Source organism: Notechis scutatus, chromosome 3 (genome assembly GCF_049901735.1).
Source record: "Notechis scutatus isolate UNSWTSFEM ecotype Mainland chromosome 3, rNotScu1.2, whole genome shotgun sequence".
Classification (NCBI taxonomy): domain Eukaryota; kingdom Metazoa; phylum Chordata; class Lepidosauria; order Squamata; family Elapidae; genus Notechis; species Notechis scutatus.
Window position 1 is genome coordinate 121,047,816 of NC_142011.1, and position 144,179 is coordinate 121,191,994.

Below are 144,179 nucleotides of genomic sequence, written 5' to 3' on the forward strand. Positions count from 1 at the left end.
CTGGGATCCTGCTAATGATGATGATAAAGAAAAGTTACAAGACTTTAAACTGAAGAATGAGCAGGCTTTATGCATCATAGGACTGACTCTCTGTGATCAGCAGCTTGTCCATATTCGTGGAGAAGAAAATGCTGCAAACTGCTGGGAGAACCTCAGGAAGATTTATGTTCGGGACAGTGTAGGAGCACATATAAATCTTACACGGAAGCTTTTCGAACGCATATTCAGAGGAATGGAGATATGTTAGTTCATTTAAACTGTATGAAGAGCATTTTTCAAGATTTGCAAGAAAAAGAGCTTATATTTAATGAACTGCAACAAGTCTACATAATATTATCTTCATTAGATCAAAGCTATGATGACTATGTGACTTCGTTAGAGGTATTGCCAAAAGAAAGCCTCTCATTAACCGAATTACAGGCAGGCTACTAGAAGAAGCCAGAAGAAGGCGTGAGCGTGACGAGCTGAGAGAAGATAAGAAAGAAGAGAAATTATCTTCAAAGCTTGAAAGAAACCAGCAAAGCAAAGTAAAGCACCTGGAAGAAGAGAATTTATCTTCAACGGCATACACAATTAAAAAGTGTTTTAATTGTGGAGGCAGAGGACATCTGGCAAAGTTCTGCAAAAAGAAAAAGCCAGAATGTAAAAAAGCCAAAGAAAGCATTTGAACTAGCCACGTTTAGCAACTCTGATGTGAAGAATAATTTATGGGTGGTTGACAGTGGCGCATCCCACTGCATCACAAGAGATAAGACAAAATTTATAAAAATGTCTACAAGCTCTCAACATATATCTCTTGCTAATGGCTGGAACCTGAAAGCGAAAGGTCAAGGTTTTGCACGTTGTCCGTACATAAACCAGGATATAAAAATGTTGTATGTACCGCAACTAAAGTTTAATTTGCTTTCAGTAAGGGTATTAGATAAATTAGGTTATGTAATTACTTTTAAGGATAATAATTGCATAATTGAAAAAGATAACAAAAGGGTAACTGCAGCTTTAAATGGAACATTATATGTCTTAGATAATAGTAAGAAAGGGGAGGCTCAAACTGTATTTAATAATATAAAGCCTCATGAAGAATGTATCCATTTATTGCATAGGCGTTTGGGGCATGTAAATTTTAAAATGCTAAAACGTACAGTTGAGTTATCTGAAGGAATAAGGTTAAAACCTTGTGATAAATATTTGCGTTGTAATGTTTGCTGTGAAGATAAGAGCAAGGTATTGCCTGCAAATAGGCTAAATGGTTTCAAAACAAAAGAACCTTTAGAAGTAGTATTTGCAGACATAATAGGTCCAAAGAAACCCAGTATGGGGGTGCTAGATATATACTGAGCATTATGGACCATTATTCTAGATATGGGTTTTGCTATTTAATGAAAAGCAAAACTGAAACATATCAACATTTTTTCAATTGGCTTAGGTTTGCTGAAAGAAAGTCTAAACGACAACTGATAACCCTGGTGACAGATAATGGTACGGAATTTATTAATAACAAATTCCAGAACAGACTTAAGGTAGCTGGAATAGAGCATAAGAAGTCTGCTCCATACAGGCCAGAACATAATGCTTTTATTGAAAGAAGAGGCCAAACACTACAGGCAATGGTTAGAACAATGTTAAATGATTCTGGGTTACCTGATTCTTTGTGGGGGAGGCTACAATGTGTGCTAATAACATATTGAACAACGTTGTTAATACAACAACAGGTGAAATTCCATTCACCAGATGGCATGGCAGGAAACCTGACCTAAGTTACCTGCACACATTTGGTGCACCAGCATGGGTGCATATTCCTGCACAACTCAGAAAAAAAGGGCAACATAGAGCTAAAAGATTTTTCTTCGTTGGTTATCAGGCAAACCATAGGGCATATAGATTTTGGGAGAAAGGCACATCTAAAGTGTTATGTAGTGCTAGTGCCCAATTTCTAGAACATGAAGGATGGGAGAAATTAGAACAGGATGCCAATAAAGATGTAATTATTGAATCCTATAGAAATCCCATTAGTTATCCCTGTAACTTTAAAAATAAAGTAAAGAGACAAATACAGGATGAAATAGTGCCCATAAAGGAAGAAACAGATTCAATAGCTGAACAGGATGAAGAAGATGAACAGGTAGTAGTTCAACAAAGTCCTCCTGTAAGCCCTGTAATTCCCAGAAGAACTACACGTGTATCTAGACCGCCTGATAGGTACCAGGCTAACACAGTGTGCCAGATTAATCAAGTTCCTAATTCTGTTGAAGAAATTAAAAAGTATCCTAATAAGGAAAAAGAAAAATGGTATGCAGCAATGAATAAGGAACTGAATTCATTAAGAGATATGAAGGTGTATGAAAATGCAAAATTACCTGTAGGAAAGAAATCCATTGGCTGCAAATGGATATTTAAGGTAAAAACAGATAAAGATGGTAATTTAATCCATAAGGCAAGGTTAGTAGCCCAAGGTTTTAGGCAGAATGCTAATGACTATGATGAGGTGTTTGCACCTAGTCTTAAGGCAGCAACCTTGAGAGCAGCTTTAGTGTGGGCAGCTAGTAAAAACTATATAGTTAACCATCTAGATGTGGAAACTGCTTACTTGCACGCCCCATTAAAACATATTATTTATATGAAAAAACCTGTTGGTATTAAAAGTGAAAATAAGGATAATAATGATTGTTGGTTGTTAAAGAAAAGTCTCTATGGTCTAAAACAATCAGGCTATGAATGGAACCAGTATATTGTAAAGGAACTAGACAATATAGGATTTAAAGCTGGTTTAGCCGATCCATGTCTGTTTAAGAGGGAGACAAATGGGAAAGTATCATTATTATTACTATTCACAGATGACATTGCATTGATAACTGAAACTAATGATGAAGCAAATAAAATAATAGCATCATTAGGAAAGAGAATAAAGATCAAGCAATTAGGGGAGATAAAGAAGTATCTCGGTTTGAATATAAAGAAAACACGGAAAGGTTTTAAGATATCTCAGGAAGATAAGATAAGCAAATTGCTAAAAGATTACAAGATGGAGCTTTGTAAGCCAGCTAAGACTCCAATGAGTCAGGAGTTTAGCAACACTGATGTACAAAGCCCTGAGTTTGATAAGGTGATTTATCAATCTTTAATTGGTAGTTTGAGTTATATTAGTAATTGGTCTAGACCAGATATATCGTACTGCGTGAATCAGTTGGCTAGATTCAATTCTGCACCATGTGAAAGACACTGGATTGCAGCTAAGAGGATATTAAGATATCTTAAAAAGACAATGAATTATTCATTGTATTTAGAACCAAAGGGTGATTTAATTCTGTGTGCTTATGCAGATGCTAGCTTTGCATCAGAAAGAGACACTAGAAAGTCGACTTCAGGAACAGCCATAATGCTGGGTAATACATTAATAGGCTGGAAGTCAATAAGACAACAGCATATAAGTTTGTCTACTATGGAGGCAGAATTCTCCTGTTTATCATTGTTATGTACAGAATTAATAATGTATAAACAAATGTTAATTGATATAGGTATAACTGTAGATTATCCTATAATTATACATGAAGATAATCAGGCAGCAATTCAAATGGCCACAAATATTGGAGTAAAAACAAGGAGCAAGCATACAGATCTAAGATACCTAAACGTGAGACAATCTGTAAGAAGTAAGATGATTCAGCTAGAGTACTGTATGTCGGAGGACAATTTAGCTGATAATTTTACTAAAGCCCAAGGTGCCAGTAAGCACCAGGAGAGTTGTGAAAAATATGGGATAAGATTGTAAAGGTATTATATATTTATTTCACCCAAAAGGGGAGTATGTTAGGTATAACATTGATACCAAATATGGTTTGGGTGAATAAATATATAAAACTTAGATATCATGGTTTAAGTGCTTATCACTTTAAGCACAATGCAGCAGGCAATTAGCCGATTAAGGGTGCGGTTAGAAGTTACAATATAAGGAAGCATTAGAAGCTGGAAAGCTTACTGTATCTGTGAGCTGTCTGTAACTGTGTGCTGCTGTGACTGTTACTGTGTGCTGCTGCGACTAACTGTGATTACTGACTGTGAGTGCTGTGACTAACTGTTATTGTTTGCTACTGTTTGCTGATTTACTGCGTAAGTCTACTGAATATCCAGCGTTTGTTTCTCTGGAGAGTGAAACCGGAGGAGGAGAAGATATCTTTATCGGCTGATAAAGATATTGCAAGGACTCTTAACTTGAACTATACTAGTGAGTCTTACTGGATGGAAATACTGTGAATGACTTAATGGACTGAATGACAATGCTTAAACTCTAACTGGATTAAAAACTATTTAAACTACAAACAGTGTTTGTGTTCAGTGTGTGTATACTCTGGGGCCCTTCCGCTCTCCTTTGGTTGCCTGGCTTGACTACTGCTGCAATACTCTTCTAGGGGTTAATTCCCAATCCCTAACAGTTCTCACTGTCAGAAAGTTTCTCCTTGTTTCCAGGTTAAATCTCTCCTTGTTCAGTTTCCATCCATTATTCCTTGTCTGGCCTACAGGAGCTTTAGAAAATAGCTTGTCCCCTTCCTTCCTGTGGCAGCCCCTCAAATATTGGAAGACCACTATCATGTCTCCCCTGGTCCTTCTCTTTACTAGACTAGCCAAGCCCAGTTCCTGCAACCATTCGTTGTATGTTTTAGCCTCCAGTCCCCTAATCATCCTGGTTGCTCTTCTCTGTACTTTTTCTAGAGTCTCAACATCTTTTTAATAATGTGGTGACCAAAACTGGATGCAGTACTCTAGGTGTGGTCGTACTAAGGCTTTATAGAGTGGTATTAGTACTTCCCTTGATCTTGATTGTATCCCTCTGTTAATACAATTTAGGATTGCATTAGCTTTTTTTGGCTGCTGCTGCACACTGCTGGCTCATATTTAGCTGGTTGTCCATTAGGACTCCAAGATCCCTCTCACAGTTACTGCTATTGAGCCTGATTTCACCCAGTCTATATGTGTACTTTTGGTTTTTCTTGCCTAACTGTAGGACTTTACTTTTCTGTATATTGAATTTCATTTTATTAGATATGGCCCAGTGTTCTAGTCTGTCAAGATCCATCTGGATCTTGAACCTATCTTCTTGGGTGTTAGCTATTCCTGCCAGCTTAGTATCATCTGCAAATTTGGTAAGTTCCCCTTCTATTCCCTCATCTAAGTCGTTAAAGAAGATATTGAAGAGTACTGGGCCTAAGACGGAACCTTGTGGCACCCCACTGCTTACTTCCCTCCATGTAGACTTAGACCCACTAAGGACTACTTGTCGAGTACGGTTTGCCAGCCAGTTGCGAATCCATCTACTGGTGGTGCTATCTATTCCGCTAATCAATAGCTATTTGTCATTTTTCATCATGATATCTTGCAATGATAAAAAGCGTTAAGAATATTTGACATCTTATAGTTTTTGCAAAAAATTAAAAAGAAATCTTTACCATGCACAATTACTAGAGATTCCTCTATTCCCCACCAAAAAAAATCTACTTTTATCTATTGCCATGATATCTTCTCATTCACAACGGAATTCCTAACTAGTTGAGATCTCAGCTGTAACAAATCTAGGAATGAGAAATAAACATAGGAATGAAGCAGTTCTACCCAATCCTTCCTTGCAGCCATCACCAATTGAAAAAGGTGGAATAACAGGATTGAAGAGAGGTGACTCTTCTTTAAGAATAATTTTGAAAGGGAAAACGCACACAAAATCCCCATAAAATGATCTTTATGCCTCAAATTTGAAAACCATTCTCCAAAATTAGTGAAATGATTTTTTTTCAGTAAATCTTTCAAGGAATGGTGTGTTAATATGCTAAGATGTTGTTTATTTAAGTTACGTGCTGAATACTGTAAGCAGTGCAAGTATAATTTTATCTTCTCTGAAGAAATCTTGCTGAATTCAAACGGGGCAAAGGGGAAAACCTATGCATAGTTACATGAGTTAAGGAACTCAATAAAAGTTGTTCATGAGTAGCCATGCATGGAATTGCATTGGACATTTCTTTCAATCTTTGTGATTACCTATTTCAGTATTCATATTTATTGATATCTTATCACATATATTAATATTATGCCAGTAAAAATTAAAGTAATGTTTTGTCACTGAACAAGAGGAATTAAGCAAGATAAATGATTAACAGAATGATGATCCTTTGTTTTATTGATGTATTTATGATGCTTTAATTTGTGAGATCGTATTTTTTAAAAACCTGAGCCTTTATATGGCTAATATTTTACGAGCTCTTCAGTTAAAATTACAATCACCAGCAGGGGTCGCTGTGAGCTCAGTTTTGGAACTATTGAAGAAAAAGGTCTCTGGTTTTCAATAACATGTGCAAGATAAAGTCTGACCTAAATAATAATAAACACTAACTGTATGCATTTTTACTGTTGTCCCCTCCCTCCAAAAGGTAAAGTTATGCAGTAAGAAACTCAGTTTGGATAAATTGAATGCTATTTATGTTCACAAGCTGATTTTGGGAATAGAAATTATTCAGATTATTTTGAAAGGAATGCTTAGAAACTTAAATGAAGCTTATGGTTATAGATCTGTAAATCAGTTTTGTATAATCTAAAACCTGGCCAAGTGTTGTGGTCCCTCTGAGTGCTGAGGGTGATGCTATGATTTATGGAAGACAATGCAGAGGGGTAGCATAGCATTATTATGATCTGGAATGAATGAATTCTCTAGGAGGAGTACTAGAGATCAGTGGCACCCAATCTTTCACAAGCCCCCCTCCCTGGAAGAGTTACAAGATGGTTCGCATTCAGTGGGCCGTTCTGAGCCTCCACTCTTCTTCAACTGTCCTTGGTTCTTCAGAGACAAACTTTTAATTGTCTCTATCAACCTATTTCCCCTTGAACTTGTTGGGAGATTTACTGAATTTACTGAATTCCCAACCATAATTGAACAACCAGTATCTACACATTTGAAAATCAGACTGGCACTAGATACATCGAGTGATTAAAATATATATATTTCCACTTGCATGTAATTCTTTGGAAGTTTATTTTCAGGGCAGAAAACAAGAGATTGCGCCTCTCTCATCTCAGAAATGGAAATGTCACTGTCACCATCCACTGTATAGTACAACAGTATATGTATTTAATCAAAAACATTAAATTCAGTAGAGACTCTTGGACATTTAATTCTGCTTATGTGTTAGAGTGAGGTAAGACACACAGTTTGTATTTGTTTTTGCAGTGCTTACCTTAATCTTGTGTGCTTGGGCTAGCCCACCTCAATGAATTAATCCAGATGTCAACATCAGAGCTCATCTTACTGAATAACATCAGAGTATTATGGAACAATTTGTAAGCATCTTACATTCTTGTAACCACGGGAATAAAGTTAATGTTTATCAATGTCTGTTCTGCACTTAATCTCCAAGTTAATTAGAATTCTGTTATCCATTGCACATAACTGCCACTTTAGTGTAGGTGTTAAGATCCTTGACTAGAAACCAGGAGTTGGTGAGTTCTAGTTTTCCCTTAGGCATGAAAGATGGCTGGGTGACTTTGGGTCAATCACGTTCTCTCAGCCCAACCCACCTCATAGGGTAGTTAGTATAGGGAAAGTAGGAGACAGGACTACTGTGTGTGTTGCCTTGTTATAGAAATACAAATTTAATAATGAACAAAAATAAAAATATGCCTGAATGATCAGAACTGTCTTGCCAGCAAATGGGAGTACAGACAATAAAGTACAGATGGGAAGAATCTTGTCTTACTTTTTCTATTCTTCACAAGTGGGCAATAAAGATGCCAAAGGATAGCTAAAAGACAACATAATCCCAAATGAAGTTATGTGAAGGTTATATAAACATTAGGTGTGGATCTTTGGTTATTCGGGTTTTCTCCCGCGTAAAATTGGAAGTATCTAGGCGACGTTTCGATGAAGTCTCATTCATCATCTTCAGGCTTGTGTCTTCGGCTTTGTGCTTCTTGGAATAATGTGAGCTTGCAGCTGCTTCTTCCTTTTAACTGCTAGTGGGGGTGTGACTTGATTGGGTGGGGGCTTGGCTGTGTTCTCATGAGAACACCCCCCCAATCAGAACACAGCCAAGCCCCCACCCATCGAAATGTCACCTAGATACTTCCAATTTTACGTGGGAGAAAACCCGAATAACCAAAGATCCACATACAAATACCCGCAAAACCCCCAGAAAACAAACATAGGTGTCTATACACATCATTTTGCCAAGATACAATTTTGAGTTTTCTCAGGTTTACAACAATGGTTTCCTGTGCTATGACAGATCATTCATGCTGTCTGGGGAATTCTGGGAGCTGAAGTCCACTGGGCTTAGAGTTGCCAAAGTTGAGAAACCACTGTTCTGGAAGGCCATCTATCTTGCTTAGGAAAAGATTCACCTTATAGTTCACCTAATTTGGACTCAGAACCTAGTGGTTTGTGTTGCCTGCGAATCATATCTTCTTTTCATTTCTCCTAGGCCATCAGTAACTGGAAATAAACAAATGGAAAGATAAAAAAAAGATGTTTGAGATATTAATCCTGTGTTTGAACTAATAATAGGTGAATTATGATGACCCGTTTACAAATACCAGTTGTAAGCTGATGTTGCAGTCAGCTAACTTATAGATTGTGGATGTCCATAATTTTACTGTCAAAATATCTGGCAATGACACTGTTGGTGCCATTTCATAGTTGCTCCAAACTTCTCATAGTCAAATACAGCTTTCAATCAAAAGCCCGAGGTGAGATGCTATGATTTTCCTTCCCACTGAGATAACATCTAATGTGTTAGACTTCATTATAAGGATATGAAACTATTTGACTTTAAACTTATTTGAAAGGATAACAAGGGTACGCTGCTAGATGTGATGCAGAATCTTCAGATAGTAGCTATTACATATATATTACATTTATAAATGGTACATTTATTGATGCTACATACAACTTGCGTGTTGAATGTCAAGGAAATTCCCACTCCACAATCATTGTTCAAATGCCAGGAAAGACTATCCATCCTCCGAGGGAAAAAGAGAATACCATGCCAGCCAAACAGGCAACCTTGCCAGGTGATTTCCAGCATTAGGCAGAAACGTTTGTGTATAGTGAAAGAATAGGTATAATAGGACAGCTTTGATGATAGCCTTGGGCATTGCTCCAAAGAGGTGTATGAATTTCACCTTAGTTCTATAAATCATTAATGCTTTGCATTGGTCTTTTTTTAATGAGGCAAAGTGAAAAGCTTGTAAACTAATTTGAACAAATACTGGGTATTATTTGCAGCAGGAGATCTCAAACATCAGTTAACATGTGGAACTGTGGTTGTGAGATATCCTTCCCTTGAAAAACAAGGTACCAAAACCTGAATAATAGCACTTGACAAGATTCTCTCACGGGTGAATTCTCTAAAAGAAATATGCTTTCTTTCAATGAGTAGATTATAAAAATATTCAACGTCTATAGCTAAGAGTAAAAGGTACTGTGTCTACCTGCTTATTACAGAATAATGAGCTGATTGTTTTACATAATGTTTGGAAATTAAACTGTGGCGTGGATGCTTTTATGTTCAAGTTTTGTTGGAAGCCCCAGAGATACACCCGTTTGGGTCTGAAAAATGCAGCATTTCACCAGGTTCCATGAGACAGAAAGTCTTTCTCAGATCTACTCTATGATAGGAAGATCCCAAGCTATCTCTCTTTCTCTTTCTGCTTTATGTTAAATGTGCCTGGAGCCATGGAGAAGGTCTCGGCACAGTGCTCTGTAACTGTGAAAAGACATACAAATCAGAACTGGCATTTCCTTCCCTCCAAAGGAGGCTTTGAAGAATAGCTGTCCACTTGGAGTGAATGAGCTGCCTTCAAATGTAAGAGGACGGCAGTGTTAGGCTACCTTCAAGGTTCTGAATCCCCTCAAGCACTTTGGGGGCATATGTGTAGAGGGGGAGGGTATTCAATAGCCTTAAACCATAGAGAGTAAATGCCCTTTTAAAATCCAAAAGAATCTACACTAGAGAAAAAGACAATGGATGGGGGTGGTAGAGAGTGAAGACAATGCTCGGAGCAAAATTATCATTTTTTGGCAAGAGAAAGCCTAACATATTGGGGATGTTATGCAGTGCTTGTGATGTTAGATCGTTTGTTGGCTAGATTCACATGCCCTTTATCCAGACTGTGACTTTTAGTGGATTGGGCCAGATCCAGCCAAAAGCCATTATGAACTGATTTATTTCAGTTGGAAAGAATGTTTATTAATGGGTTTAATTCTTTCCCTGTAAAAGGAGCCAAGTAAGCTTAGATTGCACAAACTGGAAAGATAGTCTGTATTGTTATATCAAGTTTAAAGTACAATTAAGTATATGCATACAAGGAAAAATCCATACTACTTTCAAGAATATTTGTGTCTTTCTGAAAAATGTCACTGTTTACAAAGGGATTATATGATGCCCCATTCTTATGGATGGTCTTTTTGGTTATATCACTCAAACTGTAGAAGAGAGAAGTTCCTATAAACTTCTTTTAAAAATCCCTTTTATAACAACAAACTGTTCAGCAATTTCTATGAAATAATTTTTTCACTATTGTTTGTTTTTTACAATTTTACAAAACTCAGAGTTCAATGAACATTCCTTGTAAAATACAAGTTGGATTTTATGCTAAACTATGATCTATTTTTATTATAGCTTGTTGACTGGGTCACAGTGCCAGGGTTCTTATATAGCACATATGTATTAACAAGTAGCTGGGTTCACAGAATGTGCTAAATGAAAAACAAACAACATATATTTCGACTTATCACTGTCTGTGAACTCAGTCATGGAGCTAATTGTGCATCTGGTTTTGCAACTACTCATCATCGCTTCCAATAACTTTTCACATTCCAGGACATGACCCTATAATTATGCAATATGATAGGCAACATGTCATCACCCCTCTTTCTTCCTAACAATTATTTTACTTGTAAGATTTTGGTTCAAATAAACAAAAATTAGTCCAATATTCCATCAAACATATGGCCTGAATCACTCAAAAAAACAGCTCTGTGGCATTGAATGTGGTAAACAGAAAGGAACAAATTACATCAGAGGGAACTTTTGTCAGTGAGGGAGGTGTCGATAATACAGCATTCAAGATATCAAAACATGTATTTTGAATTTCTTTTGGCTCCATGGAATGAACCAAAAAGATTTGAAAACTCATAGACTTTCTAGCTTAATGAATGTTGCTTAGAAGTTAAAAATTTAACAATGAAGTTTCCATGATTCAGATCCTGACATGATCCTGGCTCATTATGAAAGACTTCTTTATTCAGACATAGTAGGACATTCTAGTTTAAAAAGAGCTTGTAGCAATTATACTCCAAAACAATGAGTGAGAAGCAGAAGAGAACAATTAGGGAACAACATTTAGCCCAATGCAAAACCACAATTTCATTGACAAATTTTGCAACTGAAATTTCAAACTATCCTCTTATTCAGGCATCAGGATGTCTTTCATATAACATCAGCTGTTTGACATGGCATCAATTATGTTGATAAGCATGACATATAAATTACACACACACATACACACCTGCCAGTTTTCAGTGTTTATATCAGATATATTAAGTTATTTGATGGGACATCATAATCAAGGAGAAAGACTTGGAGATGAGAGGACAAAAAACAACAACAACCCTGTTCATTCATTGAGGAATTTGGGAGTGTACAGTGCATTCCTAACTCAAATCCATTTTCTACACACTAAGATTAGATGAAATCTTCAGTTCATAAAATAATATATTCAAATATTGTTGCTTTTTGACTACTAGCATGGGGTTACAGGAAAGTAATAGTGCACTTGTTTCTATCTCTAATAAAAATAGTGCTATTAATAAGTTGCTTGAAGAAATTAAATCTATAATGCACATATTCTCAAAAGAGTTTGGAATAAATTTATATAATATGATAAAAAAAGGAATTATTTCCCATATGCATAGGAATTCTAGTTTCATGTGGAAGTGACTGACGTGTCTGAATTGGTCATCCTTGAACTAAAATAGTGTGTTTTAGAGCAAAGAAAGAATCATCTTTCCCAATATTATATTGTTCTTATAAGAGTATAAAACAATTTTTTTAAAGGAAGCAGTGAGTCAAGGTATTAAATTAAAGCAGAAAAAAATTCTACCAAGTCACTTAAGCACACTCATTATTATGGCCCTTGCTACCTCAGGCCACTGGAGAACTTATAATTTAGTCTGCATTATGCAGTTTGAAGTGTTTTATGTTCTGCATGGGAGCAGGCTGCAATTCAAATATCATTGGCCATGAAAAATATGCACATACATTTAGCATGGAAAATCTCCAAGGGCATGACAGAAGAGACGGGCACATGTTGCCACAGCGTGATGGAGAATTTCTTGAATTAATCATTTGGACATAGTTTATCACCATTTTAGAGTTTTGCCAGAGACATTTTCTCCCCATTTGTTGGGGAAGCTGATTATACATGCACATCTCCAGAAGATAATAAGGCCAAAGCCTTTGATGCTTAAAGGCAAGTGGCTCTGTTAGATTCTGTTGTGACACAGAAAACTTCTCCACTGACAGAGCCGTTCAGATAACAGGAGTAATTGCTTATTTTATTGGGTTTAGGGAATTGTGTTCCATTCTCCCTCCTTGCCTATTACATCAGTTATTATGATCTGTCTCCTGTCATAATTTAGGGGGAGTGGGGTGTCAAATAAGCATTTTGAAGGTATTTGTGGAAAGAAAAGAGTATTCCACATTTAAATATTTCCTCCATATTCCCCAAATGATGCAGTATTATTTTTATAGGGCCGAAATGGTATTCAGAACCATTTTTAGCAGGGTTGGAGAAAATAACCCACCAACAATGGCTTCCTTTTGCAATTATAATTTTGTTTTTTGTAGCAGAAAATTGTGGGTTAAGGAGGCAAACACCATTTTAAGATATATGGGGTGAAAAGCCGTCCAAAGTCAATTTAGATTTGTTAGTGTGTAAGCATGTGTACACATCGGCTCCCATTTTATACCCCCTCCACTGGAATATTCTGTTAACCGGAATATTCTATTAAGTTCCTCAGTGACTTAATCACAGATAAATTAATATTACAATGGAGCTTTGTAGGGGCATCTTATGACTGATATATTCAAGGAGAAGAAACAAAGAATTCCCAAGAAAAATAGGCACTTTGTCCTGAATTGATACCTTCTATCCCCTACCTCATAATAGAATATGAGAACATTCAGTGTGGTCTTGCTTTTTCATGACCTGTCAATTTATATAGTATTGGTGCAAGATCTGTATCCCTGTTTTGTAAGTTATTAGGAGAAAATATTTCATATTTAATTAAGTATCTTACTTCTGTGCTGATTAATAAACAGCCATGTTTTTACAAGGCTTCCAAATGAGCATGAAAAAAGATGCCACTTCTTAAAGAAATCAGTTTTACATTAAAGTTTTACTTTCTTTGAGCAGATCTAAAGATCAGTTTTATATCCCCCCTTTCTTTCTTTTTTTTCATTCAAGTTATTTTTGATCCTAGTGGATGGCTTCCTAGACTTTTCTTGGCAAGATTTCAGCAGCGGTTTGCCATTGTTTGCTTCCTTGGACTGAGAGAGTGTGACTGGCCAAAGATCACCGAGTTGGCTTTGTGCCTAAGACAGGTCTAGAACTCAAGATCTCCCAGTTACTGGTGCCTGAATGACTACACCAAACTGGCTATCTTATACATGTTTACAGGTGAAAATCAAAAAATTAGAATATCGTGCAAAAGTTCATTTATTTCAGTAATGCAACTTAAAAGGTGAACCTAATATATGAGATAGACTCATTACATGCAAAGCAAGATAGTTCAAGCCATGATTTGTCATAATTGTGATGATTATGGATTACAGCTCATGAAAACCCCAAATCCACAATCTCAGAAAATTAGAATATTACATGCAATCAATAAAACAAGGATTGTACATAGAACAATATCGACCTCTGAAAAGTATAAGCATGCAGATGTACACAGTACTTGGTTTGGGCCCCTTTTGCAGCAATTACTGCCTCAATGCTGCGTGGCATGGAAGCTATCAGCCTGTGGCACTGCTGAGGTGTTATGGAAGACCAGGATGCTTCAATAGCGGCCTTCAGCTCTTCTGCATTGTTTGAACCAGGTTTTGGTGCTTTTGGCAGTGTGGGCAGGTGCCAAATCCTTCTGGAAAATAAAGTCAGCATCCCCATAAAGCTTGTCTGCGGAAGGAAGTATGAAGCGCTCCAAAATCTCCAGGTAGACGGCTGCATTGACCCTGGACTTAATGAAGCACAGTGGACCAACACCAGCAGATGACATGGCTCCCCAAATCAACACAGACTGTGGAAACTTCACACTAGACTTCAAGCATCTTGCAGTGTGCTTCTCCATTCTTCCTCCAGACTCTGGGTCCTTGGTTTCCAAATGAGATGCAAAAGTTGCTCTCATCAGAAAAGAGGACTTTGGACCACTGAGCAACAGACCAGTTCTTTTTTTCTTTAGCCCAGGTAAGACGCTTCTGACATTGTTTGTTGTTCAGGAGCAGCTTGACAAGAGGAATACGACATTTGAAGCCCATGTCCAGGATCCGTCTGTGTGGTGGCTCTTTTTTTTTTTTTAAACAAATTTTATTAATTTTTAAAATCAATACACAAACAAACAAAACGTAGAATATAATAACATAAGAGATCTTTTCTGAAAAACAAAAAACAAATAAGGCATCTTATTTAAAAACAGGATAATTCCAAATTATCATATTTCCATACAAGCACAATTTAATATGTATATTTATCTTATCTATTCAACTTCATATCTTTTCCCAGCTTCTCTTTATTTCTCCCTTTCCTTCTGTTCAATTATATTTCTTTTACCCTGGATTGTATATATTCATTGTATCCATCTGCCTTATTTACAATTTCATTATTCTCTTCCAACGTTCTTCTAGGTTTTAATTCAAACATAGACAGACATAACACAAAACATAAATACATAAAACTTCTTTTTGGAAAGCGGCTTACCCCGGGTTACATCTTTTTGTACAGACATAAATCAAATTCATGCTCACAAATATACTATTTCATATCTTATTTAACATTCTATATTTTTATATATTTTCTCTCTTCTATTCACTCTCCCAATTTCATTTTATTTATTTCACCTCAGTTTAGATAATTACACTTACATCTTTTGTCCGTTCACTTTCAATTATCTATTTATCTTTTCTTTCTAATACAATATTTCTCCTGTAATCACTGGTTGAAGTATGACAACTTTTTATCTTTCCCCTAAATTAAACACTTAAAATAATACATACTTTCCATACTGATTCTGCTTAGTACATTCTAAATACTACATTTTGAAATAATCAAACAAAAAAAGAGTATTGAAGTTTATAATATAGTAAAAACAATATTTCATAGGAAGTTCAACTCTATTGTTAAATCTTAAACATTTTCATAAATTCCCTTTATTGCATTATTAACTCATGTAGTATTTCAATTTTCTAACTCAGTTTCAAATACTAATATCTACAACACAGTCTTATGTACTTTTGCAGAATCATTTTTTAAGTTATATTTTACCCTTTATCTCTGAAAAAAACCTGTTTTTTAACATCTTGTTTTAAACCTTTATAACTTCTCTTTCCTTTTTCCCTTCCTTTCTTATCAATTCTAGCCTTTTTGCCCCCCCATCTCTCAAACTCCACTCTCTTAATCTTCCCTCTCTGTTGTATTTCTCTTTTCTGTTGCTTTCTGACATTATCTCGATTTTTCTTATTTTTCCCTTTCTTGGTTGCTTTTTTAAGTTCTGAATTCTCCATTCTCCTCCCCCTTCTCTTTTCTTCTTCTACTAAGATTGTTTGTCCATTAAAGATGGCTTCTTCCCAGCCTTCTTCTTCATCCTGTTGTTGTATTTCTTGGTAGGTAGAAATCACCATTTCTAGAAAGTGGAAAATAGATCCAGAAGAGCCCTTGCCTTCTTGTTCTTCTTCTTTCAGCTTTTGAAATTCCATTTGTAATTCTTCAACCGTTAATGCCATTTAAAACAAAAACAAAAACAACCCAAATGTTTTTAATCTTTCAAGAAATAGATCCCAAGAATTCCAAAGTCACAAAGCAATCCAAATCAGAGCAAATTGTTTCATTTGGCACTTTCTTCTTTTTGTATTTTCTCTTCCTGGGGTAGAATTCAATTACACAGATCCAAAATAATTTTCTAGAAGTTTTATCACCATTTATTTCTGGTCTTATACACTCCAAGCAGTCTCCTTCAATGCAATCTTAAAGTAAGTTCTTTACCTCTTCCCTCCCACTTATAGCAAAAAAAAGTTAAATTTTTTTCTAGTTTTTAATTTCAATGTTCAGAAATCTTTTACCTCCTTGGCTTTAAGTTTCAAATTTAATTACCTTCTGTGCCCAAGCAGGTTTTCCAGATTCCCTCTGCTATTTCTGTGGGGAAGGAGAGTGAGAGAAAATAACTTTCCCTTTTAATTTTCTTCCACCGCTTTTACAGCCTTCTTTGGGAAACAATGTATCATTCAAACAGTTTAATTTCCAGGGTATTTAAAAGTTCCTTGTTGTCCCGGTTCAGCCAAAAAAAAAAACCTTTCACTTTCTCCAGCTTCCTCCTGCACATATCTTACCCGGCTGCAGGCTTCTTTGTGGTGGCCATTGCTGACCGCCGCTCCACCGCCTTGGGAAAAATGAGTTTTGCCGGCTGAGGAGGGGGTTTGCGATATCCCCAAGCCCCTACCCAGATCTCCTCTCTCTTCGGATGCCTCTACGGGGCAACCATATCCTCCAGATCCAAATAGATCGGAGGAACTTCGGCGGCGAGCGCAGCAGGAACCGCGCACGATCGCGGATTCCTGCCGCCGCCGAAGCCTTGCAAAACCAGAAGCCTGTGTGGTGGCTTTTGATGCACTGACTCCAGCCTTAGTCCACTCCTTGTAAAAGTCCCCAACATTTTTGAATGGCCTTTTTCTGACAATCCTCTCCAGGCTGCAGTCATCCCTGCTGCTTGTGCACCTTTTTCTTCCACACTTTTCCCTTCCACATAACTTTCTAGAAATATGCTTTGATATAGCACTTTGGGAACATCCAACTTCTTTTGCAATTACTTTTTGAGGCTTTCCCTCCTTATGGAGGGTGTCAATGATGGTTTTCTGCACAACTGTCAGGTCAGCAGTCTTTCCCACGATTGTGATTCCTACTGAACCAGACTGAGAGACTATTTAAAGGCTCAGGAACCCTTTTCAGGTGTTATGGCTTAATTAACTGATTAGAGTGGGACACTGAGCCTAGAATATTGAACCTTTTCACAATATTCTAATTTTCTGAGATTGTGGATTTGGGGTTTTCATGAGCTGTAAGCCATAATCATCTCAATTATGACAAATCATAGCTTGAACTATCCTGCTTTGCATGTAATGAGTCTATCTCATAGATTAGTTTCACCTTTTAAGTTGCATTACTGAAATAAATGAACTTTTGCACGATATTCTAATTTTTTTGAGTTTCAAAGTAACTCCTAATGAATTCAGTGAATCTTACTTTCAGGAAAACAGATATAGAACTGCATTTTCAATACCTCATTATTCCAGTGTCCTTAATATTTCAGTATGACAATCTTTGTAATAAAAAATGTGCTATTGAGTTTGAAACCAATAACATATCATGTGCTCTTTTGAATTCCTTTGGGAACATTGGGAAAAAAAGTATTTGAATTTCCAAAAGTAAGTTTATTTGCTTCTTCTTTGCTACAGCATTCTACGTCAATATCTCTCCTGATGAAAATAGTCTCCTTTATCTCTATTTTCAGACCAATACATGAATTATTGTGAAGCAGATACATAATTTTGTATTTAATTTATGCCCTACTGCAATTAATCACTGCTCAGCATCTCGCAAGGTAAGAAATACAATGATGATTAAATCCTCCATGGTAAAGATATCAAAACAAATGACAAGAACAATAAAAGTAAGTAAAACTAATAAAATGTTCCAATGCAATAAATTAAGAATATGTCATCAGAAATAAATAGGATTTTAATAACTTTCCAAAAATCAGAAGAGAAAGTGAGTGATTCTGATCTCCAAAGAGAGGCCAATCCAGAGCGATCACAGAAAAGTGGTGCCAAGACTTGGCTTCCCTCAACTCCAGGAAATGTGAGACCATTAGCAGCAATTCCCTACACATTCTAATAGGTCAGCTAATTCTGCTTGGAGAAGAACATATCAATAGTATGGCCTCATCTACTCTGCCAGAGCAAATTTATTTATTACTAGAGATACTGAGGAATTAAAACTCACTGTAGCTGAAATTGAGTTGTTGTGATGGCTGTTTTGTTTCATATGACATTTAAAGTGGCATATAGAAGGAACAGTTCAAAAAGTCTGACCAATCTTGGCAGCGTAAGACAAGGATTTTGCATCTTTTGTTAGGTACTCCTTGTAATTCTCTAGTGTGAAATACTTATTTTGATTTAATGGGAAGATACTTTTGTAAGGTGTAGTCTATTACCCATAGTCTATAATGTTGATATTGAAGGAAGTGGGCATTACACGGAAAGCTTCAACATTAGAATAACTGGGATTCACTTGTTAATGGAAACAATGTGGGAACATCTAGAACTGCAAGGACAGAGAAAGATAGGATATTGCGACTAAACAATGCAGTTTGCAATAACTGTGTGCAATGTGCAAAGTTGTGAGGGGTGAGACACTAAATACAAGCCAGCAATTCTGTTTTATGGGGATCATAATCTCTGGCAATTGCTTAGCAGATAGAAATAGATTACCTTGTGGATTTCAACAAATAAGGACCTAATTTAAACATTTCATCCTGAAATTGACAATTTAATGGAAAATAAGTTTTGGGAGAATTATATGCTTTGTACTCCAGGGTAAAAAAATATTCATTTTCCAAGATCATTTCTTGATATGTTATATATCATTAGAACCTACACATCCGATCTCAAATATTTAAAAAAATTGTTAGTGCATTGTACTACTTGATATGCTTCATAATTTCCTGCTACTGAAAAGCTGGTTGCTCTTCCAGGTACTGGGATAAGTTGAGTCCATACCTGTTAGATGTTTTTGGAACATATACATCTGTCTTTGGGATATTTATGAAGTTTTCTCCCTTCTACGATATTGTCATTAGAAGTCAAGTAGCCTGTAAATTGTTTGGAAAAACCTCTTGATGTATGGGCTTCCATATGATATAGCACGATTGGAGATCCTTGTCCCTTTGGAAATCTTATTTTCTTATAAATTTGTCCACTCTCATCATAGAAATATCTGAGGCTGGAATGGAATATTATGTTGGAGCAGGGCTAGTAACCTTTTACCCTGTCTGTTAAAACATACAGCCCCCTTTATTTGTATGACACAGGGAGGGGACTTCAAAAGTCATTCTAAACTGACAGTTTTATTGTAGCATAAACCTTTGAGGGCCAGAGTCCATTACATCAGTTACATGATGTATTCACCTAAGTAGGTAAGATATACTTGGAGTAGTGAGTGAAAACGATCACATTGTTTTATTTCCTACTAAGGCAAAAAGGTCAAACAATGCAAGAGATAAAAAGCATGTCACAATATGATGCAGAACACAAATGAATACAAGATTCAATAAGCATGAATAGGAGCCTTCCCTTTCAACGGTTACAGCAGTGATGAAGGTGTATAACATTCAAAACGAAGTAGTCCTTTTCAATAATAAACAAACCAATCAAGAGATGCTTTCAGTAACTTTTGCTAATAGATTCCAGTTCTAGTTCCAGTGGACAGATTTTGCACTTTTATAATAATTATTAAAGGGGCAAAACGGAGCAAAATTGTATGAGACAATGCTGGCAAAGATCACGTTGAGACTTCCTAAACCATTAAATGTTGAAGTAGCAGTATTTCAGTTTTACCACCCAATTCACCACCTCTAAGTTTTCATTGTTAAAATAATTTTTATCAAAAGGTTTTAAAAACTATGGAAACATCAAAGAAGAAATAGAAAAAGAAAACAAGTACAGTATAAAAGGGTGTAGTTTCGATGGCCAGATTATGATAGCTCATGATTTTCTCCAGTTCTTTTTCTTCAACTCTGGCATCTCCTGGTACAGCAATATCAATAAATTATACATTTTGGTTTTCAACAACTGTAATATCTGGCGTGCTGTGTTCCAAATGATGATCCATCTATATTCAAAAGTCCCACAATATCATCACCTTCTCATTTTTGACAACTTTTTCCACTTTATGTTCCCATGACTTTTCGGGTACAGGTAAGCTGTATTTTTTACATAATGACCAGTGGATTAATTTGGCAACTCGATCATGTCTAGCTTTGTAGTCAAGTTTGTGTGCTTTTGCTTCACTCACATATTAAATGTGAAACAGTTTCAACTTGCAAAGTCGGCAATTTGGATTGTCAGTGGATTTTTGTATCTTCGCTTTCATGGCATTAGTTTGTAGTGCTTGTTCTTGAGCAGCAAGTATTAAACCTTCTGTTTCTTTCTTGATAGTTCCCATCTTATAACAGCCTCCTCCTTCTCCTCTTCCTCTTTGTATTCATATTATTAATCATACAATCAGCCAGATGTTCAGACTGTGTTGGCATTTTTTTCCTACCTATAGAGTCTTTACCAAGAAACTTAGATCGGCAGATCTGAATGTTTCATATTATTATTTTTATTTTTATTGGTATTGCTATTGCTGTTGCTATTGCTGTTGTTAATCTTTGGTGAGATTCACAGCCTTTGGGGCTGGTTGGTAGCTCAACAGCTTGAGTCCTAACCAAGGACCTAGGAACTGTTAAGGTAGCGTTGGAGGATATAAGCTGTCCCAAGTAGGATTATTATTATTATTATTATTATTATTATTATTATTATTATTATTATTATTATTATTATTGTTATTATTATTATTATTATTGTTATTAGCTTTATTATTATTATTATTAACTTTATTATTAACTTTATTAACTTTATTATTAACTTTATTATTAACTTTATTATTAACTTTATTCATTAAACATCAAACTCAGTCAACTGAACATTCAAAAAATGCATCACAAATACCATTGACTGGTGCTAATGGTTGATATGGGTTGCTACCAGCATCCTACGTACCAACCAAGTACCTTTTTAAGATGATGATGATAATGATGATTATTATCCTCAAGCTCTATGTAAGCAATTCCTTGAGATGCTGAATGACTTCACAGGGGGAAAATTCTTTTTAAGTTTGTTTCTTAATTTAAATGAGCTCTGATTTTGAGAAAAATGGTTGTGCAATGAATTGGAGAGGGCTTCCACCCTAACCCTTTAGACTATTTGCTAAATTAAAATCAGCACTCCAAGCTGTTATTTGCATTTTAAAGGAAATAGCAGCTTCAAATAATGTAGAATTTTTTATTTATTTATTTTATTGAGGTGGTGGGAAAGAAAGACTTACACATCCTTGCTGTAGCATACAATAGTCAATTTAGGCTTCTTTGTGGCAGCTACTCTCAGGGAACCCATACCTTCCCCACAAGAGCCCTTTGCTTGTATTATTTGACAGGGACAAAGAACAAGAACACCTTCAGCCACAAAAGAGAACTGTCAACAAGGATGAAACTATATGAATTTCCCCAAAGAAGCACTTTGGAGATCCCCATCTCAGTGGAGCAGCCCTTATGAAATATTCTTACCAATTGAACATCCATTGATGGATCTTCTTTTATTACACCCATAAACCCATTAAGTTATTTTGTTTTCATTTCTTCATGATATTCTCCTTATTCCCTGCCGATTATTTCTAGACTTTTTTCAATCTGTTGATTTCTTTCTTTCTTTCTTTCTTTCTTTCTTTCTTTCTTTCTTTCTTTCTTTCTTTCTTTCTTTCTTTCTTTCTTTCTTTCTTTCTTTCTTTTCTATTTATCTATCTATCTATCTACCTACCTATCTTCCTATCATCTGTTTGTCTGTCTATTTCTTTTTATTTATTTTTAGTTAAGTACAACTGCTTATAAGAAAATTGTTGAGGTTTCCGGTTTGTCGGCTTCGCGAGCGGTAGGGATTCGCGAGCTGCGCGATCCCCTGCCGCGCTAGCCGTTTTGGGGCTCCGACCGGACGGGTGCGGAGCAAGGCTGCCCTGCAGGGTAGCTGAAGGTAAGGGGGATCCGGAGGAAGGGTTTGGGGGTGTTGCAGACCCCTCCCTGGCCGGCAGAACCCCCTGTTACCAGGACGGTGCAGCGGCGGTCCGTAATGGCCGCCACAAAGAAGTTGACAGCCGGGCAAGTATGCGCAGGAGGAAGAAGAGAAAGTTATTGAAAGTAAAAGTTCTTCTTGGTTGACCCAGGGCTTTGAGATTTATCTAATTTAATTCCTGGAAAAGATGGTTTTCTGATGATTTCTTCCACAAGAGAAAAAAAAGCGGCTATTTTGAGGTGCTGAAGGGAAAGTTTACTCTCCCTCCCGACGGAATTAAGCCGGAAGGGAGAGGATAAAGAAAATATATTAATTTGGATCTTGTTGGAGGAGATGCCTTGAAGACTTGAGGACAGAAATACAATCTTAATAAGGCTTTAAAATATAGACTTGGATTCTTTTTTTTTATTTGTTTGATACCACCCTGGAAGAGGAAGGGGGAATTTTGGCTTGCTTGGATTTATTGAGGATTGTGGATTTTGGGATTGTTTTGCCTTTCTCTCGGAATATTTGGTTGGTGTAAGAAGAAAGAGGAATAAAGAAAAGAAAAGATTTATTTATAATGGCTTTCCTTTTGAAGACCTGAGGGATGAATATGAGCAAACAAAAGCAGCCTGCAAAGATGGCATGGAAAAAGCTTTTCTATTTCTAGAAATGGCGCTGGTCAATTACCAACAGACAATGGAACAGATGGAAACGGAAGAAGAACAACAAGGAAGAGACGAAGACGCCATCTTCATTGAATCCCAAAACTTATCTAAGGAAGAAGGAAGGAAGAGAGCAAGGAAAATGAAGGACTTAAGATCTAAAAAAACATTTGAGAAAGAGAAAAATATGATGCAAAGTAAATATAATGATAACAAACAAGAGAAAAAGGGAACACAACAGAGAAGGGATCCCAGCAAGGTAGAGGGTAGAAGAAGAAGGGGGGTAGGAAGATTTGGTGGGGGAAGAAAGAAAGGGGAAAGGCGGAGAAAAGCCTCAAAGCTTTAAAATTGGATGGGAGAAGAGGATTTTTTTAGAGACAAAGGATGAAATATAATTTTCTGTAAGAAAGATTCTGCTAAGGTACAGAAGATGGTATTGTAACATTTATATTTGAAATAGTAAATTAGAATGGTTTAAGATTTAATAAGAAATTAAAATGTTGAAGTTTTTAATAATGATTGATTTTTAAAATGTAATAAAATATCGAAGGAAAGGAGGATACAATGTATTTAAACATTTTTGGTGGATAGAATGTACCAAGCAGAACCAAATTGGGTATTTGTTATGCTGAATGTTAATTTTACTAACTTAGGGGAGGATAGAAAGGCATCATACTCTGATTAGTGATTTCAGGAGAAATTTTTTTTTTATTATAAGAAGAGATAGAGGGATAATTGAATGGGCAAAAGATACAAATTTAATGATTTAATTAAGATGGATTAAATAAGATAGAAATGTGAAGAGTGATATGTGCTATTATTTTAGCCCATGCAAAGAGAGGTAACTGGGGCCAAGGTACTTTACTAAAAGATTTTTTTTATGTTTGTTTGTGTTTGTTTGTGTTTTATGAGAATATTGGGGAAATTATGGTATTTATCTATCTATCTATCTATCTATCTATCTATCTTCCTATCATCTGTTTGTCTATTTCTTTTTATTTGTTTTTAGTTAACTACAACTGCTTATAAGAAAAGCCTCAAAGCTTTAAAATTGATGGGAGAAGAGGGATTTTTTGCAAAAGGAAGAAAGAGAGAACAACAAGAAAAAACACAAAGGGCCCGCAAGGAAAAAGGGGAGGATAGAGACAAAGGATGAAATATAATTTTCTGTAAGAAAGATTCTGCTAAGGTACAGAAGATGGTATTGTAACATTTATATTTGAAATAGTAAATTAGAATGGTTTAAGATTTAATAAGAAATTAAAATGTTGAAGTTTTTAATAATGATTGATTTTTAAAATGTAATAAAATATCGAAGGAAAGGAGGATACAATGTATTTAAACATTTTTGGTGGATAGAATGTACCAAGCAGAACCAAATTGGGTATTTGTTATGCTGAATGTTAATTTTACTAACTTAGGGGAGGATAGAAAGGCATCATACTCTGATTAGTGATTTCAGGAGAAATTTTTTTTTATTATAAGAAGAGATAGAGGGATAATTGAATGGGCAAAAGATACAAATTTAATGATTTAATTAAGATGGATTAAATAAGATAGAAATGTGAAGAGTGATATGTGCTATTATTTTAGCCCATGCAAAGAGAGGTAACTGGGGCCAAGGTACTTTACTAAAAGATTTTTTTTATGTTTGTTTGTGTTTGTTTGTGTTTTATGAGAATATTGGGGAAATTATGGTAGAAAGACAGGGAAAGATTCAATATGTAATGATTTGTTTGTTGTTGAAACTTTTAATAAAACTTGTTTTAAAAAAAAAAAAAAAAGAAAATTGTTGATCTCCAGGTTCCTTCATTTTCCTATTAAAAATATCTATACACTTTCAGATGGAAAATTACATTTTCGAGATGTCAAGATAAAGCTTGATTTAGGATTGCAATATTTCACTTTTGAAAAAAGAGATGGGATTACTGTTTGTAATCTGGAATGGAAAATTTACTTATTTGCTTATTTGTGTTTTTCTACTATAATGCAACTGAATGCCTCATTATGTTGGATATGGTCCCTTTGGTTTCTTCAATTAGTGCTAACTAGTTTTTCAAGTTGTAAAGTCTTCATTACTTATAAACCATTATTAGTTATGAAATCCCAGCTTTGATGTTTAAATCAGTGCCACTGGGAAAAAAAATCAATAATTTCTCTTTCTCTATGGAAAAAACAAGAATAGCAGCAGTAACTACCCTGACTGCCACTGGTGATGCAGCATCTCTACTGCTCAATCCTGAATATTGTCATGTCCCCCCACCCTTTCATGGCCTGATGGAGCAGAACACCAATGGAAATGAGACACATCTAGAAAAAAATGGAACATAGTAATTCTATTTGATCCAGAAAGAACATTAATTTCTCTTAGGTTGCTGGTTAATAAGTTGTGAAACCATCAAAAAATGTCCAAGCTCTGAACTGAACTTGGAAGTATAGTTAGTCCTCATTTAGTGACCACAATCTGGCATCCCACCCAATGCAATAATTTTTATGCAGGGATTCCCTAAGATCTGGTTATTATATTATATTATTTCACAGTTCCTTCAGGCTAAAACAGTTGAGAAAGATTGCTCTACAGATTAGAGGCTATTTTTAAAAATTTCTTATCAGGAGGTTGGCTAGCTGGTAGGTTCTTTGAAATGGAATTCTAGGGCCAGTAATGCCCTTAACACATTGGTTAATCTGGGTTTGAATTTACGTGTGTGTGTTTGTGTGTGTGTGTGTGTGTGTGTGTGTGTGTAAATGAGAGAGAGAGAGAGAGAGAGAGATATGGGTTGGTTTAACCAACCTTGCAAATTCCATGTGATCAGGGGGAATTTGATTAAAAGGAATATTTATTTTTCCTAATCAGGTATTGATGAAGCAGAAACTTTGTTTCTTCTGGTTTAACTGCTTAGCTGAATCTAAATACTGCAGATGCCTGTTGCACTGATTTTAAAGGCTTTCCCAGAGCAAACCTAATCCCATTTTGTAAAGATGGTAGCCAATAGGTTAGCTATAAAGAGAAAAACTTGTCAATTTTGTGTATTTTGAGGTCACTTTCACATGAAGAACTGAGTCTTTTAATGAAGATGTGTTATCTGCCATTCTGAAATCAATGCTGCTACAGCAACTGGTATTGTTGAGAAATTAGAAAACATTGGCTTTTTAAAACTCTTTAGATGCATAGTCTCCTGTTTATCTTCAGCAAAAAGTTCATGAAAAAGTAATTTTAAAGGGATTTTTGTACAGTCTAATTCCATTTCTGAGAAAGCGTTAATACATCCCTTCAATTTTTGTCCATCTGAATATGCCCTTCTATGTTGATAGTTTTTTGTATAATAAATACAATAGTAATTATACATTTTTTGTATGATAAAAATAAGATTTTTTCTATTGATAAGAATTTGACAAGGGTGGGGGGTGATTAGGGTGCTGGCTTACAAACCAGGCAAATATGAATTGTAATGAAAACTGGTTAGTTGACTTTGGGCCAATCACTTTCTGTTAGCCCAACCTACCGCACAATATTGTTGGGGGAAAAAATAGAAGGAGGAAGGAATACAGGATATTCCTCAATTTACAACAGTTCACTTAGTGAGGATGAATATGATTTAATTTGGGGAAATGTCTTTATCAGTTTCATTTATATAAATCTTAAAGTTTTGTTTCCATACAAGAAATAATCCGTTTTTATTATTGTTATGGCTATAGAAGGCTTGGGAGAAAAAACTACTTAGGAAAACTGATAGGAGTGCAATTATTAATAATAACTACAGCAGCAACAACAACAACAACAAGAGAAATGATTGATTTAATCCAGAATTATCTAAATTACATAAAGATAAAATTCTTCACCTATTGACTAATGTCAGACAAAAACTAATTTGACTTGCCCAATGTGGGAGAACAGGTCCTAAGCTCTGTGAGTTAGTGTTGTTTTGTTGTCCAAAGAGACAACAAAAAACCAAGAATATTGTTATTGCCATCATAATTTATAATTGAAAGTATGTTTGTTGGGCTGATACAGAAAGTTGAACTATCCAAATAAAAATTTCATGTAGCTGTGATGGCTCTAATATATGTTTCAGAAAGACTCAATATATGTTTCAAAAAGATTCAAAATAATGTTTGGGTTGGAAGAAAGATAATTAGTGAATCTGCCTGCATACTGCAAAATAATAAGGATGTGGTAGAACATATGAAAGAAGGGGCAAAAATTCAAGATAGATAGTTCCAGATCTTTGTGCTTAATGAAGAATTCTGCCTTGGGTGAGATGTACCACTAACAGTGAAGAGCAAAACGAAAGCTTTATGTACAACCAATCAAATTGCTGAGAAGATGTAAAATGGAACATTTTTCAGGGTGAGGGAGGTGGGGGGCTGGGCAGGAGAAGGAGCTGTACTTTGAATAGCTTAGTATCTTCTTTCAACATTTAAGGAAAACAGAAGGATGATTGCATACTTCTACCATTTGCTGTGAAGACAGTGCTCTGCCTTGCACATTTCCAGAAGGTCATCTTTGAGATGTACAAGTGAACCCCTTTCATTTAAGTCTCCTCCTAACATTCATATTTAACTTTCCTTTCATTCGGTGGCCTTTATTAGCTGAGCTCCTGGAGCTTGTAGCACATTTTAAACAGCAACAGTGGGAGGATGTAAATGCAGAATAATGGATCAGGACTCAAATTTGCATGGTCAAATGTCAAAAAAATTAGGCCTTCCCCAGAACCATGTCAAGAGAAATAACATAAGTGGCCAGCTCAACAGCAGGCCTGCCATTATCAGTTAGTTCAAGCTGTCATCTCTACCTACGATGGGAAGCAGTGGTCATTAGTTTTAACTCTGCAGAGGGAGGTGCAATTCTTTTTCATTGTATAATATATATAGGTCCTATTTTTAACACCACATGACAGTTTTTCACAATGTTATGGTGCCTCTTTGACATGGAGGTGGTATTCAGGGCAGCAAGAAAAAGCAGAGGCAGAGGGAGAAATTTCCCATCAACAACTGTTAGCTGGAACATGCAGGGACTCAATTGCTGATTGGATAAATGCTCATTTAAGGTAATCACTTTATTTCAGGCCTATAATGACATTAACTAGCTTAGAATACAGGGAATTACATGAGCCAGAGCAAATAATTGAATATTCCGCTACCCGAGAACATGAAGTGAAGTCTGACTTAATGTCATGCCATTTCAGAAGCTAGCACAACCATGCAATTAGATAATAAGCTTAAAAAGCATAAAATTGACAGAGAAAGAAAGAGAGAGAGAGAGAGAGAGAGAGAGAGAGAGAGAGAGAGAGAGAACTGTTAATACCAAAAATGATAAATTTTATAGACTGTGAAACAAACAAAATCCACATGTAGTGCTTTATAATGATGATTTGCTGAACTGTCACTGAAAAAAGCTAACATGGGCCTGATGATTCATAATCAATAATTTAAGGCGCCAGAACGAAAGAAGAAACATTCTTTTATATACATTTGCTTTCCCAAGTCCCACTGAAAAAAAACCTGAAACTATTCAATTAACACTGTGCCAAATGGACATGATTTGAGATAATCTGTCTACCTATCTGAGTATTTAGACATTACTGGTGGATCCATTTATTTGCAGAAATATAATGAGGGTTAGGAAGGGATCTGTGAAATATTTTTATTCTGCTTCCAGTCAAGACAATTATTGTGCCTTGTCTCTTTCTCGGCATTTAACAGCCAGTCTAAATGACAAAGTTTCTTATCTCCAATATCTTCCCATTTTTCTTTTTATTAAAAAAGAAAAAGGAAGATAGACTAGCTCCATGTTTCTTTTAGCATTAAAAGGGTTTTGGAAGCCTCTGTGGTATGAATCTATTTGCAGACTTCAAAGTGTTTTCTGTGTTTTTGAATACATTATTTGGAATGTCTGCATATAGCTTAGGACATCCTGAGTACTAACAATGCCTGAAGAGGGTCATCCAATATGATCTCACATTAAACAGGAAATATAAGAAGACCGTCAATGGAATGTAAGACTACAGATCTTGCTTTCCGTGTTCAAATACTGCCAGAATTATTGAATTGCATAATGATGTAATTTTCAGTTGCACATAGGAATCTAAACTGATAAATTAGAAAAGCCTCTTGTGAAAGAATGATATCACTAATACATAATTTGATGTCTGCAAATTAGGAGTTGATTATTGTCAAGAAGCAGCCAGATAACTGCCTGTCCTTGTAGATTCTATTCTTCATTTACTTAAATCCTGCAGCTATTAATAATGCCTTTAAATACCATCTAAGAAATATATCAGTCTTCAGTTTTGAAGTGTGATTGATTATGTGCCATCAAGCCAGTGTCAGCTCTTAGACACCACATAGATATATTTTCTTCAGGAGGATCTGTACCTGTTTTGAAATGTACATGACTTGAAATTGACAGCAGTTGAACTGCACATAAACTCATGAAAGAAAGTAATATGATGGCATCTTCACTTTTGTAAAATCTTAATTTTCATAGAAGTATTACACTGAGAATGTAAACTCATGTGTGAGTTCATGTGCATCTGTGCTCTTCATGTTAGAGGATCTCTTGTACTCTTGTCAGAACTTTGTGAGATCTCCCTTTTCATGATGGGTTTCCATACACAGTAGTGCATATATGCATACCTCTGAAACCTGGAGCTGATAAATCTATTGTCTTTCCCTCTGGTGAAATAGGAATGGAAGCGTATAGACTCACATAATTAGTTTCATCTTTTGTGGATGTAATCTTCAGCACATACTGCAGCATGGGGGCCAGTGATATGTGTATGATGATGTAATCATCGCAAGTTAGGGTGGATGGGAGCTGCCAAGTTGTTTGCTCCTTCCCATGATAATTATGTGTGGGGAGAAGTACTATATCAAAAGAGATAACAACCTAAGAAGAAACCTAGAACACATCCTCTCCAGCAGCAAACACCCAGATAAGCAAAGATTAACACCAGACAAATAATGAAACAGAAAACAATATCCTAATCAAGGAATTGACAAGGAGAAAACCACACCTGTACCAACACTGACAGGGCAAGCTACTGTATATAAACAAAGAACAAACCCCACACTCACTAGTACTGCTAAAGTTACCTAGTTGAGTAATGAAATGTCTGAATGCAAGCAACCAAGTCCAGAGAGCACCAAAGACTCCACAGTTACTAATGTGTACTCTTCCCACAAGACTTCTTACATTATGTAGAAATTGCCCCTCCTCACATTTCTAGTAGCATTCCCTTCCAATTCTGTTATATAAGGCCATCAATTTTGACTGATTAAAACTCTAATCCTCATAGCAGTTAGCTTAATCACTGAATATTGGCAGGCTCTGTTTGTAATTACAATGAATCGGTTTTAGTATGATCTCCTTAAACTTATTTGTTTGCAAAACTGTTTGCATTCATCCATTCCTTTTAGCCATTCATTTTTTATGCTATATGATTGGCCACCTAAATTGTATACTATTGTCTCTGCTTCATGACTGGAACTTTTGAAACACCGTAACAGAGCACACTTGATGAATAATGAATAACATATCATCCAATTCACCCATGAGTAGTTTGGCTTGCATGAAAAACTGAATATTCACCTCATTTTTTTTTTATTTTTTTTTTGCAAGAAGCAGCTTTTAGAAATTCATTCCAGAAGAAATTGAGAATAAGGGACTTTTTGGGTACGGACTTTTCAGTATTCATACTGCTGCTTGCTTAAATCCCTTTCCTTTACTAATTCTGCTTGCTATCTTGGAAATGTTAATAGACTCAATTTTTAAAAGATGTTTGCTTGGTGTCCATTATATCATTCATGCACTGTTTATTTATCATTTAGTGTTGGATCCTTTCTTATGCTAAGAGCTCTAAAAATATAATAGCAAGGAGATAACTTGACTATTCATTGAATGTTTAGGATTTTATATTGTGCTTTGTGTTTACACTTCAGTCTCGAGAGTGCTGTGTGTTATATTTGCAGCATGTATTTTTCCAAGAATCTTGGCTGACATAAAGGACAATTAGGGAAAAGCAGGGAATAAAGGACAGCCTAGAGCCCTGGCAGGCGGTGGGCCAGTTCAGTGTCAACTGCTCTTCACAGATACAGGTTCTATAGAACTGGGCCGAACCGGTAGCATCCCACCCCTAGCAGTAGATCATTTTTATGGAGGAGTGTCCAAATCTAATGCAATTTTGAATTGTGCCAAACTTCTGAGGAAGGATGATTGAATTTGGAATAAACTTTGTGTAGGTATGAAAAGTCCTGTTTAACTCCTCACTCCAATCTGAACCAACTGCGGGCACTAATAGGAGCAAGAAGAAAAGAATAGAAAGTATAGTAAACAGATCTCCTAATGGCCATCCAATGATATCCAGGTTCAGGGTTCCAAGCCAGATGACTGAAATAACAACCACGGGAGGCTTGTCTTTGAAAGCTCTAAAGCTTTTAAACTGCTAGCAAATTGAAGCTGGGCCAAGCCTTCAAGACCAACATTCCTAAAATAATTTAAAAATAGTATAAAAACTCAATCTCCTCTCAAGCCAATATATGGTGTTATTTTTTGAGCAACATAAAGTTTATTTATAATTTCAATGTCTTTGGAAGGAGACACAAGGGGATATTTAAAATGTTTGAAATGTCTCTGTAATAGTTGTAAATCTAATCTTACAAAGCTTCTCCTTTGGAAATATTTAATTGTTAACTAGGTCATACAAAACCTTTGCTAGACCAATACTCGAATACAGCTCATCTGTCTGGAATCTGCACTGTATATCAGACATTAATACAATTGAGCGAGTCCAGAAGTATTTCACGAGAAGAGTACTACACTCCTCTGCTCACAACAGAATACCCTATATCATCAGACTTGAAATGTTGGGCTTGGACAATCTTGAACTACACCGCCTACAATTGAACTTAAGCGTAGTACACAAAATTATCTCCTACAATGTCCTAACAGTCAATGACTACTTCAGCTTCAACTGCAACAATACAAGAGCACACAACAGATACAAACTGAATGTTAACAGCTCCAAACTTGATTGCAGAAAGTACGACTTCAGCAATAGAGTGGTGAATGCCTGGAATGCACTACCTGACTCTGTTGTTACATCCTCAAATCCCCACTCCTTTAACCTCAAACTATCCACTATTGACCTCACCCCATTCCTAAGAGGTCTGTAAGGGGCATGCATAAGTGCACCATTTAAGTGCACCCTGTCCTATTGTCCCCATTTAATCGTACCTATTCTCTGTATCATGTTTATACTTATACCCATTATTTTGTAAGTGATTGACAAATCAAATAAATAAAAATAAATAAAAATGTGATTCTGTTTACAAACACATAAGCTAAAAATACACCTTAAAGTGGAACACACACCTTAATGGTCTTACTAAAAACCTCTTGGTTTGTCAGAAAGACTTTCATTCACATTCAATATTGGTTTTTTCCCCTTTTATTGCTCCTTTTTGAGGAGGTAATGATATAAGAGTTTGACTCAAGTCTGGCCTGGTACTTAACAGATTGCAAGGAACAGACTATTACTAATATGAGTAGCTTCAACTTTTGAATAAATACCAACTTCTGGCATTTGTCTTTGTCTTATCTATTAAGATTCAGATACCATCCTTGTTCACAATGATGCAGAAGAGAGGATTGTTTTGCCATAAAGCTAACTTGTCACATGGGCTACATTTCATGAAATTCCTTTTTCTACACAACCCTTACTGGTGTCTAAACCTTGTCGTAGCTACTTTATTCAATCCCTAATTATTGATTTCCTTAATTCCTTGACATACAAATCTCTGGGCTCTTAGTTTATTTGGATGGATAGGGAGGAATGCCTTCTTCCAAGTGGCTCTTCCCTTATTCAAACCATTGCGGATATTTACTGCAACAACAGCTATTTCTTATATAGATTGGCCCTTCTCTGTCCCAATTGGGCTTCTAAATTAGTATCAAGTACATTCTAATAAAAGTGGAATAACAGCAATGAAGGTTTATAATCTACAGGGTAGATTGATGCTGTAATAGGGGCAAACCATTATTATGGGATGAATCCAGACTGAATTTTGGCAATTGGTTTTTTTCAAAGATTCCTTGAAAAAAACTGTTTTTCATTTCTCCTGCACCTGGGGAATTTGACCACCAGGGAAGGGTATTCATTTGATGTTTAACATTATATATATTGTTCTATTGATATGGCTAAATAAGGTTTATAATTGTATCAACACAAGTGGATCTAGCAGGTATCAAACATCAAGAGATTCATATGAATTTTTCTCTTTAAATATCTGTCAAATTGTGGGCTGTTTCTCACTTTGCTAAGTATAGTGTATCTATATTTCATATGCAAATTCTCCTATGAGTGATTTGCCTATTTGGTAAGCTAGACTGCACCTGTAACATGTGGGATTGAGTTAAAAATGACAAGCAGACAAGCACAAAGCACATTATCTTGACAAAACCAGCCTCTGAAAATTAGCTTGTGCCTGAATTATTAAAATAGCAAGGAATATTTCACTCAGCTATGCAGAAATGTTCCTAATTGTCCACTTTAGCTAACTTCCTTTGACTTCACAATTGGTCAATTTGCAGCAGGGGCTTGCAAATTCCTGCTCCCCCGTTAGAGGAAAGCACAACAACAGTTCAGCCACCCTCATTTATTTTAATAACCTGCCAAGCAGACATGAAAACGGGGAAGCGGAAGGTGACAAAGTGACAGGAACCTGGCTTGTCAGGGCTACATTATAATCTAGTTAAACTACTTTCTGCCTTTCATTTCTTTTGGGGTAACTGGCAAACTAATTGTCAAATTACTAATTTTGTTGGCATTAATATCAATACTAAGCAAAGAAAACACTGATAGCCCTTCTCCTGTTATTTTGAGAGCAGCTGAGGGGGGAAAAGTATTCAAACGAGAATGGAATCTGTAAAACTTGATAGGTTTCAGGTTGTGATTAAACTTGTATCTTCATACTCTAAGATGAAACTTTGAAACTGACCACCAGATTATACTTCATCAGCTGAATTTTATGAAAAGAAAAATTAAAAATAGTTTTTCAAACCACTGTAATCCTATCAATGTTATGGAAGGTGGTTACCATTTTTAAAAGCCAATGTTGTATCTTCTAAGGGGAATAAAATACCACCCAGTTCTGCTTCTGTTTAGACCAGGGGTATCAAACTCACATTGTTATGGTGGCATCATGTGATGTATCAGGACTTCCCCCCCCCCCACCTTTGTTAAACCAGGAATGGGCATGGCCAGCACGTGACGTATCTGGCCCATGGGCTGGGAGTTTGACAACCCTGGTTTAGACCTATTTTTCAGCTCAGCATAGAGTTGTTCTAAATGTTATTGCTATATGTATATTTTAAATATACAGTACACATAAGAGCTTCTCATCAAACCTCTTATCCTCTTATTGTTTGAGATTAAATTTCTCAAGATAGCTTAAGCAGATGGCTGAATCATTTGTTCTCAGGCTGCATCCTTTAATATTATCCTAAACTGTAGGAATGCCAATGAAAGTAAGGTATACTTTCCTTCTTCAGTATACTTCATGAAGGCTAAGCCTCACCCATTTGAGCATCCAATGTTACAGCACTGGTTAGGAAAGATTGCACAAAAATCACCATGTTTTGGCAGAAAGAATCCTGAAAATGGGATGCCAAGAGTAAGTTAGGTAGAAATCTGCACAGAAAGAAACAGAAAATTCCCTTTCAATTCCTTGCTGGGTCAAGTTTTACGACTTGCCTTCTAAAACAGCAGAAAGCCTCCCCCTTGGCATGGAAACAGGGAAAAAGCCTCATCCATTAAATAATATCTCAATTTTAGCAAAGAAGGTGGAAAAGACAGCGGTGGATATTTAGCTCGCCATTAGCATGTCTGCTTCCCATTCCCAACATTTAAAAGCTTCTCTTTTAAACCCAGATAAACATGTCCCCCAAAAGCTGAGCAGTGCATGCCACAGAACAATTGAGGAAGGATCAAAGTGCCTGACAGATAAAACTCTGCTGGATGTGGTAAAATAAACAGGGCTTAATCCCTTTATAACTTGAGTAAATAAATACAGCTTTAATTCTGATGCAGTTTTGCCTCCAGGTTACTGGGTTCTGTTAACACCTCTCTGTCAGGAGTAATACCATGTAAATGAGCCACTTGGAGCTCTTCCCCTTGCTTCTTGCCTAATCCTTTTCCATTCTTCTAATCATCCGACACACAGAGGCCAGTATCTATTTTCATCTGGCAAGATAAGATCTCCTAAGGAATTAAAGAGGGCTTCCACTTAGCTTGGCAGCAGCCCAGGCCTGGCTGTGATCTAGGGCTTTAGGGATTTCTCATTATGCGCTGGTGCATGCTGGATCGAAGACTTGCATTCCTGGCTACTGGATTTTTAATCCTCTTGTGACCAGTGTTAGGAGCTCCACTTATTTGAGATCTTTGATTACTTAGAGCTGGGCCTCTTTGATTGAGTGAACTTCAGAAGACAGCATGTGACTGCTGATTTCAAGTTAGGTGTTTTAAGTAACTACTTGGAAAAAAAAACACACTGGGAAAATCTAAGCTTTTCAATTTCTGTCCCCCTTCCTTCCTCCTCCTTAAATGACTTTCAGAAGATAACTGTATGTACTCAAATGCAAAAAAACAGCCCATACAGAGAAAGGAATCATTTCAATAGAATGGTGGCTTGGGCTGGCATTCAAATATACAATGTAAATCTGCAAATAAATTAAAAACAAAACAAAATTATGTATGCACAGAAGGCAATTGAGACCACAACAACACTGTATATGTAATTTTCTTACATTTTCCTACATAACACAAGGGTCAAATCTCAATGTAAAAAGATTTAATCACAACCAAACCAGCTCTTAGTAATCCTTAAAATATTATTTTCAACAATTGCCAATAAGCTTGTGTGTGAATTGCAGCACCATTTGAAAAGAAGAATTGATAGACATGGAAAAGTTATAATAATTTTTGTCTGAGTGTGTGATGTGTGAACCAAGATGCAGTTTAAGCTTACCTGAGTTTAAAACCAAACCTGCATAACTTACTACTCATTACACGACAACTGCAAACTGCCTAATCTTTCATCTGTGGACATTCTCAGTCATCCTCAGTCATCCAGGTCATGGTTGTCCCAAAGGTGCTTTTCAAAAGGCAACTGGACTTTCTTTGTTTTTTCTTGAAGATGTTGAACTGAAAGAAGAACTGAAGAAGCTTCTTGGATGAAAGGTGAAATATCTTCAAGAAAAAACAAAGGAAGGCCAGTTGCCTTTTGAAAAAGCACCTTTGGGTTTTTCTTCCATGGTCCCAGATAAGCAGAAGCTACAAGTACACCAATGTAGAGTGTTAAAGTCAGTTTGTATTGGCTCACAAGCAGGGGTGGGATTCAATCGGTGTTACTACTGGTTCGGTGACTACGTTTTGCGCGTATAAAAAAACCTTAAGCTATGTCACCTGGACAGCTGAAAGGCTCCTTTTCCCTGCTTTTTCAAACCCAGCTGTGCCGGGGTTTACACTTTGTAAATAGTTGAACAGTGTTGAGGGAATTATTTGTTTAGCAGAGTGATGGCTTTCGGGAAAAAACTGTTCTTGTGTCTAGTTGTTCTGATTTGCAGTGCACTATAGCGTCATTTTGAGGGAAGGAGTTGAAACAGTTTATGTCTGGGATGTGAGGGGTCTGTAAATATTTTCACAGCCCTCTTTTTGACTTGTGCAATATACAGGTCCTCAACTGAAGGCAGGTTGATAGTAATTGTTTTCTCTGCAGTCCTAATTATCCTCTGAAGTCTGTATCTGTCCTGTTGGGTTGCAGAACCAAACCAGACAGTTATAGAGGTGCAGATGACAGACTCAATAATTCCTCTGTAGAACTGTATCAGCAGCTCCTTGGGCAGTCTGAGCTTTCTGAGTTGGCGCAGAAAGAAGTCATGATCAAAGAGCAGTGGTGGCAATGTGTAACTGACAACATTTTATCCCCCTTTCTCAGTCTCTCCCTCTCTTTCTTGTCCTTTAGGGCAGGAGTCCCCAACTCCTGCTCTGTGGACCGGTACTGCTTCTTATCCAAGAAGAGCTACCAGTCTGTGGCCTGTTGGGGACTGGGCTGCGCAAGTGGCAGGTGAGCATGCGAGGTTTCATTTACGAATGCATGGGATTTAGATTGCACATGTGAAACCATCCCCCACCTCCACTGACACTGGTTCATGGAGCCAGAAAGTTTGGGGACCACTGCTTTAGGGCAACCACCTGGGGATTTTCATGACAGCTATGTTTTGCAAACACACAGGACCAATTGCACCATTTAGTTGTCTAGCTATCTAAAGCAGGGATCCCCAACCTTTTCGACGCCAGCCCGGTTCGGCGTCAGCTGGGCGCCGCGGCCCGGTTCCGGCGTCAGCTGAGCGCCGCCATCTTTTTGACGAAAAATCACTTCGGTGACGTCACGAAGTGATTTTTCAAAAAATGGAGCGGCGCCAGCGCTTCTGGTGAGCTTTTTCGGGTAGAAATGGCTTTCACCCGGAAAAGCTCACCGGCGCTGGCGCCGCCATCTTTTTGACGAAAAATTGTTTTTTACCAAAAAGATGGCGGCGCCCATCAACCAGCGGCCGGTAAGGCTTGTTCGTTCTGCCGGTACCGTCCGCGGACCGGCGGTTGGGGACCCCTGATCTAAAGCACATATTTATTTATTTATTTATTTTATTTATTTGATTTGTCAATTGTTTACAAGATAATAAGTACAAGTGTATACATAGTTGTGAATATATGAAATGGGTACATATAAGAAAAATAAAAAGAATAAGAGAAACAATAGGACAGGGACGGTAGGCACGTTGGTGCGCTTATGCACGCCCCCTACAGACCTCTTAGGAAAGGGGTGATAGAGTATGATGAAATGGCTAGTTGCAATTGGTACACTTTAAGATCTAAAATATTTTTGCCTTATGACGGAGCCAGGGACTACAAAGGAGGAAGCCCATAACTAACCCCCCAAGTTTTGGGGAGCACATGGAGAATTGGCAGGTTCCTTGTTTGGGCCATACCCTTTAACCAGACAAAAATTAAAGTGTGTGGAGGCAGAAAGCAATTTAGTACAGCCTTCTAATTACTGGCCTAGTTATATATGTAACAATACTGGCAAGTATATTTTTATGTTAATGGATTCTCTTCTATTCTGCTGGTTCAGCAAGACTTCTACCAAATCTATTACCCTTCCACTAAAAAGCCTGAACTCTTAATATTACTATATCAATATGATGTTTTTCCACTTTACTGGAAATCTTATTTTGCCCGTCAGAAATCTTAATGAGAATGTATACATGTATACCAGTTTGAAATTTACATTTGATGAAATTTCAAGACTCACTGAAATCTTTTATTCTTTTAAAAAAGTAATATATTGGCACTCATTCTAGGGTGCTCTCATTCCAATAATTATTGGTTTTAATTTCCCCCCTAAACTGCATATGTTGCAACCCTATAGCTGGCAGTATCTTGTATTTATGGCCTTATGGTTAAAGGTCTTCCTCAGATCTCACAGATTTGCATTTGCCATACAGAATTTCAAGAGATTAAAAAACACACATATCTCTTAAACACATAATCTGAATAATTTGCTTTTGGGGAGGAGTGTCCCTGTTTTTCTTTGATGGGCTACTCAGAGTTGAATGACAAGGTGGTTTGGGAGAGAGGGATCACTGCTATGATGTTTTCCAGAAAATTATTTTGGTGTATAGCTGGCAACGCAAACTACTAAAATCCCACCTCATATTTTGTGGTCTGTGTGGGCTGGGGAAGGGATCCTGGACCATCTGCTTCGACTGAAGGATTCTAGTTTTGCACAACAGTATTGCTATCTCAAGTTCCAGCTGGAGCAAAACTTCTACTTTTCCAGAATGGTTCCATTTGACAGAATATGATAGAGATCTGGCATCAGGAGCATATCAACTCAATGAATGAGTAACATCCTTTCCTTGCAGAATGTCTATGGAGATTCTCAGTCATCCAGGTCATGGTTGTCCCTAAGGTGTTTTTCAAAAGGCAACTGGACTTGTGCTGGTGAATTCTTGTGAATTGTTGATGTGATGGGTAGAGTTGCCAACTAGGGGAGCTAATAAGGTGATTAGATGTTTTGCAATATTGTAGGTGACAGAGTTGATGCTGCTGACAATTGGTCTCAGTGGAGTTCCCTCTTGGAGGGAGTCCATATATGCATAGGGAGGCTTCCCAGAGTAAAGATGGTAATTTGCAGACAGTAAGGACCAGAAAGTCCAGTTGCCTCTTGAAAAAGCACCTTTGGGACTTTCCTTGAAGCATCTTTTTGATTGGTGTAGCAAGGAAGCACCATCTATGTACATGATGCTTGACAAAGAACTGGTTTGACAAGCCCCTATTCTAATGGGATTACAAACTCAATGAAGTCACAAGGGATACCAGGATAAATGGGTGAAACAATGTGCGATTATTTCAGAAACATTCACTTGAATGAATGAGAAATGGTTAAGCCTTCATCAGAAGGGATGCCTAAGGATCCTTGGGATGTGAAAGGAAAAGCACCAGATAGTGTCTGTGCATTGAGAAATGCATTGAGAAGTGAAAGGAATTATCATTGTTTTCCTTTTTAAAACAAATTAAAAAAAAATCTCCAGGTTTGGTCTGAGTCCTAACCAATGGAAGCCAAGCATGCAAATTATATTAGATAGGGATGGAAGAAGGGAATTGCTTCAGCTGATGGCAGGCTCATGCCATTAGAATAAACACAGCCTTTTGTAGGCAGCAGGTGTATGAAGCAGATAAATGTGGCTGGGCAGAAGGGGGTAGTGGTAAAACACGCATGCATAGTGAAGCATCATTTGCATAATAAGTACCCATCAGAGCTCATCGACTTGCTTGCCAAGTTATGGACCACCGAACAAAGGAAGAGTATTAAATAAGACGTGGATTAATTAAGCTACTGTACAACAACTGGAAATAAGTTGGTCATTTGTTTCTTCCTACCAAGACAAAAATTGATGTATTGAGGCTTGTATTCATAATGGGCATTGCCCAAAACACAAAAAGGATTCCTATTAAGATCTGTAAGAAAAGAACATATGGAAATATAGTGGGATTGGCAGCACAATATTGTAAAGTTGTTGCCTTTTTGAAACAAAACACCTTTAATCATGCTCACTGCTAGGACGGTATAAATCTTTCAAAAGAAGTACTTTGAAATGCAGACAAGCATGTATGAAACATCTGTTTTTCAATCAGAAATAGCTGGAGAAAGATGTGATGGCTTTTAAAAAAGTGCTTAGCAGGCACCTCCACATATCTCAAAGCCCTTCTCGTTTTTGAGGGGTTTTTTGGTCAAACTACTAAGGATGTCCTGTCTTAATGGGTTTGTGGTTTTCATCTCCATTTTTTAAAAAAGTATTTAACTTACTAAATATTCAGGGACCTGTTTACCTAAAGGGAAATGAGACTACACATAAGCAATCTGAAACCCCGCTTTTCCGTAGTTATTTTACAAAACTGATTAATTATAAGCCATGCAATCGTATTGCTACTTAGCAATCTGTCCCCAATGTGGCCCAGGTTTTCCAGTTGTGCACCCACTGCTTTTGTGATTGAGTTTATCCCTCCTTGCTGCTGGTTGTCTTCTTTCTTCTGGCATTCCCAGCATTATCAAGAAAGAGCTTGCATGATGCACGATGCATCCAGAATACAAAAACTTCAATACTAATTCTGCCCTATTTCTCCAAAGCCCCACTTTTGCTTTCATAGAGTGTCACGGGGAAAAATATGGTTTGCAGTATCACCATACTTTGGAGGTGTAGAGATCATAGCATCTGCATATGCAAATCTCTCAAATCTTCCAAATATGGGCCTAAATTACAAGTTTAGTTTGAAAAACTACCTACTATAATCCAAGACCTGCAACCTAACAACATAGAGAAAGAGAAAGAGAGAAAGAGAGAGAGAGAGAAAGAGAAAGAGAGAGAGAGAGAGAGAGAGAGAGAGAGAGAGAGACCTTTGCTTCTCATAGGACAAGGTTAGCAACTATGTAAAACGATTCAATACTTGATATCACTCTACAAACTACCAGTAGCCAGTAAAGATTACATGGGAGCCAAGACCAATATTGCTTAAACTACCACCCTCCTTGAATTCACTGGAACAGCTTTATTCATAGGTGTCAGTTGTTTTTGAATGTAAAGGATAGTGCTAATTTTCAAACTGTTTTAAGATCCTTCTTTACAGCCAGTTCCAAAGCAAATTAATTATCTTCATTTTTCCCACCTTGCCCGAAAATTATTTAATATGAGATTTTGGTATCTGTTTGATAACTCCAAAGAGAGGGAATAATTAATCAGTTCTGATGCCTTAGGATCTCTAATATATTTTTTCTATATTTAAGTTTTCAGGTGGTATCCTGATTTTTATTTTCTTATACTTCTAGAAAATTATGAATTCAAATTTATTTTCTGCTTTGGCACAAATGAAACAGGAGCTACATAGACATCTAGAATTCCTTTCAGCATCTAAAGAAGAATAATTGTGACTAAAATAAATTTAATCCTAAAATGTATATTTTAAATCTTCACAGTATTTTAAATACAAATCTAAGCTATTAAGCAATTTTCATTAATGGAGTTATTCTATTCCATTCAAATTTTATTTTGGTCAAAAACCAGTACAGATAGTCCTTGACCTACAATTGAGCTCAAAATTTATGTTACTAAGTGAGACATTGTTAAGTGAATTTTGTCCCATTTTACAAACTTTCTTGCCACATTGGTTAAGTGAATCATTGTAGTTGTTAAGTTAGTAACATGGTTATTAAGTGATTCTGACTTCCCCATTTTGCTTGTCAGAAGGTCACAAAAAATGATCACATAACCCTGGGAAACTGAAACTGTCATAAATATGAGTCAGTTGCCAAACATCTGAATTTTGATCATGTGACCATGGGGATGTAGCAATAGTTGTAAGTATGAAAAATGGTCATAAATCATTTTTTTGGTGCCATTATAACTTTCAACAGTCACTAACAAACTGTTGTACGCCAAGGATTATCTTTATAATTTGCTTATTGGGAAACAGGGCTTTTTATACTTTCAAATTTACCAACAGCTTTAATTGTAAGATAGAATGATGAATTTCAGAATTCAGCTCCTTATTTTTGATACAATGACAAATAATGATGATATTAAGTTTTATAGAGAATTTTAGATATTTCTTAAGATAATAACATTAATTTAGTTCTATACATTTAATTAATTAACGATATATGAATTTTATAATACTTGTTAAATACTTTCTTTAGCTATTGAGATTTTATTCTTTAACTACTATGACTTTTTCACATTTCTTATGTACCTATTTACTCTGTTCTTTAGTTGTTTTAAAGAAATAAACTGCTTTTAAAAAAATAAAATCTTGCTGGAAAGTTCCAGAATAACAGTAATTTTTTTTTCATGCTTGGAAGAAAAAAGAGAATTTGTGTCTTTTAAGGCTCAGCTTGAGTTTTATGGCATGACCTTATTAATTGGGGTATTGATTTAAATTGTTCCTCTCAGTATTGCAAGAAATATAGGTAGGTATATGTATGCATATATTTCTTTCTCAATCTCTATAATCACCCTTCTCATGCAAGTCAATCTGGGCAGTGAACAATGATTAAAAAATTAAAAACAATTATCATATAATACAAATTAAATATATATGGCAATTGAGGAAAAAAACGACCATAAATATCAATATAGCCATGATACAGGGCCCTTCACACCTTCATACCCAGAAAGCCAGCAGGCTCAGGATTATCCTCAACTCTGAGGGGAGAATGTTCCAGAAAGCAGGTGCTGCGGAAGAGAAGGCATGCCTCCTAGTGCCTGCCTGCTGACATTCATCGGCTGATGGGACTCATAGCATACTCAACCTGCCACATCAAATTAGATGGGAAGAGAAGTGAGAGAAGATAGTCCCTTAGGTAACCCAGTCCCAAGAGATGAAGGGCTTTATAGGTGACAACCAGTGCCTTGAATTGCGTCCAGAAACACACAGGCAACCAATGCAGCTCACATAGCAGTGGTGTAAACTTGTGTCAAATATCCAACAGCATTTATTACCTGCACAATTGCATTTTACCTCAGTTGAAGTTTCCAAATGCTTTTTAAGAGCAGCCCCATGCGTAGCAGTAATTTAAATGACTGGTAATAAGGACATTAGCGACTGTGAGCAGAGTTTCCTGATCCAGGAAGAGGCATTACTAACACACAGCCCAAAGGTGTGCAATGTTCATCCTAGACATGGCTCCCAGCTGTTTTTCTAGCAAGAGCCATGAGTCCAGGAGGACCCGCAGATTGCTCAGTGGGTCTGCCTGGAGTCCTTGCCACTCCATTCAAGACCAAAGATGGAAGATCTTGTTGCTGGAGGAGCCAAATACTGAGAGCCACCCAGTCTTGCTTGGGTTGAATCAAAGCCCATTTTGTGTATTTACTACATTTACAGACCACTCATCTCATATACACAACTCATATAATTCCCAGAACTTGGAAAGTGTGCAGTCAAAATTCCTATGAAGCTGTTCCAAGTAACAAAATGTATGCCTTATACTGCCCTGCACTGGAACTGGACTTACAGAAGTTGAAATTCAAGCATTGTTATGAGTGTTGAAATATTCCCTTAAGGTTTATTTTTAATCTCAAGGTCTGATGCAGTTGACATTAATCAATAAATATGATTCTTCCTGGAAACTTCAAATAGCAAAAAAAGTAGATCTAAAATGAGCTTTCCAAGCGAGATACCATGGGGCAAGATCAAGCAATGATGGTGCTTAAGCAAAGAATCCTTAATAGAGAATTACAGTCAGACTCAGAACATAGTAAAGTCTCACCTAGGACACAGTTCAAAGCAGCACTGTACCTAGGCCAATTTACAGACATAAATTTCAGTGGGCGGTTACACTACTATAGATCTATAGTTCAATCTATTGAACTGTTGCTAAAACTCTCGCTGCCATGACCTTTAATTGGGAAAAACTTCACAGGTCAACAGTTTTTGAACCAAGGTATTTTAAATGGGTAACTTTCAGAATTATCCTGAAGAGATGAAATTTGAGAAAATTGTAGCTACTTCAGTGCTACTGCTGCTGCTGTGCTGCTAGGTTGCTGCTGTGATCATGTGATGTTCCTTTTCAAAATTCTGTCCCCAGACCTCTCAGAAACCCTCCCTCCCTCTCTTCCTTTCCATCCATCAAATAACCACTTACCTTATAAACCCTGTTGCTCTCTTCCCCACTTGGTGTGCCAACTTACCTGACTGTTGGCCCTGGACTAGCAAATTCCTTCTAGTTTCCTCACTGACATTCTCTCTGCAAGCTTCCTATGAGCAAATGGAGAAGCACAAATTCAAGGGAGGGAGGGAGGGAAGGAAGGAAGGAAAGAAGGAGGCGGGAGGAAGGGAGGAGGGAAGAAAGGAAGGAAGAAATGGTGGGAGGGAGGGAGGAAAGAAGGGGAGGAACAATTAGTAAGGAAGAGTAGGAAAGAGGGACGGAGACAGGGAAGAATGGAGGGAGGAAGGAAGGAAGGTAGGAAGGAAGGAAAATTTCTCATGCTCCCTGCCAGCTTTTCATAAGGACACTCGGTGGGGAAACTGGCAGGAAGTTGAAAGTCACTCCCACGCTTACTGCTTTTTGCCCACCTGTATTCATTCTATTTCTCTGTTTAGGAAATATCTCTGAAACGGTGATCCAACTGGGCACAGGTTGTCTAGTATTATAATATCAGCAGGAGGGAAAATTTAATAAAATTCTATACATGTAGAAAAGTACTACTCTTGTAAAGCTGGTAATATTAAAACACAAACTCATTCTGTTTTATTGTAATTTTTATTGAGACATACACGAAGAGCTCTTAATACTTCTGCTAACTTCATTTTTGGGATTGAACTAAAGAATTTTATGTGAAATTTTTACTAGCAGATAAGAACCCCAAGGGAACTGTTGCAGTCGCAAAAGGCTTTATTATTATTTTACAACTTATAAAACTTAAATATTGCTGATAGCAAAATAGGACAAGTATGATTGCATATCTTTTATCTTGTATGTTTTACTTTATTTTGTATGATCTATTTTGTAGCTCCTCTCTACTATTTAGTAAGTTTTATTTTTATTTTATTCAACTCAAAAAGTTAAATGTATATTTGATTTGTAGCACTGGATTTTATTCATCAGAGTTTGAATTAAACTTGTATTGACAAATGGACAAGAACTTTGGCATTCAAGCAATCTTGTCAAATATCCTTGAGTTTCATGTCTGCAATATAAATTTCCAGGTTTTTTTTTTCATTTTCATTTTTTAAATTGTATATGCTGTTGAGTGCAGGGTTTTGACTGTTGATAAATCAGATGGATTTGACACCATAGAAAAGCACCTCATTACAACTGTGTAATTTATTTTCTTGTTAACAATACAATATACTCAGGATTATGTTACAGCTATACTTTGGGGAGTGATTTGGTTGGAAAGGCTATCATATTATAAAGTGTGTGAGGCAATACTCCTTCTTTTGTAAATCTGGATTCAAACCATATGCAGAACAGATGACCAAGACCTCATGCCAATTTGCTTGATTGGTTGCCATAAGGTAATGAAGATCTCATATATTTAGATCTGTGCACAACAGGATGCTTGGCAAAGTCTTCTATGGCTCATACCAGTAGAATTTGGCACTGTATGTGATATAAATTGGATTATTTGGACGACTGCCTGTTTTTACTCTGATGAAAAGCTATCATATACTTACCATGTGGGCTCATTATCCTTTTGCATGCCAACTTCACGTTGCTTGCCAAATGTTGCTTCACTTGTGTATCCTTGCAATTGTTTTCTCTATCCTGGATTATTGTTTATTTGGTGACTAGCAACTGAATATATGAACTAAACTTACAACATGTCATCGTATGTGTCATAATTTAAGTGCACATTCAGGCCATTGTTTTATGCTGTAAGAGGTTTTTTTTTTTGGTATGACTCAAAGTAGACCTAAATCTGTTGGAAATAAACATTCCTTTACATAAATGAATAATACTGCCTGTCTGGTAACAATCACATTTCTTCATCATCCTCTTTTATGACTGCCTGTGAAGATACTGGGAATCAGCAACCAGTTCATTCTTTATATGGCATTGAGCTAGAGATGGGTGTAGCTGATGATGGAAATGGATGTGGCCAAAATAACATTGTATTAAAACAGAAGATGGAGCAATAGATGGTCTATATGGCTAGATTTACTACAAGTAGTCCTTGGTTAACAAATATTTGTCCATTGACTGTTTGAAGTTACATTGGTGGTAAAAGAGGAGACTTATAGACAGTCACAATCGTGCGATATTGTACATAATTAGCATGTGGGATTCACCTAATCACCACAACTGGAACTTCCAGAACTAATTTAAGTAGACATGATCGTGTGTCATTGTACTTTATAATTTATAATACTTTATAATTATTGCTTAGTGATGGAGTTCCCATTCCCAATTACTGTCATTAACTGAGGAGTTCCTGTAATATGTTAAAAGATTCAGCACCATTTCTGACAGGTGGCAGTCCAGTCTCTTCTTGAAAGCTTCCAGTGATGAAGCTCCCACAACTTCTGAAGGCAAGCTTTTCCATTGGTTAATTGCTCTCACTGTCAGAAAAATTCTCTTTAATTCCAGGTTGAATATCTCCTTGTTCAGTTTCCATCCATTATTCCTTGTCTGGCCTTCAGGTGCTTTGGAAAATAGCTTGACTCCCTCCTCTCTGTGGCAGCCCCTCAAATATTGAAACACTGCTATCATGTCTCCCCTGGTCCTTCTCTTCATAAGCCTCCAGTCCCCTAATCATCTTGGTTGCTCTTCTCTGCACTCTTTTTAGAGTCTCAATATCCTTTTTATAGCATAGTGACCAAAATTAGATGCAGTATTCTAGATTTTCTAGTTCTATATTAAGCCTTTATTTCATATATTTTTAGTTTTTGAAAAAGTTGGGTTAGTTCATAAGCACTCCAGACAATAGCTGCACATGAGGAGACCATAAGACAACAATCTTGTGGTTAGCAGGTTTAAGTTTCTGGGAGCCAAGGGATCACCATCTTTGCCTTTATGATTGGTGCATTTGTGGACTCACATCCTGATAGGGGGAAAATGTTACACTGGATTTACTAATGAAATAGGCTAATAACTTAATAATTAAAAGGGATATACAAATAAACCAGAAGAGTAACTTGGATAACCTTCTTATTTTGGACTTACAAAATGAACATATTAAAGGTTTGAAAAAGTTCAAAGAAGAGACAAAAAAAAAAAAGGAAGGAAATCAAGTTCTAGGATACTAAAGGATTAATGTTCAAGACTGTTCAAGGCAAAGGCAAGGAATATTAATACACATATTATCCTTGATCAGACAAACCTGTTTTATACAGATGCATACATTTACACACTGTGTATGTGTATGTGCGTGTGTGTGAGCACACTGTATGTATGTGTGTGTATATGTTGCTGTTGTTTTTGGCAACTCTTAATGGACTTTTGCAGATTAGAATCTAATGATAAGGCACTAAGAATTTGTTTATGGTTAAGAGATGATATATGAGAAGAAGTTTTCTTAACATCAGAGAAGGAGAAAGAGATAAGCTACTAAAATTGTTCTTGTGATGAAGACAGAAACAATTTATGTCTTTTCTTTTTTCTTTATTGTGCTATAATTTAAAAAAAATGTGTGCACTTTTTATTTTTCCTTTATTATAGTTTCTTAATTTATATTTGCTTTATATCTTTGTATTTTTTAATATTAATAAAACTATTATATAAAAAGGAAACAACCATACTTTATTGATTAGTCAATAGGCAACATCAGAGTACAAAATACAGAATGATACATACGTTGCAAAGTAGAATAAAAAGAACAATTAAAAGAAAATATAGTCCATATTTTTTGTGACCTCAATCATTTCACCTCACATATGTAGCTTTCAATTACACTTGTATGTAGTTGAAATGACAATTGTACAGATAAAGGGCCATGTTACCCATGTTAAAGGGCTGTATTTGGGTTTTGACTGCACATGTTATTTTAGTGTATGTATCGCAACAACTTTTCATCTAACATGTAATTCCTGGTATTAATCTCTCTTTATTCTACAGTTGCATTCCAATAATATATGAGGCATGCCCTTTATCTCTAGAGCTCCACAGATACATTTGTGATAAGGAATTTGGTTATATTCTCCATATTTAATCATTATGTCAGCTGTTCATATAACTCGCTAAGATACTTGGGCATTTCTGTATTTAAATATTTTGCAGTTTGGAAGGTGCATTTATTGTGCTTTGGTGCACCAGCCTTACTTATCTCTCTGAACTTCTACATCAGGGGTGAGTCAAACTTGTTTCGTCAAGGTGTCATCATGTGACATATCAGGACTTTCCCCCCCTTGGCTCAACTGGGCAGGGGCCAGCACATGACACATCTGGCCCATGGGACACAGGACGCATCCGGCCCACGGACCTCCCCTGTTCTACATGGAAAAGTCTTTGTGCAGCAATCTTTAAACTTGTTTTCCAGAGACAGTTGGAGAAGAAACAGGGAGACCATAACTTCTAATATAGTTTGTGAACTGTGCAATCCAAGAAGTCTCTAACTGAGATTTTGTCTGTTCTATCAGACACAATTTTGGGAATCTATCAATTTCCACAGTATTGATTTTTCACCAATGACTATATGCCTTGATTGTAGACAAGGAACAAAGTATATAAATTCTAAATACAGTTGAGGTCATTTTGTCTACATCCAAAATACTTGTTATATGCTGTAATTGTGTTTCTCTAGGGTACCCATTTTAAGCCCCAAATATCAGCTCCATATAAGAGCATAGGAATAACTTTGCTTTGTATATCTTACTAATTAATACAAATAAGATTAATAATCATTAATCTTAATAAAAGGAATCTGGATAACAGCAGTTTATTAATTTTAACAATGAATTCATGTATGACCTCATTTTGAATGAGCTCCTTTGATGGTGAGGAAGCCAAAATCCAAGAAACAATATCTTTTCTTCAGGCTGAAAAGCACTAATGATTAAAAAAATGCTAATTATGTTTGCCTCTCTTTTGTATTAATATGCTGAGTTGAGTCTCAGGATTTATTTAAAAAACCAAAAGACTTATCTTTGAAAATGAGAACCCCAAAGGCATTCCTGATAATAAATTCTAAACAAACTGTAGTGAATGTAAAGGTAAGGTACTGGGCTAGGACTGGGGAGACCCATTAAGATTAAAAACATTAACATTAAAAACATTAAAAACATTAACATTAAAACATTAATTAATTAATTAAAAACATTAAGATTAAAAACAAATTACCCATAACAATAAGGAAGCTGCAATCCAAAAAGAGATCACTTTGGCAGAGAAACAAATCTGGTCACGTTGCCAACTTCAAAAGCCAATACAAAATTGTTTCTTTTTATTTTTCTTATATGTATCAATTTCATGTATTCATAGCTATGTTTATACCTATTATCTTGTAAGTGATTGACAACCCAACTAAATAAATAAATAAGAGTTTTTTTTCATTGTTTGCTTTAATTTCTCTTATTAGTGGTTAGTGTCATTTGCTTAAATAATTCCAAAGTGTTTGCTTTTTAGTGCATGGCATGGCAGGCTCAGCATTGTATAGGCTTATCTCTTTCCTGCACTAATGGACAATGTCCATTTGATGAGGTGACCTCTGCCTATGATAGCTTGTCACAACACCTCTGTTTGCAAAATGGTATAAAACTATGTATATAATAAAAATAAGGCTAACCATATTAGTCCATGAGAGAAAATATTCCATTATTTTTTTTCCTCCTTCAATGACAGATGAGCCAGAGTTTAATCAATGAACTATAGCATCATTAAATCAGAATATCTCATCAAAACCAAATTAAACAATGTATTGCTAAAGGAAAACATGGTTGAGGGTGATATGTAAAGCAAGCTGCTGTGTATGGAAAGGGAGTGGGCAATGTTAGCCAGTATGTTGCTACTTGGAGCTCTGGAGAAAACTGACAAGGAGTGAACATTAATAGCTTGATTTTCTAGTCCTATTTCTGAGTTCTGGGCAAAATCAGTCCCTGAAAAAATGTTAAACACAGCTCATATTTTCTCATTTTTTTTCTCTTCATGAACTCCAGGTTATCTAATTACTATCTGCTTGATAAGACACTAATTATGTTAACTTTAAAATTCAAATAAAAATCTGAATTTTAAATTCATTCATGTTGTTTTCTAATGCTTTTGAAAATACTCCAAAGTTCTATATTCCTCACTCTGTCCTTCCACTAAAAAGCCGGAGTGCTGAGCTGAAGTGTGGAGCATCACTTTGTGGTGCACAATATATAGTTTATTTTGTAAACAGCAGAACAACAATATTTTATTCCCCTCTCCAAAATGCAGGTGACAATGACAGATTATTTATAAAAACGCATTGGGAGGTGAGTAATTCAAACTTCAAGTCCTTATATTCTTTTAAATGTCATTTCCTTCCCTAAAGGCTGTTATCAAAATAATCTAAATCACTTGCTTTATATTAATCAAAGAATTACAGCACTTAAATTTGTAGTTGTCACTCACACAGAGTATGCCTAAAGCATTTTGGAATTGTTTTGTGCAGTCATTTCAATCATCTGAGGTAGGTTTTTCATAAGATATTGTCAACATGTACAAAAATGGGAACAAAAATGATAAAAGAAAAAGATGTTTCTTTGGACTTTTAAGCTGTGGTATATTTTATTCTATGGAAATGGTAAATTAATGTATCTCCTTATTAATAATCTGACATTAATATCATATTCATTCTTCATGTAACACCACTATGACCAAAATGCCATTTCTATGTCCTAAGTTTATTTTTTTAAGTTAGAAAAAATCCTGAAAAGTTCAGTAGAGGGAGGTGTCATTCCATATATCCAATTGACAAATGAGAATACTTAAAGTACAGAGATATTAGCTATCAAGGGAAAAATAGAAAAGCAGGGGCAACTCCATATTCTGTATCTAAGACAACAAGATTATGAGAATTTTATTTGTAAAAGGTACCTGCTGCTTCTTAATTACAGAAATACTTTTAATGCTCTGCATGTGTTCAGGAGCACATCCTTTAATAAGGGCTCCAAGGGTTATATTAATAGAAAGACTTAATTACAAAATTAAAAACATGAAAATGAAAGTAAACCAAATAATTTATGAACATGAATTTGAAATTAGAAAATACATAATATCAATGACGGGATTGAGTTTAGATCAATTAATATTGACCTAATTAATTAATATCTCTTCCATGTTATTCCCATTCCCACTTTTCATTTTATTCATATATAAATTTCTAATGGTGATTCTTGTGCAGTGTTACAGTTCTCAAGCATGAGATGTACTAATAGCAGTGCAACAAACTTTGATAGCTTAATTGCATCTCCTCCCTCCCTCCCTCCCTCCCTCCCTCCCTCTTCCTTCCTTCCTTCCTTCCTTCCTTCCTCTCTCCCTCCCTCCCTCTTTCTTTCTTTCTTTCTTTCTTTCTTTCTTTCTTTCTTTCTTTCTTTCTTTCTTTCTTTCTTTCTTTCTTTCTTTCTTTCTTTCTTTCTTTCTTTCTTTCTTTCTTTCTTTCTTTCTTTCCCATGCAAACTGATACCACATAGAAATACACCACAAATGGATGCATGCAGACACATATAGAATTCAAAATATGATACAAATATCATCAATATTAAAATAATTTACAAGAATGAAGGTTAAAATCCACAGTTAATAATATTAATGACTAGTGCCAGCAATTATTTTATTTTTGCTCCTGAATGTCAAATGCAATATGCAGTCTCCTCTCGTCTCCTTTCGTCTCCTCTTCTCGCCCTTTCCCCATGTGTCATAGGTTTGTCACCACCATATTGGCCTTGTAAACATCCCAAGACTTTTTTAAAAAAATGCAAAGATTGTTGTTTAATGTAAGAAAATTATTATCTTGCAAGCAAAAGAACGATTTAAAAACCCTAACCCTACCAAATCAAATTCCCACAAAAATGCACAAAGCCCTTTAAAGCAGTGATCCCCAACCTTTTTTATGCCGCAGCCCGGTATCCCCAACCTTTTTTATGGCGCGCCCGGTACCGGCATTAGCTGGGCGCCGCCATCTTTTTGATGAAAAAGTGCTTCCGGTGACCTCACCGGAAGCACTTTTTCATCAAAAAGATGGCGGCGCTCAAGCTCGGTGAGCTTTTCCGGTAGAAATGGCTTTCTACCCGAAAAGCTCACCGAGCGCTGCGCCACCATCTTTTTGATGAAAAAGTGCTTCCGGTGAGCTTTCTACCCAGAAAAGCTCATCGGAAGCACTTTTCATCAAAAAAAGATGGCGGCGCCCAGCAAACCAGCGGCCCGGTAGGACTTGTTCCACGGACCGGTACCGGTCCGTGGACCGGTGGTTGGGGACCCCTGCTTTAAAGCACCTATTCTGATTGTAAATATATACTTTGATGGATTATTCTGTTCCATATAAAAATAAAAAAAGATCACCACTAAGATTATGAAATCAAATTGGAATAGAAGACCCCTTCCCCCGAGATCCCTTCCAACTCTGTTATTCTGTTGAGTTTTGTAAATAGTACTAACACATTTATGGTGCAGATTAGCTCCTTTCTTTTTCCTAATAAGCTATAATAATAAATACAAATAAATATTTAGTTATGGGTCTTGCTTGGTCCTCAGAATTAGGAGTGCTAAATTAGATAAACTGCTGAACTCTAATATTCCTATTGCAGGTCTATCAAATTCCCTCCCTCCCTTCTTCTTCAGTCTTAGTAAACGTGGGTACGGCTCCAAAGAATTTTATATTTTGCTAAGTAAGAGGGGCAAGAACACCCTATCAGAATTACTCAGCCGTACTGAGAATTCATTCTTTCTGGGTAGATAAAAGATATTATAACCCTAAGCCATTCTAAACTGTTCATCGTTACTTTGGTCTCACATTGTTTTAAACCATAGCTGAAGAAACCAAAATAGCTGGATTTCCAACAAAATAGTTTGGATCCCAAACTAAACCACCTGGTCATGGTTAGGTACAATGTATAACAGAGTCTATATTTAAAATGAACTGCTTTTGTTTGTTTTGGCATTTGGCTAGAAATGTTGGCCTGGAAAGCTTGGTGTAGTTGAAGAAATAGAGTCAGTTTGGGTAGTAATTCACTGGTATCGTTTCTCGTACATATGTATTGCAAAAGAGGAGATCTCTTTATAATCTCAGTGAACCCAAACACCACATTTTATATAGTTTGTTAACGAAAGCCTAAGGCACAAGTAAAGAAAAGCAATAATATTGATCCATGCCTGTGGTTCCTTTTCATAGTCATGGTTAAAACAAGAATAGTGATTTTTTCAGCTAACAAAGAAATAAAGCTTGAGTCTGTTATTTCCTTTTTAAAAATTGTATCTTTCACCATGATATTGTAAAACAGAAGCTGGAGATATTTGCTTGATCTTAGTTCATATCCTACTCCAAAGCTTTGTAATGCAAGTTTTGTACTGTCTTGACCATTTCTTGTTGTAACACTACTCACAAACTCTGGTAATACTTTGCTGTGAGCTTCAAACTCTATGCCTTCATGCACTGCATTACTGGGAATTCACAATAATTTAGGTTTTTAAACTGCCCTGATAATATCTGAAATTCTCTAGATGTATTAGGATATATAACTCTCAGAATTCCCTTCAATTACTCAACTAAAAGGTAAGGGCTGACTTAGGCATTTCTATGGACAGCACTGATGAATGGATGGTTTTCCTTTATACTAAAGTAAATTAGTAATGTAGTAGAGATTTCAGACATCATTCCAGTTTCAATAGGAATAAAACAAGTTCATCTATTCTTTTACAAGAATTCTATGTATTTTTGCCATCACTTAATTTTAATATAAAACTCAAATGCTATGAAAACTCAGTCCAATATTTATCTATATTTCTAAACATTTTAGCTTTTGTACACTAAGACAACCAGTGGGCTGCAAAAATCTGAAATTCTACTAGAGGGTTAGAGTTTTCTATACTACGTTGTTGCCATCATTTTCTGAAAATGTGAATAAATCTACTGCTTATTAGCTGCTTACAGATTCAAAATAAGAAGGCAGTGAATATGTCAGGTGCAGAAATGTGGACTCCCTTTGGTCAGTGATTTATTCAAGTCTTTTATTCTTGATTTTTGTATTTTGACCGCTCTTCATGCAAAAATCTCCCCCCTGAAGTATTTTCTTAAATATCTTCGAAAGCATTGCTTATGTGAGGTTCCCCTATAGATTTTAAATAATAATAAAATCATTGTTTTGAATCATTATTCTATTAGTTTTGGAGCAGAAACCCCTAGCATTTAGATATTTGTATAGCCTTTGCTTTGCAGAAAGCCTTTGCTTTGCAGAAATAAATTATTTTCAAACAAATTAAAAATACACCCTGGAAAAATGGATACAAGATAATATTGTAATGATACAAGATAAAATTAGGAGATAATGCCAATTATTCCATTGGGGAAAATAATTTCACTTTTATCCTTAGATATAAATTTGGAATACAACAAGTAAGGGGAAATTTCATAACAGTTTAACACTTTCAAAACTAGGTAATAACAGAGGTAAACCACATCATTGAAGGTTTTGGAAATCTTGTTTTTAGAGTATTGATTTCATTTTAAAATGCTCAGACAGTTGCCGAGAGGAGTCCATGACTGTTGAAAGGAGACAGAGCAACAATCACAAGTGAACAGTTAGAAAATTAATAGTATTTACTCACTTGTGGAATTGTCTTTTCTTGGCTAATTGTAGAGAGTCAATCAACCTTTGGGCCTGTAAAGAAAATTTTACAGTTAAAACAATAAAGCCCCAAATTTATTTATTTATTTTATTTATTTGATTTTCAATTGCTTACAAGATAATAGATATAAGGATAAACATAGTTATGAATACAAGAAATGAGTACATATAAGAAAAATAAAAGAAACAATAGGACAGGGATGGTAGGCACTTTGGTGCGCTTATGCATGCCCCCTAAATCAAGTAGAAGATTGTTCAAACTTCTACAGCTGCCATATATATTGTTTTCATATTTTAAATCTGAGAATATAAATACAAATTTGTAGAATGTTGCCATGTTTAATGACATGCTTATTTTTTTTAAAGAATAGAATAGAATTCTTTATTAGCCAAGTGTGATAGGACACACAAGGAATTTGTCTTGGTGCATAAAATTTGTCTCAGTGCACATAAAAGAAAAGATACATTTGTTAATTCGTCATTCACTTAGGGTTTCACTGAGACATACTATCTGAGAAGAAGTGGTACATAAGCAAGTCACACATAATAATATTGCATACTCATTAGTGCATTTAAGCTGTTCCTTCACATCCATACCCTTTACTGATGTGGACATTGACATTGGTGAACTGAATTAAATATATGCCTATTTGATTTAAATTTTGTGTGTGTGTGTGTGTGTGTGTGTGAGAGAGAGAGAGAGAGAGAGAGAGATACACAGAGATACACAGAGATACACAGACACACAGAGTGCTATTTGGAAGAATTCCTCAATACTGTATAAACTTCCAAGCTGGCCTTTTATAAGTCTTTAAACAAAAAGACTGATTTTTATTTTAACTAAACTACCCATAAATCTATGCATACATGTATTGATCTTGGCTCCTTCTTAAAAATGATTCTGTCCCAATACGTTGGCATATTTCATAAACAAAAAAGAGCAAATTATTGATCTTTCTAAAAGTCCTGTGAAAAATCTAGGTTGCTTTGAAGTTCATTCCATACCTAAGGGAAGGAGAAATGTTGAAATGAAAAATAGGTATTTTTAAATGGGTAGAAATAATTCAAGATATATAGCTGCCTTACCAACATTTAATTTACTATAAGTCTGATGAAGTGTATTGTATCTCTTGTTACATCCAGCGATAAAGTATTTAAAATATTGGTATAACCCTTTCTGACACGAATTACAAATTAATTTAGTTATATACCAGGACATAATTTGTTCTTTGTGGGAAATGCTGCTATCGGTTACAGACTAAAACTATTGCTTGGCATGCTTGGTTGACTGTGAACTCACACTTAAAAATACAATATTCTGACGATGGGTTTAGCTGTGTGTAGAACAATGCTAGACTTGTTCCTTTCAGGATGTACAAGAGCCACCCATATTTTTGAAATCCAGTCTATAGGAGGAAGAAAACCTACCATAGATAAAAAGATTGCCTATATGTTTCATTTCATCAATGATGCTCCTGAAGTAAGATTCTGTTTCTAATTCCAATGTGCACTTTTAAAAGAAAGTGGCACGTTCTTCCGGAGCAGAATCTCATGGTTATTTGCCCTGTATTCAAAGCAAAATATCTTAAACTAGATGACAAGAGATGTGCTTATATTGTGCTTAGTTTCTCTACCTTCACCCCATTTCACAGATTACTGTTTCGGAATAAAATGCAGAGAGATACAGAAACAATGGCAATGTTGTTTTTTTTTACTATGGAGATGAAGAGAACAGTAATAAATTTAATTTAGATTGCAAGCGATTGCCATCAATTTGTTAACAAGGGGCTCTCACTTGCAAAATGTAGGTTGCTATGTAAGTTAAGAATAGTTATTTCTAAAAAATGCAAAATATAATTCATACATAAAACAAAAACTTTAAAAGCCTTAGCTGATCCCTCATCATCGATTATGCTTTCTTCTTATAAGAAATGATCATTTCAACAATTTGAGTTGCCAAAAATGTAAATGGAGACTACTGCTGATGCTATTTTTTCTTTGAAATTTGTGGCTTGTATCAATATCAGACATAGATCCGTTTGCTTTGCCAGACTACATTAAAATATGAATCACATTATCCATGTGTTTTCTTTTAATGCTGTCAGTTAAAGGCAATTACGTTTTGATCTGGGTATTAGATCAATACCTAGATTATTATTAATAGGTATTATTTTTAAATGTACGCTTAATAGTGAATGTGATTTCATTATTTTACTTAAAAATGCCTGCTGAAATTCTTTAGACTTTCAATGTATTGGGGAAAAAAATCTGATCACTAGATATATGGGAATAGCTTCATTTCTCATTTGAAATGAAATTTCAGTTCATTTCAGACCAAGTAAATTTGAACATCCATTGTCACTGAACATTAATTACTGTTTTAACTAGAAACAGTACACATTCTTTCTTGCAATACCTTGCCTATATTTGAAGCCAACAATCTAGATTTTCAGACCTGTTGTTTGTTATAGTGGGTGATTCTGCTGTAGATATAGTGGATCAGAATGGTTCTATAGTGATAGATTGGTCAGTTTTTATTCGCTATACTCTCAGAAATGCCTATAAAATGATTTGTCTTTTCATTTTGAAAACATAGCAAAAGTGTCTTGTACATTATAGTTTGTTCTATAAACAAATTGTATTATATTCCATACAAGTTCCTTTAATTGATCAACACACCTTCCCCCACCTTCCTTCCATTTCCAAAGTCCATTCACTTCTTTTGTAATAGCTATTTTCTTTGGTCATCTTTGCACTTCTGCCTTTTTCCTTCCCCACCCTTCCAATACTTCCAATACTTCTGAAAGCCCACAATCTAACTGCCATAATCCTTCTTTTTGATCACCTCTATTTCCTTTGTCCTATCTTCTACTTTCAACTATAGCCAGTATCCTTTCTGCTCTCAGCCATTGCTTGCTCAAGCCCAACAGTGTTGTCCACCAACTATGTTTTACACATAAGGCTTGGATAATCTCAGAATTAACAAGGGACTTACATGAACTCCTTTTAGTACAAATCTGGTTTAAAATGATTGGAAATCATAGTGTCTGACAGTCTCCAGTTATTATGTTAGAGCTTCTTTCTATGATTTTTAAGAGATGATGGGTAATTATAGACCAGACAACACGAGCATCGGCAGGGGGATGGGAATAAATGATGAATTGTTCCTTGCAAAGTCATAACACAAATTCTGCCCCTGTTGTATTTCTTTTGTAACATGGCACACATGTAAGAAAGAGACAAAGTTTGATGTCTTGAACATATGTCATCATTTTGGTCAAAGTTTTATTTAATGCCCATTCATTGAACTCTGAAACAGATTATTGTATAGTCCATTTGTACTGGATTAATGCTTGGGAGGAGCTAATGTGGATTTATTAGAAATAAATTATGCCAAACCAATCTGATCTTTTTGTGTGTGTGATAAAGTTACCAGTTTAGTTAACCAGAAAAATGTGGTCAGTAAAGCATTCAATGAAGCCTCCTATGATATTACTGTGCAAGATAGCAAACTACTGTCTATGCTATCATTCGATAGATAAAGACCTGGTTTGAACAATTGTTTGAATAAGGGTACATCAATGACTTTACATCAAGCAGGAAGGAAGCATTGAGTGACATAGTGTAAGGCTCTGTTCTCAGCCCTGTGCTGTTCAACCTGTTTATAAATGACTAGGATGAGAGATATGAGAGATTGGGATGGGGAAGGGGTGGAGGAGAGGCTGGGAAAGTAACAGAAGAAAATTTAGATATATTGTCACCAGACTTAAGAAAGTTTGTTATACCTATCCTCATAATCAGCACCTCAGTTCAGGCTGAAAAAAGGCCAGAAAGAAGACATTCAAATACTTTAAAGAGACTCCATCTTCAAGAACTCATTTGACAAAAAGGGTTGGAGATTTCTGTAGCAGCTTCGAAGATTTTTGTCTTACCCCCTATGCTGTCTTTAAAAGCTTCTTACTGAACTCTGTATAATTCTTGCTTCCTTGACTATGCCTTGCTGTGATGACCCTGACAAAGAATTAAAATGTGATTATTAAATTTATAACAACAAAGAGAGGATAATATTTTAGAGGACAGTTTCAAGATTCAGTAGGATTTTGACAAGCTGGAGTCCCTATATTTGGGTAAGAACAAAGAGCAAAGGTGTGGCCTTATGTACTCAACAGTACATATAAAAACAGTACATATGTACTCAACAGTACATATAAAAACAGGTGGATTCTCAGTGGAACACCAGTTGAATTTGAATATATTGCATAGAGTAATACAGATAACAGATAATCAGAGTTGGAAGGGACCTTGTAGGTCATCTAGTCCAACCCCCCACCCAAGGGGGAGACCCTACAGCGGTCCAATCTCCTCTTGAAAGTCTCAAGTGATGACGCTCCCACAACTTCTGAGGGCAAGCTGTTCCATTGGTTGATTGTTCTCACTGACAGAAAGTTTTTCCTTATTTCCAGGTTAAATCTCTCCTTGTTCAGTTTCCATTCATTATTCCTTGTCTGGCCTACAGGCACTTTAGAAAAATAGCTTGACCCCTTCCTCCCTGTGGCAGCCCCTCAGATATTGGAAGACTGCTATCATGTCTCCCCTGGTCCTTCTCTTTACTAGACTAGCCAAGCCCAGTTCTTGTAACCGTTCTTCATCTGTTTTAGTCTTCAGTCCCCTAATCATCCTGGTTGCTCTTCTCTGTACTTTTTCTAGAGTCTCAACATCTTTTTTAAATTGTGGTGACCAAAACTGGATGCAGTATTCTAGGTGTGGTCTTACTAAGGCTTTATAGAGTGGTATTAGTACTTCCCTTGATCTTGATTGTATCCCTCTGTTAATACAATTTAGGATTGCATTAGCTTTTTTTGGCTGCTGCTGCACACTGCTGGCTCATATTTAGCTGGTTGTCCACTAAGACTCCAAGATCCCTCTCACAGTTACTGCTATTGAGCCTGGTTTCACCCAGTCTATATGTGTACTTTTGGTTTTTCTTGCCTAAGTGTAGGACTTTACTTTTCTCTACATTGAATTTCATTTTGTTAGATAGGGACCAGTGTTCAAGTCTGTCAAGATCCATCTGGATCTTGAGCCTATCTTCTTGGGTGTTAGCTATTCCTGCCAGCTTAGTATCATCTGCAAATTTGGTAAGTCCCCCTTCTATTCCCTCATCTAAGTCATTAATGAAGATATTGAAGATTATTGGGCCTAAGATGGAACCTTGTGGCACCCCACTGCTTACTTCCCTCCATGTAGACTTAGACCCATTAAGGACTACTCATTGAGTATGGTTTGTCAGCCAGTTGGGAGTCCATCTAGTGGTGGTGCTATCTATTCCACTTTTTTCTAGCTTACTAAGAAGTAGGTTGTGGTCTACTTTGTCAAATGCCTTGCTGAAATCTAAATATATTATGTCCATGGTATTTTTCTGGTCTACTAATTTAGTCACTATGTTGAAGAATGAAATAAGATTGGTTTGGCATGATCTGTTCTTAACAAACCCATGCTGACTGCTAGTTATTAGTTTACTTACAGCTACAAAAATGGGGAGAGGAAACAAATGCAGTCCTAGGGCACACCAAGAGATGAAGAAGATAGTGATCAAGACAAGCCATTTTCCCCCTAAAGATTGACAAAGATATTGACAATGTAGAGAGGGCTGAGAACACAGGTGACATGATAATAAGAGGCCTAGGTGGAGAAATATATAAAGATGTAAACACAGTATTTCAGGAGCAGTTTGATCAAAACAAAACGGAGAGCATCTTTACCTATGAAGGGGCTCTTCTGTTTTGAATACAGAAGAGCCCCTTCATATGTATATGAATATGGCTGAACAGCGAATAAGCTTTTTGCATTTGTATGCATGGATACTGACATTGTCTGGATTTAAACTGATCTACACATCATTAACCTTGGCAAAATATATGCACTTTCTTGGGAAACTAAAGGAAAGATTGTTGTACCAGTGAGGCAGAGGAGATCACTTGATATGCAGATAAAAGCCTCTGGCTTTGAAGCAATTTTATGGATGGTAGATAAATGACTGTGGAACAGAAGAAACTCCCAATGTCAACAACAAAAAGAAAATGGTCGTGTCCGGAATGGCTGTGAAAATAATTTGAAAGTATTTGGATCTCATGTGAGCTGAGCAACTCTCTATTGTTTATTAGAGCATCCTGATTCTGTATGAGTCCGAAAAAGATGCTACTGCTTTAAGGAATTGATTATTTAAAATTAATAGGATTCTTAAACAGTTGTATCTTTTTTCAGGCTTCTATATATGGCTGAACAAGGATATGGCTGCTTTAATGAATAGAAGTGAGCTGCTGGGCTTATGCTTACCCGAGGTCAAAACGCACTTATTCCAAATAATTCTCAAAGCGTAAAAAGCCACATTGTGTGGCCATAGCTTGGTCTAGTATCCAGTTGTAGGTACAGTCAAATATTTCTCCTACAGATGTGTGGCTAATGGTAATTCAGTTTGTGTTTGCATGAACATGCATACAATTTTACATAATCTAATTTCTTGTGCCAATTTGTGAATTTTATATTTAATACTGTGATAATTTATACTTTTATGCAATTCTACCTAGAAGGTGCCCCTTTTTTTTCTGTGTAGCTTCTCATATATGTTGCTTATTTGAACAATTTAGTTCTAATTTTAAGAACGGCTTTGTTGGGCTTCAAAGAGTCTACCGGTTTATTTCCTGGAGTGAAGCCCGACACATTATCTTGGTTGGGGAATGAACGTCCGATCCTGCCATTTATAATATATTAACTTGATCGGAAAACATCTCCTACTTTTGAAGATCCCATCCTGGTTCGACCCATCTCGTATCGGCACAAACATGCAACAAGGATGGGGTGGGAGAAGGTTTATCACTCCAACTCCTCTCATTACCCGAAATGAAACACAAACAATCATTGGGGAAGTTACGGCATGACTCGAGAATTGAAACCATATTCTGTTTGGTAATTAGTTGCGTTTAGAATTGTGGGGTGGAGGCGTGTAGGACTAATGGGGAGGGCAGATGTTAGTTAGCTGCATGGGGTGTGGCTGCATGATAAACTGCGCTGAGAGACAAATGATCTCAGTGCTGACTTTATCTGGTATATCTGTTGTTGCCGTGTTTGAAGGAAAACGAGCGAAAATAAACGTACCTATTCACAACAAATCCTATGAGTAATATAGTTTATTGCTAGAATTCCTACGTGTTCAAACAAAGGCCAACAGGCTTTTTCAAAAAAAGACTTGGTGAGTTCTATAAATCGTTCTCTAATACGTACTGAGTTTTACAAACTTTTCCAGCTGAGAAAGAAGGATCCTTCCAGATTCCATTAAGATGTTGGCCATATTTCCTATGGCAAAATCTACTTTTGTAGATCATGGTAAAATGGCTTGTATTTTTTTAGTAGTCCACCCCAGACATTTTACCCATAGCCTAGAAAATAAATGGGACACCCATTTACACTTAGATTAAAGCAGCTGAATCTGGAATTTCACGTTTTGGAGTGGCAAAGTTTCCCAATGAGATATTCAGGCACTGTTACTGTCCTTGTAAAAACTAAACATTCTTTTATTGATATGTTGGGAAAGGATTTGGGAGAATCCTATATCTGAATGCTATTTTTGATTTCAGTAGAATTTTGCACTTCAAATTAAAAAATAGAATAAAAAAATCAAAGTTCTGTAGCAGGCGCACATTTTGTTTATTTTCATACTTTATTAAAGAGAACAATCTTACAACAGTGTTCAGATTTCTTTCTTTGAAGGATAATTAGTTTCCATTTCCACTGACTGATGTCAGCAGAGCTGTTGTGAAGTGCATCATTATGGAGGAGAGTTCAATTAATATATCATTTCTGAAACTTATTGGATAATAAAAGACTTTCCCTCCCCTTTTCTTACACACACACACACACACACACACACACACACACACACACACACACACACACACCATACATAGGAGGGAGGGGGAGGGAGGGAGGGAGGGAGAGAGAGAGAGAGAGAGAGAGAGATAGATGGAATATACTCTATATGGAGACACTTTATTTTAAAATTTCCCTTGGCCACTAGCCAAAACCTCAGAAACCCCATTAAGGCTATTAGATAACTTATTTCTCTTCCTTTGTGAGATGAGTAAATTTCATAGTTATCACAGTAAGAGGTAATAAATTGGAAGGCTAGTTGTCTTGGGATCCTTATCCTGCAATATTAGGATTTAAACCAAAAAAATAGAAAATGCTCACATTTCCTTTGTTTTCTTCCACATCACAGAACCAGTGGGTGGCATTCTAATCTCAGTGTGGTGTGCCAAGGATGGGATAACGGGGATCCTGGAGGCCCAAGGTAGAAGGACTCTGTTGGTTTTACTTGAAGTCAGCCTTACCTCTAAAACTGTTTTTCATGTGCTACATTTATTTATTTATTTTTTATTTATTTGATTTGCCAATTGTTTACAAGATAATAAGTATAAGTGTATACATAGTTATGAATACATGAAATGGGTACATATAAGAAAAATAAAAGAATAAGAGAAACAATAGGACAGGGACGGTAGGCACGTTGGTGCGCTTATGCACGCCCCCTACAGACCTCTTAGGAAAGGGGTGAGGTCAATAGTAGACAGTCTAAGGTTAAAGTTTTTGGGGTTTGGGGAAGAAACTACAGAGTCGGGTAGAGTATTCCAGACATTGACCACTCTATTGCTGAAGTCGTATTTCCTGCAATCAAGTTTGGTGCGGTTTACTTTGAGTTTGTATCTATTGTGTGCTCTTGTGTTGTTATGGTTGAAGCTGAAGTATTCACTGACAGGTAGGACATTGCAATGTATGATTTTATATACCATGCTTAAGTCAGACCGAAGACGGCGTAATTCAAGGTTTTCTAGTTCTAGAATTTCAAGTCTGGTGGCATAAGGTATTCTACAACGAGTAGAGGAGTGGAGAACTCTTCTTGTGAAATATTTCTGGACTTTCTCAATTGTGCTAATATCAGATACGTAATGTGGGTTCCAGACTGATGAACTGTATTCGAGTATTGGTCTAGCAAATGTTTTGTATGCTCTGGTTAGTAGTGTGATATTACCAGAGAAAAAGCTACGTAGGATTAGGTTAACAACTCTTAATGCCTTTTTGGCTATGTAGTTGCAGTGGGCTCTAGCACTTAGATCATTAGAGGTGAGTATTCCAAGGTCCTTTACAGAGCTTGGGTCATCAACAAGTTCTTGACTATTCAGCTTGTATTTTATTTTCTGATTTTTTTTGCCAATATGTAAGACAGAGCATTTATTTGTTGAGATTTGAAGTTGCCATTTGTTTGACCATTCTGATACATAGTTAAGATCTTTTTGTAGGGTAGCAGTATTGTCTGTGGTATTGAACAGCTTTACATCATCAGCGAAGAGAACGCAATTGCTCTTAATATGATCACAGAGGTCGTTTATGTAGAGTATGAAGAGAGTTGGTCCTAGAACACTGCCTTGGGGAACACCACTATTGACAGGTACTGGATTTGATAGGACGCTTCCGATTTTGACCATTTGTTGTCTGTTTGACAGGAATGCTTCTATCCAGTTATTCAGTTGTCCAGAGATACCATAGGATTTTATTTTTAGGAGTAGTTTGTCGTGTACCACTGAATCAAAGGCTTTACAGAAGTCTATGTAGATTGCGTCTATTGCTTTGCCCTGGTCGAGTTGTGTCGTCCATATGTTTTTGCAGTGTAAGGGTTGTAGATTACAGGATAGTTTTTTTCTGAAACCAAATTGTTTATTGGAGAGTAGGTTATTTGTCTCTAAGTGGAGGATGATGGATTGGTTAATAATTGATTCCATGACTTTACAGGTGACGCAGCATAAGGAGATTGGCCTGTAATTTTCAACTAGGCTTGGGTCTCCCTTTTTGAAGATGGGGATGACTGTGGCTTGTGACCATAGGTTAGGCAAGGAGCTGGTCCTGAAAGATTTTTCAAAGATTATGCTTAGAGGTTTTGGCTATGGCAGTGGATAGCTTTCTTAAGAAGTAGGCACATATTCCATCCGGTCCAATAGATAGAGATGGTTTTAGATTGCGTAGTGATTTTTCAACATTGTCTCCTGTGAAATCGATATGTATTAGATCATTATTGTTATCTGTGGTACGGCTAGGAAATACTGGGCATGATCCATTGCTGTTTACAAATACTGAGCCGAAGAATGTGTTAAAGATGTTGGCTTTAATGGTGTCGTCGTTGCAGTCTTTACCATCAGGTCCTATCAAGGGAGGGATGGACCTTGAGTCTTTTAATTTGTTGTTTACAAAATTGTAAAAAGCACGGGTGGAATTGGTGCTTAGAAGGTTTTCCTCTTGTTTAATGTGATAATTGGTGCATTCGGTCTTTATCTGGTGGCATAAATTTTTGTATCGGTTTTTAAAATTGGCAACGTGACCAGATTTGTTTTTCCTCCAGAGTGATCTCTTTTTGGATTGAAGTTTCCTTATTGATATGGGTAATCTGCTTTTTTGTTTTGTTTTGGGAGTTGTTGTTGGTACATATAGTTTGATGACTCTTTTGACTTCAAGTAAAAATATGTTGTAATGGTCTTCAACAGTATTGCATCCAGTGAATAGAGATAGTGTTATCATAGCCCATATAAATCACCTGGAGAATAAATTAGTCCTCCTCACTGAAGATTATGGACAGTAATCCACTATGCAGTCCAGCGTAGGTTGGTAGATAGATGTTTTTTGACTTCCCAATCTAGGATTAAAAGGGAGTCTTTGGCCCAAGATCACTAGTTAGCCTCTGGGATGGAAACAAGAATAGAACCTGGGCCTCCCTATTCCTAGTCCAGCATCTTAACTACTACACCACATTGGATCCACTGACGACATATATGTATGATTGTGTGCACATGCATGTATGGTGACTACAGCACAAGGAGGTGATGGCATAATCATTTCTAACACTGTGACCACAGTAGGTTTGGCCAGGGTTGCAAATAATTAAAATTAATTTTGTAGTTTTGTTAGATATTAAGCAATGCATTACATTGCCATATGCTCATTTAACCTTAACCTCAACCTGGGCCCACTATTCTTTCAAAGTAAGGAGGGACTGGGTGAATTTTTCAATTTTGCATTTGAAGGGTTTTGTTACATTTCTATCTTTGTGCATACTTGGGGAAATAGGAAGCCTAGAATTTCTGGGCAGTTTCCCAAACCAACCCTTGTTAATATTCTCCCTTAGAATAATAGAGTTGGAACAGACTGTAGAAGTCATGCAAGCCAACCTACTGCTTCCCAGATGTCAGAAACAAGCCATTCTGAAAGTTAATTAGGATTTTTTAAAAAATGTATGCATCAAATATATGCCTTGGAATTTTTAACTTTGATTTTAGTTCTGCTATTCAAAACAGTGTAGAGTGACATAGAGAAAATCTGCACCATCTTCTTCCTGACCTCTTTCCCCAGATTTCAGTCCCTGACAGAGAACAAAAAAGATATGACAGTTAATAGCAGTTAGCAATAGCACTTAGACTAATCTAGTGCTTCATTTTGCTTTTTACAGAGCCAGCATATTGGCCCCCGACAATCTGGGTCCTTTTTACTGACCTCGGAAGGATGGAAGTCTGAGTCAACCTTGAGCCAATCAAAATTGAACACCTGAAGTGAGCAGTGAGTTAGTTCTGCAGTATTGCATTCTAACCACTGTGCCACCATGGCTCTAAATTTTGATATTAGATGCATTTGACTTGGAGTCACAAGTTGTGCTTGAAATACTTTTGCTTTGGGTCTACCAGCCATAATGCTCAAATGATACCAAAACAACAGTGATCCCCAAACACCCTACACATGAAAGTATATCTTCATGCAAATGTGTTTGAGTCTCCACATGTTCAAGCATGATCACGCCTATGCCTGACCCCCCCCCCCACTAATGAATAGCAAATAAAATTTAACTATATAAGCATGAGTTTAATTATGCCAACAAAATTGGTGGAGATAAACATGGCTGAAAGTTGCCCTAAATAGTCACCTTTTCTGTACATAAACATTTTTGCATGAAAATCAAGGCCTAAGTCATATTTTGCAATGAAAGCCTTCACAAATCATCCAGACATTTAATCTACCTGTTCTGCATTCTTTTAGAACAAAACTGCTTGGAACCTGTTACTGTGGGAAGGAAATTGCTTTATAAAAGCTACTGCAGTACTTTTGCTACCATTAAGAGATTTCAGTGGTTATGATACTAATTGTCCGGTGAGAATCACATACAATACTCTGTTTGTAGTCTTGGTAATGTAATTAAAAGCAATGTTAAGAGAGCAAGTAGTTGAATGAGGGCAAAATCGACTTGGAAACTAAAAATATATGGAAATAATTAAAAAAAAAATGAGTTGGAGTTAACAGTCAGAATGGCGTTAAGGAAGGCAATACATTCACTCCAGCCTGCATGCTGGGAATGTTTTTAGCTCTGAAAGTGTTTCTGTCCTATTTCTTTAATTACAGATAGAGGCCATCTGCAACTGCCCAACGATGTAGGTGACAGTATACATATCAATGACACTTTCTTTTATTAGATTATATTTCTCTTTGTAATTAAGAGGCAGTGCTAAAGCTGAGAGCAAGCCACGCTAACTAGCCATGTTTTCAGAAGGTGGTTAAGATGGCAGAATCTTCAAAGAGAGTTTGAAGAAAACCACTGATTCAACTGTAAACTAAGATGTTATCCCAGAGAAACACACAAACTCTCTTTATCCTATACACACCTGAATCTAAACATCAGATATGAAAAGTATATTCATGAGGAGGTGGATGGCAAGAAAAGAATTGCTTGGCCTTTTCTCCTCCTGACATTTGTCTGCTTCTACATGTCTCTTCCGAGCTGTGTTCCTCCCTATGGAAGAGGGACACAGTGACACTATATAGATTCTCCAGGAAGGGGAAAGCAGCCCATTGAGGGAGGCTTTTAAGTAGGAAAAAATGGCAGAAAGGGAAATGATCAAAGAGTTCTTTGTTCTCTGCCTCCAAGGTTCTCTTTGTCTGGAAAGAAAAACACACACACAACAAAACCCACACCAGACTCCCCCCCCTCCACAAGTGCTGTCTGAAGCTTTGATCTGAAGATTGAATTTAAGGTGATTTGATTGACACTCCAAATCAAAATGACTTTCAGCATTGGAGCAGGGATTCACACTGAATTGTCAAATCAGGTTGGACACTTTTTAAAATAAAAATAAAAATAATACTGAATTGATTTTCTGAAGCCAAGCAATTCAGTTTAATGGTTCAGTTCTCCTGGTATACCTATCTTTGGGACAATGGACAGTTGCTGCGAGGACTAAATCCAGAGGGGAATTCTGCTCAAGTAAATTACTTTCTTAAATGATCTGCATGCCTGTTTCCTATTCAAGCTGGTGACTGCAAGAACTTCCACCTAATCTTAAAACTGTACCTGTATTCTTCTCTTTTCTCTTCCCTCCCTATCCTTTTTTTCTTTCATGTTATGTTTTTTAGATTGCTTATTCCCAAGATGAGTGACAGGGTCTGCTGCTGCTTCACTTGGATAATTTACCTTCCCTGAAATGAAGTGGAAGATGATCCTGCAACCGCCATCTTTGCAAATGGACACCTATTCCTTCTCTAACAAGTGACAAAAAAATAAATAAACCTATGCTGGTCCATTGGGATCAGTAATACTACAGATGTATTGGGGGAAGCCTCAGCTTTCTCAGATGTTTTCTGCCCATTTTGTGGTGTCATGCATCAAAAAAGAGAAAACTTGATACAGAAGCTCTTCTCTGAGCTTCTATTTCAGTTTAGACAGCCAAAAAACAGTGATTCTCCTCTTCTGGACTTCTGTACCAAAAACTGACTGAATGGAGGTAAGTGAACCTAGGGTTAATTCTGGGTATTTAAAGGTCATTAGGAGATGCTAGAATTTTAAATGATCCACTTAAAGAGTTTTTGTGCAAATGAAGCTTTAGAGCAAAGGTTTTTCCACCAAAACTGACTTGCCTTGTTTTAATGAGTGTATGCAACTGATTCCCAGGATCTTTTGTAAGATGCAAATAAGAATAATATTGCAACAGTAATAATGATAGTTGGGACACAGAATGCAGAAAAAGAACTAGAGCAATGCACATCTGGAAATGAATGCAGCAAAGGTTAATATACTTTTTGAAATTCAATTTTATGATTGCCTGCTTTGGTCAACAGGATGTATTGATTGTAGCTATTGGCAATTGCTAATAAATGATGACAAGAAATGGCAGAAACTCCTTATTTGCCATAAGGCATTTTGTTTTCCTTTTTAATGTAATGGTTCTTGGAATTACAAATGTTTCAGTGACATTTCAAATAATAATGAATGTAATTCCTCAACGTACCATTTTTCCCCCTACACTTTGGCATGGGACCAATCAGATTCCCTCAGTTTGAACAGTGTTTTAATCATATCTCTTTTGAATTGTTCTTTATTAGATGATTAGATGAAAGCAAACATTTGCTGTGGCCTATTCCCAGAATAAGTGTTCCTAAATGCCAATAAACATCAGAGGAAAAGGAAAAATATGTCTTACTTATCCAGTCTCCTACTAAGCTTGAGCAATAAAAGAATTTCCAATAATGCTGCAGTCTTTTGGCGCTCAGAATTCCATCCCTGTATCTGTTGCAGATGCTTCCTTCTAACAGTACATTTTAATTTTGTGGTAGGGGATTTGGATGAGTTCGGATGGCTTTTATGGTCACAGGCAGCAAAACTATTTCAATTCCAAAACATCTTTAAAAAAAACAGTTGTTTGTCATTTCCAGATCTGGAGATGTTCCTTTGCCAAACAAGATATTGCTTGGCTATACTGCTAATTGAACATGATTTCCTCCAGAGATTCATCCTCCAAATCAGAAAATAATACAAGACTCTTTCACGTGTGTGCTCAGGCTGACTTGGCTGCTCTGAAGGCAGATAAAGGAAAAAAATGTGTTAGACACACAACACACCCATGGATAATGGTCAGAGATTCTTGTGCCACTTCTTAAGCTACAAGATCTGCTTTGTGACCCTTAATGCTAGCCTGGGTAACTGCTGCATTAGTGGGAAGGATGCAGTCCATCTGTGTTGTGAGCCACCTTGGTTGATGAACTATTATCTTTTTTTTGGTAATCATTGTTCATATGTTATTTTTGTCCCTTATCCTGATCTTTCTCTGGGGAGTAACTTTTCAGGTGACATTTAGCTACAGTTGATGATGGACAAGGGTAGAAGGTTGAACCTGTTTCTAGTTCATATCACATTCATGTATTTTGTTTTCAGTGTTATTCTGATAATGTTTTAAAATGTATGAATAAGTAATTATTCCACAGATCAGATAGGCCTATGGGCTAGGAACCATGCATTGCAAAAATCAGAGCGAATTATTATCTGGCACATATGCTCTGACAACATTTTGAAATTATTTTATTAATCTCTGTTTCAAGGATCATCTTCCTTGGGCATCTCTAGTACAGGATTTTATATTTTCCAGGTAGCCCACTAAGATGTATATCTCCATATTCATCAGTATTTATATTTGCCAGCATTAGAAAATTGGAGAGGTCTAAATGCTTTCCAAATAAGTCAATACAAAAGATTGATTTCAAACACTGCCAAAGTGAGTTTACTCATCATTGATTTTCATGGTACCCTCAGGTGTGCTACAAATGCCTCTTGCTTGCTTGCTTCTCATGAAAAATTGATATAGCATGGGGCATTGCATAGATGAGATTCCACTAGGAAGGGACAGGCCACTGACAATTGTGGATAAGAGGTTTTAAACAGTAAAATAATTAATTTGCAAAGATGAAATTTCAGTCCCATAGTATCTCAAGTCAGATCCACTTTGTGATTCCTCTTCTATCCCATTCTCATTTAATTTTAAGTCATTAAACCAAAAAATGGGAGAATTGGTTGCTGAACTTTTATATTATATGCATTAAGGCCTTCAACGGCTGGTTTTAGATGTGTAAATTATTAGCTCAAATGAATATATGTGTCCTGTATCAAAATGGCATGAACCTATCGTGAGTTTTCAGCTGTCATCAATGGACCCCCAAAGAACACAAAAAGGGCCCTTTAAGGCAGATGAATTCCATTTTCCTCCTCTTGAAAGCCCAAATTCCCATATAATTTCCCAAACATTTCTGCTAACTGGAGGACCTGCTGGTGCCAATTGAATATAGTTACATTCCTAGGGGACATTTGACTATGTAGGCTGCTTACCATTGGATCAGCATGCTGGGGTTGATGGCAACTGAAGTGCAGCATGTCTGAAAGACACCAGATTGGAAAATCATGCTCCATCAGAATCCAGGTTCTCTTTCCAAAACTTAATCTATTTTCCTGAGTGGCTTTGAGAAAGTTGCTATTCCCTGATTCTTGTGTGTAACTGTAGGAAAAGCACCCAAGAGAGATGCTAATTTTCAGCTCCTTTGACCACATCACTACCCACAGTAGATTTATCTGCTTTTCACATTATCTGAGAATAATCCCGTTTCCCTTAATGTAATCAGTTACTCCTCTAACTCTGCTGACTTATTTTTAGTCTTTTCAATGTCACAGATGTTTTTGATATTATTATGATGACAGGATGTGCCATTTCCCAACTGAAGCTCATTTATTTTAGTCATGAGTACACCCATGTCTATCATTGATATATTAAACTGTAGCAAGGGCTGAGTGTGGTGTAGCTTGCTTGACTAATAATTTCCAAATGATATCCCCAAACACAGAAGGGTCCATAGGGGTAGTCAAGGAGAGCCAATGACAAAATCAGCTTTGTGTCATCATGATGCAAAGTGATACTGCTTTGGAATGTGGTCTGGACTTTCTTCAGTTTGTTAGCTTTGATTTTTATGACCACCCATAAAAATGACCACCTAAATAAATGACAGTGGACAACAGTTAAAAAAACAAACTAATAAAATAAATATACAAACCTGTAAAACATCAGTAACTACTTTCAAACAAACTGTAGTGCATGAATGAAGTTTGTCCATGTGCCCAGCTTAATAAAGCCATTGTAAAAGCTCCCCACTAAAATGGGACCCCCACAGCGATAGCAATAGCATTTAAACTTATATATCACTTCACGGTGCTTTTACAACCCTCTTTAAGCAGTTTTACACAGTCAGCATATTGCCCCTAGCAATCCGGGCCCTCATTTTACCCACCTCGGAAGGATGGAAGGCTGAATCAACTTTGAGCCTGGTGAGATTTGAACTGCCAAATTGTAGTCAACCGGCAGTCAGCAGAAGTAGCCTACAGTATGCACTCTAACCACTGCGCCACCATGGCACCAGCAGAAGAGCAGGATAGTGTTTCTCAATCTTGGCCACTTGAAGATGTGCAGCTGATGAATTATGGGAGTTGAAATTCACAGATCTTCAAGTGGTCAGTTTTGAAAAACTCTGCTTCAGGGTTTTCACTAAGGCTGATTTAAGTTCCAGGGGAATGTTCCAAAGGACAGGCACTATGGCAGAAAAGAGTCACTTCCTACATTTGCCAAATGATCCACAGTAGACAAGATCCATAATGTGCCATTCCTTTTTTTCCTGATGCGATAGAGGTAGAAGTAGATGTAACTGGAGAAGGGTGGTCCCTCAAATAACTTGGTCCAAGGTTCTCTAGGTTCATATTAGGGAGATGTAGAATGTCTGTATATCATAGAAACATGAAATATAGAGCTAATGCTCTGGCCTGAAACAGACCACATAGCTCATAGAGAAGAGGACCAATCATCACACATCATACCATTACCTGACTTCCAGATAGAGCAGCTGCTACCATATTTTCTTGTGATGAAAATCCTGTGTGGAAGCTGAGTTTCATGTTGGTAGCTCATTGTGTGGGAAAGATGTAAATGCAAAAAAAAAAATGTGTTAAGCGTAAGTATGTGTGTACTCTCTATGCTCTTGGAGGATGAAAGTGAGGATGCCTTAATAGCTGCAATGTGTTCATGTTCAAAGTATTCTGAAAGCTCTGCAATTAACAAAAGAGCATACAGTGAGTACACATGTACAAACCTAAATTCATCAAGGTACTCTTGATAATTCCCCACTCCAACCACCTCCCCTCATTTTCCCTCCAAATTCTGTGCAAATGGCTTCCAATAGCTTTGGTCTAGTTGGGTCTTTTGGAGTTGTGAAGTAATTGTGACTTGTTTGGTTGGCTTGCTAAATCCATTTATCATTGCATTATGGGGATTGCATTTCCTTTTGGGCTGTTTAACTTTTTGGAGACAAAATGCATGCACAATGAATGCTATACCATGCCTTTGCAAAGGAAGAATTGAAGTTGATTCGAGAGCTTTTGATGCTGAGTAAGAATATGTGCATGATTTATAATATAAGTATTAGTGGACAGAATTGAATATAATATTTTCTATCAGAATGTTATGCTCTTGAGGTAGTTTATTTGGAAGGGGTATATTTTGTATGAGAGATCAATTGCCCAGAACTGACCTATTAGTAATCTCTCTCCTCACAGCCTTTTCTATTAATATGAATGAATGCTAGGGCTACAAAGCTGGGCTACAAAAATTCAAATAACAACTAGATGGAAATGTTAGACGTTGGGAGGAGTTGCAGCTCTTTGCTGCAAACTAGTGGCCATTGGGAATTCTGGCACTTAAAAAATACTTTTTGAATCTCCATTGATTCCCATTTTCAATTTCATTGTACACATGTTGTGCATTGACAATATACGTTCGATTGTCAAAACATGTGAAATTGTTTCTTTTTCTTTTTGTATATGTTTTATTGATACATTTTTAAACACACATAAAAAATCCATATCTGTCTGAACAGTGTGTTGTCTGGGCACAGTCAGTTTTAAGTAGAGATACAACGTTAATCATAATAATAATCATAATAGACATATCAATATTAATCACAAAATAGTAATACAATTAGTTTGTTGATCTTATAAAATTTTCAATACATTTAAAAAAAATCTTTTTTGTCTTTTTAGATTCTAACCTCTGTTCTGTTAGTTAATCACTGGTAAAACAAGTCCCATGTTAAAAAGTATTCTGTTTCTTCCTTTTCTTTTATTTTAAGTTATTTAATGTTATCATATGCTTTTTAAATCTGTGGCCAGGTTGAATGCGGTCAACAGAACTTTTGGGATATAATACTTTCTTTTAAACTCAAACTAAAATACACTTTTAATTTATATATCTAGTCTCTCTCTCTCTCTTTCTCTCCCATGTCTTTGTATGTATGTATGTATGTATGTATGTATGTATGTATGTATGTATGTATGTATGTATGTTTGTGTATGTGCATGCACTGGTTTTCTACCAAACTATAATTAAGCTGGAATGTCTGCTCTGCCACTCCAGTGATGAATTTGGCTTCATTGTGCTGATTTTGTAAGCTGTCTACTTTGGGCTTTGAAAAGTGTTTTCTGTCTTATACAGGACACAACTACAACAATAACATGGAAGAGCAGGCTAAAGAAATGATTCAACTGTTAAGGACCGTACCACATACATGTCTCTGTTTCTGCATCTGTTGTTTGGCAATGGCAACAAAGAAAAATAAAACAGGTTTCCAGAAACCAGTACTGGCCTGTAAAAATCTTGTTCAATCATGTATTACACACACACACACCAAGCAGATTTTAAAATAGCTTCCTTGTTTATTTCCCCAGTAGCTTCCTTGTTTATTTCCCCAATAGCTTCCTTGTTTATTTCCCCTTGTTTATTTCCTCTTCTCTTCTCTTCTCTTCTCTTCTCTTCTCTTCTCTTCTCTTCTCTTCTCTTCTCTTCTCTCCTCTTCTCTCCTCTCCTCTCCTCTCCTCTTCTCGCCCTTTCCCCTGCTTTTTCAAAATGCATTCATTGAACTCCTGGCAATTAGTGTAATTGAAATTTATTGACAATGTGGCAGTCTTCTAAAGCTTCATTGTTCTGAGTGCTTAGTGCATAGGATCATTGAAGAGTGCCATGGCTGTGTCAAACGGCGCATAGCTTGCTCAATTATATCAATGGACCAGTGACTGCCAAAGGTTCCTTTGGGGGTATGAATGTTACTTAGTGATAAGAGCCTCTAGAAACAGAATCCCTGGGCCCCATCTCTAGTGGGAGATGGAAATGAAATATGTATTTCTCTGCTGTGGAAAATTAATGTAATTGGCTCTCTTAAAAAGCTTTGACAAGTTGACCTGTTTGAAATCCGAGGAGGGTTTCTGCTGCAGTATCACATTATCTCCAACATAAACCCCCTGTTCTGAAAGGGAAAGGGGCGGGGGGGGGAAGATAAATGGAATTTGGATAGTAATGTTAAACTTTAGTGCCAGGGACCACGTTAGTACATGCTTCCCCATCTAGTCTAGTTTCTGAATGAATTCTTTAAGAAATCTTTCCCTTTCACATTATTACAGCTATCACTGCAATTATCTGTTTTCCTTTTATAAATGAACTAAAGGAATAAAATAAATTATTGGAGATAGGATTTTTGTGTATTTCTTACTTTTTTTTCTGAAATGGATGTAGTACAGCCCTCTTTTAAAAATATTTTCTCCACAGAAAATATTTTCTGCACAGAACTGCAAGAGCATCAGTGTATTCAACAAGTGATTCAGCTGAAACTCGCTCGTCTATGAGCATCTTTCTCTGAAAACACACCAGTCATCCTGAAATATAAATTGACACATTAATACATTTGATGATCTAATCCAGAGGTCTCCAAACTTGGCAACTTTAAGACCTGTGGACTTCAACCCCCAGAATTCTCCAGCCAGCTATGCTGGCTGGAGAATTCTGGGAGTTGAAGTCCACAAGTCTTAAAGTTGTCAAGTTTGGGGACCCTTGATCTAGTCCAATCCTTTGCAATGTGCAGGAAAGCCAATTAAACTATCTTTGAATGAAAGCCACCAGAGATGGAAAATTCATACATTCTATAGTAGACTGTCTACCATTATATTGATCTTGCTGTCAAGAAGTGTTTTTAATGGGTGATTTGAATCTACATTTCTAGAAGTATGCTATACTAGCAACTACAGTAATTGGGAATGTCTTCTGAAAACGTCTTACTGGCAGTAAACTAGACATTAGAGATACACCTGAAGTTTCTGTTAAAGCCTGTCATATAGTATAATTCTGGAACTGTGATCTCCCATAGCAAATGTCCCTCTCACCTAGATGTTTCTTCTATTTTCTGGGTTGCAGTTCTACAGCCAGGGAGGCTCCTGATTATAGTTCTACAGCATGGCAGATGTGTACCCCCATGTTTGCAATCCTTCAGCCTCAACTTTCTGTTCCCCAAGGTTCCTCTTCCTCCATATTTGCCAACAAAATGGGCAGCAAATAAGTAATTTTCAGCAGCCATAATTTTCACTTTCTTCAAAATGCACATATTTTCTGCAGAGGAAAAAGAGAATATGTCATAAAACATTGATGAAAATATTTTATGAAAAATACATAAAATACAGTAAAAGATAAAAAAGTTAAAGAGATGAAGGACTGAAAATGTCAGTTCTAATCCACTACAACACCATCTTGTCCTGAGAGCCTTGGAGCTGTTAGTTTCATCAACAAATTTTATCCACCATTTTTTCACACATGTATCTGTTGATGAGATTTCCATCATATCCTTTAATAAGCTCCCAGGAAGGATTTACAAAAGGTTAAAAATGACAATAAAATAAAAAGTTATTCAGATATGAGAAATATACATTTTCCAGGACCTATCATTAGAAACTCTTGATAAAAGGAAAAACAAACTGTGTTTTTAAGCGGATTGACAGGAAGGTGGAATATAATATAACTGCAGTTTCTGAGTCAAAATAATAATAGAGATAACACCAAAGGAATGAGCAATATTTTCATCATTATATAATATAGGAATTCCTGACAAATATTAGATATTGCAAGAGGAGAAGTGAAAAGAAGGGTTTTCTGGCATCTGCATGAAGGGCAAGTAATCGTCTGTCAACATAATCACACGAAGAGCATTGAGAATTTTACCTATCAAGAAATCCTCAACTGTCGGAAGACATAGTTAAAAACTATTTTGCTTTTTAAAAACATCAGGTTAGTTTGTTCAAAACCCTTTATAACTTCTGTTAATTGGCACACATGTTTGATATCATGATTAAGTATAATATGGTTTTGACAGTGGAGGGGATACAGTTTTGAAGTAGAGCTGTATTGAGTAGGACAGAACAATTCCAATTTAGGGGTTAGGTCCATATACTCTACATGTTCTGTTATACTCTAGTTTACTTTTATTTATTTATCAAAAGTATATGTACAACTTCATTCTGACTTGTAGCATCTTACATCAGCTAATATCCAACAAATATCTATCAACATAAAACAATAAAACTTCCACCGTAAATATAAAACATTAAAATGTGTAAAAATTTCACATTTCATAATATTCTATTGTATTGACATAATATATTACTATATATTATATTAGCAATATATTACTAATGAAGACTGCAATAATCCTATGCAACTCATATTTAAACTAAGCAAGAACAAAAAAAATTCAGCTGCCAAAGGCCCTCTGGATTAATTCAGCTTTTAGTCCTTTCCAAATTTAATAATCAAATTTAAAGTTTGTCTAATCAAATTTAGTTCAGATAATAGTCTTAATGGAAAGTAGTAGGAGGATTTTTCTTGAAATAGTTTTATAAGATCCATGTCAATTGACCATAAGATAGACAAAAAAAGTCTGGATAGTGGATGTCACAATACCAGGAGACAGCAGAAGAGAAGAGAAAGAACTGGAGAAGATAACAATACAAAGAAGTTAGAAATAGAATGACTGTGGTGAAAGAAAGCAAAGGTGGTACCAATAGTAATAAGTGCCTTGGATGCAATCCCCAAACATCTAGAGCACCACTTGAACACCGTCATCTTTGACAAAATCACCATTGGTCAATTGCAAAAGGCAGCTTTACTCAGAATGGCTTACATCTTATGATGTATTAGACATTCACATCTGCCTATCCCAGGTCCTTGGGAAGGACTTGATAGGTAGACAAAAATGCCAAATCCAGTCTGAACATCTGGCTGACTGTGCAATGAACCATAATTTAGAATATAGAAGTAAAACTATATTGTGGCCTGCTTTGAATGGGCAAGATGTTTAAAATCATTTAAATGTGTGAGGGAGAGCAGATAGAAATGAATAATAATTAATTTCTATAAAATTCTCTGTAGTTATGCTTCAGGAACATTAGATGAAATGGCATTAAACTTGAATCATAAATATTTTTGAAAATATGAAATTGAGAGTAATCAAAAATAATGGAATATTATCAGTGGAAACAGTGCACGTGGTGACTTAGTTCACATGTAATTCTTATTAAGCTAATCATTTAAACTTATGCACCATGTACTTGGAGTATATATTTTCCCCGTAAAATCATATTTTGCCAAAATTCTGCATAATTTCCTAATACATTAGCAAACTTCTAACCAAACAAGTTACTGCCATTATGGGACATTAAGAAAAGAATGGAAAGCTTTGTCAAACAAGTTAGTAATGATTTGGTTCAGGTTCTTTTTGTTTATCTGCTTTGTGAACTAGATTTATTGTAAGATTGGGTGTTTTTTTTTGAGTTCGTGTTTTTTTTTGAGAAGGTCTTGGGAACTTCGTGACAATCCCTTTAAAGGCTCAATCCTCATAGAACTACAATATTTTTAAGTGGAAAAACTTCCGGCGTCATTTCAAAACTAGATACATGTTTGAACTTGCTCTTTATTTCCATGATTCCAGCTCTCCAAACATCACGCTCGTCTATAATTGTAAACAAAATTATTGCTTGGCCTTATTGCAGAAATGCCCACAGATGCTCTACATATGAACAGCTTGCAAGTATGGAGCACTCTATTATAAGCATTCCATCAGCACTCATGGGACTGACATAAGTCTCTTGATTCAGAATGAATTTTTATAGGGAATCAATTATTTTAAAGTGTTCTTCCCATGGATTCTCTTGGTAAAAGATTTTAAACTCATTCATAAAATATGAATGTCACAATGTATGAGGTGTCCTTTCCACTGAAGTGGTCTGACATGAGAAACAGAAGACTCAGATATCTTTATTGGGGAAAAGTGCCAACAATTAATCTATTTTTTTCCAACATTAGGCAATAGCTTTCTTAGGACCAGTTATATGTCCATAAAAAACTGGTTCAGTTTAGATAAAGCAACTGGAAACATCTTAAAATAAGGGTGGATTGCTTGCAAAGTGACTTTGCAATTTGTTTAATATATGTGTGAAAACTGTATTAATGCTTGTTAATTGGAAGAATGCCATTATTGTTCCAATATACAAAGAAAACGATACCATGAATTGGATAGAAATTTATATTACTTTGTTAAGTGTGCCTAAGAAGGTATTTGGCAGAATTCTGATAGAAAGATATGAAGTTTGTGACAGTGAGAAAACATGGGAAAACACATATTCTCTTCTGTAATACCATATATTTAATTTCTTTTCCTTACTCTTCTTCTTAAAGGTGGTACCCCTGACTATATTCAGGCCAAGGCAGAAGTAGAAAGAAAGAACTGTGTCTTTCTTGTTTTTCTCAAGAAAAATATAAAAAGGAATTATTATTTCTATGGATGGGAGAGAGAAAATGATAGAAATAATGATTAAAATAAGAATTTCTACCAAGTTCATTCATTTCTCCCACAAAATGGGATAAAGGATATGATCACAACAAATACTTTTCTTCAGAGCTGATCTGCTAGTCAGTGAAGCGAATAATCTTACCCATCTGACTTGGTATCTTCTTACCATGGTATCTGTAAATAGGTGTTGAAGATTACAATATGTGATCTAGCTAAAATTGTGAGGACTCAGAGAATATAGTAATGAATGTCATTGCAATTCCTATTAATCTTATCTCCCATAATTCTCCTATTGCTTCCAAATGGGCAGATTATTCTATAGTGAAGCTGGGTTTACATGGGTGGAGATGCTAATTTTTACAAAATTTATATTGTTTATATGTATACGTATATCCTACCCCCCAAATTGTTGAGTTATTATACTAATAATTACTTTGTTCCATTAGTGGTTTTTCATTTGATAGTGTAGCATCAGGTACAGGTGTTTTGACCTAGGCTTCCCCCAACAGCATGAAGCTGAGTCCTCGTCCCGATAAACCCCTTTTATTTGATTTATACAGTGAATGTAAATTATACTCTAGGGGAGGGGCCATTCACTGTCCAACTGTGGCTTTACTTCCAACTTAGCCTTGTTGCTCAGCTTCATCTGGCAACTCTCCGCACGCACACACTGGGAACAGGCTCTAGTTGTTCTTCTGCCTCACTGATGTCTGACTCCGAAGGCAGCTGATAATTGTCAGACAGCAGAGCACTCGTCAGAGCCTTCACCAGACTCCAGGACTGGCCTATGGTCCTCCTCAACCTCCTCACTGTCCAAATCTGCTACCAACTCTGCTGGCCACTGTCGGGCGACAACAACAGGTGGTCCTTAATTTACAACCACAACTGAGTCCAAATTTTCTGTTGTTAAGTGAGACAGTTGTTAAGTGAATTTTGCCCCATTTTACAACCTTTCTTGTCACAGTTGTAAAGTGAATTATTGCAGTTGATAAGTTAGTAACACACTTGTTCAGTGAATGTGGCTTCCCATTGTCTTTGCTTGTCAAAAGGTCTCAAAGGATGATCGTATTTAAAGATCAATATACTTTCATCTTTGGATGAATATAATTTGATGAATATTTTGACTGAACAGATTGTAGCTATCTTAAATACTGTGGCTTGAAACAAATAAATTTCAGATCCTAAATTATGAAGCTGGTTGGTTAAAATTAGTTTCATTTTAAGATTTGGTCAACACTAAACTAAGGCTAATTTAAAACTGAAACAGAAGCTCACTCAATACCATCATCCACTCAATACCATCATGCATTCAATACCATCATTCCAGACACTCTTCTAAGTAAATTAAACCAACTAGCGGTACCTGAACACACTTGTAAGTGGATCATAAGCTTCCTAACAGACAGGAAGCAGCAGGTGAAGCTAGGCAGAATCATATCTGATACCTGTACAATCAGCACAGTCCCCCCCTCCCAAGGCTGTGTGCTTTCTCCACTTTTCTTCTCCCTATATACCAATGACTGCATCTCAAACGATTCATCTGTTAAAATACTGAAGTTTACCGATGGCACAATAGTGATTGGTCTCATTCAAGACAACGATGAATCTGCATACAGACAGGAGGTTATACAACTTGCCTTGTGGTGTAATCGGAACAATCTGGAACTGAACACACTCAAAACCGTAGAAATGGTGGTAGACTTTAGAAGAAACCCTCCCATACTACCACCCCTTACAATACATGACAACACAGTATCAACAATAGAGACCTTCAAATTTCTAGGTTCTATCATATCACATGACCTAAAATGGACACCTAACATCAAAAACATCATCAAAAAAGCACAACAAAGAATGTTCTCAAGGAGTTGCTGATACAGTTCTACAGAGGAAGTACTGAGTCTATCAACTGCACCTCTATAACTGTCTGGTTTGGTTTTGCAACCCAACAGGACAGACACAGACTTCAGAGGATAATTAAGACTGCAGAAAAAACAATTACTACCCACCTGCCTTCAACTGAGGACCTGTATACTGCACGAGTCAAAAAGAGGGCTGTGAAAATATTTACAGACCCCTCACATCCCAGACATAAACTGTTTCAACTCCTTCCCTCAAAATGACGCTATAGAGCACTGCACATCAGAACAACTAGACACAAGAACAGTTTTTTCCCGAAAGCCATCACTCTGCAAAACAAATAATTCCCTCAACACTGTCCAACTTTTACAAAGTCTGCACTACTATTACTCTTAATCTTCTCATCACTCCTTATCACCCATCCCGTCCCACGTGATTGTAGGACTATAACTTTGTCACTTGTATCCTTACAATTTCTATTGACTGTTTCCTAGTATGATCTGATTGCTGATTGTACCCTATGACTATCATTAAGTGTTGTACCTTATGATTCTTGATGAATGTATCTTTTCTTTTGTGTATACTGAGAGTATTTACACCAAGACAAATTCCTTGTGTGTCAAGTCATACTTGGCAATAAAGAATTCAATTCAATTCAATTCAATTCAATTCAATTCAATTCAATTCTATTCTATTCTATTCTATTCTATTCTATTCTATTCTTCTTCACAGTATTGGGGAACTGGCTTGTGGCTTGTCATAGTTAATTTTTATTATGCTAAACTATGATACCACTTTAGAACTAATATGTCCTCTAGAGATTGCTTTAATTATTGAATATGGTTTCATCCTATGAATTACAGATCCTTTCTTTCTTCTCTTCCAGAAGTTTGGAAACAGCTTTAGGCTAATGTATTGAATCAAACCAGTGTAGCTCACTGATATTATATAATTTCTCTTAAGAGATAAATTTGGTGTAGCTAAATATTGTATATGAAATTCAAATACTTTGGCCACTTAATGAGAAGAAAGGACTCGCTGGAGAAGAGCCTAATGCTGGGAACAGTTGAGGGCAAAAGAAGAAGGGGATGGGAGAGAATGAGGTGGCTGGATGGAGTCACTGAAGCAGTCGGCATGAGCTTAAATGGACTCTGGGGGATGGTAGAGGACAGGAAGGCTTGGAGGAACATTGTCCATGTGGTCATGATGGGTCGGACATGACTTTGCAACTAACAACAAATATCGTATATTCAAGCATTAAGGAGAGTGATATATGAAAGGACACTCAGCTGCACAAAAGTGTATTTCCACTAGCCTGATATTGTGAAATGACTGAAAAGTCCTTCTGTACAAAAGTGAAGATTGGAATCTGATCTGATTATCCAATCCTTAAACAACTTATATAGTGGCCTTCTAATTTAGAAAAGAACTATTCTGAAATAAATGGTTTGGAGATTGTTGCCTAAGTGATTGAAACACCACCATCTTTCTCAGGGGAGAGCCAATTGATAGACGAGCTGTAGCTTAAAGTCACATATGTTACCCATGTTAGACGAAATCTCACCAAGGCAGAATTAACAGGCCTTTACACTAAGTAGTTCTTTCAGGTTAATGTGCTGCATTATTCCCAAATGATATGACCAAAACATTCTGTCAGGGTTTTTTTTTTTTTTGAAGGATAATGGAAGACAAAGAGCTCCAATGCTTGGTTATATTTTCCTCTAAAAGCATAAGGAATAAATAAGTTGGTCTATTATAGCTAGGACCCATCCTTACAAACATTATTAGCTTCTAAAAACAGGAAAGACATTTTCAACAGAACTCATTTAACAATAATGCATATTATGTACTGAATTGCAATTACCATTACTTTGGATGTTTTTATGAGAAAATATGAGCACCTTCAAACTAAATTAAAATATATTCAGATGTCATTGATTTCAAAGGGAGACATTTAAGCATATGCTTAATGTTCGCAGTTGAGTAAAATAAGATTTCAATGTGCTTAAACTGCAATACTATGTATGTGTATCTGAGAGAAATCAACTATTTTTCTGTTTTTGTTTTGTTTTGTTGACTTAAGAAGTGGTCACAAATGGTCTTTGAATATGGCTAGAAAATTTATGAGCAAAGACATTATATGGACAATCCCCCCCCTCCACATTCTCCAGGGGAAGGATAATTTCTTCTGTTTTTCAAGCGTGGGACTGTTCCCATAACAGTGACAAAATGCTGCTATTGGGAAAAAAAAAATCAAGGGAGAAGATGTTTTGAAATAAATCTCCAGACTCTAGCATTAAACTGAAATGTAGGAAGCTGGAAAGACAGTAGGTTGCTGAAGAGATTGTTATACAACAAACAGTCTTGGTTTTTTACTTTTTTGGCCATTCCATAATTAAGAAAGTGCAAGAATCCCAGGCTCCACCCATGAAAAGTTCACTGAAATTCCCTCCCATCCAACTGAATGAGAACTGGCAAGAACAAAGAATTATAGGATACTTTCTTTCCCTGCACTGAGTCAGTCAGTCAGTCAGTGAGCCAGTCAATCAGTCTGTCTGTCTGTCTGTCTGTCTGTCTGTCTGTCTGTCTGTCTGTCTGTCTGTCTGTCTGTCTTTCTCAGCAGTTGTTCTTTCCCTGCATTGAATCTGTCTATCTGTCTCTCTCTCTCAGCAGTTGTCCAATACTTCAGAAAAGACTTCTCAAAATGTAATTGAAACAAGTTGCACTAAACACAACACCGGCTGAGACTGGATGTCTTTGAACTATTTGGAACATTTATAGTAATTTGGTGCAAAGCAGACACAGTGGGAATACATTTGGATTTATTTCTTTATTCTTGAGCCACCGTGACGCAGTGGTTAAAGTGCAGTACTGCAGGTTACTCCTGCTGCCTTCCAGCTGCCTGCAAATTTGGCAGTTCGAATCTCACCAGACTCAAGGTTGACTCCGCCTTCCATCCTTCCGAGGTGGGTAAAATGAGGACCTGAATTGTTGGGGGCAATATGCTGTCTCTGTAAACCACTTAGAGAGGGCTGTGAAAGCAGTATGTAAGTCTAAGTGCTATTGCTATTTAACTATCACCTTTAAAGCTAATCTGAAAATACAAGAACACAATAAAAAGTATACATAGACTCAGCAATCCCACACCCACTTCCAAAACCATGAAGGAATTCTTCAGGCAGTGCAGTGTGAGAGATTGTAAAGATTTATGGTGCCTCTCCCATTGCTATGAAACTACAGCTGAGAGCCACAGAAAAGGGTGTACAGATGAAGCGATGGGACTATTCATATGAAGATTTAACACCATTCTGCAGTATGGTCCTAATATGTAGCACATAGGGCAAGGTGTTAGTATTGCCATGTAGCACCGGCATTATGCTACAGAAGCTCAGAAATTGGCGTTCTCGACATGTTCTTACAATTCGGTTTGGGGTTTGTTTTTTTGTTTTTCATTTCAAAGCTGCACCAAAGCGAAATCATCCCTGGGTTAGTGGCTCCTTTCTCTGCTTCTCAGCTCAGTTTTGTAATCCAGCTCTAGGCGTTCTTCTTCAGCTTCTTCAAGCTGGTTCAAAGAGAAAAATGAGGCTTGCTAAGTTGCTGACTTAGAGGATTGTCTGAGCTTAGAAGGCTTACTTGAATGGTGCCATGGTGAAATGAAGCTGATATATTTTTTTCCCCTCCTTCTAAGGTCATTTTTTTGAAACTCTGAAGGGGGAGAGGAGAATTAGCGGAGCATTTTCTATGTTTAGCTATGGGTTAACTTGAACAGAAGGAGGATAAGATGCTCCCTCTGAACTCAGCACCATATTGAATACATTTGGAATCCATGAATAGTGAGCACTAAGTGTGGAAAATGTTAACCGAGTTGAAAGTTTTTCAGATGGTTTGCAAATGGAGATGTGGTACAGCTGGACTTATAAGGAGGCTCAGATCTCAGTGCAGCTGTCACACATCCCTGGATATAGCCCTGAGCTTACTGGATTGAAATAATCTTGGTGGTAGCCTTCAATAAATCCTTGCATGTGTGCAGAGCCCCTTAGGAACAAGTGAATCTTTGAATAGAGGAAAGCCACTCGGTGGTTTAAAGTTATAAGTAAAATAGATATGACACCAGAGATTTAAAAGTTCCAAAGGCCTCAAGTAGGGAACATTCAATTACATGAAAGTTTATTATACTATAATAAATTAATGTTTATGCATTTCATTCTGTAAAAAATTTGAATCCTGTCACATGCCATGAATTGTTACTGATATTATAAACTTTTGATTCGGTCAATATTCCTGGTCTTCTGTATCAATCAAGGAATTTAATTCCATAACTATCTCCTATTCACAAATAGCTGCAGTATGTAAAACTGTTCCTAATTCTGTTTCATAATAATACCTTTTCTAAATGAAATGTATATATAATCTATATATACAAAAGCAAAATACCACTCATGCATCGTCACAAAATCTCCAGAACTGTAAAGCCTACAAACTTGAAATTTGGCACATATGTTCCTCTTGGCTTCTAGGTGCTCACTAAGAAAGGATTTTTTGAAATGACTATGAGAGCATTAGTATTTCCTATATTATTATTAACACACTCTGATGCTAAGGACTTCTACTCCCCCTCCCCACCTGAAAAGGAATCTTTTCCAAATGCAAAACACAAGCAGAGGAGTTTCAGTTTCAGTTTCATAGCAGCAACCAGCTTTACTACAGAATAATTGAGCTAAGCCATGCCCAGGCTCTGTCATGTCCCTATTGGAGTCTGAATCTGAGGAGCAAGATGAACTGCTGACAGGCAGTGGGAGTGTGGCTCCCTTGGCTGTGGAAGAAACTGGGGAAGGGCAAAGTCCAGCTGGGCAAAGCAGGGAAGAGGTAGAACAAGAGAGAGGGAGTTCAGGGGAAGACCCAGGCCCACCCCCTCTTCATGCTAGGGCACACAGGGAGGAAGGAGAAGAGAGCAATGTGGGTTGCGTGACTTACGGGGAAGAAAGGGCCCTGATTCCCTTCATTAGCCACACCTGGAAATGAGAGTTTAAAAGTGCTGAGTGCAGCAGCTGCTGGGAGTAACCATGAGTTTATCTTGTGCTGACTTTGCTTATCTGTGTTCCTGGCATTTTCCCAACTGTGCCTTCATGTCTGGAATTCTTGCTCCTGCCCTGTTGGACTAATTACCTCATTTTGCCTTGATTGGACTTATAGTTACAGTTTTTGTTGACCACATTTTGGACTTGATTCTCTGCAGCCAAAGGCTGTTCCTGGGATAGTTTTTCTCCAGCCAGAAGGTAACCAGGACATTGGGGGCAAAGTTGGAGCTAATAAAGGGACTCCTACTGATTATCTGACTGTGTTGCCATTGTACCATGCCCCGGGTCATCACAGGCTCCTTGCTGTCTCCTTCTTGCCCACACACCAAATATTGTTTCAGTTTCCAAACAGCCTTCAACTCTCTCACACACAGACAGGACGCTAGCCAGATGAATACTGATGGATGCTGGTAGGCAGAGGCAGAATTTTTTTTCTCTTATTTTCCTCCACAAAAACTAAGCCTGATCACATAGTTTCGTAGCAAAGCATGGGTATAGAGCTAGTTCTGTAATAGTTTTGATACATTTGCAGAGCCTAAATTAAATATATAAGAGTTGGGTGGCATTTTCAATACGTATTAGTCTAAAACAATTTGGATATCTAAACTTCAAGCACCCCTAAGTGTAGGGTAGTATCCCTGTGCAGGCCTGATGCCCCATATATACAGTGGTTTTCAAGGGGCGATATTTTTAAGAATGCATTTCCCAATTACTAAAGTCATTTGTATGCAAATTATGTGGCATTCTGAAATGCAATCTGGGCAATATTTTAGATCCTTTTTATCAGTTTAGTGAGCTAATTTGAGACCTTACTCCTTCAATTGCTGGTTTCTATATGAAAAGCAAGTGTATACACACGAACACTTTAAAAACCATGGCCTGAAGTGCTGGTGTCAGCCCTTGGCAAAAACAGCAGGTCAGATTCTCTCCAGACGAGGCAAAAGTGGCTTTGCTTAGAGCTGCAGCTTTCCACGGGTAATGCTGAGTTGCACTGGGACAAAAGTAGAAAGCAGTTTCTCTTCTTTATTGGATCTTCCATGAAATGCAGGAAAGGCCTTACATGAATCCTGGCAGAAGAGAGACTTTTTTTTGCACTCCAGGATTCCACATAGCTGATGGGAAACCTTTATCTATTACACTTACGTGAGTTACAATAAATCAAACACCTTTGCTATTTGTTTCAAAATCCAGATGCAGTGGTTTTTTTATATTTTGTTATGAAAAATATGAGACCTTGGGACTGTCCTCAGCATCGGTGCTCCATCTTTGCCCTTTAACGTGTCCATGAAACTAGAGATGGTATTCAGCAGGTTCTGTCCAGTTCTGGGGAACCAATAGCGGAAGTTTTGAATAGTTCGGAAAACCGGCCAATCCCACCTCTGACTGCAGATTTTACAGTATCCTTCCCTTGTCACGCCCACCAAGCCACGCCCACAGAACTGCTAGTAAAACAATTTAAATCCCACCACTGCACATGATGATGTTGGTGCTCAACCCATCTCTGAAAGAATTGAATTCTTACTGCAGGGTCAAAAATGGCATTTTGGGATTCCTTGATTCTGTGCTCCCTGTGAAAATGCAGCTGTCATCAGCATTAAGTAGGCTTTTTTTTTACACATACACCCACACCCACACCCACACACAAAGAGAGGCATATGCATATAGATCATCCAGAATACATGAAGTATGCCATAGCATACATCAAAATCGGATCTGTAGGAATGTATATAATTTACTTTTTAGTTACAAACCTGTTTAAAAGTCTTAGTATTAAACTTCAAAAACAAACATTTTGAGGCCAACATTCTGAAGGACTATCCTAAAATTAGTATCTAGACCATCGGTAAGGATTGTGGAAACAACGAATGGCTTATTTCTGTGGTGGCTGCCTCTTTTGAGATAGTTTCCCAGCAAATCACACCCAGCTTTTTCCTGGTTGGTTTTTAGACAGGTTTTGTGTATATAATAGGTATTTAATTTGTTTCATGTTTGTGTCTTGCATATAATGTGTATCTGTGGATTTTTAGTTTTTGTGATATGGGTATTTTGCTTTGTTAGAAGTAGTTACAGGATTTGGCATTAGATAATCAATTTCTACTTCTCTCTTCCATTTTATTTCTTGGCTAACTTGTTTGTCTTTGCAATTCATTAGTTTTCTTTCTGTGAATGAAATACTGAAGCAGAAAAAAATGGCTTTAAAGGCTGCATTTGCAATTTGGAATTAAAATCCATTTCTGTCTTGTAGTTAGGTTCTTGGACAAGTTGCTTTTCTTTTAAGCTCACCAAACTGCCTTCAACTCTCTATGAAAGACCAAAATCCCAAGGACCAGCTCTGTCTCCAAAAGGTTGAAGACTATCCATTTTAAAATGATTTGATAATGAATTAAACTAGATGCTGGGAAAATGGAAGTAAAGAGAAGAGGAAGATGACCAGCATCAATATGGATGGAGTGACAATGAATGCACTGTTGGAAGACCTGAATCTGGTCGGATTGTCATAGAGAAAATCTATGTGGTCAAAGTGTCTTTATTTATTTATTTGATTTTTAATCGCAGCTTTCTGACTTTATAAGTAACTCAAAATGGCAGATATACTTAATATTCCTTCCTCCTATTTTTCCCTCAGCAACAACTCTATGAGGTGGTGGTGGTGGTGGTGGTGGTGTGACTGGCCTAAAGTCACCTAGCTGGCTTTTGTCCCTAAGGCAAGACTCAAATTCACATCTCTTGGCTTCCAGGCCAGCACCTTAATCACTATACCGAAATGGCTCTCTTGACTTGGTAGCACTTAATATCAGTTAATCAATCAATCAAATATTTTTCTTTTTATCTATTGGGGATACTGAAAGAAATGTGACATACATCTCTCAAACTCTCTCTCTCCCTTAAGCTTTCCCCACAGAAACCTCTTGTTGAATATGCATGACGCTTCATTTACATGAAGTTACATTATATGAAAAGTGGAGTCTGATGTCAGACTCCACTCATTGGTTCAGCCACTGGCGGGAAGATTGAGTCCCCGTCAGTGGCTGAAGTGTTGGACAGCACCGGCTATAAAAAGCCAGCGCTGGCCGTGTTTCTTTTGCTTTTTGATTCCAGCTTTAAAATAAAGGGTTTCTTTGCACTCCTGAGTCCAGCTCCTTCCTCATCCATGCCCATTTAACACCTCTCCTATCCTTAATCCCTTCTGTCCTTCAAGTTTGCCCGACAGAAGCCTCTCTTATTCTCCCTATCGCCTTCTGTCCCTCTCATTTCCCTCAGGCCTCTTTCTCTATTTCCCCATTAGGCCTCTTTTTCTATCCTCTCAGGCCTCTTTTTCTCTCTTTCCCCAGACCTCTTTTCTTATTCTTACCTTCTAGCTTTCCCCACCCAAGCCTCCACTTCCTCTCCTTGCCCTCTCTTTCTTTCTCCCTCTTTCCCGCCAAGACCTCCTCCTTTTATACCTTCTCACCCTCCCACTATATTTATAATACCACCTCAGTCCTACAGAAATTTATGTTAATTGGCAATTGCAAACTCTAAGATTCTGTCAAAGTTCGAACTGCCACGTAGCGTGCTTATAAAGTAACTGTATACACAAACGAGGGTTCCATTTTCGAGTCTGGTGTATCTATGGTTTAAAGCAGGGTCTCCAAACGTGGCAACCTTAAGACTTCAGCTCCCAGAATTATCCAACCATCCGAGTTTAAGCATTGGATGCTTGGAGGCTCCTCGAGTGCCATAAAATCTATATTCTTTGGAGAAAGCTAACCTACTATTAGAAATGTTTGGAAGCACGTATCTGTTACCATCTTTATATTCTAGCCAGAAACCAAATACATATTTGAAGGATTTTCCTGAGACAGAAGTTAAAGCATTAACTTAAACCAAAACAATTTCAATGAAATTACTGAATACTTTGGGACCCACACATTTTTTGTTTTGTAAACATGGCTTCATTTTCAATACTGACCCTCTTAAGGCTTCTCCCTTATTTCCCTAAACCATATCCCACCATTGAAATACAAGCAAGAAAATACTATCAACCTGTTTAAGAAAGGCAATTCTCCATAATCATCTTTTGCCAATCCAAAATTACATTAGATTCATACATGTAAGTACATCACATGAATATGCAGAATGACTCATTGGGACACACGTATTGGATGAGATATGAGAAAACATTCATAGTTATAAAACCTTGTTATGCTCAGAGGCAGTTAAGAAAGTTGGCAGTCCCAACTGCACAATTGAAGCCTTGTCCTTTTGTACATGTGACAAAGTTGTATGCATTTATGAAGGGGCAGAGGTGTCATTGCATGGTCTCAATCTCCATCTTTATGTTTGAGACACCTGCCCCTTGTGGATGCTCCAGCGATGATTGTGAATTTGAATGTGTAAATGACCTCTATTATTTCTAGGAGTTCTACTAAACACAAGAATATGGTCACATGACACTTGCACGGACAGGATTCTTATAACTTCCAATTGTTTTCCTTTATTAGAATTATACCACTGGTACACTGCCTAAAACACCATTTTGATGGGATTTGGTAGAAGATGAAACGTTGAGGGTTCAGAAAGAATACCATGTGTAATGCATTGGGCAAGTATTATTATACAAATATTATAGGAATGTCGACTTTCATGTGCACTGGTAAAAAGAGATTCTTATAGCATGGAAATCTCTCCCAACAGTGATTTCTTTCATTGAGGTAGCATTTAAAGAAGTTGCTCAGATTAAGGTCAAGATTGCTTAGATTGTTCGCTCTCCAATTGTTGCTCGGATTAAGGTCAGAAATTGCTCAGTAATCACGATCCACATGAGCTTCTATGCTCTTCTGCCAATGCAAAGAGAAGAACTGTTTGGAAGAAACAATGATGTCATCAGCTCGATATGAATAGCTGTCATTCATAGTCACTATTTGATGGCAACAATTGAGGGGGCAGTTTAAAGGATCAGATTCAGTGATTTGAGAGGAGCATGTAAAGATACCCAGTAATTTTTCTCTTGGAAATAAAAAGGAGTGGATTGTGTTCTTTGTTTTCAACAACCTTTTTTTTTTTGTTAAAAAAATTGAGAGACTAGAACTTTAAGCAAGAACAGTGAAACGTGAACATTAAATCAATTTGACTGGTTTAAAGGTATTTTTGGTTCAATTTATTAATGCTTTAATACTTTTTTTCCCATGCTCACTGCTAATCAGGGATGACAAATAGGCTCACCTCTGAATACACTTGGCACTAATAATGCCATAAAATAGTCCTCTTTAATTGTTACCTCAGGCCACAGTCATCAAGCAGGCCCATAAAAATGAAGCTGGTGATAGCTTTTCCTTTTTCAGGATTTATAAAGAAAGGCTCACCTATGTGTACTTGGTATTTATTTATGTTGCCATCTTAGTACTAATCTTATTAAACAAAAGAAACGATATGGTATCTTCTCTTTTTCACAATCAGCTTGCGTGTAAGAACTAAACACTATTGGCTGTAACTACCATCTCTTCCACTTAAGAGAGCAAAGAAAATTGCAGAAGAGACACAAATAAGCTAAACAATTATTTACTTTGCAGTGCAAGGTGAATAGTTCATACGCACGGGGAGTGTTCTGTCCTGTCAGGGAGTTTGTTGTTTTCCCTTCCTTTTCCTGTGAAGGTGGAAGCTATCTAGCTATCTGTTCTGACCCAAACCCTTTTCCAACAAAACAAACACAAACCAAAGGGAACAGAAACCTTTTAATGATTCCTATGAATTGCCAGTTAAAAGGCTGCTGCAAACCAATGAACTTTGATAAGCACAAGCTTTGCCAAAACTGTGCGAGACTGCCAAGAATAACAGATAAGAAATATTTCACAACACAAGAGTCTTCAAATACCAACTTAAGATACTGTAATGTCCATGAGGCTGAATTTCAAAACGTCTTTGCTTCCTGCAAAGAACATTCTCTTCACAGCTGGCTTTTATCTTCTTGAAGGAGGGGCCATTACCTTGCAGCCTTATTCCCAAGTCACCCATGCTGCTGCAACTGCTCTTTCCTACGAGCAACTCTGCATGCATGTGCACTTGGCACAGGCTCCTCGGGAACCTCCTCATCGCTGCTGCCAGCCCCCACAATCTCTGAAGGCAGTAGTCCACTCCCTAATAGTCCTGGCCCCTCATCTGAGTCCTCGCTCTCCTTAGCCGTCCGCACCTCCTGCCGGCTATCCACAATGCTATCCTACTGGACTAATATGAGAGAAATATGATGTGCAATTAGCTCACCACTTGATTCTACAGCTGGTTACTAAATCGACTCAGATAGACCCTAAGCAGACAAAGGCAAACCACCAGCTTCCAGTCCTTTTAGCAATAGGCCACCACAGACTAGATTATACTTCTTGATTCATAACTGATTCTTGGTGGTTTGAGAAAGTGAAGATCTCCTTAAAGTACACATTCAGCGTCACAGGAACCAGATCACCTTTGTCTTAGGAGTGTGGTGGAAGTGGCTTGCAATCCCATTCCTACATCAGTGTGAAGGATTGTTGGCTGAGCAATTTCTGCAAGTTGTTCCAAGGCCATTCACTTTTCAGTTGATTTATTTGACCTTTGCTTCAAGCCAGACTCTCTTTTTGAATTATATCCCTCTTTTGTGTGATTCACTTCCAACTTCTGTTGCCTCTTGACCACAGAGAACATTGGGAGCAGTTGCAAAACAAGCTGATGCAAATCCCAGCTGGTAAAGAGCAGATAAGAAAGCTGGCAGGCATTGCCATGTTATAGAGGAAAAAATGTTATCAGCAGTCATGAATCTGTGGGTATTTGTTTGATCAATGTGCAAGAAACAATGTCTCAGTGTTGGGTCTAGATGCAGTTGCTGCTTAGTTTTCAACCTTTTATTCTGGGGTAGCTTTCACCATGAATGATTGCCTCAGGGCTCCAGATACACTGGATCACTGGCTATATCAGCGTTCTCTGTATCCAGTTTCTTAAAAGAGAAACTCAATTGCCTCGGGGTAAGGAGAGCAAACCTCAGGCTAGATTCAAAGACACAACTGATTGAGTTTCATCCTTTGAGCTGGTAGTTCCCCACTCTCGATCTATTAATTCAGAACTAAAACACTGTACTATAAACTATGGAAGCTCATGGGCCGATGGGCATTTCCCATAGAGCTATTATATTTGAGCTGCAAAGAGTCAAGGAGACTCTTACCCTTTGCTTCCAACCAGTGGCCATTTGAAGTTCTGCAACCTAGATATGATTGCTCTAGATTCACAACCACACTTCAGGAAACCAGCAACATTTATGACCTTTGCCCACTGCTGAGTTTGTGCGCTCCTGGAATCAGCTTAAAATAATACCAGCATGAAATTGGCTGTCCCCATCTAACGGTGTGTAGGATTGACATTGGGCAACAGGTGGAAGAGTCATAGAATAGACAACAGTCAGACAAAAGGTGGGTGAATAATTAGGAAAAAAAATGGGGGTGTAGCAAACATCACAGGAGGACTGTTCCTAGGTTCTAAAGCCAAGGGGGAAGACTTGCCAGAGCATGGTAGCATAACATTACATAAAAAATTAAAAGCTAATACTACTGGAAGCTTAACCAATATTGTAAAGATAAAGACAGCCTAGGGGATGGTACTCCTCTCCTTTTCTTAGCCAAGGGAGCCAGCACTGTGTGAAGACACTTCCACGGTCAGGTGGCTATCATGTCTAAACACCAAGGTGCACAGAATGCTGTTACCTTTCCAGCAAAGTGGTACCCGTTTAACTACTAGCATTTGCATGCTTTTGAACTGCTAGGTGAACAGGAGTAAGTAACAGGAGCTCACTCCCTTGTGTGGCGCTTAGATCTTGAACCCAAGTTCTCAGTTTTCCAGCTGACCAGCTCAGCGTCTTTAACCGCTGAGCCATCATGCCCCTTTAACAGATATTGTAGAGCTTGATATTATAGATCCTTAGATGGTACATCTATAATATTGGTATAATATTGGTAAGCTTATAAACAGGGGTGGGATTCTACTGGTTCTGCCAAACCAGTAGCTTCAAAGAGCAGCTGAGACCAAACCAGTTTGCTGCGACAATCTTCTAGTCTTCTATTTGGCCCACCCACCCACCTGGGTTCTAGGCTGTGCTTTATTCCTTGCTTTTTCCTCCTCTGCTGCTTTGCATGGCACAGCTGAGTGCTGCGCGTCAGCAGGAGAAGATGCATGCTTGCAGGAGCGGGTGATTTGTAAACAGTGCACACGCTCATACCCCAAACCAGTTGTTATGCCGGTAGGATCCCATCTGTGCTCTTACTCATGGACTGGGGAAGAGATAAACACAACATCATGGATTGGGAAAAAAAAGATGTTGATAGGGCATCCTTATGGGAAAAAGATCTTAAGCAAATGGCACAAGGTCTGTTATCATCCAAGTGGGTTGTATTTTTTGTTTATTTTCTTCTCTTGTCCACTGCTTATTTTTCCCACACTGTTTCGAGTATTAAACATGAGCCTCTCTCCTGATTTTTAAATACTGCTTTCTATTAGATCTTCATACTCATAAGGAGATGTTTTCCTGACATTACTTTGCTACGATCGCCAATTCTAAAATGTATTAAGTCTTCACAACTCTTAATTGTTGCCACCTTGTGGCCAAAAGACAGACTGGTTTGCTTAACCAAGTAAAGAAGTTGGAGATAGATGTCAAGCTGATCTTTTAGTGATTGGAGAAAGAGACAAGTTTGGTGTAGTGGTTAAGTCTAAGAGACCAGGTTAGAAACTGGGAGACTGTGAATTCTAGTCTGGCCTTAAGCACAAAGCTAGCTGGTGTCCTAGAGCCAGTCACCTTCTGTCATTGCCCTATGAAGGGGACAATGACAAACCACTTCTAAAAAACCTTGGCAAGAAAACCGCAGGGATTTGTCCAGGCAGTTCCTGAGAATCAGACACAACTGGCCATAAGATACACACCCACCCACCCACAAATCTACAATAAAATAAATATAAAAACAAAAAATGGTAGGATTTTAATACTGTACACTGCTTTTTCTCAAATAAATTGTTTGCCACACAAGAGATTATTCATTCATTTATAACATTACAAAATGAAAATGTAATTAAACTTGTTCGTATTGCAACACAACTTCCACATTTTATAGAGTATAACTGCATATGTAATCATAAACCTAGTACAAAAGAGTAGATTGACATGATACCCCAATATGTATTTCATTATGAAGGTGACATGAAAGGAATGGATAGGACCCCTTATTGTCAACACAAATTGCTTATTATATATTTATTTATAGTAAATTTAGTCCAACAGGAAAGGGATTTTACTGAGCATAAACAAAGTTCAAAAGGCATGTCAAGCTTTTCAGTTCTATAACTATAACAATCCATGTTACAGCATCCTATTTCCAGAGTTATAAAAATAGGATAGACTTTCAAAGATTTTAAAACATCTCTTGGTGTATATAAGTTCTCCTTTCCAAGGGTTACCTCACTGACATGAAGGAGAGCATGCTGGTAGGTAGGTAGTTCCAAGAATATATGAAATGCAAATATTGTCCATGAATAATTTATCTTTTACTATCATATCTAGAAAATTGCATTATGTGCATTTCAATGACAGATTCAGTCAACTGAGCATTCGATAAACTCAGAGTTTTTCTTTACATTATATTGGTAAAGAAAATACTATCTACTCTTTTCTAAGTTGCTTGGTTGGTAGTTTTGATTATTATATTTGCAAACCTACATATAGTTCTTTCATGCAATCCCATCTAGGCCAGCTATGCTTAAGGTCAACAGTAACTATTTCACGGTCTTTTTCATCAGAAATCAGCTACTGGGAAACAATGATTTAAAATGATTTTTAAAAATCTCCCTGTGGCAGAGGTTCTCAAACTGAGGTTATGAACAATTTGGAGTGAATTTTGGAATTGTTTTTAAAGCTAATCAGTATTCTCACACAAAATGGAGTTTTTCAAACTTACTCCCATTTTGCCTAGGCACCTCTGAAGCAGAACAATGCAGACGGTGAGTTTTGTGAGAGGGCTAATCCTGGGGTGTAACCATTTGTCACAACTGTTAGGAATGATAGTCACCTAACAGTTGGGTTGGCAATATATAAACCAGGATAGTAATTTAATACTGTTGTATCTTTAAGAGAATGCTGTAATTGTGATTGGCTGAGGTTCCTCCAATGGCCATAAGATGGAGCCAGAAACCTGGTTTGCTGTCTCTTTGCATTTCCCTATTGCCTTTTGCCTGATCATTCTGCTTGGATTGCTGTGAGTCTTGCAACTGTTAGCAAACTCCATTTACTGAACTTTGTTTATGATACTGGACATCATTTTTGGATTATCCCTGGACTGATTATATTGAATACTAACTGCTTTAACCATGTATGATTTGGACTGTTTTACTACATTTTACTAATCAGTGTTTCTGTATGCTGGTTGTGTGTTATTTAACACCACTCTCACTATGTTTCCCTGAGTGCACTAATTCTCCGAATGGGGAATACCTCAACACTGGTTCTGGGCCCAGGCTCTGATAACTGAAAGTTAGTGTGAATACACAGTACCGTATACAGACAGCTGTTTATTGTTTAATCGTGGGTTACTGTCCTGGTAAAGATGGAACAAGGCCCGTCAACAAGTCTATCACTGATAACCCGGTTGGATGGAATAAACTATATTTCCTGGTCTATGAAGTGCAGTCTACTTCTGCGTAGGGAAGGGTTATGGACTGCAGTTCAGAATCCACCTGATGTAAATGCTTGGGATCCAAATAATGAGGACGATGCCAAAAAGTTAGCTGATTTTAAACGGAACAACGAATGAGCTCTTTGTATAATTGGACTAATACTGAGTGACCAGCAGCTAGTCCATATTCGTGGAGAAGAGTCTGCTGGTAGGTGTTGGGAGAATTTGAAGAGGATTTATGTTCATGACAGTGTAGGTGCACACTTACATCTTACATGTAAACTGTTTAGAGCACGTCTTTTGAAAGGTGGAGATATGTTAGCTCATTTGAACTTCATGAAAAGGAACTGATTTTTTCAGAGCTGCATCAGGTTTACATCATTTTTTCCTCATTGGATGAAAGTTATGATGATTATGTATCTTCACTGGAAGTCCTGACCAGAAATGAACTGACATTGACTGACATAACCGGACGATTATTAGAAGAGGCAAGAAGAAGGCTGGATAGAGACCAACTGAGAGAGAAACAACCACAAGAAGAGAATTTGTTTTCAACTGCCTATACTGTTAGGAAATGTTTTTCTTGTGGGGCTAGATTCTGTAAGAAAGGAAAATGACAGAATACTGGTAATCACCAGAAGGCTAAAAAGAATGTTAATTTAGCTATGTCTAGCAATTCAACTGTAAACCATGATTTGTGGGTAGTTTATAGTGGAGCATTGCAGTGCATTAATAGAAATAGAGGGAGGTTGGTAAAGATGTCTACAAGTAAGCAACATGTATCATTGGCAAATAGATGGAAGATGAAAGCATCTGGTGAAGGTACTGCATATTGTTCATGTGTAAATGAGCATTTATCTATGATATATGTACCTAAACTGAAATTTAATTTGTTATCAGTAAGGGCTTTAGTTAATATTGGTTATGTAGTAACCTTTAGGGGAGATAACTGTATAATAGAGAAAGAGGGTAAAAGTGTTACTGCTACTTTAGAGAATGATTTATATGTTATACATAATGACCAGCATATGCATCGGCATATGCAGGTAAACTTAGTTCATCCTTAGTTTCCAAATATAATGCATAATGCATCGTTTGTTTAAGATATCTCAACAGACGCTTAGCAGCTTGCCAGTGCCTTTCAGTAGGTTCAGCATTAAACTTGGCTAATTGGCTGAAACTATATGCTATATCTGGCCTAGACCAATTACTAAGATAGGATAAGCTACCAATCAATGATTGCTAAATGACTTTATCAAAAACAGGACTTTGCACATCACTGTGGCTAAACTCCTGGCTCATTGGTGTCTTAGCTAGTGTCTTAGTCTACGTTCCATTTTAAAGAGAATAGATGGGGCTGCCAATCAGAGGTCGTATTTGACAGTTCTCTGAATTACTCAAAATTTCCACTACCAGTTCTCCAGAACTGGTCAGAACCTGCTGAATACCTTCTCTGGATTAGACCATGAAAACTTGAAGACTTGAAGAGTCAGTTTGAGAGTCAATTAAGGTACTGGTTTAGAAAACAGAATATTGTGAGTTTTAGTCCTGCTTTAGGCATTAAAAAACTGGCTTGAGTGATTTTGAACCAGTCACTCTTTCTCAACCCAATTCACCTCATTTCAGAGGACTATTGAGAAAATAGAAGTAGGGAGGCATATTGGTATGTTTGTTGCCTTGAATTGTATATTTAAAAAATCTGGATAAAAATCTAAAAGAAAAAAAATTGCTGGATTTGGTATAATATAATGACAGGACCTGTAAATTTCATCCACAAGAATTTCATTAAAATCTTCTAGTTTGATTTGGGCTAGGAATAAATTATTTATTTTGTAATTAAATGCATATAGTTGGGAAAGTTATGGAAGAAATGTTTGGCATAACTTGATCACCAGCCATATCTGTAAATAAATAAATATTGTTAAATAAATATATACAGTAATATATTGTAAAATACATATAATATTTGAATTGTGAGCAGTCCAGAGTTGTTTGCTGAGATGGGCGGCTATAGAAATCAAATAAATAAAAACTAATAAGTATTCTCTCCTTCCTGGCTTTAGCTTCTTGTCCCTTCTGGCACTTCCATCTGTTCCTTTTCCATGTCATACTTGTCCCTTGGTTTCTCATCCCCATCCCTAGTTTCATATGCCAGGCTAAGGTGGGGTTCTGATCCAGCCGACATTTCTGAAAGCAAACACAGATAAATTCCAAAACTGAAACGTTTTGCAGCCAATTAGTCCAATAAATCAGTGTCTGTAATCATCACACTAACTCCTTCGAACTTTTGCCTTTTGCAAAGACAAAAGCCGTTTGAAACCAGGCTTATATTCCCTAGAGGGAGGGGCCATTAATTAGCATTCTTACTCCCGAGTCACCTGTGGTGCTCTTCCATGAATCATCCTGTTCTCACTCACACCCAGTACAGGCTTCTCGGGAACATCCTCCTGATTGCTGCGGGTGAACCACAACACTTGGCATCTGCTTCTGCTTTCCACTCCTTCACAGCATTACATTCATACCTCCACCAGGGATATTGAAAGAACTCTCTGTGCTCAGAGTCCCATGGTGGGGCACTGTTACACAGTGAGTGGTCAAATTTTGATAAACCTCTTATGCGTTTGGAATTAGATTGTTCTTTCCTCAAGAAAAGGAAGCAATTACACCTGTTATATCATAGTATCTGCCTGGCCAATCATATAGGGCATACTTTGGGTTCCGTTGATTAATCAATGCCACCTCTCTGGACTCTAGAAGCACCCTTTCTCTGTAGTAGCACCTTCCTTCTGGAATGAATTCCCTCCCCTACCAAATTCAAATGGCTCCCAGTCTACAAGGATTTTGAAGGCTCTTCACCCAGGCCTTTGTGAGAATGACCTATCCCCCTTTCCTCTTTTCTGTTCCCTTCTAGATTTGTTTTCTTTGCCAGTGCTGTCTTTTGTTGTTCTTGTGAGGGTTTTCTTTACTGTTCATTGTTTTTAAATATTTTTAATAATTGTAAACTGCCTAGAGTCACTTGGGTCACCTGGCATATACATTTAATAAATTAAATAGTAATTTAATTAATCTACTCTTACCTCTGAATGCTAAAAAATCCTTGACTTTTAGTAAATTTAGAAGACGAACATACAGTACGGAGAGATTTATATGTGTACTCAGACTCTCAACATTTGAGAGGCTTATCTTAAAAGAAAAAAAAAATTCTTTGAAAGAATGTTTAAAATGGCCACTATAGGGCAACCCCTTGCCAAACATGGCTGACATAAAAAACTTGAACAGGTTTAACACTGGTTGATGTTGATACAAATGCCTGGGTTACAAATGACTACATAGAGAGGTTGAAAATGTATCCTGGAAAAAGGTAATGGCAAAATCATATTGTTGCCAAATAACAATGTAGATGTTGCCTATTAAATGATTAAGTGATTTTATAATATGCTTAAAATACTTGTTTAAATAAAAGCTTTTGTGCATGTCTTTTTTAACACAGCAGATGTGTTAGCACATTCATCATGATATAAGAAGGAAATAGGCAGGTTCACCTATTCCTCTCAAGCCTATTGCTTCTGTGGAACAGAAGGTATGGCAAAAAGTTGAGCCAAGAAGAATCTCAGGGATTACACCCGGGGTGGGATTCAAATTTTTAAACAACCGGTTCTGTGGGCATGGCTTAGGTGGTGTGCATGGCTTGGTGGTCATGTTATTGGATGGGCGTGGCCAACTCAATATCACTCACATTGAGGCACACATCTCCTCGCCTGGCCTCTCATGACTGTGGGGATGCTGCAACAGTCGTAAGTGTGAAAAATGGTCATAAATCACTTTTTTCAGTGCCATTGTAACTTTGAATGGTCACTCCACACAAGCAAATTACCAGCAAAGGAAGGAAAAAAAACTCCAGAGACGTTCCTGAGACAGGAAGTCTAGTCCTGCCAAGAATGTAAAAAGAGTTAACGGAGAGGCAGTTTCTGTAAGCAACACCAGAATGTTTCCTTCCTGCCTTCCTTACAGGATTAGGCCAGTAATTTCTTCTAACAACCGGTTCTCCAAACTGTTTAGAATGTTAACAACCGGTTCTAGTGAATAGGTGCGAACTGGTAGAATCCCACCCCTGATTACACCTTGATTGTTACTGGTACACTGGTCCTCCAGCTGGATGGAGCTGGTCCACACTCGATCAGTAAAGCATGGTACGTAATCAGTGCTACAAAACCCATTTATGAAAATAATCAAAGAAGGATAATCTGGAAAACTGATATTCTGTGTGGATGAGATATTTTGACAGATAGTAGTTTCCTGCATAGTGTTTAGTTCTACATATTTTCTGGCATTGTAAACTTCTCCAACCACGTAGATTATGCCAGGATAAGGGCTCTGTGCATTAACATTCTCTGTGCATTAACATTCTCTGTGCATTAACATTCTCTCTCTAGAATAAATTTTGCTTTTCCTAGAATTTACCAAAGCTATTTCCCCCCATGAATGCATTTGTTTTGCTCTGCAAGCCAAATAGAATAATAATAATAAAAAAAAATAGTTTGTGCATTGACATTTTCTGGGTCTAATTTATTTAGTTGACAAAAAAATATGATAACAGATCTAGTCAAAGATTCATTGCTTTGTAAACAATGAGATAATAATTGGAATATTGTAAGCCAATCATCCATGCCAAACCCAGTTTCCAAATATAGGACATGTAAAAAAAAAAAGCAATATTAACTGAATTTGCTTTTGTCAAAAACATTCCTATCTATACAATGGCCTCTGGCACAGTTAACAGCAAGACATATAAATAGGAAATCTCAGAATTTTTTAAAGCAAAAGTGGTGGTGATCAGCTGATTTAGCAAGGTAAGAAAAAAAAGAAAAAAGAAACTCAGGCACTAAATCCAATCCAATATTCTCCTCCTTTCCAATTATTTTCCAAGGATTCCAATTATTACACAATGTAATTTGGAGCAATCTAGAGGTCAATTGTGTAAATACTCATCCTGTTATTGACTTCATATCATTAGAGGTCTCAATGACTTAGGATGATACTAGCATGTTTCTGGGTACATGCAAATATGCTGTTAATGAATGTGAGGATAAATTTGAACATGGTTCAGGGAATGTCACATAGGTCACATATTCCTTCATATTTATGAATATAGATGATATGATTGGCACATTATGCAAGCCAATCTAACAAAGCAATAATGAAAAAGCAATACTCTTACTTAAAAATGTTTTGAGAGCTCCATACTTTGTTATAAAGTATTTTTCCAAACTATGACATCTGTGCTATGGCATCTTTTATCTTTTTAAAATGCTTTATTGATTTTATTGTCATTTCCTTCTTGATTGTTGTGAGCCTCCCAGAGTTGTTGAGAGTCAGATAGCCTACCGGTTCAATAAGTGATTATTACCGGTATGTTGTATGATATTTAAAATTTTTGAAATATAAATATATGTAGGTTAAATATGAAGTTTGGCTAAATATTCAAATTTCACTTGATTTGCATGGATTCATATGGCTTCCAACTTATGTATTTTAATGATCTGGATTGATCCAAATAGGTCTGAATTAGTTTGGATATTTTGTACATTCTTGTTTGGTAAGATCAGACTCTTAAAAATAGTAGTTCAAATGTCAGAAAAGAGGAATGACTTAAAGCAGAATCATGGCAATTAAAATAATAATTTAATCCAAAGGCAGAAGTGTTTGGCATTTAATCTACCCTATGAATCAGTGAGATTTCAACACCCTTAACTTTAACTGGATTATGATTTTGGACTATTTACTTTTTAAAAATATAAGTAATCCATTACTGTGCTACCAAAAAAAGTTAATATGTGTCAGTATACATTTAAATATTTCATCTTTCTTATAATATAGCCACTTGTCATGTTTCAAGAACTAAAAAAAATAATAATTATGCCAACAAACGTAAGTTTCAGTGGTTCAAACAAAACCTAATGTGTGATTTCTTATTTACTTACATTTATAACATTTAAGTTGTCCAAACACATCTCCTCTTTTGGCCAAACACAAAAAGGACACAATAATTCCTTACCCTCTGTTGAAGGAGTTTAGTTAACACTTATCCCCAACTGAGTGGGTCTATCCATTGCTAGCTGGACAAACAGGGAAATGTCCTCCACTTTAAATATTGACCTTGACTAATTATAGATAATTGGTGCAGCTGGTGCAGCTTAGCTGAATGTTGGAACACAATAATCTCTCCCTCTCCCTCCTCCTCCCTCCCTCCCTCCCCCCTCTCTTAAAAATGCATTCAACTTTTGAGCTGCCAACCTACAATTCTTGTTTTAAAGACTTCATCATCATGTTCACTTACCATCCTTTGGCTGATGATATTTACTTCCATTAATTTGCCTTGACAGCATATTTTGGCAGGCAGGATGTATTCCCACTGTTTCATGTTTGGCTCGCTTTCACATCTACTTTACAAATCTCAAGATGGTTTCAAGAGAGCAGCTTTCCAAATGGTAAGATGAAAATCATCTAGAAATGACTGATCTATTCAAAAGTTGCAGATGAAAATTGAAGTGGGAAAAAAATTAGAGCCATGCCAGGCGGGGAAATAAACAACTCATCAAAACTTTTCACCTTTGTTCCTTGTTATCCACTTGCCTTGTTGTTGGAGATTATTGTACTCACAGAGTTTCAGTAAGCTAATTTTAATATCAGCAGGATGTGTGCTATGTTGAGTGAATTTTAATACAGAAATTTAACATTTTGCTTTAGTTCCTCAGTAGCAGTGCTAAATTTTGCATACATTTTAGTTTACTGATCACTTGATTCTTGTTTCATTTAGTTACAAACTGAGTTCAGCATTCACTGCTGAACAAGTTGGGAATGGCCCACTTTTAAAAAATTGGTCCCACATCATGACTCATCATGTTTTGCCATCTAATACATAAGCTTCTTGCCTATATATTTCTAAACCACAATTGGTCCTTCCTTGGTCAGAGAAAAGACAGCTAAGCTTCATCTACCTATCTGTTGGCTGCTCTTCGTTATGAACAGCCAAGAATGTTCTGAAAATTTCCACTGAACCTTAAGAGCTGGTTCACTGGGCAAACATGTTCCAGTCAAAAGGGAGACCTGTGGTCTACAGGGAAGGGGCACCTTCCCACATGGATGCATTCATGCTTGCATTTTCTGGTGTGATTATCCTGGATGACACACACCTCAATATATAATCGGATTTCCATTCATGCTTTCACTATTCATGCATATCATTGTTGCAAATCATTATTTTATGGATGCATGCTATAAAACTTAGTCAACTGTGGACTATCAAAAGACATTACTAAACAAAACACCTTGCATTTACATAAACTGAGACTATTTTAAAGCCTTTGTTGTGCTTTGGGGGAAAATTTTCCAAGCAGAAGTTTTTAAATGAGAAAATTAGTTCATATATTTCTTTGACCAATACATGAATTCATATACAGTACTTCCCTAATGAGGTCTTTATAAAATTATATTGAAAACTCTACTGGTTTCCTAATTATTCTATGAGGCTTTATTTCCCTTGGAAGTGCACATCCAATTTTTTTATATACAGTAATAAACCCTCAATTTAATGGGCTAAAGCAGGGAAGGAGTCCGTTAAAGGCAATGCTTGTTCAATTTGAATGGGAATTTTTACATGTGTGTGCTCCCTATTTTACAGATTTCCTGAATTTTACATACACCAGGCTATAAGTGGTTTTGAAGTTTAAACCTCTGCAAAGAACAGATTTGGGGACTATAAGACTGAGTTCACATATTATACTAAGTTGTACAATAGAACTTCATTTACTGTTTTTGATCATTCCTTCTGGCAGCAAATTGCCTAAACTTAAGCCTCTATGGATTAAATTGTTGTCTTTTTTTCAGGTGTAGATACAAATACATTCTACAGAATGTCTACAGCTAATTTGCAGTCATGTTAACTCATTCTTTGTATTTTTCAATGTTATGGCATGCTATACAGATTAATGACATGAATGAATCAAAAGTGCAAGTGTTTTCATCTAGAGTTTAAGCATTTTTATTCTTTGTTTAATTGTATTCCTCATTCCATTTTTCAAGAGACTAATTGGCTGAGATCATTGGATTTCGTTTCCCCTTGTCCTTCTTTCATTAATTTCCCACAGTTCCCAATTTTCTTCATCTATGACATATGGTGCATCAGAGGATCTTCTGCTGGGATTGCCCCATGTAGTTCTTCATCTGCATCCAAGATTTCTGATGATGGAACATCTGGCACCATGTTAATAAGGCATCCTTTGGTAATGGCTTCTTTTTAAACAGCATTTTCAGCATAACCCAAGACATACAGTAGGTTGGCACGATGTGCTCTTTGCAGCTATCTTTTATAGAACCTTTGGTAAAATACTTCTATAGTACTGTACTTTATTGGGTTTTTTTTTATCAATTACGTGACACTCTGGAGGATTATCTACATGGAGTACCTTCTGATATGATTGGGCTGTATGTTGTAGATTAGAAAGTCCTTGAAATAAACCTAAGTGGAACAGTTCTAGCTGTATTTCCATCATACCCCCAACTGTCCATGTTGGAGACAAGTGAAATATTTGTATAGTGTCATTAACAAGCTGTGAGACCACCTTTTTTCTGACCTCTCCACATTTTTCATTGTGGTAGTTTTCTTTATCTGTTCTGAAGATGTGTGAAAGCATTGCTGTGACATATTACTCTGAGAGTGAAGGTGCTGCTATGGTATATTCTTATGAAATCAGCAGGAGGCAGTTTTTCCATAACATTTCTTTCTTTGCATTGCTTTGAAGAGGAATATCTTCTCTTTTTTGCAATTGGTTGTGTTGCCCAGTTATTGGTTTATGAGCAAGCCCAAGTGCGTATCCTCTCCCTATTTCATCCATATGTTAAGAATGACTTTATATCTTTTGTGACTATGTGTCTTGATGGAGATGGAGCCCTACTTGATGGAGAGTTTGTTGATGAGCAGATGAAGCCATTTTGTTTTTATTTATATTTTATCCTTTCTGTATCAATAATTTTGCCCATTCTTTCTTTGTGCTTAAAACTTTGGAGCTTCGTTCAAATACTCTGTTAGAGAGGGAAAATGTGTAACCACAAGAGTCATGATAACGTCAGAGCTAGTATTCTATCTTTTTTCTTTTTGTTTGGCCGGGATGCTACATAAACATCTTTTTTGACAGTATCAGTGGATCATAAAATGCTGCTTAGATCACTCTACTATTGTTTAAGGTATCAGATGGTAGAGAGTAAAGAAGATGACTTTGATGGAACTTATGGATAATGTAAGGAAGTAGATTAGGCCATCTTCACTGAAATATAAGGAGAATGAGGTGCAGGACAATAATACTTTGTAAGGTTTTATTATAGCCAACCTCAGTTTTAGTCTTCCTGTGGAATTGATTTCCAGGTCTGACCCATCCAGCAGGGCTGACATAACATGACAGTATTATACAGAAAGAAAAATATACAGTTCTGGCCATGATGGAATGAGGTATAGAAGGAGGGCAACAAACAAGGATCATAGTAATCAAGCACCTGCAGTCAGATCTGCTCCAGTTCTGCTCGGATGCCATTATTAGTGGATGTTTTCCCCATCCATTGGTAAGGTATGTTGGTGCAGAAATGAAGTATGGATTTGAATATGTCAATACAATCCTTATAATCCTTAGAATCCTTCTAATTCTTTTATTGGATAGTCTAAGTCTTTAACTCTGATACAATATTACTGATTTTTTCAACATCCTTTTATTTTTAGTACAAAAATATTGAAACACAAAGTAAAAAACACAAAATACACAGCCCAAGACTCAAGCAGACACAGTCTCAGATAGGTTTGATGCTATCATAAAAAAAAATCATTTGATCAGTTAATGGCTCAGCAAAAATTAGTTCATGTTAAAAATTGTTCTGAATATGAAGCTTGGTTTTATTCCATATAGGCTCAGGTCTATAAATACAGTAAGATTTTTACATACAGTTTGAAATTTTTCTATCTCAAGTGTCATATTATTATTATTTTTTCTTGGTTTCAGCATAATAAAGAGACTTTCCTGAAGTCCATTGACTGCAATGTGGGATGCTCTATCATTCTTGAAATAATGCAATTATGAATAAAAATCATATAAAAATAAATCTATGCTTATTATGCTATGGTCCTACATTATTGATACAATATTACAAAAATGAAAAGTCAAATATTTATATCTGTCTGAACAACATTGGTGAGTACCTCACAGAAACAGAAAACTGATCTAATGGTCCATTGAATCTGCCATTTAAGTTTTATTTTATTTTTTGAATTCTGAACATGTGTTTATCTAAACCATGTTTAAACTCATTTATTAGTGATTGACCCATTATCTCTGCTGGAAGTTGGTTCCAAGCTTCCACTACTCTTTCTTTCTGTGAAGTAATACTTTCCAGATGTGAACTGGGGAGTTTATAAACCTAATGAGTGTATAAATTGAAATGCATTGCTTTGTAATCAATAAACTACTATTGATCTAGCTTAAGTTTGATGCATTGGACTCTAAACCAGTCAAAAGCCTGCTGAGAGACACAGTTTTGAGTAAATTTGCCTACATTTCTTTAAGATGGTGGACACAAGTTAAATTTTAGTTTGTAATTGATTCATTAATTGATTGATGGATTATGTACCATCTAGTTGTTGCTGACTCTTAGTGACTGCATATATTTTCTCCCTAATGATCTGTCCCTAACTGAACTTTCAGGTCCTCCAATGGTGCACTCATTACCACTATAGGGAATCTGTCCACTTTGTGCTGATCATCATCTTGTTTTTCTTTATCTTTCCACCTTTCCTAACATTACAGAATTCTTCAGGGTGTTAGGTCTTTGCACAATGTGCTTGCAGTAATACAAATAAAGATTTCAAGTGACTGGAGAACTCATTCTTTGCTCTCGCTGACCTCCATACCTTCAGCTGGTGGTTTCAAGGATTGGTGTGTTCTAATTTGCATGAAGGTGAATACAGCATTCCTTGTGTTCTAGGACTCCTGAGAGCCCCCATATGCTCTTTAATTCAAAGCTGTCATCTACTCAGAGCTTGTAGAGTCTTACTTGGGATCATTCTTACTATTTGCCCAAATGATATCATGCCCAGCAGCCTAAGATTTATTCTGCAGCTCTTTTTTTTTTTTTTTGCTCTGGTTTGCTCTTCTTGTACAGATTTCCTGGAATGTTTACCTGTATTTGCTTGCCCCACCCTATTGTCCCTGTTATTCTTTGTATCCAGTCTGCCTAAAGCTCCCCCCCCATTAATTTCTTTTGCTTTGCTTTAATTCTCTCCATTCGCTTGAAAGAAAGAAAAAAATCCTCAAGTGCCTATGTGTATTTTTTGTTCTTTACATCATGTATGGCAGAGGTCTCCAACCTTGGCAACTTTAAGACTTGTGGACTTCAACTCCCAGAATTCTCCAGCCAGCATAGCTGGCTGGAGAATTCTGGGAGTTGAAGTCCACAAGTTTTAAAGTTGCCAAGGTTGGAGACCTCTGAATTGTATGGTATACAACGTGGTGTTAAATACTGAAGCTTCTCAGATTTTTCCAGTGTTGTGTAAGCAACATTTAATGCATCATAGCCAGAAAAAGCTAGCATTGCTAAGCTAATAAGCCGTGCCAACAAAAGCTAGCCCCCCAAAAATAAATAAAACAGTTTTAGAAAGATTTACTTTTTAAGTTAGGGGGGAAATTGCTAGACAATTTGAAAGTTGCCATGCTATCCAGCCCTAAGCCCAAACTTTGTGACAAAACCCTTGAAATTATCCTATTATAACTTTGCAAGATTAATGCCATCTTGAGGATTTACCATCTTTTTAAAAAATATTATATATTTCTAATTAAGCAAGTAGCAGCAATCCTGATTTCGATACAGAATGTGGATGATTTATACAACTTTGCAACTATAAGATTTATAGGTATAGACATCTTTCATCTTATATTTTCTTAAGGAAAAAAAATAGAATATAAAGCATACCCATACAAAAATAGAAACAACTGCATCACAACAATACAAAGATAATATAGTAAAATATCTGAACACCAAATCAAATCTGGGAAGCAACCACTTTTGTTTAGAAAAATTGGTCCCTTTCTATGCAACTTTCAGGGGTTGAAAAGTTCCAATAACTCCAACGGTATTTAAAACAAACAAACAAATTGTCACAGGCATATATGCATTTTTCCCCTAAACAAAAATATTGGAAAGAATGATAAAGTTTCTCCTCATTCCCTGTGCCAGTTTTAGATACTTTGCAAGAAACAGAACCTCAGCTGCTTGGTAACATATTTTACCTATCGTGAAGTTTCAGCCTTTCTTGCTCATTTCCATATTGCCTCACTATATTTCAGTGGTTAACTGGAGAGAGAACATATGTCCCTTAGAACAGCCTAGATGTACTCTGGGAAGAAATCCCATAACTGGATTAATTACAAGTATGTTTATTGCTAACTTTCTGTGTCATGCTTCCCTACAAATGTTCATTTGAGACTCCTTGGAAATAGATCTGTTTTGTGTGTTGCGGGTTGTATATATGGAGACTTTTTACATACAGTGAAGTACTCTGACCAGTCAGCATTCCTTGTCTTGGTAAGAGTTCTCTGTAAATTCACAAGGATTCCTATTTTTCATACAGATATATATTAGTAGGAATATACTTCTGCAGAACTGACTGGCGTTGAACTATAATGAGGTAAGATTCAGTATCTCGTTTCTCTTCTGCATTCATTGCGACACCATTACAGTTCTACCATATTTTTGACTGTGTATATTCCTAATCAGGAAAAATAAATAAATATTGTACTGCTGCCTAGCATGTAGAAATCCAAATGTTTAATTTAATAATTATGGGACATAAATGAATTATATTTGATGGTCTTCCTGATCAACTCCTTTAAGGTACCAGTCCACATTGAGAAATCCAGAAGATTAAAAGAGAGGCCAGGTTTGAGGATGAATATTCTACAGGTAAATTCTGAAAGCTCTTCTCTTAATCTCCACTTATCAAATGGCTTAATTGTGAATATCTTCCTAGGAATGTGGTATAAAAGACAGAGTGCCACACACAAATGGATAGGGACACTGTTCCAAAGATTATAAAGGAGCTAGTCTGTCTTTAGAGGTATTCAGATAATATCCTCTCAATATATTTGATCATTTCCAAGTACTCACTTCACTCCACAGGGGTCAGGAATAGTGGCACTGTACATTGATCTAAGCTCCCTTGATAAAATCTCTCTAACTTTGACTGGAAGCCTTCATAAATAACACTCTATTGTTGATTTGCTATTCATCTTGGGTGAGCTGAATAAGCAGTCTGAATGCTGGCGGTACACTGCATGTATGTGTCTATGTGTGCTGATGTGTTTCACACTGAATTAATCCCAATAGAAAAATGCCTTTTTTATGACAGAACAAAGCTGCATACTGGAATGTTTGTATTTCTCATGATTGAATGGGAGGTTCTCTTGCATTCATGAATGATAATCAAGTAAGATCCAATTAAAGGTCAACATTAGAGGTGAGTGTGCCCAGTCCTTTGTTCACATCAAGTCCCATTGAATTTTGAGGTTGATTATAGTAGGTATTTGAGATGAGAAATCAGAAGATGTAGAAAACTCTTGTTAAATTTTTGATTACCAAAAACAATAACAGTCAGAATCAGTGTTTAGGGGAGAGGAGGCTGATCATTCCCAGAGCTGCCAACTGATTTTTAAAAACAAAACAACCTTTTGTTTTTGCAATGTTAACAACAGCTATCTATCTAGAAGGCAGCGTAGCTTCTAAATGCTCACAGAAATGGATTATTCCATTCTCATCATCAAATCAAGTTCCTGTTTATAATACAAGGACAGAAGGTAATACAGGCTTTGCTAATCCAATATTTTTTTAGTCTACAATCATTCTGCAAAGGAATACTCTTAAAACACAGTGAAATTTCGCAGTTTAAAATATCTAAGAACAGGCAATTGAATTGTTGTAAATCCTTCTCATCCCGACTGAAATCTCTTAGCACTTCTTCACTGAAACATGAAATAAATATTTCACTCTATATTTAGTGCAAATGGAATTGTTAACAGTGACATACTGCCAGTTGTAAACACACATCGCCTCACCTATAGCCTTAGATATCGCAAAGGCAAAAATCTCCATTTTAAAACTCTATGTATACCTTTACTATGAATATTTGGAAGTGTGCCTATATATTCCAAGTTATTTTTTTAAAGGTCAGCTCCATATATAATTGCCCATTTTCCATAAGAAATCAGCTACAATGGTATTGCAATAATAACATTTATGAGAAATGACAAGTTAACTGTAGATTTGCTGTGCTGTGAGATGCAACATTATAAATTCATTTTTTAAAGAGTACTGTAAATCCCAGTACTTTAGCAGAGAACTTAAGGGTTAATGTTATTTCCATTCTGGTGAGTTTTACTTGCCATTATTTTTCTTTTCCTTTTCTTCCTTTTAACTGATTCATAGCATAAAATCTTCCTGGACACCTAATTATCAAGCCAGCTCGCAGTCACAGCTGTCTGCTTGGAGAACCCATTAGATGCAGCAGTTGAAGCCTCATAATTCCCCAAACTTCCCGGTTGTGCATATTAAGAAAAGATTTTTACATGTCATATGCAATTCGGAGGTGGTGTGAATGGCGTTGGAAATGACGAGTGCTGAATGCTTGTCCATCACTCCATTCACTGGTTACAGGTGGTCTCATTTTCCACTTTCAGATATCGGCTAGCTATGACAGCAGGCACTTAATTTGCATGTTCGACAGACAACAAACGGCCCTGTGCATGTCAAAATAAGTGGTGATGCGTGACAGTTTCTACACAATGCCGTCTCCTCTTTGCTTGACCTTTGACCTTCCTGCATGTCTTCCTTCACAATAAGAAAAAAAAGCAAGCACTTTTCAGCTTTGGAATAAATTTGATACCAAATTGATTATTTTTCTTTCTTCTTTTTCCATTTCCTCTTCCTCTTCTCTTATTTTAAAGTGTTCAGGCAGCTAGACTTTCATCTGAAGAGCTACAAAACTCTGCCAGAAGATCTCAGCTATTTTAAAATTTAAAAATAGGTAGGCAGGTAAGGATAGGAAGCTGCCTTGTTAAAATTCATTGTTGTTAAATAGTTTTGAGAATCTTTGTAAATGCAAATGTAACCTTTATAAAGGAGCCTAAGACAGGTTAATATTTGATTAAAATAAAATTTAAAAATATCATCTTAGGGCTCACTTACACTTAGATGTCTAGAAATTCATCTTACAATGTATAGAATCCCACAACTTAATATGCTGTTCACACTTAATGTGGCATCATTTAATTTTTTTCAAATAAAAGCCACATGATACCCCTTATTTATTGTACTGTTAACAAAACTTTATGATGGGTAGTTTGACTATAGAAATAAGATACTAGCAAGGAATCCTGAACAGTCTTTCTGTCTCTGCATATTCTGATTCTGGAGCTGAATTACAACCATTTTACTACTGGTAAAGTGAATTACAGATTTTACTACTGGTGCTTGGGCTACATAGTGCCAGAATTTGTTCTTATATGGGTTTATTGAATATACATAGCACTACGTGATTAAGATTTGTTGTGGAACTTTCACAACAATTGTAATAGAATAGAAATACACATTTTCTACCAAGTTTTGAAAATCCAAAAAAAGAGATCTGTGTTTCAAACAGTATTTCAACTTCCTCCTTGCTCATAGAATATTGACCCAAAGTCATGGAAACAAAAATAAACAAAAGGATCAGCCTTGCATGTCTAAATAAATGCTTTTGTTTGTTATGAAGCAGAACAGTGTATTTATGAGCAACATCTCACAGATGTAATTATACTATTCTGTTTCCAGAGACGAGGTTAGTCATTACCAGGGATTTTGTGGTAAATTCTTTTTGAAGAATTTTTTTACATTATACATTTAACAAACTTACTAGATACAGTATATTCAAACTTAAAGTCATTTTAATACATATCAACCAGAAGACTGTGAGTTCTAATCATACATTAGGCATTAAAGCTGACTGGATGATTTTTGGCTGGTCACTCTCTCTCAGCCCATCCACTTCACAGGATTGTTGTTGTGGGGCAAACAGGATGAGGAAGGATTATTATCTATGTTTGCTGCCTTGAGTTATTTGTAAAGTAATAAAGGTCAGACAAAATCTAATAAATAAATAAAAATGGCTATCTCCTTGTTGCTTTTATATCTGTTCTTTCTGCTATATCACTGGTCCTATACTTTTTCCATCCTAATCACCTTCTAGCGAGACCCAGTATTACTTATTTTTTTCCAAAGTTCAAAAAAAAAGGGGGGAGAGGGGAGATGTTATAATATGACATCTGATTGATAGGATCAGCAATTTTCCTTGTTATTTCCTTTTATTTTCTCACCCATTCTCCATGATTACTGCTCCAGATTCAATGTCAGCTTCCTGCTTATCCCCTTCACTTTTCTTTGCTATATGATGAACATACATGTTCATTGGAAACTGAGTTCTTCATGGCAACTATGTCTTTTGCAAAGTAAACCACTAACAGGCTGATGGAGCAGTTGTTCTCCAGAGGAAGCACAATCACAGAATTTATCTTTTCCATTGGTTCTATTTAAATTTGCAAGTTACAGGGCCCCTCAGATCTTGCTGATATATTTATATATGAATAGAGACAGACATTAGACCTTTGTGCTGTTCATATTCTTTAACTTTAAAGTATATTTGGGTAGGACAGTTTGGTAGAATCTGAGGAGGGCCACAAACAAGACCAGCCATAATATAGAATAGAGTCTTTACTGAGCTATTATGATTTCAAAATAATAGCGACCATTAATGAACTCGTTTTATAAATTTTGGTTGAAAAAAGGCATTCACAGATAAATGGGGACTAAGAAATTTGAATTGAAGGATAGTGGCTACAGCAATCATGCAGGGATTGCTCAGTATGGTTGGTTGGATGCAAACACTTAGCAGATGAGTGTGGCAAATGAAACAGAAACGGTTCACAGGGCAAATGAATGTTCCTTAGGTAGTTATTATAAGCCAGATTTTTGTTTTTGAGGACAAGCTTGAGTATCTAGAGCTTATTCTTGTATTCAGCAGCCTTGTACTGGTAGCCACCCACATGTACCTTCTTTGTTACAAATTCATCTATATCAATGCTCCCGTGGCTGCCTCTCAGAAGTTTCATTCCTCCTATGCTATACCATGGCCTCTATGAGTAGCTACAGAAACTTAATTGCTGCAGTCTCTCAATGCAAGGCACAGCCAATGCAACTCAATAACATTCAGTCATCTGAAGAGTGGTAGGGAAATAAAGCATAGCGGAAACTATATCCTGGAAAGGATATATTGTGAGGGAAAGATGTCACCAAGCCTCTGCCATAATTGCCTCATAACTGAAGTGTCACTTGGAAACACAAGAATGCAACCACAAGAATGCATATTTCTCCCATTACAAAGGCAAGAAAGATATGGTTTCCTCACATGAGAGGATCTATATATGCCAAATCAACAGCCACGCGAACGTTCAGTCAGCAGGGGTGCATTTCACTGATAGTGAGAAAAACTATTGTGAGGAAAACCTCATTACAGTTCAAGCATGCCTTGGTGAATTAATCCCAGTTACCATACATACTATAATATCTTCCAATGGATAAATATATCTGAACAAAGAATTGAACTATTTTCTTGGTAATAGCAAAAGGAATTAAAACAAGAAAATCCAAGATTTCAACTGAGGAAATTAGCGCATAATACAAAATAAAGCACATGGAAGCTAAATAAAACCTCAGCTGTGATGGTAGCGGTGCAAGACACACAAAAAAAACAAAAAACCAAAAGAAATTAAAGTTTGTCTGGAGGGAGGAGTTTGTTTGGCAGGCTTGACCATGTTTGGAATCTTCATCCTTTTGTTTACTAACATTGGGGATCAGAGTTTGTTTGGAAAGTACTAGCTTTAGTCAAGTTGAGGTATGAAAAAATTGGGAAGTGAGATAAAATAGGAATCTTTCTTAAAACAAATCAGAAAAAGCAGGATCTAGGAAAGCATGTTGCATCCCAAGATTTGGCAAAGTGGGGAAGGAGGATGGAGAAAAAGAAGGAGACTCAATATACAAAGACACTTTTAGGGGTACTGGGATAAAAGTGTTCAGAGTCACCAATTTAATTTTTTTTAAAGTATTACAGAAAGACAGAAGACTGATTTAGAAGATAGTTTGTGCCTTGAGAATGGATGTGGTTTGGATAGAGGCCACAATAATAACTCTTTAAAATAGAATAAAGAACATTTAGGGATGACTTTTCCATTCTGTTTTCTGGGATGTTATGGAACTAATGTGCTTTTGCACTGTAGCTCTTCATAAACTATATTTTGGTTTTATCCCAGCTGCTCTGCTTCTTTCTCCAAGAGGAAGAGGCTTGTGAAAGAAGAGACAACTATGGTTAGATCTAAGAAAAGCTGAAGTATTTTACTCTGATTTGCATAAAAGTGGTCTCAGATTTCCACAGAAGCAATGCTGTGATTTTTCTGCAGCCTTGTACATTATCTCAATTTGTCCCCCAAATCAAATTTAACAGCGTGGTGGGGAATGCCTACAAATTCATAGTTTTCAGAGAGCAGATTCAAACCAAGACAGACAATCAGCAAGACTACTACTTTGTACTGCTGGTTCTCCACATAGCATTGAGGAAAAAACAGGTGGAAGAGAATACTATCTTATTTAAGAGATGAGTTAAGACTGTAGAATATGACTTAAAGCTGTATAAGCTATCATTATTTCAATTCACATTGCACTACAAAGACCAAACAAGAAACAAATGCAGACTGTTTCTTTGATTGTTTGTATAACCATGAAATAAATTTTCTATATATTGTCTGTGTTCACTGTAAACCTAATATAGGTGATAGTTTAAGCATCAAGGCCCTAAAATAACAAGATGGGCAATGGCCAACCTTTAATGGCTAAGCTAAGACAAACAAGCAGCACATTTTCCCCAAAGTTTGAAGCAAGCCACATAAATAAATAAAAAAATGGCATTGTGGTGATTGTTTTGAAGTACAGGAATTTGCCTTTTTCTTCTGCAATCACATCCAAACATGCTGTAGCCTTCTGCTTTGGTAGCCATATCACAGTTATAATATATCAACATATAGTATTAAAAAGCTGAATATACCCATGTGTATCTTATAAACCAGAATGTGATTTTCTCCGTGTCATACTTGCTTTATGCTATTTTCCATGATCCCCCTCAAGTGTGATTATAATAGAGAAAATGTTTAATTACAGGCAGAAGTGATTAGTATTATCCTTTCACTATGCTGCATTAACCAGGCAATTGACTGACTGACTATAAGATCTTTGGGGGAATATGTCATGTTGATGTTTTATAATAAATACACTTTGCCTAAAAGCTTTAGTTCATATCATAATGGATATATATATATATATATATATATATATATATATATATATATATATATATATATGTATGTATGTATGTATGTATGTATGTATGTATGTATGTATGTATGTGTATATATATATATATATATATATATATATATATATATATATATATATATATATATATATATATATATACACACACACACACACACACACACACACACACACACACACACACACACACACACACACACACACACACACAAATATTATGGATCAAAAAATAAATGGGAAATAATCTATTAGTTTGATGGGATTCTGCAAAGTGAACTGTGATTTATAAAAGTGTATGTGTCATAAAATTTGTTAGTTTTAAGATAGCACAAATTTTAATAAAAATAATTAAGCCATTTTCAACTGTAATTCCATTGTCCAAAGTTTATATTTTTGTTGAGAAATAGCTTTTACTATTTATTTTCTGGTTACAATGGTTACTAGCCCAGAAGTTTCATTTTTAAGAATTACACAGATGTATAGAAATTCATTTCTCAGGCAGTTTCAAAGAATTGCATGCATCCATGTAGAAATCAGTTTAAATACAATCCTATTATACATATAAAAAGAATCTGTGACACTTATTTTGAAGCAAAATGGTGTGGATCAACCCAAACTGAATCTGATATGCCATGGATTGCTGCATGACTAGTGTCATTCTATCTCTCACTTCAAGAATTGTATTAAAAATGTACATATTTTGAAAATACATATATTTTAGAAGTTTAATAGAAATAAATACTTGGGAAAGTGTCATGAAAAAGATACATTAGCCAGGATGGCACATTGAAATGTATATATGTATGTATAAACAGTATGTATATATGTATGTATGTATGTATGCATGTATGTATATATGTATCAAATTTATATAGTTGCCTATCACACAAGAAGTGACTCGGTGATGTACAATAATCAGTAGAAGTGTGGGGAAAATGCACACAAAATACATATTTAGGAGGAAGAATAGATTCTGAATGGCTTAAAACCTGATTTACCCCTGTAGGTATGCCAAAGGACTGAAAAAAATGTGGCTTTGTCTATTCTTATGCTCTGGAAGGATACAAGAGATAATAGGGATAGTGTTCCATATTAGCAGGCTTGAAACCCTGCGTTCCTATTGGTCCCGAAAAGCCGGATCGTGATTGGATGGCTTAAACATTCCTGATTGGCTCATACAGGGTTTGCCGCGATTGGCTAAAACCAAGCGTGGCAAACTCAAAGAGTTGTCATTGGCTGCCTAGCCGCGGCCAGGTCTATAAGAAGAGCTGCCGTGCGCTAGGGTTCTCTGTCTCAGAATCTGTCTATTAAATAAAGAGCTGTTGTTCACTACTCAAGCCTCGTCTTTTCACGGGACCCACCGACCATACTTAACAGATAAGGCATGGATTCCACTAATCTCAAACTGTGAATAGTTATGTATATCTTTATCCTTATCAAGAGTGGAAATGTTTTTTTTTTAATGAATTACTGCCTCTGCAAACTCCATGAAAATAGTAAATATAGACTTCAACAGTAAGAAAGAGTATGATTTGTATGTAGCAGTTATGAAATATAATCCTAGGCATCTTCACAATTAAATAATATGGCTAATAGAAGTGTGAAAACTAGTAACTGACAAGACTGCTCTCTGGAATGAGGCTCCTCACAAGATGCAGAGGGAACTCACCTTACTGCTATCTCGGAGAACCTTGAAGGCCTGGCCTCCAGGCCTTTGAACAGAGGGACTGAAGCCCCTTCTGGGTAATAGCAAGAGCACTTAGACTTATATACCACTTTATAGTGCTTTATAGCCCTCTCAAAGCAGTTTACAGAGTCAGTATATTGCCCCCAACAATTTGGTCCTCATTTTACCCATCTCAGAAGGATGGAAGGCTGAGTCAACCTTGAGCCTGTTGCTTACTTTTGCCAGATTTTGTCCTTTGTTTTATCGTTGCATTATTTTATTGCTTTTTCTGGTTTTATGAATGAATCATCCAGAGTCTCCGGGAGTCAGGCAATATAAAAATGTAATCAATTAATGAAGACATAAGCTGTCAGTGTAAGCAAAACTGAACTGGACAATGAACTGATTCTGTCTAAGGCAGCCATCTTTGTCACAGTACTGAAATCTCGCAGGACTTTCCTCTTTCTAACAGCTCCTTTGGCAAGGGAGCTTTCTTTCACGAAGCACTGGGATAGCCATACTTTTTTTCTGAGTTGCATTCCTTTATTGTAGATAACCCATTTCCCCAAGGCCAAGTACAAGCTGCAAGGTCATATAAATCTCTCCATCTTTTTTCTTTAATGGGCTTGAGGAATGATGGTTCATTTCTGGCTCATTTGGACAGTAAATGAAGTCCAGAATTATTCAAGCCATCGTTTTTTTCTTCAGGAATATTGATGGTAACCTCTTTCATCACCTGTACTTTTTCCATTTAAGCCACCTGAATATCCATCAAAGAGATGCATAATTGGTACAACTATGTATGCTGCTTGTAACATCTCAAGCAAAGGAATATCTTTTTGTATCTTTTTTGCTTTGTTTTGTTTCCTCTGACTTATGAATGGAAGGGTGTTCTGCATACATGCAAGAGAAGAAACAATTTAGTGTAGCAGCCTCAAGGATAAAGAACAGGGGTGGGATTCTACCAGTTCGCACCTATTCCCTAGAACTGGTTGTTAAAATTCTAAGCAGTTCGGAGAACCAGTTGTTAGAAGAAATTACTGGCCTAATCCTGTAAGGAAGGCAGGAAGGAAACATTCTGATGTTGCTTACAGAAACTGCCTCTCCGTTAACCCTTATTACATTCTTGGTAGGACTAGGCTTCCTGTCTCAGGAACTTCTCTGGAGTTTTTTTCCCCTTCTTTGATGGTACTTTGCTTGTGTGGAATGACCATTCAAAGTTACAATGGCACTGAAAAAAGTGACTTATGACCATTTTGCACACTTACGACTGTTGCAGCATCCCCACAGTCATGAGAAGCCAGGCGAGGAGATGCATGCCTCGATGTGAGTGATATTGAGTTGGCCACACCCAGCCAATAACATGACCACCAAGCCATGTCCACCCAGTCACATGACCACCAAGCCATGCCCACCACCTAAGCCATACCCACAGAACTGGTTGTTAAAAAATTTGAATCCCACCCCTGATAAAGAAATAGAGTTGGGGTACCATCCAACCTCTGAGAAAATTTTGTTGTTATGGACAATGGGTTTCCTTCTTAAGAGTTTGGAAAGATTATCCTGGACTTGAAGAACATGCTGCAAAAGAAATCTTGAACTAATTCTTCATAAATAAACCTCCTGTACAGATCTTAGTTTTGTTTTGTCTGCTTTGAAATTAAAAACAACAACCCTCTTTCATAGGCCAAGCATTTCCTATTACCTTGAATTAGCATGTCATCATTGCAACATGCTTCTTATATTATATAAAGTTTTATAAAAGTCTGTCTAAGGTCATAAAAAGCTGGATCTGTCCATTAAATATCTCTCACATTATCACTCTAGGTTTCATCATAGTGCTTATCAAAGTCTCTCTCCCTTGTTAGTAAACTTTTACTGATACAGATGGCCCTTAAGTGGGACTTCTGATTTTCTCAGTTGGTGACTGTATGGTTGATAAAATATTTAATGATCTTCCTCTTCTAGCCTCTAATTATAGAAAATCTGTTTAGAAAAAGCCTGTCATTGGCTTAAGAGAACAAAGCAAGTTCAAAGGAAAAAGAAAGCCCTTCTCCCCTGAACTCAAACTTTAAATGAGATTGATTTTATTACTGGAAAACTGCTATTGATGCTCACAGTTAACACTTTCTTTAAATTTCAGTTTAACCCTTAAATTAATAAGCTTGAGTCCATTTATTTATCCCCATTCTAGGCTAAATTGAATCCTTTAATATAATCATGCAACCCATTAAAAATGTCTTAAATTCCTTTGATAAATTTATGTGGCTCTCTAGGCAACCTACTCATCATGTGCTAAGACTATATTCCCAGATCACAGCATTTCAACTGCAGGCAAGGAATTTAATGACTGAATTCCCTAAGAAATAGAATTCCTACACAAAGAATATTAGCATTTCCAAGAGAAGGTTAATCTGCAGCCCTTTACTCTCATATCAATTTGCAAGAAGTAAGTTTTATGTGTGTTTTATTTAACTGTGGGAGCACAGCATTCTTAATACAACATCGTACATTATTGTACATTGTATGTGTTGAGCTCAATTGCTTTTACACACATATAAAACACACACACACACACACAAATGCATTTGAGTCTACCTCTATTCTTGATGATTTCATGTCCATGCCATGTAGATTTCTTGACTGCAGTGGTTTGCTGCTGCTTTCTTTCACAATTATTTTGACTTCCTTGTCTGGCCTATGTTCCTGGAATTTCCTTATGGTCTCCAAATGAAACCCAACCCTTCTTAGCTTTTCAGATTGGCCAATGTCAGCTAGATATTGCCACCTAGTGGGATGGGCTCCCTGCTAAATGGATATAAATCTACAACCTGGAGCTGTGCCTAGGGGGGTCTAGCAATGGTGGGGAGCTCTTGAAATGGCTATATTGAGCCAGTATAGGTTGAATTCTGCTGCTCATGAGTTTCTGTTTTAAATGGATTGTTGATACTTTGCATGTTTGTATATTGGCTTTTAATTTGCTTTTATTGGATTGTTTTGAGCCACCCAGAGTTGCTCGGATCTGATGGCTGGCTGTACAAATCAAATAATAACTAAATAACCTCATTTATACAACTTGGAAGATTTATACTATGGTGTAGAAACAGATGTTATATTTGTAAAATAGGTCTGTGGCTCACCATGTCAAACATAATTCATCTTTCATATATGGCAACATATCAGTAGCTTTATTTATTACTCCGATGCTTGTCTGAGGCAGCAGGTAAGAGGCAGACATATCTAAAATATGTTCAAAAACCATATTGAATATGATAAGTTAAAAAGTTGTGTAGATCAGTCCTTTAAAACGTACTGTTTGCTCACTAAACCATAGGTTAAGATTAAAAATAGCAAGCCTGTGCCTGTTGCAAATAAATACCTTTTATTTTACATTAGTAATATTAGTCTAAAAGTGATCTGAATACCAAATGATGTGTTTTAGTAGGAAATTAATCAATGTATCTCTGTCTGTTGATCCATCCATTTATCTATTTGTCTATCCCCATCTATCTATCATCTCAACAAATATTTTTATCACTCCTAAATCAAAATACTTCCTGCTTAAAGGGAGAAAATCAGTTCCAGATTCTCAATATTCTGTTGGTACATTATGTGTAAAATCCTTCCTTATAAAGAGCAGCTTCTCAAATTCATATTGTTACCTGCTGATATGCTATCCCATAAACAGCAAGCAATGCAAACATCTTATGTAGGAAACAAGCAGGCGAACTGTGTTTGAAATTGCAGTTGGGTGCTGTTCTTCTTATCTTCTGCCAAGCTTTAACTATGTAATAAGCATCTTGAGTAGTTAATTTATCCTACTACACACAGTTTTTTTTTTTTTAAATAGATCGTGTCATGGATCTCCAGGCTCCTTAGGAAGGAGGCAGTGGCAAACCACTTAAAAAAAACATGGAAAGTGTTGTGAATCAATAAAAATGAATAACCTAAATGCAAATTAGGGGTTGAAAACCTGCACACTTGATTGGTCCTGATACAACAACTTGGGATTGGGCCAGAACCAGTCCCTGATTGGCCATTTTTGGGACTGTCCTTATTGGTCAGTAGTTTAAACCTGTTGCACATTTTCATTGGTTAATAAGGCAGCAGCTAACCCTATAAAAGGGTTACTGCTGCCCATAGCATTGCTCTGTTATGTCTATCACTTTATTAAAGAGTTGAAGTCACTGGTCAGATGTCTGGTCTCCCTTATTCTCCATACTTAACACTGGCGACGAGGGTGGGATACGGAGACCGAAGAGCTGACTAATCTACAGAGCAACTAACAGAGCACGTGGTCGAACACGCACCATCAACGGCAACATGGCCAGCGGTGCCGTACCACCCGCTCCATTCAATCCAGAGACCGAAGACTGGGAGGCCTACATGGATCGGTTCCAGATGTTTCTGGAAACCAACAATTTGAAAGATGTGACAACCGGCAAAAAAAGAGCTATCTTTCTAACGCATTGTGGACCAACCGTGTTTAAAATGGCAAAGTCACTTGCCAAGCCAGCAGAGGTAAAAGAGATGGACTGGGACGTCCTCGAGCTGTTACTACGGGCTCACTATGCACCCGCCGTGCCAACCTTAGTCCGAAGACACGAATATTACCGGAGGGACCAACAGAAAGGTGAAAGCCTTGCTGATTATATCGCGGACCTCCGAAACCTTGGAGGCCTCTGCGGATTCGCAGACTTAGAAGAAGCTCTCCGGGATCGTTTGGTTCTGGGCCTAGAAGACGGCACGATCCAGAGTAAAATTATTGCTAAGGGGGACATCAGTCTCACCGATGCCCTTAAAGAAGCCTCGGCAGGAGAGGCAACCAAGAAGTCGGCAGCCCGAATGCGCCGCACCAATGCACCGCTACGTAAACTCACCACTGATACCTCGCCTCGCACAGAGAGACACCCGGTATCAACTCACCACGAAGACCTAGAGTCCCCATCCGACAGCGATGAGGAAGAGGTCAACCGACTTCGAACGGAGAGAGACCAGTCCTCACAACACTCATTTCGACCGTGTGCCGGCTGTGGAGCAAATCACCCACGATCCGGCTGCAAATTCCTTGACGCACTTTGCCGCCATTGCGGGAGACGCAGTCACATCGCAAAGGTTTGCAGGAGCAAACAGAACTCCAAACCCCGACAGGCCGAATTCCAGTCTTCAGGATTCTTCGGCACACACCGAGAAAAATTGAACCACTCCTACAGAAACAAGCCGTCCACCACTTCCACCAGGCGTGAAGAAACCAGGCGGGAAGAGACCCACCAAACAATCACCATAGGCCACGCTACATCCCTTGATGCTGGGAAAATCCGAGTAAAGGTCGCCATCGAAAACAAACCTTGCGTGATGGAGGTAGACTCGGGATCTTCCCTCTCGATGGTGTCGTGGAAAACGCTCCAACAGCTCCTTCCATCGATTCGCCGCCAAGACCTTAACCCTCAAAGGGTTATACTCAAAGACTATCAGGGCAACCGAATCCCCGTCGTCAGGTCCCGCAGATTCCAGGTCTCATTCAAGGACCGCACCGTCGCACTACCACTAACAGTCGTGGATCGAGACAGGCCTAGCCTTCTAGGCCTTCAATGGTTCCGGCCGCCGGAATCACTGTAGCCGGAGTCCACAAGGCCGAAAGCGTCGATTGGGAGGAAGCACTGCAAGAATTCCAAGACGTTTTCGCGAACGGACTAGGCAAGTATAAGGGGACCCCAATCTCGTTTAACTTGAACCCTGAAATAGCACCCATCCGCCTTAAGCCGCGTCGGGTGCCGTTCGCCTTAAAGCCTAAAATCGACGAACAACTCGATAAGCTGATAGCGCAGGGCGTACTGGAACCCACCGACCACGCCCATTGGGAAACCCCGATAGTGACGCCTATCAAGCCTGATGGGTCCCTAAGAATTTGCGGAGACTACCGGGCCACATTAAACCACGCACTGCAGCAAAGTGCTTATCCAGTACCGGTAGTGCAACATTTACTCCATTCCCTGGGCGGCGGGAAAGTTTTCGCCAAACTAGATTTAGCCCAGGCATATCAACAATTACCTGTAGACCCAACCACAGCCGAGGCGCAAACGATCGTAACACATAGGGGCGCATTTAAATGCAACCGGCTCCAATTTGGGGTAAGCGTCGCCCCTGGAATCTTCCAGAGTTTAATGGAAAGGTTGTTACAAGGGATAAAAGGCGTTGTCCCATATTTCGACGATGTACTCATCGCCGCACCTAACAAAGACATCCTAGAAAAACGACTCAGAGAGGTTTTACGAAGATTCCAAAATGCAGGCCTCAGAGTAAAAAGATAAATGCCACTTATGTACCGAAAAAGTGGAATTTTTGGGATATCTCCTGGACAGCCAAGGAATTCATCCCATCGAAGACAAATTACGAGCAATTAAAAGGCACCCATTCCAAGGAACAAGGCAGACCTACAGGCGTTCCTTGGACTTACCAATTTCTATAATGTGTTTTTACCCCACAAAGCAACAGTAGCTGAACCATTGCATAGACTATTAGACAAAAAAGCAACGTGGGTTTGGGGACAACGGAACAACATGCTTTCCAACAAGTAAAGAAATTGCTAACTTCTGATTCAGTACTTATGCAGTACAACGAGACTCTGCCTCTCACTATCACGTGTGATGCATCACCTTTTGGGGTTGGGGCAATTCTGGCCCACGTGTTACCAAACGGAATGGAGGCCCCCATCGCGTTTTTTTCGCGAACCTTAGCTAAAGCTGAACGAAATTATAGTCAGCTGGACAAAGAAGCTTTAGCTATTGTTGCTGCAGTTAAAATATTTCACGAATATGTTTATGGCCGTGCGTTTACAATAATCACTGATCATAAACCGCTACTGGGGATCATTGCGGGTAATAAACCAACCCCGTATATATTGTCCCCCAGAATGACCCATTGGTCTGAATTCCTGGCGGCCTACAACTACACCTTGCAACACCGCCCGGGGAAATCGATTCTCCACGCCGATGCATTGAGCAGAACACCGCTCCCAGACGCTGTTGTGGATCCAGCCCCAACCCTCTCAACACTACAGATTGAAACTTTACAGGCACCAACCTTGACGGCTAGAGACATTGCTTTTGAAACAAAACGTGACCCAGTTCTGCAACACATACTACGCTGGGTTGAACGAGGGTGGCCGACGGACCAAATTGCACCTGAATGGGCGCCTTTCAAAGCCCGCCAAACCGAGCTGTTTTCCCAAAAGGGCTGTATCTTGTGGGGCGATCGAGTCGTAATCCCTAGCAAATTGCAACAGACTGTGTTGGCGGTATTGCATGAGGGACATCCGGGCAGTGTGCGGATGAAATCACTCGCACGCAGCTATGCTTGGTGGCCGGGAATCGACAAAAGAATCAAGGCCTGGGTCGCTACGTGCCAACGTTGCCAGGACGTCAGCAACGCCCACCTAAAGCAAGCCCAACCGAGTGGGAAACGCCGAGGGGACCATGGTCCCGTATTCATATTGACTTTGCGGGTCCTACCAAAGGTCACACTTTCCTGATTACTGTCGACGCCTATTCTAACTGGCTCGAGATTCATCGAATGCACACAACTACGACCGACTCAGTTATTAATAAATTAAACAGACTATTTGCCACGCACGGGTTTCCGGACGTGTTGGTCTCGGACAACGGCCCACAGTTCACTGCATTACCCTTTGAACAATATCTGGCTGATCGGGGCATCCGCCATGCGCTGACCTTGCCCGCGCATCCTGCGGCGAATGGACGTGCAGAACGCATGGTACAATTTGTGAAAAAGACCCTTCACAAAATGGAATTTGGCAACATCGACGAGAAAATCAATCGAATCCTCTTATTGCAGCACATCACGCCCCACAGCGTGACCAACAAAACACCCGCTGAACTTCTTATGGGGCGGAAAATACGATCGCACCTTGACCGGCTCCACCCCGCTTCGCACCGGAAAAACCTTCGGCTCCAGCAGCAAATGCCGGGAATTTAAGGTAGGCGATTTAATCTTTGCCAAAAACTTTTCCGGCGACCCGTTATGGATACCCGCAACCATTACCCACCTCACCGGGCCTAGATCTTACCGCCTGCTAACAGACGATGGGAGGGTGTGGAAACGCCACATAGACCAACTCCGATCGAGATTACCACCCAGCGGCCATGACTCCCCGGTTCACCAACTCAAGGGGGAGGGAGTATCGAGGAAATTGACTTTGATACAACTAATAGCAGGTCAACGGGAGCCCTACAGCCCAGCGAAACACCGGAACGTGAAGCGGGGAGGGAGTTGATGTCTTCAGGGAACTTTGATACGGGGGAAAACGAACTGCAAAACCCTGAAGAAACGCGCAGTAGCAGAGACAACCACAGTGAATGCAGCACGGAATCGCCGTGCAGCGAAATAGAACTTAACAATGGTCATCCAAACGCTCCACCGGAACTGGACATTAGACAAAACCCGGTGGAGCCTCGGAAATCATCCAGGCAGACCAAACAGCCTGCCTATCTTGAGGATTTTATCACAGCTCCCCTCAAATGGAACCCAAGGGGGAGGGGTGTTGTGAATCAATAAAAATGAATAACCTAAATGCAAATTAGGGGTTGAAAACCTGCACACTTGATTGGTCCTGATACAACAACTTGGGATTGGGCCAGAACCAGTTCCTGATTGGCCATTTTTGGGACTGTCCTTATTGGTCAGTAGTTTAAACCTGTTGCACATTTTCATTGGTTAATAAGGCAGCAGCTAACCCTATAAAAGGGTTACTGCTGCCCATAGCATTGCTCTGTTATGTCTATCACTTTATTAAAGAGTTGAAGTCACTGGTCAGATGTCTGGTCTCCCTTATTCTCCATACTTAACAGAAAGAAAACTGTAGGGCTTTGTGCAGGTAATCATCAGAAATTAACACTTCTCCAAAGGAAAAAAAATAAACAAATAAAAATAAAACTGTGATTCCAGCCACCAACCTTGATTTATTCCAAGCTATTTTGAGTTCCCTAGTTTCCATTTCCCAAGTTTATAGTGCCAACAGAATGCACATAGACATACTTTGAACATCCCTTTCTAGGCAATTTTACAACAAAATTGTTCTCTGAAGGAAGTAGAAGATACTAGTCTTGCCTTGCTCTCTGTAAGAAAGCTAGCTTTCCCCTTTTAAATTACTGAAACCTAGCAGATGGACAGATAGATAGATAGATAGATAGATAGATAGATAGATAGATAGATAGATAGATAGATAGATAGATAGATAGAAACTGGGGTGGGATTCTATCAGTTCGCACCTATTCGCTAGAACCAGTTGTTAACATTCTAAGCAGTTTGGTTGTTAGAAGAAATTACCGGCCTAATCCTGTAAGGAAGGCAGGAAGGAAACATTCTGGTGTTGCTTAAAAGAAACTGCCCCTCCATTAACCCTTATTCCATTCTTGACAGGACTAGACTTCCTTTCTCAGGAACTTCCCTGGAGTTCTTTCCCCCTCCTTTGCTGGTACTTTGCTTGTGTGGAGTGACCATTCAAAGTTACAATGGCACTGAAAAAAGTGACTTATGACCATTTTTCACACTTACGACTGTTGCAGCATCCTTATAGTCATGCGAGGCCAGGCGTGGAGATGCGTGCCTTGATGTGATATTGAGTTGGCCACACCCAGCCAACATGACCACCAAGCCACACCCACCACCTAAGCCACACCCACAGAACCGGTTGTTAAAAATTTTGAATCCCACCCGTGGATAGATAGATAGATAGATAGATAGATAGATAGATAGATAGATAGATAGATAGATAGATAGATAGAATCCTTTATTGGCCAAGTGTGATTGGACACACAAGGAATTTGTCTTAGTGCAAATGCTCTCGGTGTACATAAAAGAGTATCTCTATAACACACAATGCATTAGAAAGTCTTCTCTGTCCTAAGCTTTTCTAGTTCCATATACTTTGATTAAAGTATATGTTCAGCTTTTTCTGTCATTAAAACATCAGTAAATTGACTATAATTGATTTGACAGTTAGTAAACAGTATAAACATCTGGGCCAAAATTGGCATTAATCACATGGTAGGAGATATTAAGAAGGCAATTAATAATATTAATGGCAAAATATTTTTAAAATTGCTTCACTTTCCAAAGACCTTTCAACTGCAAAGTAACAAAAGTCATGGAAAGAAGTAAAATGAGAAAAGTTAAGAAGTTGAAGATACAAGTTCACTTAACTTAACTATGGAGACGACTAACTTTAGGCTGTTTGCTTTCTCTCAGTCCAGCCTACTTCATGGGAATCTTGCTATATTACTGTATGCAGTAATGAAAATAAATAAATAAAAAAATGTGAAAAGAAGCCCAAGTGGCAGGAATAAGGCAGGAATATGTACTGCTCAACCCTGAGAATCTCCCTGAAGGATGCAAATCCCTAAATTAAACACTGGCTTTTCCGTTTAATCTTTTCAGGTGGCAGAGTACAATATATTTTCTCAAGAAAAATTGAAGGATAACTTAAAAAACAAAACAGAGCAAAATATTTCACAATCCCAGAGAAAAATGATGAACCATTATTTATCTACTATGGAGATGTTGGATGCCATAAAATGATTAAAACAGGGAAGGCAGCAGTACCAGATGGACAACATGGTTCTTATTATAAATATTTTGAAAACCAGTTTTACAAGCACTTCAGGAAATGATGAATTCTATTTTACAAGGAGACATAATGCCAGAATCTTTGAAAGAGCCCAATATTTTGTTATTAAATATTATAGATCAATTTCTTTATTGAACAATGATTAAAGTTTCTGATCAATTCTGTCAGACAAGCTAAAAAGTTTTTTTAAAATGTTTATTCATGAAGATCAACTTGGATTTTTATCTAAAAACAATTAAAAGACAGTGTAATAACTGTGTTATAAATGTAATAGAATATTTACAACAACATAATGAAAAACAAGCTATATTATTATTATTTTTAGATGCCAAAAAAGCTTTTGACAGTTAGAAGTGGTTCTTCTTATTTAAATCCTGGAAGATATGGATTTTAGTGAGATGTTTCTTCATGGAAGAAAATGTTAAATATTTGGGGGTTACTTTAACTAATACAAATTATATGTTGTTTTGAAATAACCATGTTAAGAATGAAAAAAAAGATATGCTGAAATGGGAAAAATTACAATTGGCATTGTTGGAAAGAATTTCTGTGATCAAAATGAATGTTTTAATTAGAATGTTATTTTTATTTCAGACAACATCTATATTGATGACTGATGTACCAATGGGAAGCAATGGAAATTATATATTTATAAATTTGGCAGGAGAAGAAACTGAGAATTAAGTATAAACTCCTGCAGGATGCCAAAGAAGAAGGAATACCAAATTTGAAATTGTATTTTGCAGCTTGTTTATTAATTTGGGTGAAAATATTTCTGCCATATATATCAACTTTGGAAAAATTTGAAATCAAGCCTAAATGATAATAATTAATAATAATAATTAAAGCAATTTAATACCCTGGCAGTTTCTCTTATTCGATATACAGCAGAAATTAAATTTGATTGGACCCAGATGGAATATGATAACTTGGATCAGAAGACAAGAAAACTAATGACAATATATCATGCTACACACCCAAAAAGTGATATTGATTGGTTATCATTTGCCAAAAGCTGGAAGAGGCAGAGGACTTCTAGAAATGAAACAAATGGTGGAGAAAGAAAAGAAAGGCCTAAATGACTACATTAAGAAAAGCCAAGAACTCTTGCTGGAGGCAGTAATCAAGGAAAGCTCTTGCAAAGAACAAAGGTGAAGGTAGAATATAGAAAATAAACAGTTGATAACCAATTTGTTAATTGGAAGAATAAATCAAGTCATGGTCAATACTTGAAGGATATGGAAGGAAAAGCTGATAAAACACCCACATGGAGTTGATTAATATCACGAATGTTAAAAAAAGAGACAGAAGGATTTATTTTAGTGGCTCAAACACAAGCTTTGCCAACTAATTGCAGGAAGACAAAATTTCAACATATAACAAACAACAGAGAATGTCATCTTGCAGTAAAAAGGATGAAACAATTGAACATTTGATCAGTGGCTGCAGCAAAATGTTACTAATTACAAGCAGCATCATGGCCCGGTTGCCATAATTATTCACTGGAAACTTTGTCAGAGGCTTGGATTTAAATCTAGTAAAAACTACTTGGACATCATGTTGAGAAGGTTTAGAAAAAACATAAAATCAATGGTACATTAAGATCCAAACAGATAAGCATCTTGTTCATAATGCCTGATATAATAATTATTGTAAAGAAGAAAGTCTGGTTCATTGATTTTGCTATTCTGGGTGATGCTAGGATTGAGGAAAAACAATCTGCTGCAAGAACTAGCAGATCAAAGTCGAACACTTATGGAAAAAGAAATCTATTGTTATACCAATTTTAATTGGAGCTCTTGGAGTAATAATCAAAGGACTTCCTTGGTATCTGGAAATATGAAATTATTGGACCCAAGCACTCTAATTTTACACAACAACAACAACAACAACACCCTTGGAACTGCCTATCTATTTAGGTGCTTATTAACTTTCTACCAGTCTTAGATTGTGAATATAACTGTAGATTACCCACATATCACCACACCATCATTCAATGGCATGGCGAAGTAGAGATATTGTTGAATTGGAAGATCTACAAAAATACCATTTGCCTGCAAGCAAAAACTGGTGGGGCCATAAAAATAAACAAAATGGCAGAAAATAAAGATGCTAAAGTATTCTGGGACTTAGAATTCAATCAAGCAAGCATCTGCCACAATAGACTTAACAACTGTTGATAGAAAAGACAACAAAGACTAGTTAGTCAATGATGCAATACCTGAAGACAACAGAATAGAAAAGAAAGAACATTGAACATTGGAATTTACAGAAAACCCATACACACGGATTAGTATTTACATTCTTATTTTCACCATTCAATGGTACATAAAATGGGTGTCATCAGAGGCCTACACCACCGGATTGAAAGTTTGCTTACCATTAAAGAGGGAAAAGAAAAAGAACTAAAACATGTCCTGGAATCCCTCAGAACTTATAATTATTTTAACTGGGTCTTCATCAAATCCAGAATAAGATCCAGCAGGAGCTCCTCCATTACGGACAAAGAGAACAACAAACATAGCAACGTTGTCATACCATTCATTGCAGAAATATCTGAAAAGCTCAGGAGAATTTTTAATCAACACAACATAGATGTACACTTTAACCCCAAGAATACATTAAGGCAGAAGCTTGTCCATCCAAAGAAGAAAGCACCCAGACAAAACTGAGCAATATGATATATGCAATACAGTGCAGTGAGACATGTGTAGATCATTGATGAAATAAAACATCTACTTCACAAGTGCATGGCACAATATAGGATAGCAAATCCATTAGGACAAGATTTAGCTGTCCATCTGAATTTAAAAGACAAAGGTCACTCTTTTGAAGACAACAAAGCCCACATTTTATATAGAGAGGGACCTTATTTTGAAAGAGGTGTAAAAGAGGCCATTCATGTTAACATTGAGCAGCCCTCTGTCAACAGAGGGGGAAGGATAAGACATCACCTATCACCACTCTACAACACAGCTGCTGCAGCAGGGCCAAGAAGATTCCACAAACAATTGCATCCTGAAGGCAAAGATAAACTCCCAAGTGACTTCAAGAGCTCTCACAGAGAGTGCTAACAGATCCAGATAACTACAAAAAAATACAATCATTCCACCAAAACCCCTCACATCAGGTCAGAACCTATCCTTTCATCCCCCACACCCGATCTCAATTGTCAGTACCTATGCTCCATCCCTTCCCCCATCACAATTGATGAAATTTCTTGGATGCGAAACAAAACGTTTTTCCTCAAGGAAAAAAACTGTCCAATTGCCTTTTGAAAAAAAACAAAACACTTTTGAGAGAAGAGAAAGAACTGGAGAAAATCACAAAATACAATCCTAACACTGTAAATACAAGTAGAAAGGCTGTGGCAAAAGAAAGCAAACACAGTAACCAGTAGTAAGCTTGGGTGCAATCTCAAGAAATCTGGAACACCATAGGCATTGACAAAATTGCAAAAGGCAGCTTTTGGAATAGCTCACATTATATGACAATACTTTTGACACCATCAAACAACAGCTACTTATTCTGGGTCCTTGAGAAGGACTTAATAGGAGTTTCCGGTGACGTCTTCTTTGCTGACAGACCGAAGACATGGCTTCAATCTGTGCTGTCTCATCGGAGGGCTCCGAACATATGTTTTTGGGGCCAGAACCACCCTCTAAAGAAGGGGGAGACCACCAGCTGTGTCAAGGGGAGCCTCATCTCCCCTCCCTGGCTAGGCATACTCTCCTCCGAAGACGGGTTGTAGCGGTGGTCAAATATGGCCACCCTGAAGAAGAGCTAACCGGGACAAAAATTATGCTGGAGTGGTGAAAAAGAGGACAGCGTGAAAACCAGGTTAACCAGGCACAACATTTGGATAAAGGTACCCCAGAATTAAGACCTTAAGAAATTTCTAAGAAAGATAGTACCGTGTTTCTCCAACAATACAGCCTCCATCAATAGGAAGGCCCAGCATGATTTCTAGGCATGAGGTGAAATTAAGCCCCCCCCCCAAAGTTAGGCCTATTTAATCGATGTGTTTCCCTGACTATCCTCACATCGTTTGTTAGAACTACATGAGGTGAAGAGAAATGGGGGGAAGGGTGGGGGAGGGGAGAAAACTTGCCTTTAGGAGTGCCCTGCAGGTAGTGTTAGGAATATAAGTCACCTAACAGGTATTTGGGTTAGAAATATATAAACCAGGATAAACATTTTAGTACTATGTCTTTAAGAGATTGCAAAAACTGCAATTGGGTGTGGTTTTTGAAACGGCCATAAGATGGAGCCAGAAACCTGGATTGTTTTAGTCTTAGTCTCAGAAGAGAATGTGTCTGAGTGAGTATCTCTGTTTCCTTCTGTTGGAAAGTATTGCCGTTGCTCCATTTCTTCTAATTGACTGATATTACTGGATTTAATGTAAGTCTGATACTGAACTGTTTTTGACACTGGACTTTGACATTTGGATTATCCCTGGATTGAAAACTGACTGATTTAACTTGTGAATGACTTTGGATTGCTTATTTTGGACTTTCCTTAAACCTTTCTGGAAGTAAAAACCTACATTTACTGTACAGTGTATCTTTGTGCTGTATGTGTATTATTCAAACACTCCTCTCAAATACGTCTCCCTGTATGCGCTCATTCTCCTAACAGGGAATTAACTCAACAGGTAGCCTAGGCTAGAATACCACGATCTACTGATTTCCAAAAGGGTTGTTTATCATTAAGATCTGCTTTGTGATCAAAGGCAACGTGAAATGAAGGCAGGGAGGGAAGAAGTAGCAGCTTGCGCTTAACCGAGTTTCTGAACCTGAAGGTCCCTGCTCTTCTGCCACCTCTCTTTTGTTGGTGCAATTTACCTGGGGGTGGGTGGTCCCAAGACCCTTTGAGTTTATTTATTCATTTACGTTTCCCCAAGGGGCTTTTGGGGGGGGGGTTGTTTCTTCCCTGCAACGCAGCCATTATCTCTCCCGGGCCCAGCAAGGTGCTGTCCTCCCCACTGGAGGGAGTTGGGGGTTCAGGGAAGTGTCTTGTTAATCATTAAAGCAATCTGAAAGACCACCCTTTTGGCCCACCAGGATGATCTTCACCCAACTCAGGCAAAAAGCCCAGGAGCCCCTCCACTCCGCCCCCTCCCTGCTTCCCCAGTACCTGCTCTGCTCAAGTCAGAGATGGCGGGAGCAGAACCAGTCCTTGGATTCCCAGAGTGCACCTGGGAGGGGGCTTGTCTAGGATGGAAACTAAGCAGGGTTGGAGCTGGGATGGAGTCCCCAGAAGAGGATTTCCAAGGCTGGAGAGAGAAGTTTAAAAGAGTGGGACAGGAGAAGACAAAAGCTTCTTTAGCGACCCTCCTGCGTTCCAAATGGTTGCAGTGGGAAATCGAGGCGGGGGGAATAGGGCTATCTGAGGGGACAAAGAAGAGCGGCTGGCTCAGGAAGCAGAAACGCAGCGGGAATCTTGGGGTCGTCTGATATTTATTCTGACAACAATGTACATTGCATTGAGTTTGCAGTTGCATTGAGTTTGCAGTTGTATTGAGTTTGCAGTTGCATTGAGTTTGCAGTTGCATTGAGTTTGCAGTTGCATTGAGTTTTCAGTTGGGAACCTGATGCATAGCCATGTCTCACCCCAAAGCGGCTGGGGACTCTGCCTTCAAGGGAGCTTTCGTTGGCCGATAGAAGCGGCCTCATGGCGAGGGGAGTATGTGTGTGCGCTCGCCCCAAGGCCGCTTCTACCGGTCAATCAAAGTGGCTGGTGATTGCCCTTGGGGAGCTTCCATCACCGAAAAGACACTGCCTAATGGGACATGGGCAACCATGCCTTGCCCCGAAGCGGCTGGGGACTCTTCCTTCAGGGAGCTTTCATCAGCCAATAGAAACGGCCTCACGGCGAGGGGAATGTGTGTGTGCACTCGCCCCGAGGCTGCTTCTACTGGCCGATCGAAGTGGCTGGTGATTGCCCTTGGGGAGCTTCCATCGCTCGAAAGACACTGCCTAATGGCGAGGGGACACAGGCAGCCATGCCTTGCCCCGAAGCAGCTGGCGACTCTGCCTTTGGGGAGCTTTCATCAGCCAATAGAAACGGCCTCGTGGAGAGGTGTGTGCGTATGGGGCACGCTAGGTGGGGGAGGAAATTACATCACCCCCGAAAAGGCGGCCCAGCCATTTTTTCGGGAGTCAAAAAAAAATAAGGCCCGGCCTTATTTTGTGAGAAACACGGTAAAAGCGGTGACCAGAGAAGGTGGGGGGGAATTGACAGCTGAAAGTGGCTTTGAACTTTGAAAGGAGGAAGCCAGAAGAAAATACTTGTTCAAACTGGATAAATATATGATTTTGACACTAAATAGGCATAATTAAAGCTCAACTTGAACATGTCAAAAAATTTTAAAAACCCAGTAACTGATATTTGGATTTATTGGATTTTTGAAATTTAAAATCCCTAAATAGAGAAGAGAAAGTAGGGGAAAAGAAGGGGTGGAATTCGGATATAGCAGAGAGTGCCACCTAGTGGTAAGGTAAATTTTTAGTGACTCTTTAAAAAAACCAAAATGCCTGATTCTTTTAAAAGTGGAAATTGATACAAAATAAGAGAAACTTTGTTACAATAAAATAGAAACCCTGAAAAGTGAAAAGTGGAAATACAGAACATTAAAATAAAAGAAAGAAGGGTGAAGAAATTACTCTGGGACTGTTTGGTGATTTTGGCATAAACTTAAATTTATGGATATTGGACTACTTGATGAATCTGGGAAAAACCTAAAGAGGAATTAATAAAAGCTGATCATTTGAAATAAATATCAAAGACACTGGCCAAATTAAATGACTGGACAATCAGTTTGGACTTAAAGCTTAAAGAAAGAGATAAAGAAAATATAACAGAAGTGTTTAAAAAAGGCAGAACTTCTTTTGGAACTAAAAATGGAACTAAGAAACATAAAAGAAATGCTACATGAAAGAGGTGAGTTGTGCTGTCTTGCCTTACAAGCATTAGAAATGGTGATTCTGGAGAAAAGGAGGGAAAAATGAAGGAAAAAAGAAGTAATAAGAAAAAGGACCAGAAAATAAAGAGATATAGAAATCGAACAAAAATGAAAAAAAATTGTTTATTTAAAAGACATAGAGACAATGGATAGATAAGAATAAATAGAATTTTTTATTGGCCAAGTGTGATTGGACACACAAGGAATTTATCTTGGTGCAAATATTCTCAGTATACACAAAAGAAAAGATATATTCATCAAGAATCATAAGGTACAACACTTAATGATAGTCATAGGGTACAATAAGCAATCAAATCATACTAGGAAACAGTCAATATAAATCATAAGGATACAAGCGACAAGCAGTCATACAGTCACAAGTGGGAGGGGATGGGTGATAAGGAGTGATGAGAAGATTAAGAGTAATAGTAGTGCACTCTTTGTAAAAGTTGAACAGTGTTGACGGAATTATTTGTTTAGCAGAGTGATGGCTTTCAGGAAAAAAACTGTCCTTGTGTCCAGTTGTTCTGGTGTGTGGTGCTCTATAGTGTTGTTTTGAGGGAAGGAGTTGAAACAGTTTATGTCCAAAATGTGAGGGGTCTATAAATATTTTCACAGCCCTCTTTTTGACACAGGTCCTCGATTGAAGGCAGGTTGGTAGTAATTGTTTTTTCTGCAGTCCTAATTATCCTCTGAAGTCTGTGTCTGTCCTGTTGGTTTGCAGAACTAAGCCAGACAGTTATAGAGGTACAGATGATAGACTCAATAATTCCTCTGTAGAAGTATATCAGCAGCTCCTTGGGCAGTTTGAGCTTTCTGAGTTGGCACAGAAAGAACATTCTTTGTTGTGCTTTTTTGATGACGTTTTTGATGTTAGGTGTCCATTTTTGGTCATGTGATATGATGGAACCTAGAAATTTGAAGGTCTCTACTGTTGATACTGTGTTGTCTAGTATTGTAAGAGGTGGTAGTATGGGAGGGTTTCTTCTAAAGTCTACCACCATTTCTATGGTTTCAAGTGTGTTCAGTTCCAGATTGTTCTGGTTACACCACGAGGCAAGTTGTATAACCTCCTGTCTGTATGCGGATTTGGCATTGTCTCAAATGAGACCAATCACTGTTGTCATCAGCAAACTTCAGTATTTTAACAGATGGATCATTTGAGATGCAGCCATTGGTATATAGGGAGAAGAGAAGTGGAGATAGCACACAGCCTTGGGGGGGCCCTGTGCTGATTGTACAGGTATTGGATGTGATTTTGCCTAGCTTCACCTGCTGCTGCCTGTCTGTTAGGAAGCTTATGATCCACTTACAAGTGTGTTCAGGTGCCGCTAGTTGGTTTAATTTACTTAGAAGAATGTCTGGACTGATGGTATTGAATGCTGGACTGAAGTCTACAAAGAGGACCCTTGGAGATTCAAGGTGGTGTAGTATGTAATGCAGAACCATATTAACAGCATCATCTGTTGATCTATTTGCTTGGTATGTAAACTGCATGGGATCTAACAGTGGATCCATGATGGTTTTCAGGTGGGACAGCAAAAGACTTTCAAAGATTTTCATAACTACAAATGTTAACTGGTCTGTAGTTATTCAGTTCCTTGATGGAGGGCTTCTTTGGCACTGGAATGATAGCAGAACATTTGAAGCAAAAAGGAACATAGCACATCTCTAGTGATCTATTGAAGATTCGGGTGAAGATGGGACCAAGTGGTCAGCACAGACTTTTAAGCAAGAAGGAGTTATCTTGTCTGGCCCTGGTGCCTTTCCTGGATTAAGGATTAAGAAAGGGGATTCTGCAAGGTAATCTGGTGGAATAAAAAAGTATTTGAAGTAATAAATTACTTGGAAGGTAGGAAAATATAGATTTTTAAAATGAAAAGATTGAAACTGATATTTTCTTGTTATTAGAATAATTGTTTTTTGTTAAATTATACATAGAGATAAATTGAATAAATGTGAAAAGGAGAAACTATGATAAATATATTAATTATGTTTAATAAATTCAAGAATATAGCTAAGATGAATTATGAGGATTGCTATAAAGAGATTAACATCAGTTTTTATGATCAATTGAATAGATTAATTTATTTGAAATTCTAAAGGATTTAATGTAACTGAAGGGGAAAATACCATGTGGAATCTGGCCTAAAATGCATACATGTTACATAGTTGTTAGGAGATTATTGTTATTAATTTTTAAGGTGGTAATTAAAAAGTGATAAATTATTATTAGGAATTAAAGAGGAGTTAATTAAATGATGTATAAGGTAAAGGGGTGGTACACTCAAACTAGTAATTATAGGGGAAATTTTCTGAACTGTTTGAATTAGGATGGAATTTTTGGAATAATGAAATAAGAATATACAATGAAATTGCAAATGTGACAGATAAAAGTATAAATTATAATGAATATGAAGATATGAGAATTATTTAAAATAAAAAGAAATAAGTTAAGAAATGAATAGAAAACATATAAAATAAGTTTGAGAAAAGTATTTGAGAAAATTTATAGAAAATATGTAATGTAATGATATGATATGAAATCAAATGTGAAAGACGAATATGTAACCAAGACCATGTTTGTATGCAAATGTGAAAACCTGGAATCATGCCGTTCACTAAAAAAGATGTTTTTGAAATGTGAAAAAATAAAAAAACTTTTTACAAAAAAAAGAGAGAAGGACTTAATAGGTAGAAAAAAATGCCATTCTAAATATCTGGCTAAGTCTATGAGCAATAATATTAATAATAATATTCAAAGAGCCCTTTCCCAAAAGGGATAGGACTAGGAACCGATGAGATATAAAGGTAAAGTAAAGGAGTCCATGTGGATTTTACACCGCTAGTTGTTGCCAACCATAGGGGGTAGTGTCATATCAAAGCCATTGAGCCAGCACTGTCCAAAGACATTTCCACAGTCATGTGGCCAGAATTATGTCACGGAGCACTGTTACCTTCCCACCAAAGTCGTACCTAGTTATCTACTCACATTTGCATGCTTTCAAACTGCTAGGTGGGCAGGAACTGGGTGAGGACAGGAGCTCACCCTGGTGCATGGTGCTTAGGTCTCAAACCTGGCCTGCCAGTTTTCCAGCTGACAAGCTCAGCATCTTAACCACTGAGCCACTGTGCTGCCCCCAAGGAGATATGGACACTTTCATTTTGGTTTGTCACAACTTATCCTCAATGTATTTGTCCAAAGACTCCCTTGCACTTTTTAGCTATGTAGCTTTGTCTGGAAAATTTTTGTGTAACTTATTTGGGGAGGGAGTGGAGTTAGTGGGGTGTGAGGCATATTGCAGTTCAAACCAGGAACTCCTGGTATCAACAATATAGACCAATTGGCTGACTTCCTAGACAACAATTTCTTCACATACTTGGGAATGTCTATCTTGCTGTAAGGAAACTTCCAATATGACCTTCAATTCTCATGTGATCTCTACATTATTTCACTGACAGAGTGGCATGGGATGGATTAGCCATGTGGGGTATAACAGCTGTGGTGTTCTTGTGGTGTAGAAATTAGGCTTTTGTTCTAAAGCCACCCATACCTTCAAAGCACAACAAAACAATACAACACTCCTGAGCTCCCAAATTACCATGATGAAAAGCTGACAAATAATTAATATATAGCAAACAATGACAGCACTAAAAAAAAGCCTGAAGAGATACTTGCAAGTCATAGACATATGAAAAAAGTAAATCTCTCATTTCTGTCTTTGTGTAAAGACATAAGCAGCAGATTAAAGAAAATAATAAGATTAAAGTGCTTAAATCAGCTGAGGTAGGTGTTTTCATGAAAGAAAACACTAAGAGGTGAATCCGGTGAACAAATTAAGTTTATGTATCTGACAGATGTAACAAAGGCTAATGAAAGGAAGCAAACAAGTGCCTTGGGGAAACAGGAGAAGGTAGCTGGCCTCAGGGAGGGTAGGGGGTAGGGAAGGGACTGGAAACAAGAGAAAATGCTGAGTGATTAAAGGATCTTTCAAGGCCCTGCCTTATGCTCAAGACCTAGTGGGGCACCTTTTTGGAACTATACTAGAGTTTATGTAATTGAAACAAGAGTAACAACAAGGAAGGGCAGTTGATGTGAAGCCGGAGGCCATTCTTACTCAGCTGCCAGCATATTAATCTCAAAGCCTTCCAAAAGGAAAATATGGTTGCCTTCTAAGCCAGCATCTCTGGTTTAGAAAAAAAAAGGAATACAGATCTCCTTAAAATCTTAAGGCTTTTCCTAACAATGTACCTGCAGAATGGTGACAAGAGACAAAATGCTACCTCAGCCCTTATACATGTACACAGTGTCATTTCTCTACTTCGAAATCAAGAGTTCTTTTGTCCTTCTTGGGGTTTGCTCTATTTGGTTGTGGGATCTGCTTGCTTTTGCACTTTGCTCACCCAATTCACAAAGCAAAGCTATCAATGTAATGGTGCACATGTGTGTCTGCGTGTGTGTGAGAAAGTTGTTTTTCACTGGCTTGCCACAAAACATGACACTGATTTGGGCTGAGAAGGAGTGATTGGCCTGAGGTCACTCAGATGGTTTCTGTACCCAGGGGGGAGCTACAATTAGATCTTCCTGCTCCTGGTCCAAAACCTCACATGGACTCTCGTCTCAGGGCCATAGAATTTATTATAGTATTTTGTACGTATTCATTTCATAGTAAAATCTGTCTTCTGAGATGCATCCTTACATTCAATTTACAGGTTTCTGAAAGTGTGAGCAGAATCATCTGGGATTATTTTTGAGGTCATAGCATAACCCTTTCTGTCCGAAATATCAGCCCATGGTCCTTTGAAGCTGATACTTGATTTGTGAGAAATTCCCTGAAGTGCCAGGAGTAGCTCAGAGCAGCTGGAAGAAAAATGGGCATTTAGGACTTGAAGCCTATTTCCTGATTTAGTTCAATGTATGCTTCAAACATAATGGGGGGAAAATCATGTCCAAACAGTTTGGGGACTATATTCTACAAATAATGAGGCTAAATAGGTTAAATAACATAATCCTCAAGCATGTGAAGGGCCACAGCAATGTTCCCAATTTCACATTTATGAACAAAAAAAAATGTAACTTAAGTTTTGGAGCTGCACAGCCAGTTTTTAATGCCTGTTTTTTCCCCAACATGCAATTTAAGCTACAAAAGCTTGATGAATCCAATCACAGCAGGAACAAATTCATCTTTACCATAGAAACTGTGATTCCTTGTTATTAATCTCCTGCTGTTCTCAAGAACCTGTTGCTCCAGAGACAGCGATGGTCCTGCCTGGAGTCAGAATTCTGATGAGCAGATCAAATTTTCCAAAATGAATCACATGCTGGTATGTTATGGAACTGTTCTGGAAATAATATTCAATGGAAGTCCAGTGATGTTGACTAATCTCTAAGAACACACCAACTCCATCTCTCAGAATAAAATAAAGACAGTAGAGAAGGCAGCCATTTTGGAATGTCTGATTGGTGTCAATGAGGCAATAATTTTCACAAAATTCTTCAATTCTAATTTGTCAAAAAGCTAAACCCACATTTTCAAAAGTGTGAGCATTCCCAAATGCTAGAGCACTTTCCCCCCCATAACATTCTGCATGTTCATATGAACGCAAACCAAGCAATTTGACTTTTCTTTCCTAACCTCAAGGCAAGACAAAACAAGGAGGCAAGGTTTAAAGAAGGGGACAAGGAATATTCTGTATCTCTTCTACCAGCCTGCCTGGATCCTGGGCTGATGAAGAAGAAAACATTTTGCATTTTCTCCAGTCAGTCCTCTGTGAATTGCAGTAAGCGGATAGGACATACATGATTGGCACTAACCTTCCATATGTGTCTATGCTGAAAGAACAGGAGGTTTGCCTGCTACAAATTACACACAGAAACATAGCAGGTTAGTGTTAGAGAAGGAAATTTATTTACCTTCTTTGCTGGTCCTCTTTATTCTTCATTCTGGAAGCACAGAAAGGGACTTATCTTCTCATAACTCAGAAGAAATTGCAATATTTTCCTTGAACTAAGTGCTTGATTGTTATAAATTTGGTAGAATAAACAAAATTCCCTCCTGGATATTTATATAGGATTGCAGAGAATTAGTGATTAAAGTTGGGCTGTTCTCTCCTTTTTTGCAACAATAAACTCAGTTGCCTGGAAGAAATTTCTTCTCATCAGAGCTGATCAAGGAAGACGGTGTAAAAAAAGGGCTACCTCTCTCAATCCCAAATCATGGGGAATACTTTGTGACTCGATGGTCTGATTCAATATAAGCAGACACACAGATATTCCAGTGATACCTAAATTGCAGGAATAATTGTTACTGTTGTTGGTTTGTTTTTCATTGCTTAAATGAAAGAATGATCAAGTCAAGTATTGCTAGTTTAAACAATGGAAATTATCTGCAATGATGAGGAACTTTCTTACAATGGGAATTGGGATGAGTCATCCCAATTGAATAACCAGTTTTAAGTAGCTTCAAATATTATAGAAAAAACATACTAATTAGCAAATTATATAGCATGAAGTCCTCACCTATTACCTTTTATTTGCTATGCAGAAAAAATGAATTGATTACATTTTCTCATCTAATCAAATAATAGAAAGTGGGAAAAGGAGAGTGCAATGTTGGTAAGTTATGACATTGGGAATAGCTATGGATGTTCATCCATTGCCACCTCAGCTCTATCATTACAGAAGGGTTTGTGCACTTCTCAAGTTACATTTTAGCCAGGAGGATAGGACAGGAGATGAAATGGTAGCTGTATAAGAGCACTCTCTCACTTTGTCTATCCCAGCTCTCTTAAGGTTGTCTGTGACACAAGTAATACATAAATCCCCTTTATCTAACTTTTAATGAAAGCATCAAGTAACTATCTGAGATACACTCAAAGGGAAGAGCTGTCTTGACTTTGGTTGTTTTTACCTCCATGAGAAAGTAAAGGTGAAGTATTCAGAGGTCTGACTCTGCACTTTTGGCTAATCAGGGCAATTTTCCTTCTTGTCATGCATAACATTACTACAGCTTGAAGCAGCTAATTGGAGAATTCTTCACTTAGATAACCCCAAAGTGAAAAGATTGTGGAGTGCAGTGGATTAGCTGTCTGCATCAGAACCACTGATGACAGTCTGCAACATCCAGCAGAATTTCTTGAGTGGCAGTCCTCATTACATTGAGAGCCCTTCCTCATTACAGATACACATTAGATCTGTGCTAAGCACTCTCTATTAAATGACAGTTTAGGCCTCTAATTTTGCAGACTCTGAATATTTGTTTTCCAGAGTTCACTTATTCTTAATTGGAAAGGATATGGAGGAAGGGTGTATTTATTCATATTTATAATCTGGCCTATCACCCAGCTTTAGTATTGTTGGCAATATTATTGTATAAAATGGTAGGCCTGCACGAATATATATATGCCCTCCTCTTATGGCTACACATAAATGTATAACTTCTTCCCATGTATTTTTCCATTTTACTGACATGACTGCAACTATAACTAAACAGTATGAAAAGAAGGAGGGACAAAGACTGCAATCTGGGGGAAAGGGTAGAGGAAGGCACCTTCATCTTCCAAGCAGTATAGAAATCACCGAGAAACAGGGGATGTTGCTGGAAAATCTGAGGGATAATTTTGGGAACCTGAAGCTTTTTATTAGGATTTGCCATAAGGTATAAGATTTATTGATTGTTGTGACACTTTACTATTTTGCTGCTTCTGTTATGCTTCTGGGAAGGAAGGAAGGAAGGAAGGAAGGAAGGAAGGAAGGAAGGAAGGAGGGAAAGATGTAAAGATTTTAGAGATAATAAAATCTAAATTAGAAGTTATTGCCACAAGACAAAAGCAAAATTTGGGGAACTAATGTCCTGTGTCCCACTAACTAATACTGAAGTTGGTACTTCAGGGCAGAAACATGGCAGACTAGCATGTCTCTACAAAACACAGAGAATGATGCAGAGACTAAAACTGACACCCAAGTGATGTGTCTGAGGTAAGAGAGCTCCACGGTGGGATGGAGAAACAGTTCCTCATGAGAAAGCCTGCAGAGTCAAGAGGGACTCTGTGGGCAGCTAGCAAGTAAGAGCATTGGGATCTGCAAAAGAAGGCACCCTACTCACAGCCTCACATGAAGCCTGTTTAAAGGGCAGGGGTTCTTAAGGGCCTTCCTGATCCACTTTCTGAAGTACGTTTAAATGAAACAGATTTAAAACATAAAGAAATCTTATGAGCAGCAGAGTACCCAAAGCCTCCTGGATGAGTGCACCTTTGTTATGGGGAATATTAAAATAAAAAGAAAGGAGCCAGTTAACCATTTAAAAAGAATGAAGTGCAAAGAGCTTAGAGGAATTTTGGAGTGGGAAAGTTTAAAAAAAATGAACGAAGAGACAGTTACATTTGGAACATTGCCTCATTTTAAGTATTTTTTGAATTAAATAAAAAGATAATATAAATATCTGTGGGAAAGAATTTCAAATTCTTCAAATTTGTTAAGGAAGCTGATTGGCTGACTGTG